Below are 144,179 nucleotides of genomic sequence, written 5' to 3'. Positions count from 1 at the left end.
TTTTCTACTTTGTAGAATAATAGTGAAGACATCAAAACTATGAATTAACAGATATGGAATCATGTAGTAACCAAAAAAGTGTTAAACAAAACAAAATAGATTTTAGATTCTTCAAAGTAGCCACCATTTGCCTTGATGACAGCTTTGCACACTCTTGGCATTCTCTCAACCAGCTTCATGATGAATGCTTTTCCAACAGTCTTGAAGGAGTTCCCACATATGCTGAGCACTTATTGGCTGCTTTTCCTTCACTCTGCGGCAGGGGCGGTGTGTTCATTAGGGCGATATGGGCGACGCACTGCCAAACGGGAAAAGGAAGGGATTTTTTTTCTAATCAATTATATCACGGCAACAGTAGTTATCAGTGTTCTAATCTAGACGTCTGATCTGCCACTAAATGTCCAATCAGGCTAAAGTCGTGCTTCAAATGGCCTCGCCCCTTTTGGGGCGATTTCAGTCAGGTTGAAAATCACCCAGAAGTCTCTCATAGCCTGTCATGTAAAATCTTTTTTTTTCAAATATCAGAGCTTTCAATACAATCTCTATGGGTTTCTGAGGGCTTGCACTTACGCGCTTTCGTCATACGTAACATAACCATGAACGTAACTAAGAAAAGAGCGGGTAGCAGCGTCAATCAATTCACGTACTACTATCAAGATGGCTAGCCTTCAGTGCAACTCGATTGTCTCTTTGAAAGAAGTTCACATCAAAGACCATTCAAAACGAGCTACTGGAGTGTATGCTAGCGGTCATGAGGGAACATATTGTGGAGGAGGTGAAGTCGGCGAACTTCGTAGCTATCCAAGCTGACGAGACCACGGACGTTTCTACACAGACACAGCTGGTGCTTGTGCTGAGGTACATAGATAGCAACCACAAAGTGCAGGAGCGCTTTTTTGAGTTCCTTCCCATCTCGGAATCAACCTCAGTCTCAATCGCCAGTGTGCTTTTGGAGAGACTGAACGGTCTTTTTGCCGACGACGAGAAAGTCAAACTGTGGTGCACTGGCACTGTACCAGGTTCTCATGAGCTACAACCTCCAGGATACGTTCTCTGAGACTGTGACTCTGTTGAACATCCTCATAACTACTCCCATGACAACAGCTGAAGCTGAGAGATGTTTCTCAACTTTGACACGAGTTAAGACATTCCTGCGAAATTCAATGGGCCAGGAATGTCTGAATGCACTGGCCATGCTTTCCATGGAGAGTGAACTAGTCCTCAGCATGCCTGATTTCAATGAGAAAGTCATTGACCGCTTTGCTGCATTGAAAGAGAGAAGAGAACAGTTTCAGTACAAGTAATGTAGCCTCTCTCTCTCTTTGTCCCTCCCTGTCTGTCTCTTTAACACACACACGCCCAAATCAGTTCACAGTTGATGTTGTTTAAAATAGTTATTTTTCATTTTTAAAAAAGTAAAAAAAACAATAATAATCTGTTCATGTTCATTTTTACAAATCTATACAATTGGCCAGAATATGGTTGTTCATATTTACAAATCTATACAATTGGCCAGAATATGGTTGTTCATTTTTACAAAGCCATACAGATAGCTGTGTTTACCTTTTCTAGAAATTATTTTCAAATTCTGTTTTCAGGCAAAATGTCTATCACTGTTCATTTTCACAAATCTATACAAGAGGGCAGAATATGGAAGTCTATAAAAATGTCTTATTACCAATAACTTGCATCAATGTTTTCAGTAGCCTCTATCAAAAGCTCCTGCTTGCTTGTTGTGAATTATGCTCAGGTGCACATATTTCCAATTCAACCATGAGGCAAAAAATGTGGTAAAAGCTCTTGTTGATCCTGCAATCTGAACAAATACCAAGATGCTGTATTTTCAGCTGATATTTCATTTGTTTATGGAAATGCATATTGTTTATGCAGTGTTGAGGAATGTGAAAGAACACCCTTGATTATTTTTACTGTGATAACTTATTTTGCTTTTGTAAGCCAACACTTTTGAGATCAGTCAATAAATGCTTCTGGCATTGACTTATATGCTGCCCCTGTCTTCATGTTGTTGCTGGACATATCTTTTTTAAAATGTGTGTAGGTCACCTAAATCATCAGAAAGATTGCCCCCCCTGAGAATTTTTTCAGGAGCCGCCACTGCTCTGCGGTCCAACTCATCCCAAACCATCTCAATTGGGTTGAGGTCGGGTGATTGTGGAGGCCAGGTCATCTGATGCAGCACTCCTTCACTCTCCTTGGTCAAATAGCCCTTACACAGCCTGGACGTGTGTTTTGGGTCATTGTCCTGTTGAAAAACAAATGATAGTCCCACTAAGTGCAAACCAGATGGGTTGGCGGTTGAAACCAAAGACACGGCGGTTGGAACCAAAAATCTCCAATTTGGATCAGACGAAAGGTCAGATCTCCACCAGTCTAATGTCCATTGCTCATGTTGCTTGGCCCAAGCAAGTCTCTTCTTCTTATTGGTGTCCTTTAGTCGTGGTTTCTTTAAAGCAATTCAACCATGAAGGCCTGATTGACAGAGTCCCCTCTGAACAGTTGATGTTGAGATGTGTCTGTTATTTGAACTCTGTGAAGCATTTATTTGGGCATTTATCTGAGGTGCAGTTAACTCTAATGAACTTATCCTCTGCAACAGAGGAACTCTGGGTCTTCCTTTCCTGTGGCGGTCCTCATGAGAGCCAGTTTCATCATAGTGTGTGATGGTTTTTGCGTCTGCACTTGAATAAACTTTCAAAGTTCTTGAAATGTTCCGGATTGAATGACCTTCACGTGTTAAAGTAATGATGGACTGTCGTTTCTCTTTGCTTATTTGAGCTGTTCATGCCATAATATGGACTTGGTATTTTACTAAATAGTGCTATCTTCTGTATACCAACCCTACCTTGTCAACAACACAACTGATTGGTTCAAACGCATTAAGAAGGAAAGAAATTCCACAAATTAACTTTTAACAAGGCACACCTGTTAATTGAAATGCATTCCAGGTGACTACCTCATGAAGCTGGTTGAGAGAATGCCAAGAGTGGGCAAAGCTGTGATCAAGGCAAAGGGTGGCTACTTTGAAGAATCTCAAATATAAAATATATTTTGATTTGTTTAACACTTGTTTGGTTACTGCATGATTCCATATGTGTTATTTCATAGTTTTGATGTCTTCACTGTTATTCTACAAGAATGTAGAAAAAAAACCTTGAATGAGTAGGTGTGTCCAAACATTTGACAGGTACTGTGTATATCTGTCTATATATATATATATATATATATATATATATATATATATATATATATATATATATATATATATACAGTTGAAGTTTACATACACCTTAGCCAAATACATTTAAACTCAATTTTTCACAATTCCTGATATTTCATCTGAGAACAAATTCCCTGTCTTAGGTCAGTTAGGATAACCACTTTATTTTAAGAATGTGAAATGTCAGAATAATAGTAGAGATAATGATTTATTTCAGCTTTTATTTATTTCATCACATTCCCAGTGGGTCAGAAGTTTACATTCACTCAATTAGTATTTGGCCCATTCCTCCTGACAGAGGTGGTGTAACTGAGTCAGGTTTGTAGGCCCTCTTGCTCGCACACGCTTTTGCAGTTCTGCCCACAAATATTCTATAGGATTGAGGTCAGGGCTTTGTGATGGCCACTCCAATACCTTGACTTTGTTGTCCTTAAGCCATTTTCCAACTTTGGAAGTATGCTTGGGGTCATTGTCCATTTGGAAGACCCATATGCGACCAAGCTTTAACTTCCTGACTGATGTCTTGAGATGTTGCTTCAATATATCCACATAATTTTCCTTCCTCATGATGCCATCTATTTTGTGAAGTGCACCAGTCCCTACTTCAGCAAAGCACCCCCACAGCATGATGCTGCCACCCCCGTGCTTCACGGTTGGGATGGTGTTCTTCGGCTTGCAAGCCCCCCTTTTCCTCCCAAAATAACGATGGTCATTATGGCAAAACAGTTCTATTTTTGCTTCATCAGACCAGAGGACATTACTCCAAAAAGTACGATCTTTGTCCCCATGTGTAGTCTGGCTTTTTTATGGTGGTTTTGGAGCAGTGGCTTCTTCCTTGCTGAGCGGCCTTTCAGGTTCTGTCGATATAGGACTCGTTTTACTGTGGATATAGATACTTTTGTACCTGTTTCCTCCAGCATCTTCACAAGGTCCTTTGCTGTTGATCTAGGATTAATTTGCACTTTTCGCACCAAAGTACGTTCCTCTCTAGGAGACAGAACGCGTCTCCTTCCTGAGCGGTATGACGGCTGCGTGGTCCCATGGTGTTTATACTTGCATACTATTGTTTGTACAGATGAACGTGGTACCTTCAGCCGTTTGGAAATTGCTCCCGAGGATGAACCAGACTTGTGGAGGTCTACAATTTATTTTCTGTCTTGGCTGATTTCTTTAGATTTTCCCATGATGTCAAGCAAAGAGGCACTGAGTTTGATTGTAGGCCTTGAAATACATCCACAGGTACACCTCCAATTGACTAAAATGATGTCAATTAGCCTATCAGAAGCTTCTAAAGCCATGACATCATTTTCTGAAATTTTCCAAGCTGTTTGAAGGCACAGTCAACTTAGTGTATGTAAACTTCTGACCACTGGAATTGTGATACAGTGAATTATAAGTGAAATAATCAGTCTGTAAACAATTGTTCAAAGAATTACTTGTGTCATGCACAAAGTAGATGTCCTAACCGACTTGCCAAAACTATAGTTTGTTAACAAGAAATTTGTGGAGTGGTTGAAAAACGAGTTTTAATGACTCAAACCTAAGTGTATGTAAACCTCTGACTTCAAATGTGTATATATATACACACACACACACACACACACACACACACACACACACACACACACACACACACCCTCTATCTCTATCTCCATCTCTCCTAAAACAGTGTTTTTAAATGCCATAGTCCTATCCTGGTGTATTTCCAGACGGCTCTGACACTTTCACCATCATTTATTTATTGCTCCTTGCCTTGCTATGTTCCAACTATGGTAGATAGAGTACAAGGAAATCCCAATCCACAGCCTATACAGTGCTTCTGGTGTCCATAAATTCACTTACTTCTCTACATACAGTGGCTTGCGAAAGTATTCATCCCCCTTGGCATTTTTCCTATTTTGTTGCCTTACAACCTGGAATTAAAACAGATTTTTGGGGGGTTTGTATCATTTGATTTACACAACATGCCTACCACCTTGAAGATGCAACATATTTTTTTGGGTGAAACAAACAAGAAATACGACAAAAAAAACAGAAGTTGAGCGTGCATAACTATTCACCCCCCAAAGTCAATACTATGTAGAGCCACCTTTTGCAGCAATTACAGCTGCAAGTCTCTTGGGGCGGCAGGTAGCTTAGTGGTTAAGAGCGTTGTGCCAGTAACCGAAAGGTCGCTGGTTCTAATCCCTGAGCCGACTAGGTGAAAAATCTGTTGATGTGCCCTTGAGCAAGGCACTTAACCCTAATTGCTCCTGTAAGTCGCTCTAGATAAGAGCATCTGCTAAATTACTAAAATGTAATGTATGTCTCCATAAGCTTAGCACATCTAGCCACTGGGATTTTTGCCCATTCTTCAAGGCAAAACTGCTCCAGCTCCTTCAAGTTGGATGGGTTCCGCTGGTGTACAGCAATCTTTAAGTCATACCACTGATTCGCAATTGGATTGAGGTCTGGACTTTGATTAGGCCATTCCAAGACATTTAAATGTTTCCCCTTAAACCACTTGAGTGTTGCTCTAGCAGTATGCTTAGGGTCATTATCCTACTGGAAGGTGAACCCCAGTCCCAGTCTCAAATCTCTGGAAGATCGGTTTCCCTCAAGAATTTCCCTGTATTTAGCGCCATCCATCATTCCTTCAATTCTGACCAGTTTCCCAGTCCCTGCCGATGGAAAAACATCCCCACAGCATGATGCTGCCACCACCATGCTTCACTCTGGGGATGGTGTTCTCGGGGTGATGAGAGGTATTGGGTTTGCACCAGACATTTTCCTTGATGGCCCAAAAACTCAATTTTAGTCTCATCTGACCAGAGTACCTTCTTCCATATGTTTGGGAGTCTCCCACATGCCTTTTGGCGAACACCAAACGTGTTTGCTTATTTTTTTATTTAAGAAATGGCTTTTTTCTGGCCACTCTTCCGTAAAGCCCAGCTCTGTGGAGTGTACGGCTTAAAGTGGTCCTATGGACAGATACTCCAATCTCCGCTGTGGAGCTTTGCAGCTCCTTCAGGGTTATCTTTGGTCTCTTTGTTGCCTCTCTGATTAATGCCCTCCTTGCCTGGTCCGTGAGTTTTGGTGGGCGGCCCTCTCTTGGCAGGTTTGTTGTGGTGCCATATTCTTTCCATTTTTTAAATAATGGATTTAATGGTGCTCCGTGGGATGTTCAAAGTTTCTGATATTTTTCTATAACCGAACCCGCTTGCTTGGTGGTGCCCCTTGCTTAGTGGTGTTGCAGACCCTGGGGCCTTTCAGAACAGGTTTATATATACTGAGATCATGTGACACTTAGATTGCACACAGGTGGACTTTATTTAACTAATTATGTGACTTCTGAAGGTAATTGGTTGCACCAGATCTTATTTAGGGGCTTCATAGCAAAGGGGGTGAATACATATGCACGCAACAATTTTCCATTATTTATTTTTTATAATTTTTTGAAACAAGTTCTTTTTTTCACTTCACCAATTTTGACTATTTTGTGTATGTTCATTACATGAAATCCAAATAAAAATCCATTTAAATTACAGGTTGTAATGCAACAAAATAAGAAAAACGCCAAGAGGGATGAATATTTTTGCAAGGCACTGTAACTGACTCTGCTCTTCTCCTCTAACAGCTAGGAGATTCCAGTACAGAAGAGTATGTCCCCCTTTCTCTGCAGGACATCCAACAAATGGCTGATGTACAGTACTGTAAATAACTTGTATTGTTTTCCAATGTAGCAGAATTGATTTGAAATCACACTTTTGTGATGAGTTAGCCGTGTCTGAGACTTGTAAACCAGTAAGACAGTGGCTTGACGTGTGAGAGGTCCTTGGTTCAAATCCCACCAGTTACACCAACATGTCTCACATTACATTCAATAGAAGGGAATTATGTCTGTATGTTTGTTGATTATAGGGATGGTGGATGGTAGTGGCATGCAGTCAGATGCTTAGGGAAGGGGAGGAGGGAGGAAGGAGGAGTTGGTATGAAAGAGCCCCAGATTGTAAATCTAATTTTGGGGTAGTGTGGGGGATGGGCGATTGGGGTAGGGGTGTAGGGTGGGGGTCATTCTGGCTCTGGCTGTACCAGAGCCTCCCTGGAGAGCATTGAAAATGTCTCTTGGATAATGAAGAGAAGAGATCTTAATCTATTCACACCTTTGAATGAAGTGCATTTATTCTGCATTCTAGCTAGTGAAATCCATTGTACAATGGAACAAAATAATACAGAATACAATTTACATAATTTATTTGTACTTCAATTCATCTTCCCTTTTAAAAAGCAAAAGGTGACCTTTCAAAAAGCAGAAAGAGAGGCAATAAATAGTCATTCTTTCATGTAATTTATGAAAGGGAATCATTTAAACCCTAGAGATCTCTTGGAAAGGAAGCTGACGAGATGTCCATTGAGCCCTCTGCCCATTTCATCAATTTTATCTGGTGTTTGTGTGGGTGATCATTAGAATGAATGAATGCTCCATCCAAGGAAGGGGATTCTCCATTTTCATGTATGAACTCACCCACTGTCTACAACTCAGGAACTCAGGAAGAGGTTTAATTCATAAAGTTACATGCACGCACAGGTACATGCACATGCTTGATGACACACACACACACACACAGACACTACACAAATGCACAGGTGTACACGCACACAGACATATAAATTACCTCACCCACTGTCTACACTTCAGGATGGCATGATGCCACACACGGTTTCTCCTGGGGGGAAGAGGAGGGTAAAGTCCAAGAGAGATCATTACCTGACAGACTCCATACTCACTATCGAACAATTCATATTTCCATCTTATGAGTGCATCCCGAAAGGCACCCTATTCCCTATACAGTGCACTACATTTGACCAGAGCCCTAACGGTCCTCGTCAAAAGTAGTTCACTATGTAGGGAATAGGGTGCCATTTGGGATGTAACCTGTAACAATTTACACTAATGTATTGCTCATTGACATTCATAAATGGTCTTACTTAGTACTTCCTCATTGTGCTTTGACTTTGGTGTAGTCTTGAGTAGTAATATAGCACCAGTAGGCTACAGGAAGAGGAAAATTGCGTACAGCATTGTGATTACATCAGATTGGTTCATTTCTGTCGGACAATTTCCATTTGTGAATATTATTCACCATTAATGTTAATTATGTTATTCCAACACTTTGATCACACAGGTCTTTGATGTTGTAGAGATTGACAATCTTTCTGATTGTGCTTCGAAACTAGAGACTTCAGACTCTGGGTTGTAGGATGTACAGCTCAGTGAACTCAATGATCAAACAGCCAGCTAGGCAGTGAGACCGGAGCTCTGTCAGGAGAGGGTTAATGACTATAAAAGAGCCTGGAGAGATACGATGCGTCTTCCTGAAAGTCACATGGCACATTGGCGGGAAGGGGAGTGTAATGGGGGAGGATGGGAGAGGAAGAAGGAGGGTAATGGGGAGGAGAGGGGGTGTGGTCTTGGACCGTGTTGCTGTGGCAACATAATCCTGGGTGAGTTGGCCATCCAGTGCTGTGCTGTGTGACGTCAGAGCGTAATATTAGATGCTGACTGTAGAGCTAGCTGCTGCTGTGGTGGTGGAGGAGCAGGAGAGTGAGTCACAGTGATGCTATGACCCCTGCATTCTAATGAAGGAGAGGAGAGCTACAGGGGAGAGGGGCCTCTGCTTCTGGCTTTGTGTGTGTGTGTGGTGTGTTAATGGCCCCTGCCTGGCTGTAGTCTATCGTCCTGTGAGTATGGATGAAGATAATATCATATCCCTATGAAGATAGTAGCTGTGTGGTGTATTTCCCATACAGTTAAGTGTATAAATGGATGGACCGGAGCGACTGTTTTAGATTGTTTTGCTAACCTGCCATAGTCATGAAAAGGCTGACATTGCTTACCAAAACACACACACGGTCAAACACACACACACACAAGGCTGCTGAAGGGAGGTCGGCTCATAATAATGGCTGGAATGGAGTAAATGTTTGATACAATTCCATTTATTCTATTCCAGCCTGTGAAGTTGACCCAGCGGTATAATTGTACAGTGAGGAGGCTGACAATGAAGATCGTTTTTCTTGCCCAGAGTGAGGCGTTTTATTGGCAAATGTGAGGATAACAGGCGCCTAAAATACTTACAATATTTACAAAACAAACCGGTCAAAGAGCAACAAGTCAGAGCACTGACCTTCCCCAGGCCTCAAATGTCTGATATAATTTACCTGGGCAGCAGCAAGTATAGCCCAACCTTCCCTGTCTGTCCACAATAGAAAATGAGGGGTTGAAGTACTTTACCAATCATGCAACAGCCAATGAGAAGCAGACAGGTCATACAAATCATCTGTCCTTGGTTGCAACACTCACTACCGAGTTCCAAACTGCCTCTGGAAGCAACATTAGCACAAGAACTGTTCGTCGGGAGCTTCAAGAAATGGGTTTCCGTGGCCGGGCAGCCGCACACAAGAATAAGATCACCATGCGCAATGCTGGAGTGGTGTAAAGCTCTCCGCCATTGGCTTCACCATCTGGCAGTCCGAAGGACAAATCTGTGTTTGGCGGATGCCAGGAGAATGCTACCTGCCCGAATGCATAGTGCCAACTGTAAAGTTTGGGGTTCTTTTTCATGGTTTGGGCTAGGCCCCTTAGTTCCAGTGAAGGGAAATCTTAACGCTACAGCATACAATGACATTCTAGAAGGTTCTGTGCTTCCAACTTTGTGGCAACAGTTTGGGGAAGGCCCTTTCCTGTTTCATCATGACAATGCCCCCATCCACAAAGCGAGGTCCATACAGAAATGGTTTGTCGAGATCGGTGTGGAAGAAATTGACTGGCCTGCAGAGAGCCCTGACCTCAACCCCATCGAACACCTTTGGGATGAATTGGAATGCTGACTGCGAGCCAGGACTAATCGCCCAACATCAGTGCCCGATCTCACTAATGCTCTTATGGCTGGATGGAAGCAAGTCCCCACAGCAATGTTCAAACATCTAGTGGAAAGCCTTCCCAGAAGAATGGAGGCTGTTATAACAGCAAAGGAGGGTCCAACTCCATATTATTGCCCATGATTTTGGAATGAGATGTTCGACAAACAGGTGTCCACATACTTCTGATCATGTAATGTATACTGTATATACAAAGGTCTGTATTCAAAATGTCAGCATTCAGAAGAAAAAACCTCTCATCAGGCAAAACCTTAACCAATAAAGCATAGGTGGGATCTACCTGGCTCAGATGCAGCCTCCCCTTGAGTTGCCCAAAAGGGAACTAACTATAAACTGCAGCAGGAACAGCAGAGGAGCAGTAAGGAGACAGTTTGGCCTCCAACACGGCGTCCTTACCAGGGCCCGACTGGTAAACTTGACCCCGTCCTTATCAATCAAAATCAAATCTTACATGGAGTATCACATTATTCACTTAGCCTACCACAGAGATGAAAAGCGTTTTTTCCCACTTTTTATGGAAACCCTAAGGAGTCATACCTAACCGCCCCCAGTGGATTTTCATAGCCCCGCTACACACACACTCTGTCCATTGTGCTGACACAGCGCAGCGGAGATACTGTTTTTTTTGTGCCAACCTGTCACTCAATCATTAGAAGTCTTTAGCTTTTTTTATATAGGGACTGAGGGGCCACGTTTGAACTGAGTGGGCTAAGCCCCCTTTAGCCCCCTCGTGGAGCTGGGTACGGCTCTGAGTCAGAACTTTAGCATGAGACTGAGGGATAGCACGTTGCACAATAGCCACCATTTCGCTATGACAGAACTGACTCTGCACAGTAGAGGTTACTCACATGTAGAGCACAAGCAAACTTCCCATAATCTCAACCGAGGCAGGGGCCTTGATCTCAGGCTGAACAGACAGTTTGTGCTTGAGAGTCTCTTCAGGCCTGTCAGACAGACCTCCACTGACCTGCTTGGTGGTTGCAGGTGTGTCCGTCCATTTTGGATCAAGCATAGTTTGTAGAGCTGGTGAGTCAGGTAAGCAATGTTCACTGCCAGAACCCCAGCAGAACCAAGGACAGGGTCAGACCCCTCCTGAGCTTCAGGCCTAGGGCACAGCCTTCATTGTCAGTTTCAGTAACAGGCAGAGACTCCGCTCCACAGCCATCCAATAGCTCCGCAGTAAAGGCCATGTAAAGGCGACTGGCTAGCCACCAGCTCATCAACAGCAACTGAAACCTGCCACTCCTCCGGGGCCTCAGGCACCCCAGCCTGCAGCACGGCTGGTACAGAGACTGGAATCTTTGAACCCTCGCCTCCTTCAGAGGACGAAAACACTGGAACCATCACCGGCTCAGCAATAGCCACCGCAATTGGCAACTCAGCAACAACACTGCAGCTCAGGCTCACCCCCATCAAGGAGCAGTAGATTAGGGAGCAGTAGATCAGGGAGCAGTAGATCAGGGAACAGTAGATCAGGGAGCAGTAGATCAGGGAGCAGTAGATCAGGGAGCAGTAGATCAGGGAGCAGTAGGTCCGGAACCTCACCAGTAGACCAGGAAGGCTCATCCTCTCCTCCAGGAGCGGACAGCAGAACAGGAGACAGAGGGCAGCTCGGACACCGGAACAGCCTCCGGCTCAGGAAAAGCCCCCTTCAATGGCAGATCGACCTCCAGCACTTCCAGTAGGAACCGCGCCACCTGGCGCAGCCTCACCAATGGATTCCTGGTTGGGTAGGTATCTGCCCAGAGCTGCCACGGCTGTGGGAAGTCCTTGATGATGCCGTCAACGAGCTCAGCAGCTGCCACAATCTGGTCATCCTCAGTGTTCAGCACCACCAGTAATTAGCCGCATCCTGCAACTCTTGTCACGTTTCTACAGCTTTACCTAAATAATTCAGTGAGTAAACATGTTCACATCTTATAGCTTTTTGCCTGCACTCACTGTCATAGGGTTTTCCAGAACTTCTGACACCAAAGAATTAGCCGGCGACTGTACAATATCTACAACATAAATAAACTGGACGGTGCAACAGAAGGAACATAAACTGAATCAAATAAAGCTCTCAAAATAAAATCACAGGCGTCACGTATACCTGTAAAACCGGCAGAATGCCAACCTGTTCCCTGCCTCTCTCAAACAATGAAATTACAGGGTTGAAATACTTTACCCATCATGCAACAGCCATTGAGAAGCAGAAAGGTCACCTGCATAAACCATGCGCGCGTATGCACCCCCTATTAGCCAGTCAAAATCTGATTAGGAAGCAAGACACAACCTTCTTCAATAAACGAGGAAATACAAGGCAAGCATTTACATTTCTACAGCTTTACCTAAATGTTTAAGTGGATAAACATGTTCACATCATAGTTGGAACTGACGATCGTTACATACATGTTAGGAAGAGTAACATTTTACCAGGAGACAAACAATCAATCAATCAATTTTATTTTATATAGCCCTTCTTACATCAGCTAATATCTCGAAGTGCTGTACAGAAACCCAGCCTAAAACCCCAAACAGCTAGTAATGCAGGTGTAGAAGCACGGTGGCTAGGAAAAACTCCCTAGAAAGGCGAAAGCCTAGGAAGAAACCTAGAGAGGAACCAGGCTATGAGGGGTGGCCAGTCCTCTTCTGGCTGTGCCGGGTGGAGATTATAACAGAACCATGCCAAGATGTTCAAAAATGTTCATAAGTGACAAGCATGGTCAAATAATAATCAGGAATAAATCTCAGTTGGCTTTTCATAGCCGATCATTAAGAGTTGAAAACAGCAGGTCTGGGACAGGTAGGGGTTCCATAACCGCAGGCAGAACAGTTGAAACTGGAATAGCAGCAAGGCCAGGCGGACTGGGGACAGCAAGGAGTCACCACGGCCGGTAGTCCCGACGTATGGTCCTAGGGCTCAGGTCTCTCAGTTGGCTTTTCATAGCCGATCATTAAAGAGTTGAAAACAGCAGGTCTGGGACAGGTAGGGGTTTCGTAGCCGCAGGCAGAACAGTTGAAACTGGAATAGCAGCAAGGCCAGGCGGACTGGGGACAGCAAGGTGTCATCATGCCCGGTAGTCCTGACGTATGGTCCTAGGGCTCAGGTTCTCAGAGAGAAAGAGAGAACGAGAGAATTAGAGAGAGCATACTTAAATTCACACAGGACACTGGATAAGACAGGAGAAGTACTCCAGGTATAACCAACTAACCCCAGCCCCCCGACACATAAACTACTGCAGCATAAATACTGGAGGCTGAGACAGGAGCGGTCCGGGAGACACTGTGGCCCCATCCGAAGAAACCCCGGACAGGGCCAAACAGGAAGGATATAACCCCACCCACTCCGCCAAAGCACAGCCCCCGCACCACTAGAGGGATATCCCCAACCACCAACTTACAATCCTGAGACAAGGCCGAGTATAGCCCACAGAGGTCTCCACCACAGCACAAACCAAGGGGGGCGCCAACCCAGACAGGAAGATCACGTCAGTAACTCAACCCACTCAAGTGACGCACCCCTCCCAGGGACGGCATGAAAGAGCACCAGCAAGCCAGTGACTCAGCCCCTGCAACAGGGTTAGAGGCAGAGAACCCCAGTGGAGAGGGGAACCGGCCCGGCAGAGACAGCAAGGGCTGTTCGTTGCTCCAGCCTTTCCGTTCACCTTCACACTCCTGGGCCAGACTACACTCAATCATATGACCTACTGAAGAGATAAGTCTTCAGTAAAGACTTAAAGGTTGAGACCGAGTCTGCGTCTCTCACATGGGTAGGCAGACTGTTCCATAAAAATGGAGATCTATAGGAGAAAGCCCTGCCTCCCGCTGTTTGCTTAGAAATTCTAGGGACAATTAGGAGGCCTTCGTCTTGTGACCGTAGCGTACGTATTGGTATGTACGGCAGGACCAACTCGGAAAGATAGGTAGGAGCAAGCCCATGTAATGCTTTATAGGTTAACAGTAAAACCTTGAAATCAGCCCTTGCCTTAACAGGAAGCCAGTGTAGGGAAGCTAGCACTGGAGTAATATGATCAAATTTCTTGGTTCTAGTCAGGATTCTAGCAGCCGTATTTAGCACTAACTGAAGTTTATTTAGTGCTTTATCCGGTAGCCGGAAAATAGAGCATTGCAGTAGTCTAACCTAGAAGTAACAAATGCATGGATTAATTTTTCTGCATCATTTTTGGACAGAAAATTTCTGATTTTTGCAATGTTACGTAGATGGAAAAAAGCTGTCCTTGAAACAGTCTTGATATGTTCGTCAAAAGAGAGATCAGGGTCAAGAGTAACACCGAGGTCCTTCACAGTTTTATTTGAGACGACTTTACAACCATCTAGATGAATTGTCAGATTTAACAGAAGATCTCTTTGTTTCTTGGGACCTAGAACAAGCATCTCTGTTTTGTCCGAGTTTAAAAGTAAAAAGTTTTCAGCCATCCACTTCCTTATGTCTGAAACACAGGCTTCTAGCGAGGGCAATTTTGGGGCTTCACCATGTTTCATTGAAATGTACAGCTGTGTGTCATCCGCATAGCAGTGAAAGTTAACATTATGTTTTCGAATAACATCCCCAAGAGGTAAAATATATAGTGAAAACAATAGTGGTCCTAAAACGGAACCTTGAGGAACACCGAAATGTACAGTTGATTTGTCGGAGGACAGACCATTCACAGAGACAAACTGATATCTTTCCGACAGGTAGGATCTAAACCAGGCCAGAACTTGTCCGTGTAGACCAATTTGGGTTTCCAGTCTCTCCAAAAGAATGTGGTGATCGATGGTGTCAAAGGCAGCACTAAGGTCTAGTAGCACGAGGACAGATGCAGAGCCTCGGTCTGACGCCATTAAAAGGTCATTTACCACCTTCACAAGTGCAGTCTCAGTGCTATGATGGGGTCTAAAACCAGACTGAAGCATTTCGTATACATTGTTTGTCTTCAGAAAGGCAGTGAGTTGCTGCGCAACAGCTTTTTCTAAAATTTTTGAGAGGAATGGAAGATTCGATATAGGCCGATAGTTTTTTATATTTTCCGGGTCAAGGTTTGGCTTTTTCAAGAGAGGCTTTATCACTGCCACTTTTAGTGAGTTTGGTACACATCCGGTGGATAGAGAGCTGTTTATTATGTTCAACATAGGAGGGCCAAGCACAGGAAGCAGCTCCTTCAGCAGTTTAGTAGGAATAGGATCCAGTATGCAGCTTGAAGGTTTAGAGGCCATGATTATTTTCATCATTGTGTCAAGAGATATAGTACTAAAACACTTAAGTGTCTCTCCCGATCCCAGGCCCTCGCAGAGCTGTGCAGATCCAGGACAGCTAAGCCCTGGAGGAATACGCAGATTCAAAGAGGAGTCCGTAATTTGCTTTCTAATGGTCATGATCTTTTCCTCAAAGAAGTTCATGAATTTATCACTGCTGAAGTGAAAGCCATCCTCTCTTGGGGAATGCTGCTTTTTAGTTAGCTTTGCAACAGTATCAAAAAGAAATTTTGGATTGTTCTTATTTTCCTCAATTAAGTTGGAAAAGTAGGATGATCGAGCAGCAGTGAGGGCTCTTCGGTACTGCACGGTACTGTCTTTCCAAGCTAGTCGGAAGACTTCCAGTTTGGTGTGGCGCCATTTCCGTTCCAATTTCCTGGAAGCTTGCTTCAAAGCTCGGGTATTTTCTGTATACCAGGGAGCTAGTTTCTTATGACAAATGTTTTTCGTTTTTAGGGGTGCAACTGCATCTAGGGTATTGCGCAAGGTTAAATTGAGTTCCTCAGTTAAGTGGTTAACTGATTTTTGTCCTCTGACGTCCTTGGGTAGGCAGAAGGAGTCTGGAAGGGCATCAATGAATTTTTGTGTTGTTTGAGAATTTATAGCACGACTTTTGATGCTCCTTGGTTGGGGTCTGAGCAGATTATTTGTTGCGATTGCAAATGTAATAAAATGGTGGTCCGATAGTCCAGGATTTTGTGGAAAAACATTAAGATCTACAACATTTATTCCATGGGACAAAACTAGGTCCAGAGTATGACTGTGGCAGTGAGTAGGTCCAGAGACATGTTGGACAAAACCCACTGAGTCGATAATGGCTCCGAAAGACTTTTGGAGTGGGTCTGTGGACTTCTCCATGTGAATATTAAAATCACCAAAAATTAGAATATGATCTGCTATGACTACAAGGTCTGATAGGAATTCAGGAAACTCAGAGAGGAACGCTGTATATGGCCCAGGAGGCCTGTAAACAGTAGCTATAAAAAGTGATTGAGTAGGCTGCATAGATTTCATGACTAGAAGCTCAAAAGATGAAAACGCCATTTTTTTTTTGTAAATTGAAATTTGCTATCGTAAATGTTAGCAACACCTCCGCCTTTGCGGGATGCACGGGGAATATGGTCACTAGTGTAACCAGGAGGTGAGGCCTCATTTAACACAGCAAATTCATCAGGCTTAAGCCATGTTTCAGTCAGGCCAATCACATCGAGATTATGATCAGTGATTAGTTCATTGACTATGACTGCCTTTGAAGTGAGGGATCTAACATTAAGTAACCCTATTTTGAGATGTGAGGTATCACGATCTCTTTCAATAATGGCAGGAATGGAGGAGGTCTTTATCCTAATAAGATTGCTAGGGTGAACACCGCCATGTTTAGTTTTGCCCAACCTAGGTCGAGGCACAGACACAGTCTCAATGGGTATGGCTGAGCTGACTACACTGACTGTGCTATTGGCAGACTCCACTAAGCTGGCAGGTTGGCTAACAGCCTGCTGCCTGGCCTGCACCCTATTTCACTGTGGGGCTAGAGGAGTTAGAGCCCTATCTATGTTGGTAGATAAGAGGAGGATTTGGCGCCAAACCACATGCCGATGCTCCAAACTCAAACTCACATTTTTATCAACAAATAAATGTGCTTCTCATAAACCATAAATCATGTCTGGTCATTTATAAAAGGCTTTAGATTATGTGACGGAGGACATGAGAACAATCGTCACACACAGCCATTACTATGAGCCCGTCCTTCCCAATTAAGGTGCCACCAGCCGCCTCTGACAGACAGACAGACAGACACACACACACACAGACACACACACACACACACACACACACACACACACAGTCAGTCAGGTGTAGAGTTCATTAAAAATATATTCTATATAATGGATTAAAGCCCACGGTTGCACCTCCTCCCAAACGCCCTTGAGCCCATTCTGTCACCAGCTGGTGTGGAGTAAAGGGTTAATGATTTTGAAAGGCTATTGTGTGAAAAGTGTGTGAAGGGTCCTCATGTCATTTGAGTAATGAGTGTGTGTTTAGTTGTTTATGGTTAATTCACACCATAAAAGGGAAATCCCCACAAGCTGAGAACTAGGCTACACTTTAATAGCTGCAGCATCTCAAGCCTCAATATGAAAAACATATTTCCTTTGTGAATTATCTATTAATAAACTTTATGAATAATCTATGATACTTTTCTTAACTATTATCATCTAATAATGAGGAGAGTAAGCAACAGCAAAAGGTTTGGAAAGGATGTCGAATTCTCTTGGATGCTTAGAATGGCTTAAAATGCTGATATAAATTGTGTGCATGAAAAATAACGTAAGTTTGTAATGCTAACGTTAGCTGTCATGGTGCAAGCACCCTACTTACGTGCGAAATACACTAATTAACACGTTTTCATTTTATGCAAGTAAAGTAATACATTTGTTGGTTGGACATGGTTGGATCTTTTTGTGTCTGTAAAATTCATTATGCGAGAAATGGTGGTTGAAACGCCTTTATGCGCAAATGTTGATATAATAACCATCATATCAAAGTAAACTTGGAGTCACGTGATGATATGGTGTGTGGGCCTTCCACTACGACTCGGGAAACCATGCAGTTTGTTAGGCTACAGATGAAAGAAGTTATGCTGAATTTCACAAGGTGTTGAAAGTGTATGGAGATGAGTTTGATGCTTATTTCCAATAAATATCGAGGGTCTTATTCTGGTGACATGATGCTTTGACTGCCTTTTGACAAATAAAAATACTCTCACTCTTATCCATAATAATCTCATCATGTAGACTAGCCTACCCTCACAGCCTACCCGCCCTGTATCTGCAAGCTGTTGGCTAGAGCACAGGTGCCAAGCCCAGAGTAGGCATATTTGCTATTTTGTGACAAAAGTGTTGGTAGAGTTGAAAATGCTATGGAAACACACTGAACTTTCGATTTTTGTTCTGTACATGCAAACAAGTGAAAAATGACATTTTGTGTGCACTACCTCATCACTTGCCTTTGTTGCCTACTGCAGTCAATGACTAAGAGTCATGTGAGTTTTGGAAAGAAGTAGGGGTGCTTTGGGGAATAATTGTACTTCAAGGCTAAAGACTGTAAGAGCAGAAGCTCTCTCAAAATCTGTGTCTGTAGAGATAGAGAGAGACAAATCATGGTCCTTTTTTTTTGTCTGGGTTTCGTGCCATATCTTAATGTCATATCTCTAAGAACATCTATACAGTGAGGGAGAGAGCGAGAGAGACAGACAGACAGACTATGTTCTTAGAGATATGAAATTAAGAGTGAATCATCACGAAACCCAGCAAAAAAAAGACCATGATTTGGGGGATTTTCACAATTTTTTATTTTTTACATATATTGGACTTTTGTATCTAAAAGTATAATTGAGAAATAATGTTTCAGGTTAGCATATTTATGATATTTTGGCCTTAACCAGGCCTCCTTTAAGACTCCATAGTGTTTTATCTGTAGGTATTACAAAGCAACAATTGGCATCATATGAAGCTTAACCACTTGCTCTGTAATATAAGCAGTATTTCAATTTCAATAACTAAAGAATTATAATACATAAAAATAATATTGAAAAATAAACATGAACATTAGAAAATATACACATTTTATTTGGCTAATTGTTCTATGTATTGTTGAACATTGTTATGCTTGTCTCAATAACATAGTCATATTATAATAAGTTGAGAGCGAGTCATTACCACACATAGACACCATTAGATCCCTTTTAACTCTGTCTTTACTGGTATCAGGGGTAACACAATAAAAGGATTACAGAGCCACCAGGTGTACTGGCATAGTAATGCAGTTTAGCAATAAATATTTCATACAGTTGAAGTCTGAAGTTTACATACACTTAGGTTGGAGTAATTAAAACTCGTTTTTCAACCACTCCACAAATTTAATTCTAACAAACTATAGTTTTGGCAAGCATGACACAAGTAATTTTACAGACAGATTATTTCACTTATAATTCACTGTATCACAATTCCAGTGGGTCAGAAGTTTACATACACTAAGTTGACTGTGCCTTTAAACAGCTTGGAAAATTCCAGAAAATGATGTGAAGGCTTTAGAAGCTTCTGATAGGCTTATTGACATCATTTGAATCAATTAGAGGTGTACCTGTGGATGTATTTCAAGGCCTACCTTCAAACTCAGTGCCTCTTTGCTTGACATCATGGGAAAATCAAAAGAAATAAGCCAAGAAAAAAAATGGTAGACCTCCACTAGTCTGGTTCATCCTCGGGAGCAATTTCCAAACGCCTGAAGGTACCACGTTCATCTGTACAAACAATAGTATGCAAGTATAAACACCATGGGACCACGCAGCCGTCATACCGCTCAGGAAGGAGACGCGTTCTGTCTCCTAGAGAGGAACATACTTTGGTGCGAAAAGTGCAAATCAATCCCAGAACAACAGCAAAGGACCTTGTGAATATGCTGGAGGAAACAGGTACAAAAGTATCTATATCCACAGTAAAACGAGACCTATATCGACATAACCTGAAAGGCCGCTCAGCAAGGAAGAAGCCACTGCTCCAAAACCGCCATAAAAAAGCCAGACTACGGTTTGCAACTGCACAAGATCGTACTTTTTGGAGAAATGTCCTCTGGTCTGATGAAACAAAAATAGAACTGTTTGGCCGTAATGACCATCGGTATGTTTGGAGGAAAAAGGGGGTTGCTTGCAAGCCGAAGAACACCATCCCAACCGTGAAGCACGGGTGTGGCAGCATCATGCTGTGGGGGTGCTTTGCTGCAGTAGGGACTGGTGCACTTCACAAAATAGATGGCATCATGAGAAAGGAAAATGATGTGGATATATTGAAGCAACATATCAAGACATCAGTCAGGAAGTTAAAACTTGGTCGCAAATGGGTCTTCCAAATGGACAATGACCCCAAGCATACTTCCAAAGTTGTGGCAAAATGGCTTAAGGACAACAAAGTCAAGGTATTGGAGTGGCCATCACAAAGCCCTGACCTCAATCCCATAGAAAATTTGTGGGCAGAACTGAAAAAATGTGTGCGAGCAAGGAGGTCTACAAACCTGACTCAGTTACACCAGCTCTGTCAGGAGGAATGGGCCAAAATTCACCCAACTTATTGTGGGAAGCTTGTGGAAGCCTACCCGAAACGTTTGACCGAAGTTAAACAATTTAAAGGCAATGCTACCAAATACTAATTGAGTGTATGCAAACCTCTGACCCACTGGGAATGTGATGAAAGAAATAAAAGCTAAAATAAATAATTATCTTTACTATTATTCTGACATTTCACATTCTTAAAATAAAGTGTTGATCCTAACTGACCTAAGACAGGGAATTTTTACTCTGATTAAATGTCAGGAATTGTGAAAAACTGAGTTTAAATGTATTTGGCTAAGGTGTATGTAAACTTCCGACTTCAACTGGAACAAACATAATACTCTACGGGCATAGCAAAGTTCCAGAGTGGGATCTCTGCTACTTTTAGTTGATACAAGTAAAATATCTCCCGAGTGGCACAGTGGTCTAAGGCACTGCATCGCAGTGCTAGCTGTGCCACTAGAGATCCTGGTTCGAATCCAGGCTGGGAGACCCATGGGGCGGTGCACAATTGGCCCAGTGTCGTCCAGGGTATGGAAGGGAATGGCCGGCAGGGATGTAGCTCAGTTGGTAGAGCATGGCGTTTGCAGGGTTGTGGGTTCAATTCCCACGGGTGGCCAGTATGAAAAAAAAAATATATAATGTATGCACTCACTACCTGTAAGTCACTCTGGATAAGAGTGTTTACTAAAATGTAAATGTTAAAGGGGCTGTGATTGGTTGCATTGCCTACTATACCAATTTCTCTGTATAAAATGGGCCATAACTTTGATATGCCTGTAGAGTATGTTATATTTAACAATATATTGGAACATTTGCTACATCTGAAACGGTTAGATTTTCAATATTCATTAAAAAAACATACGTTATTGAAATCTAAATATTACTCATAACCAATCTGTATCCTCACTCTGATAATCTCATCACGTTTAGTTTTAATGTTGGTTTATGTGTTTATTTGAGTTTTTATATGGTCTGTGATAGAACAGTCTCTCACTGCAGCACAACACTTTCAGTCTGACATTTCAACATGATTCCTGTTGCCATTTTTGAACATCATAAAATGCATTGCAGTAAGTAGGCCTATTGTAGTGTCCAGTCTACTGCTGGGACACACAACATGTGCAATCCATGGTCCTGAAATGTAGCTACAACGTTAACGTTTTCTAAAGTGTTTCACATGTAAGTTGAGTCGGTCAACTAAATAAATAACTCAATGGATCATTGTTTACAATAACGCTGTGCTTCAGTACAACAACACCGGCCCCTTGTTGTAAAGTATATGCTAGCTACGTGCATAAAAAAAGGCTATCAAAAGCCAAGATGTCAAATTGATTATTATAAGGCAGGCGTTTCAAGTATTCAAAGGGCTAATAAGTGAAACCCTACAGCTCATAGCACTCAAGAAAATGGAACTCCCAATCAATAAATATACATTTCATTACGCTGAGAGGGGGAGGGCCTAGTCTTGTCTTTGCTTGCCAACATAACGGCTACATCCCAAATGGCACCCTATTATCTAAATAGTTCACTACTTTTAACCAGGACCATGATATACGGCCGACGCAATGGGGCCTGAAAGGGGATAGTGTGAGAATAAAGATGCAAGTTGAAACCAAATAAGGTTATTGATAGCGATGCCATAAGGGAACCATCTTAGTGTCTCTGAAGAACCATACATGGGATGGTTCTATGAAGAAACGATAATTATTTTTTTTTTAAGTCCTGCTGTAGGGTTTAAGCCTTATTATCATATTTCCCAGGGTGCCTTTCGAGTGAAGTTACCACTACCACCCATGACTGTGTTTGCTAGTGACATGTTTGTTGCATTCATTTATTTTCAGTCCTTCACCAAGTGAGATCCTTAGTGAATATGTTGTCATTAAAATTAAATTTTTAAGACAATACAATACATATTTCATAAGGACTTCTTTTGAGGGCCTAGTTTTAGCCTAATACAGTGGCCTGAAACTCATAGTTTGCAGGCCACATCAGGCCTGCAAGTCACATTATGCTGGCTTGTAAAGTGATGTGTAATTCCTATTGGAATCTAGCCAGAGTGGAGGTATCCAACATTTTGAATTTTTATTCACCCGCAACCTGCATTTAGAATGACTACCAGGGTTGGGAAGAAAATATGTGACTACCTTAAACATCTAAACTAGAACAGCCATTTCAATAACCGGTGCAATATGTCCAAGTAACAGATTGGAATAGTACAAATACATGGAGGTTATTTATATTTGAGTACCATATGATTAATTAATCAATCAATGTACATGCAAAAAAATTAATCTCTGTGGCAGACAGAGAGTATTGAATTTCAACAATCTGTCTGTAGGCCTACATAAGCACAAGACAGCTAGGCTAGGCTACTTTTTTGCTGCTGTGACTGACTGACTGTCGTTTCAACAGCCAGTCGAGCTCTAAATACAAATTGAGTCAAAACAGCTTCAAATCATTTCATAGAGATTAAAACATTATAAGAAAAGTACACTATACATCACTGGGGCCGTGCTCCCTGCCATCCAGGACGTCTATAACAGGCGACGTGAAAAGAAGGGCCGGAAAATCGTCAAAGACCCCAACCACCCAAGCCATAGACTATTTTCTCTGCTGCTGCATGGCAAGAGGTACCGGTGCATCAAGTCTGACACAGACAGGCTCTTGAACAGTTCTATCCCCAAGCAATACGACTGATAAATAGCTAAGAAAATCGTTTACCTTGTATCTTTTATTGACCTTGAATTTCAATATCTCTATGCACACTCACAGGGCCCTACACACTCACACACACTGTCACTCCAACACACACACAAACACTCACTCCATAATTTTCTCACTGACACATAATATGCGCATACATTTTATACTGACTCTACACACACGCACACCCATTCACATGCAAACTGCTGCTACTCTGTTTATCTTATATCCTGTTGCCTAGTCCCCTTACCTCTATACATACAGTGCATTCAGAAGATATTCAGACCCCTTGACCTTTTCCACATTTTGTTATGTTACAGCCTTATTCTAAAATGTATTACATTGTTTTTTTATCCCTCATCAATCTACAAACAATACCCCATAATGACAAAGCAAAAACAGGTTTTTAGAAATGTGTTGGAGGCATACAATTTACGGACAATTTGATCAACAAATGGTTGGGATTCTGACCAAAAAGTACAATAATAGCCTACATAACAGCATACTGACATCCGGATAGCCTAAACATCTCTTGCCTAATCATTCATGAACCATATGGATAAAATATCTGTCATGATGAAAACAGCAGCACACAAGGAACAGGGATATGGCAGCACTTGACAGCACCCAGATAATTCCCTGTGCTATCATATAATGTAAACGGAAACCTACCATCTCTGGTGTTTTCTACGGCTCGGTAGTGAACTGCCTTGATTGTGCATGACCAGTTCGTCAATTAATGGACAGGACAGATCCTAGTATACTCTGTTTGAGACTCATTTAAAGATGGGAGCGATGGATGTACCCCCCTCTTAGTGCGTTTAGGTTCTATCGGAGTCTATGTGCAGGGCAAGAGGGGACCCTTCTGGCTAATTACACTATATTACCAAAAGTATGTGGACACCTGCTCGTCAAACATCTCATTCCAAAATCATGGGCATAAATAATATGGAGTTGGTCCCCACTTTGCTGCTATAACAGCCTCCACTCTTCTGGGAAGACTTTCCACTAGATGTTGGAACGTTGCTGCGGGGACTTGTTTCCATTCAGTCACAAGAGCATTAGTGAGGTTGAGCACTGATGTTGAGCGATTAGGCCTGGCTCGCAGTCGGTGTTCCAATTTATCCCAAAGGATGGGGTTGAGGTCAGGGCTTTATGCAGGCCAGACAAGTTCTTCCACATCGATCTTGACAAACAATTTTTGTAAGGACCTCGCTTTGTGCACGGGAGCATTGTCATGCTGAAACAGGAAAGTATCTTCCCCAAACTATTGCCACAATGTTGGAAGCACAGAATCATCTAGAATGTAATTGTATGCTGTAGCGTTAAGATTTCCCTTCAGTGGAACTAAGGGGCCTAGCCCATGAGAAACAGCCCCAGACCATTATTCCTCATCCACCATATTTTACAGTTGGCACTATGCATTCAGTAGGTAGCGTTCTCCTGGCATCCACCAAACCCAGATTCGTCCTTCGGACTGCCAGATGGTGAAGCGTGATTCCTCAATCCAGAGAACGCGTTTCACTGCTCCAGAGTCCAATGGCGGCGAGCTTGGCATTGTGTATGGTGATCTTAGGCTTGTGTGCGGCTGCACGGCCATGGAAACCCATTTCTTGAAGCTCCCGACGAATAGTTATTGTGCTGACGTTGCTTCCAGAGGCAGTTTGGAACTCTGTAGAGAGTGTTGCAACCGAGGACAGACGATTTTTACACGCTATGCGCTACAGCACTTGGCAGTCCCATTCTGTTAGCTTGTGTGGCCTATCACTTCGCAGCTGAGCCGCTGTTGCTCCCAGACGTTTCCACTTCACAATAACAGCACTTAAAGTTGACCAGGGCAGCTCTAGCAGGGCAAAAATTTTACGAACTGACTTGTTGGAAAGGTGGTGTCCTATGACGGTGCCACGTTGAAAGTCACTGCGCTCTTCAGTATGGGCCATTCTACTGCCAATGTTTGTCTATGGAGGTTGCATGCCTGTGTGCTCAATTTGATACACCTGTCAACAATGTGTGTGGCTGAAATAGCCGAATCCACTAATTTGAAGGTGTGTCCACATACGTTTGGCCATGTAGTATATGTTATCACTATAAACCTGAGAGCTTGTGAATGAGAGAGCTGAGAGTGGGGGAGGGAGCTGTCCCTTCTCCCTGGTGCTGAAATAGGCTGACTTTGCTGATAGCTACTTTGTTGAGGGAAAATGTACTTGCTAAGATTGTGATATGTTGTTGTCACACCTAGCTCTCTTAAGATGAATGCACCAATGTTAAGTCGCTCTGGATAAGAGTGTCTGCTAAATGACTAAAATGTGTGTAGAATAACAGAACGCATTTATTTCATTGAACTGACGCGGTGACATGCATACTCCACTAGGTGGGGACCTTTCACTAGTTTACATCTGTCAAAATATAACAAGAATATGCCTAGATCACGATTCATGATCCTTTTAGTTACAAACATACAATAATTCAGCCTCTGTAGTCAGCAACAATAGATGCCCATAATTCTCTCTTTCTCTCCCACTTTCTTTCTCATACAGCCCAAAATGCTTTATTTCCATGACTCATAACTTCCATGACTCAGAGGGGAAGAACCACCAATATCATCTTTAATATTCAATTTTAGCTTGGTTTGAAATGCTGGTCCACTAGATGGTAGCCTAATACTGAGCTGATAGTTCACTGAGGCTTACACAGTGTCTGTGTCTGAAATGGCACCCTATTCCCTATATAGTGCACTACTTTTGACCAGGGCCAATTGGGCAGTGGTGCATGTGCTGTTGTACCCATGGTTGGGGTCAATTCCATTTAAATTTTTGTCAATTCAGTAAGTACACAGAAATTCAAATTCCAATGATCTTCTATGCTTTTCATTGAGGGAAATGTGGAATTGGAATTTGGTTTACTTATCCACACCAAATTCAAACATACACATAAGAACAACAACTTACAGATGCAAACAAACAACAACTACATTTCCTCTGCCCAGACCCGCATGCTCATACCTCCATATCTCCATACATCCATACCTCCGTGCCTGCATTATTGTTTGCAACTTGGTCTTAAATTGTACCAATTTGTTTTTCTCAGTCACCCATTCTATTTCAATATTTCAATAATACATCATTAGATTTTTCCATTGTGTTAATGATGGCGGATTAATTGATTTCCAAGTTTTTTATATATATTTTTAAGATGAGTGATGAGAATATAATCGCCTAGCCTATTGGGTATCTCACTGCACCCCCATATGCCATGTCTTGAAATATGCTGACAGACGGTTTATAAATATGTTTACATTGTATTACTAACCTTCTAGCTCTGCCCACAAATTCTGGACTTTATATAATTCCCAGAAAGCATGGATTATTTAGTCATTATTAGTTTTACACTTAAGACATGACTCTGCCGTTTTGTCTCTTGTATATTAAACTCAATACATTCATTTATACTGGATGAAGGGTACATTTCAGTTAACTGTAACATCGTTGGTTATGTTCTAACATTCCCTCCATCTTGTGCCAAAATGAGTTATTTAAAATCTTGGTTCCAATAGTTTCAATTTTTTTCTAAGAGATTGTCAGTTGTATAGGCTCTCTGCAAAGATTTGTATAGCTTACCTATCACATGAATATCCTTTTCTGACTCAAATAGGATTCCTGATGCCCAAAATATTAAAAATCAAAATTTTGTGATATAAAACTTTAAAGTTGGATATACAGTATTTGAAAGTATCTACATTGGTCAACCCAAAATTGCTTTTTAAAGTTGTCATGGAAATAAATGCATCTCCTATTATCAAGTCATTTACGGTTTCTATGCCTTTAGTTTTCCGTGTGGGACAATTTATCGATGAATTCTGAAAAGCTATCCAAGGATTGTTCCATAAGGCTGTGTTTCTAGAGTGATATTGGTTTTTGTAAAATACTTAACATTTTCTTCCATATCGTTATAGTGTCGGTTACTATGAATTTGTTAATGTTCTTAGCTTTATCCTTTGAAAATAGACAAGTGAAAAGATTCTGGGGATGAGCCCCCCCTCCTTTTGCCCTCAGAACAGCCTCAATTTGACAGGGAATAGACTCTACAAGGTGTCGAAAGCGTTCCACAGGGATGCTGGCCCATGTTGACTCAAATGCTTCCCACAGTTGTACCAAGTTGGCTGGATGTCCTTTGGATGGTGGACCATTCTAGATACACAAGGGAAACTGTTGAGCGTTAAAAAAAAAACAGCAGCGATGCAGTTCTTAACACAAACCAGTGGGCCTGGCACCTACTTTTTGTCTTGCCCACAATACAAGTCTCAATTGTCTCAAGGCTTAAAAATCCTTCTTTATCATGTCTCCTCCCTCTCATCTAAACTGATTTGAAAAGGATTTAACAAGTGACATCAATAAGGGATCATAGCTTTCACCTGGATTAACCTGGTCAGTCTGTCATGGAAAGAGCATGTGTCCTTAATGTTTTGTATACTCAGTTTATAGAGAGTTAGGCTAGGTTTTAGAACGACTGTCATGTTAGCGCCCATATAGAACTTTGTTCTAGAAATGTTGGTGATGTACAGTGGCGAAAAAAAAGTATTTAGTCAGCCACCAATTGTGCAAGTTCTCCCACTTAAAAAGATGAGAGAGGCCTGTAATTTTCATCATAGGTACACGTCAACTATGACAGACAAATTGAGAAAAGAAATTCCAGAAAATCACATTGTAGGATTTTTTATGAATTTATTTGCAAATTATGGTGGAAAATACGTTTTTGGTCACCTACAAACAAGCAAGATTTCTGGCTCTCACAGACCTGTAACTTCTTCTTTAAGAGGCTCCTCTGTCCTCCACTCGTTACCTGTATTAATGGCACCTGTTTGAACTTGTTTTCAGTATAAAATACACCTGTCCACAACCTCAAACAGTCACACTCCAAACTCCACTATGGCCAAGACCAAAGAGCTGTCAAAGGACACCAGAAACAAAATTGTAGACCTGCACCAGGCTGGGAAGACTGAATCTGCAATAGGTAAGCAGCTTGGTTTGAAGAAATCAACTGTGGGAGCAATTATTAGGAAATGGAAGACATACAAGACCACTGATAATCTCCCTCGATCTGGGGCTCCACGCAAGATCTCACCCCGTTGGGTCAAAATGATCACAAGAACGGTGAGCAAAAATTCCAGAACCACACGGGAGGACCTAGTGAATGACCTGCAGAGAGCTGGGACCAAAGTAACAAAGCCTACCATCAGTAACACACTACGCCGCCAGGGACTCAAATCCTGCAGTGCCAGTACATGTCCAGGCCCGTCTGAAGTTTGCTAGAGTGCATTTGGATGATCCAGAAGAGGATTGGGAGAATGTCATATGGTCAGATGAAACCAAAATATAACTTTTTGGTAAAAACTCAACTCGTTGTGTTTGGAGGACAAAGAATGCTGAGTTGCATCCAAAGAACACCATACCTACTGTGAAGCATGGGGGTGGAAACATCATGCTTTGGGGCTGTTTTTCTGCAAAGGGACCAGGACGACTGATCCGTGTAAAGGAAAGAATGAATGGGGCCATGTATCGTGAGATTTTGAGTGAAAACCTCCTTCCATCAGCAAGGGCATTGAAGATGAAACGTGGCTGGGTCTTTCAGCATGACAATGATCCCAAACACACCGCCCGGGCAACGAAGGAGTGGCTTTGTAAGAAGCATTTCAAGGTCCTGGAGTGGCCTAGCCAGTCTCCAGATCGCAACCCCATAGAAAATCTTTGGAGGGAGTTGAAAGTCCGTGTTGCCCAGCGACAGCCCCAAAACATCACTGCTCTAGAGGAGATCTGCATGGAGGAATGGGCCAAAATACCAGCAACAGTGTGTGAAAACCTTGTGAAGACATACAGAAAACGATTGACCTGTGTCATTGCCAACAAAGGGTATATAACAAAGTATTGAGAAACTTTTGTTATTGACCAAATACTTATTTTCCACCATAATTTGCAAATAAATTCATAAAAAAATCCTACAATGTGATTTTCTGGATTTTTTTTCTCATTTTGTCTGTCATAGTTGACGTGTACCTATGATGAAAATTACAGGCCTCTCTCATCTTTTTAAGTGGGAGAACTTGCACAATTGGTGGCTGACTAAATACTTTTTTCCCCCACTGTGTATATATATATATATATATATATATATATATATATATATATATATATGTGAATATATATATATATATATATATATATATATATATATATATATATGTATGTATATATATATATATATATATATATGTATGTATATGTGAATATATATATATATATATGTATATATGTATATATATATGTATATATGTATATATATATATATATATATATATATATGTATATGTATATATATATATATATATGTATATATATATATATATATATATATGTGTGTGTGTGTGTGTATATGTGTGTATATGTAAAGTCGTGGTCAAAAGATTTGAGAATGACACAAATATTAATTTTCAAAGTCTGCTGCCTCAGTTTTTATGATGGCAATTTGCTTATACTCCAGAATGTTATGAAGAGTGATCAGATGATTTGCAATTAATTGCAAAGTCCCTCTTTGCCATGAAAATGAACTTAATCCCCCAAAAACTTTTCCACTGCATTTCAGCCCTGTCACAAAAGGATCAGCTGACATCATGTCAGTGATTCTCTCGTTAACACAGGTGCGAGTGTTGACGAGGACAAGGCTGGAGATCACTCTGTCATGCTGATTGAGTTAGAATAACAGACTGGAAGCTTTAAAAGGAGGGTGGTGCTTGAAATCATTGTTCTTCCTCTGTTAACCATGGTTACCTGCAAGGAAACACGTGCCGTCATCATTGCTTTCCACAAAAAGGGCTTCACAGGCAAGGATATTGCTGCTAGTAAGATTGCACCTAAATCAACCATTTATCGGATCTTCAAGAACTTCAAGGAGAGAGGTTCAATTGTTGTGAAGAAGGCTTCAGGGCGCCCAAGAAAAGTCCAGCAAGCGCCGGATTGACTGACCTTCATGTCTTAAAGTAATGATGGACTGTCATTTCTCTTTGCTTATTTGAGCTGTTCTTGCCATAATATGGACTTGGTCTTTTACCAAATAGGGCTATCTTCTGTATACCACCCCTATCTTGTCACAACAGAACTGATTGGCTCAAACGCATTAAGGAGGAAAGAAATTCCACAAATTAACAAGGCACACCTGTTAATTAAAATGCAGTCTAGGTGACTACCTCATGAAGCTGGTTGAGAGAATGCCAAGAGTGTGCAAAGCTGTCATCAAGGCAAAGGGTGGCTACTTAGAAGAATCTCAAATATAAAATATATTTTGATTTGTTTAACACTTGTTTTGGTTACTACATGATTCCATATGTGTTATTTCATTGTTTTGATGTCTGCACTATTATTCTACAATGTTGAAAATAGTAAAAAATAAAGAGAAATCCTTGAATGAGTTGGTGTGTCCAAACTTTTGACTGGTACTGTACATGTCACACTAACTCAAGCAAGTCTGCACAGAACATGTCGGCTAAAAGAATCGGCACCCATACAATTTAACATTTCATTATGATGAAGTGCTAGCTTGTTTCTTCCTTCACCAGCTCCCGGAGTACAAGGTGCATAACATTTCTTAGTTTGATTTTGTAGCTAGCTAGACGGTTAATATTAATGGATGAATGTATCTTTCACCCCAGCAAAGACGAGATATTTCCCTAGCTTATGTATTCGAATGCCAGCTAGCTAGCTAGCTACTGTACTTGTGGCATTAGCTCAGCCGGCTCAGGATTGCATAACGCCCTGGCTAAATGCATAACACTCAGTCAGATGGAATTTCATTGAACCACATAATGCACATTGAATCATTTTGGGGTGCATTCCTTTAAACTCGCCCCATGCGCCGGATCAGCAGAACTTCTTTTTAGGACCAATAGAATGCTGAATGGTCTAAAATGTGCTAGCCAGATGATTCCAACCCTTGTTTACACTGAGCTGCGCTGGGGTCGTAACACCATCATGGTTAGATTAAGACACTGCGGAGCTGGTGCGAGATATAGGTTGGGAAAGATACCTCAATGCAGGGATGGGATATGCCACTGTACTCCAAATTTTACCTTGATCCAAACTGATACATCAAGAAGATTGAAATAGTGCTAGTTTTTCCAGAAAACTTACCTTTTCATCCTCATGCTAGTTAGCAGTAGCCACCACAGCAATTTTGAGGTTTGTGTTTACATGGCTATGTGGGTTTCATCTAGACGAGTGGTATTAAAACTTTTTCAGCGAGGATATTGTTTTTGCCAAGATTTTCTTGCGACCCCACCCCACATCTTATGACGCAATCTTGAAATCGTAAAATTTAAATTTTTACATCAGCAAATAACCTTCAATTCATTGCATTTCCATCTCTTATCAAAATGAAAAGAAACAAATAAATACATTTACTCAATATTTTTTAAATCTTTCTCAAAAATGTTTGTATATTGTCCCATTCAATAATCTGTACTATAATTTTTTTGTTACAATTTTGGCGACCCCAATGCAGTTCCCCCACGACCCCACTAGGAGTCACGACCACTGATCTAGACTTAGCCTTTGCTGGAAGCGTTGTCTAGCTCTAGGTAGCCACAGACATTCAGATTCCCAAGCAGGGACTATTCTGTTTGATTTCATTAGTGTGTTGTGTTCTGCTGCGATGTACATGTTCTAATCAGACTGTTTAGACAAGGCTAGACTCATTCAATGACTATAATCTGTTTAGCTCAGTTTTACTTCCCTTAAAATAGATTAGATCAAGTTTGATTGTATTTTAAATTGTCATTTAATCTAGTTTAGTAAGAACAAGAACGATGCTTCCTGGGTTGATAATAATAACCAGAGGTAGATTTGTTATGGCAACATAAACACTCTGATTGAATCAGTACAAACCCCAAGAGCAAAACTAGTTTACATGTAGGCTACTGCTTTACTTTTAAATTAGAAAAAGTATTATCTTTACATTTACATTTTAGTCATTTAGCAGACACTCTTATCCAGTGACTTACAATTAGTGAGTGCATACATTTTTGAAAAATGAAAATGTCACAACATACAGTATGATGTTTATGTCAATACATTGCAATAATGGGAAAAGAAGAGTGTCAACCAGTTGACGTTTATGTCAACACATTGCAGTAAATGGGAAAATATGAGCGTCAACCATCCTTCACCCCCTCCAACCTCTCTTCCTCCCTCTCTCTCTTCTATCTCTCTCTCCCTCCCTTTGCCTCCCTCTTTCTCTCTCTGCCTCCTCTTTATCCCCCCTCCTCCTCTCTCCCTCCCAGTCAAGGGGTGTTCCGGAGTATCCAAGAAGCAGGGGTGTTTTAATGCATGGGCTAACCTGGGCAGGGGGCCCCAGGCCATTGGGCCCCCAAAAAACTGATTAAAATTGTCAAATTATCCGTAACGACGAGAAGTTAACACATTTGCAAGGGCACCACTACAACTTTTAAGGTGAAGGAAATTGCAATCAGTATAGTATTTCCCAATGTTGCACTACGGATTCTCTCTCTCTCTCTCTCTCTCTCTCTCTCTCTCTCTCTCTCTCTCTCTCTCTCTCTCTCTCTCTCTCTCTCTCTCTCTCTCTCTCTCTCTCTCTCTCTCTCTCTCTCTCTCTCTCTCTCCTCCACAGACTGGATATTGACGCATAGAAGACAAATTGCATTCAATGCAAAAATATTTGTCAAGGATATTGACATATAGGGTTTGCGTCAATAGATTTGATGCCTAAGTAAATACATCGCACTCAAGGCAAAAAAGTTGGTGTTCAAGCTGCAATAGGTAAATTAGTGAAAGACTCAGACTGACACTGACCTATGTGACTGTTTTCTGGCCTCCTTTCAAAACAAAGAGGAGGCTATATACCAACACCCCCCTAGGACCGTCTGACTCACCACCTGAGCACAGACTTAATGCCTTCTCCTTGTCAATGAAACCACCATCACTGAACTCTTTTCTAAATCCAAAACCTGCTCCCTTACCCCATGCACACTGCCTTAGTTAAGGCATGCCTCTCTGTTCTCTGCCCGCTGGTGGTCAAGATTGTAAATGCTTCCCTCACATCTGGCATTGTTCCTACGCTTTTGAAAACAGTGGATATATATAACTCCCATACTAAAGAAACAGGGCCTGGACCCTGAGCTCCTCACGAACTACAGGCCAAACTCAACCCCTCCTCCCCTTCCTGACTAAAGTGCTTGAGCGCGTGGTAGCATCACAAATCCAACAACACATGGCCTCTCATTAACTTTTCTAACCCCTCCAGTCAGGCTTCTGAGCCTGGACCTGTCTGTCCCTGGACTCAGATGTCACTGTTATGCAGACGACATACATCTACAGTACCAGTCAAAAGTTTGGACACACCTACTCATTCATGGGTTTTCTTTATTTTTACTATTTTCTACATTGTAGACTAATAGTGAAGACATCAAAACTATGAAATAACACATGGAATCATGTAGTAACCAAAAAAGTGTTAAACAAATCAAAATATGATTGATATTTTAGCTTCTTCAAAGTAGCCACCCTTTGCCTTGATGACAGCTTTGCACACTCTTGGCATTCTCTCAACCAGCTTCATGAAGTAGTCGCCTGGAATGCATTTCAATTAACAGCTCCGCCTTGTTAAAAGTACATTTAGGGAATTTATTTCCTTCTTAATGCGTTTGAGCCAATCAGTTGTGTTGTGACAAGGTAGGGGTGGTATACAGAAGATAGCCCTATTTGGTAAAAGACCAAGTCCATATTATGGCAAGAACAGCTCAAATAGGCAAAGAGAATCGACAGTCCATCATTACTTTAAGACATGAAGGTTAGTCAATCCGGAAAATGTCAAGAACTTTGAACGTTTCTTCAAGTGCAGTCGCAAAAACCATCAAGCGCAATGATGAAACTGGCTCTCATGAGGACTGCCACAGGAAAGGAAGACCCAGAGTTACCTCTGCTGCAGAGGATACGTTTATTCGAGTTACCAGCCTCAGAAATGGGCAATTAACTGCACCTCAGATTGCAGCCCAAATAAATGCTTCATAGAGTTCAAGTAACAGACACATCTCAACATCAACTGTTCAGAGGAGACTGCGTGAATCAGGCCTTCATGGTCGAATTGCTGCAAAGAAACCACTACTAAAGGACACCAATAAGAAGAAGAGACTTGCTTGGGCCAAGAAACACAAGCATTGGACATTAGACCGGTGAAAATCTGTCCTTTGGTCTGATGAGTCGAAATTGGAGATTTTTGGTTGCAACTGCTGTGTCTTTGTGAGATACAGAGTAGGTGAACGGATGATCTCTGCATGTGTGGTTCCCACCGTGAAGCATGGAGGACGAGGTGTGATGGTGTAGGGGTGCTTTGCTGGTGACACTGTCTGTAATTTATTTAGAATTTAAGGCACACTTAACCAGCGTGGCTACCACCGCATTCTGCAGCGATACACCATCCCATCTGGTTTGCGCTTAGTGGGACTATAATTTGTTTTTCAACAGGACAATGACCCAAAACACACCTCCAGGCTGTGTAAGGGCTATTTTACCAAGAAGGAGAGTGATGGAGTGCTGCATCAGATGACCTCGCCTCCACAATCACCAGACCGAGTTGGACCATTTCAAGAATGCCAAGAGTGTGCAAAGCTGTCATCAAGGCAAAGGGTGGCTACTTTGAAGAATCTCAAATAGAAAATATATTTTGATTTGTTTAACACTTTTTTGGTTACTACATGATTCCATATGTGTTATTTCATAGTTTTGATATCTTCACTATTATTCTACAATGTAGAAAATAGTAAGAATAAAGAAGAACCCTTGAATTAAACTTTTGACTGGTACTGTATATCCCTGCCACCTCCCTCTTTTGTTGTTGACTGTCTACGTGAAGTGAAAACTTGGATGAGCAATAACTTTATTTTACTAAACGACGACAAAACAGAGATCATGCTCATGGGCCCCAATTCACTCATCAAGAAACTGGGTCAACTCAACATGACAATTGATGGCTGCACCATCCACTCCAACTCCACAGTCAGGAACCTTTGTGTTACATTCGACCCCACTCTGTCATCACATACACATATTTAGCAGCTGTTATTGCGGGTGTAGTGAAATGCTTGTGTTCCTAGCTCCAACAGTGCAGTAGTATCTAACAATTCACAACAATACACACAAATCTAAAAGTAAAGGAATGGAATTAAGAAATATATACATTTTAGGATTAGCAATGTCAGAATGGTATTGACTCAAATAAAGTAGAATACAGTATATACATATTAAATGAGTAAAGCAGTATGTAAACATTATTAAAATGACTGGTGTTCCATTATTAAAATGACCAGTGATTCCATGTCTATGTACATAGGGCAGCAGCGTCTAAGGTGCAGTGTTGAGTAACCGGGTGGTAGTGGGCTTGTGATGGCTATTTAACAGTCTGATGGCCTTGAGATAGAAGCTGTTTTTCAGTCTCTCGGTCCCAGCTTTGATGCACCTGTACTGACCTCGCCATCTGGATGATAGCGGAGTGAACAGGCTGTTGCTCCGATGAAGATGGCGGCCTCGCGACTAGATCTTAGGAAACTTTGCAGTATTTTGTTTGTTTTTATGTATTATTTTTTACATTATTAGCTCAGAAAGTGTTTTGTATCATTACATACAGCCGGGAAAAACTATTGGATATCAGAGCAGCAGTAACTCACCAGCATTACGACCAGGAATACGACTTTCCCGAAGCAGATCCTTTGTTTGCTCTCCCCAGGGCAATTGAACTGATTCCAGCGGCTGAACCAAAACATCGCCTTAGGAAGCGTGCACACCACCCACCGCTTCCAAGTATACTACTCGCTAATGTTCAGTCTCAGGTTAACAAGTCGACGAGCTCTGGGCAAGGATTTCTTTCCAGAGAGACGTCAAGGCCTGTAACATACTTTGTTTCACGGAAACATGGCTCTCTGGGGATATTCTGTCGAAATCGGTCCAGCCAGATGTGTTCTCAGTTCATCGCGCAGACAGGAATAAATATCTCTCCGGGAAGCAGAAGGGAGGAGTTGTGTGTTTCATGATTAATGACTCATGGTGTAATTGTAGTAACATACAGGAACTCAAGTCCTGTTGTTCACCCGATCTAGAATACCTCACAATCAAATGCCAACCGTATTATCTCCCAAGAGAATTTTCTTTGGTTATAGTTATGGCCGTGTATATCCCCCCTCAAGCTGATACGACGACGGGCCTCAAAGAACTTCACTGGACTTTATGCAAACTGGAAACCACATATCCTGAAGATGCATTTATTGTAGCTGGGGATTTTAACAAAGCAAATTTGAGGACTAGGCTGCCGAAGTTCTATCAACATATCGACTGTTGTACTTGCGCTGCTAAAATCCTCGACCATTGCTATTCGAACTTCTGGGATCTGACCACGACTCCATTTTGCTCCTCCCTTCCTATAGTCAGAAACTCAAACAGGAAGCAACCGTGCAGAGGACTATTCAACGCTGGTCTGACCAATCGGAATCCACGCTTCAAGATTGTTTTGATCACGCGGACTGGGATATGTTCCGGGTAGCTTGCACATTTTTTTTGACTAATACACTGAAATGGTGACTGATTATATCAGGAAGTGTATAGGTGATGTTGTGCCCACTGTGACTATTAAAACCTACCCCTAACCAGAAACCGTGGATAGATGGCAGCATTCACACAAAACTGAAAGCGTGAACCACCGCATTTAACCATGGCAAGGTGACTGGGAATATGGCCGAATACAAACAGTGTAGTTATTCCCTCTGTAAGGCAATTAAACTGGCAAAACATCAGTATAGAGACAAAGTGGAGTCGCAATTCAACGGCTCAGACACGAGACGTACAGTGGGGAGAACAAGTATTTGATACACTGCCGATTTTGCACGTTTTCCTACTTACAAAGCATGTAGAGGTCTGTAATTTGTATCATAGGTACACGCTGTAATTGCAAACAAAGGTTTCTGTACCAAATATTAAGTTCTGCTTTTCTGATGTATCAAATACTTATGTCATGCAATAAAATGCAAATTAATTACTTAAAAATTATACAATGTGATTTTCTGGATTTTTGTTTTAGATTCAGTCTCTCACAGTTGAAATGTACATATGATAAAAATTACAGACCTCTACATGCTTTGTAAGTAGGAAAACCTGGAAAATCGGCAGTGTATCAAATACTTGTTCTCCCCACTGTATGTGGCAGCGTCTACAGACAATCACAGACTACAAAAAGAAAACCAGCCATGTTGCCGACACCGACATCTCGCTTCCAGACAAGCTAAACACCTTCTTCGCCCGCTTTGATGACAACACAGTGCCACTGACGAGGCCCACTACCAAGGACTGTGGCCTCTCCTTCTCCGTGGCCGACGTGAGAAAGACATTTAAGCATGTTAACCCCCGCAAGGCTGCCGGCCCAGACGGCATCCCTAGCCGCGTCCTCAGAGCATGCGCAGACCAGCTGGCTGGTGTGTTTACGGACATATACTCTCCCTTTCCCAGTCTGCTGTTCCCACATGCTTCAAGATGGCCACCATTGTTCCTGTACCCAAGAAAGCAAAGGTAACTGAACTAAATGACTATCGCCCCGTAGTCATCATGAAGTGATTCGAGAGACTTGTCAAGGATCATCTCTGCTTTTATCCTGTCCTTATGTCTACCTTACCTGACACCCTAGACCCACTTCAATTTGCTTACCACCCCAATAGATCCACAGACGATGCAATCGCCATCACACTGCACACTGCCGATCCCATCTGGACAAGAGGAATACATATGTAAGAATGATGTTCATAGACTATAGCTCAGCATTCAACACCATAGTAACCTCCAAGCTCATCATTAAGCTCGAGGCCCTGGGTCTGAACCCCGCCCTGTGCAATTGGGTCCTGGACTTCCTGACGGGCCGCCCCCAGGTGGTGAAGGTAGGAAACAACATCTCCACTTCGCTGATCCTTGACACAGGGGCCCCACAAGGGTGCGTGCTCAGCCCCCTCCTGTAATTCAGATTGTCAGTGATGTGTACTCTGAGGAACTTGAAGCTTTTCACCTTCTCCACTGTGGTCCCTTCGATGTGGATAGAGGCATGCTCCCTCTGCTATCTCCTGAAGTCCACGATCAGCTCCTTCATTTTGTTGACATTGAGGGAGAGGTTATTTTCCTGGCACCACTCCGCCAGGTCCCTCTCCTCCTCCCTGTAGGCTGTCTCGTCATTGTTGGTAATGAGTCCTACTACTGTTTTGTCATCTGCAAACTTGATGATTGAGTTGGAGGCATGCATGTCCACGCAGTCATGGGTGAACAGGGAGAACAGGAGGGGGCTGAGCACGCACCCTTTTGGGGCCCCTGTGTTGAGGATCAGCGTATTGGAGGTGTTCTTTCCGACCTTCACCACTTGGGGGCGACCCGTCAGGAAGTCCAGGACCCAGTTGCATAGGGCAGGGTTCAGACCCAGGGCCCCGAGCTTGATGATGAGCTAGGATTGTACTATGGTGTTGAAGGCTGAGCTATAGTCAATAAACAGCATTCTTACATAGGTATTCCTCTTGTCCAGATGGGATAGGGCAGTGTGCAATGCAATGGCGATTGCATTGTCTGTGGATCTATTGGGGCGGTAAGCAAATTGAAGTGGGTCTAGGGTGTCAGGTAAGGTGGAGGTGATATGATCCTTAACTAGCCTCTCAAAGCACTTCATGATGAGAGAAGTGAGTGCTACGGGGCGTTTAGTCATTTAGTTCAGTTACCTTTGCTTTCTTGGGTACAGGAACAATGGTGGACATCTTGAAGTAAGTGGGGACAGCAGACTGGGCTAGGGAGAGATTGAATATGTTCGTAAACACTCCAGCCAGCTGGTGCGCATGCTCTGAGGATGTGGCTAAGGATGCTGTCTGGGCCGGCAGCCCTGCGAGGTTTAACACGCATAAATGTCTTAATCACTTCGGCCACGGAGAATGAGAGCGGGCCACATCAGTGGCACTGTGTTATCCTCAAAGTGGGTGAAGAAGGTGTTTAGCTAGTCCGGGAACAAGACGTTGGTGTCCACGACGTGGCTGGTTTTCCCTTTGTAATCCGTGACTGTCTGTATACCCTGCCACATACGTCTCGTGTCTGAGCCATTGAAATGCGACTCCACTTTGTCTCTCTACTGACATTTTGCCTGTTTGATTGCCTTACGGAGGGAATAACTACACTGTTTGTATGCGACCATATTCCCAGTCACCTTGCTGTGGTTAAATGCGGTGGTTCACGCTTTCAGTTTTGCACAAATGTTGCTATCTATCAACGGTTTTTGGTTTGGGTAGGTTTTAAAAGTTACAGTGGGAACAACATCCCCTGTACACTTCCTGATCAACTCAGTCACCATGTTAGTGTATACGTCAATGTTATTCTCAGAGGCAACCCGGAACATGTCCCAGTCCGCGTGATCAAAATAATCTTGAAGCATGGATTCTGATTGGTCAGACCGGCATTGAATAGACCTTAGCACAGGTACTTCCTGTTTGAGTTTCTGCCTATAGGAAGGGAGCAGCAGGATGGAGCCATGACCTGATTTGCCGAAGGGAGGGCGGGGGAGGGACTTGTAGCCATCCCGGAGTAAAAATGGTCGAGAGTTTTTAATGCGCGAGTACCACAGGCAATGTGTTGATAGAACTTCAGTAGCATTTTCCTCAAATTTGCACATCCGGAACATCACCAAGTCAGCCTTCTTCCACCTCAAAAACATCTCACGACTCAGACCCAAGCTCACTGACCCCACTGCTGAAACCCTCATTCACGCCTTTGTTTTATCTCACCTGGACTACTGCAATGCCATTCTCTACGGACTTCCCGCCAAAACACTGGACAGACTTCAACATATTCAAAATTCAGCTTCACCAGTCCTCAAACATTCCAGACATTGGGACCACTTCACCCACATTCAAACTCCACTGGCTCCCAGTTCAATACAGGATCATTTTCAAATTGCTCATGCTCACCTACAAAGCACTCAATGGACTGGCGCCCACATACCTTACTGACCTCCTATATCCCTACACTCCCACCTGTTCACTGCACTCCTTTGACACTGACCTCCTCATCATACCTCGCACCAGGCTGCACTCCATGTCAGAACCTCACAATCCATCCATACAGATCTTCAAGTCCAAACTAAAGACACACCACTTCACATAGGATTCTCTGCTTTTATCCTGTCCTTATGTTTAGTTTGCATTTATTTACAGTGCCTTCGGAAAGTATTCAGACCCCTTGACTTTTTCAACATTAGTTAGATAACAGCCTTATTCAAAAATGTATCAAATAGTTTTTTCCCCTCATCAATCTACACACAATGCCCCATAATGACAAAGCAAAAACAGATTTTGAAAAAATTGAAATATTACATTAACATAAGTATTCAGACCCTTTACTCAGTACTTTGTTGAAACACCTTTGGCAGCGATTACAGCCTTGAGTCTTCTTGGGTATGACGATACAAGCTTGGCATACCTGTATTTAGGGAGTTTCTCACATTCTTCTCTGTAGATCCTCTCAAGCTGTGTCAGGTTGGATGGGGAACGTTGCTGCACAGCTATTTTCAGGTCTCTCTAGAGATGTTCGATCGGGTTCAAGTCCGGACACTGGATGGGCTACTCAAGGACATTCAAAGACTTGTCCCGAAGCCACTCCTGCGTTGTCCTGTTGGAAGGTGAACCTTGGCCCAGTCTGAGGTCCTGAGCGCTCTGGAGTAGGTTTTCATCAAGGATCTCACTGTACTTTGCTCCGTTCATTGTTCCCTCGATCCTGACTAGTCTCCCAATCCCTGCCGCTGAAAAACATCCCTACAGCATGATGCTGCCACCACCATGCTTCACCGTAGGGATGATGCCAGGTTTCCTCCAGACGTGACGCTTGGCATTCAGGCCAAAGAGTTCAATCTTGGTTTCATCAGACCAGAGAATATTGTTTCTCATGGTCTGAGAGTATTTAGGTATCTTTTGGAAACCTTCAAGTGGGCTGTCATGTGCCTTTTACTGAGGAGTGGCATCTGTCTGGTCACTCATCCATAAAAGCCTGATTGGTGGAGTGCTGCAGAGATGGTTGTCCTTCTGGAAGGTTCTCCCATCTCCACAGAGGAACTCTGGAGCTCTGTCAGAGTGACCATCGGGTTCTTGGTCACCTCCCTAACCAAGGCCCTTCTCCCCCGATTGCTCAGTTTGGCCAGGCGGCCAGCTCTAGGAAGAGTCTTGGTGGTTCCAAACTTCTTCCATTTAAGAATGATGGAGACCACTGTGTTCTTGGGGACCTTCAAAGCTGCAGACATTTTTTGGTACCCTTCCCCAAATCTGTGCCTCGACACAATCCTGTCTCAGAACTCTACGGACAATTCCTTCGACCTCATGGCTTGGTTTTTGCTCTGACATGCACTGTCAACCTTTGGACCTTTTATAGACAGGTGTGTGCCTTTCCAAATCATGTAAAATCAATTGAATTTACCACAGGTGGATTCCAATCAAGTTGTAGAAACATCTCAAGGATGATCAATGGAAACAGGATGCACCTGAGCTCAATTTCGAGTCTCATATCAAAGGGTCTGAATACTTATGTATTTCTGTTTTTATTTTTAATACATTTAATACAACATTTCTAAAACCATAATATCTAGGGCATGTTGAGAATGGTGTCAACATCTTTAGCTCACATAACTTCTTTACCCATATCACAAGTAGTATAACAACCAAATGAATCAATATCAATATCTAATACATTAATTGCAGTGTCAACAGCTTTAGTTATTAAGATATTAATAACTTATTCAAATCTATCAGTCAGCGTACAACTCATAATCATAATGTGATTCACCTTGGTCCCATCACTCAAAGTTAAAACCCTCAACTTAGCACCCATTTATATTATCATACAGTATACAGTGGCTTGCGAAAGTATTCACCCTCCTTGGCATTTTTCCTATTTTGTTGCCTTACAACCTGGAATTAAAATGGATTTTGGGGAGTTTGTATCATTTGATTTACACAACATGCCTACCACTTTGAAGATGCAAACATTTTTTTATTGTGAAACAAACAAGAAATAATAAGAAAAAATAAAACTTGAGCGTGCATAACTATTCACCCCCCCAAAGTCAATACTTTGTAAAGCCACCTTTTGCAGCAATTACAGCTGCAAGTCTCTTGGGGTATGTCTCTATAAGCTTGGCACATCTAGCCCCTGGGATTTTTGCCCATTCTTCATGGGAAAACTGCTCCAGCTCTTTCAAGTTGGATGGGTTCCACTTGGGGTACAGCAATCTTTACGTCATACCTCATTTGGTTTGAGGTCTGGGCTTTGACTAGGCCATTCCAAGACATTTAAATGTTTCCCCTTAAACCACTCAAATGTTTCTTTAGCAGTATGCTTAGGGTCATTGTCCTGCTGGAAGGTGAACCTCCATCCCAGTCTCAAATCTCTGGAAGACTGAAACAGGTTTCCTTCAAGAATTTCCCTGTATTTAGCGCCATCCATCATTCCTTCAATTCTGACCAGTTTCCCAGTCCCTGCCGATGAAAAACATCCCCACAGCATGTTGCTGCCACCACCATGGTTCACTGTGGGGATGGTGTTCTCGGGGTGATGAGAGGTGTTGGGTTTGCGCCAGTCATAGCATTTTCCTTGATGTTCAAAAAGCTCAATTTTAGTCTCATCTGACCAGAGTACCTTCTTCCACATGCCTTTTAGCGAACACCAAACGTGTTTGCTTAATTTGTTCTTAAAGCAATGGCTTTTTTTCTGGCCACTCTTCCGTAAAGCCCAGCTCTGTGGAGTGTACGTCTTAAAGTGGTCCTATGGACAGATACTCCAATCTCTGCTGTGGAGCTTTGCAGCTCCTTCAGGGTTATCTTTGGTCTCTTTGTTGCCTCTCTGATTAATGCCCTCCTTGCCTGGTCTGTGAGTTTTAGTGGGCGGCCCTCTCTTGGCAGGTTTGTTGTGGTGCCATGTTCTTTCAATTTTTTAATAATGGATGTTCAACGTTTCATTTATTCTTTTATAACCCAATCCTGATCTGTACTTCTCCACAACTTTGTCCCTGACCTGTTTGGAGAGCTCCTTGGTCTTCATGGTGTCGCTTGCTTGTTGGTGCCCCTTGCTTAGTGGTGTTGCAGACTCTGGGGCCTTTCAGAACAGGTGTATATATGCTGTGATCATGTGACAGATCATCTGACACTTATATTGCACACAGGTGGACTTTATTTAACTAATTATGTGACTTCTGAAGGTAATTGGTTGCACCAGATCTTATTTAAGGGCTTCATAGCAAAGGGGGTGAATACATATGCACGCACCACTTTTCCGTTATCTATTTTGTATAATTTTTTGAAACAAGTTATTTTTTTCATTTCACTTCACCAATTTGGACTATTTTGTGTATGTCCATTACATGAAATCCAAATAAAAATCCATTTAAATTACAGGTTGTAATGCAACAAAATCGTAAGAACGCCAAGGGGGATGAATACCTTTTCAAGGCACTGTAATTATCCATAATTCTAGCATTAGCTTCCTCATAAGGAGAATAACTACAGATCATTATCTCAATGCATTCTTAGTCTAAATTACTATAAATGTAGCAGTGTGTAGACCTCCTTAATCAAATAACAACCCCTTCCTTCCCCGACACTCAATATTCTGGCATCTCTTCATTATGTTCTTCAGATAGCTTCATAGTTCATGTCTCACCTGAGACATTATGTTTTGTCCATTTGCCAACCAGTATACCAGCACCATGAGAGATAATGTATTTGAACAGATCTCTCTTCATGCCCACTCCACATGGACTCCTGTCACACTCCTGAGAGAAAAGGCATAAGAGAAAAGGCAGTTGGATGATAGCTTCGATTGGATGCTAGTTCTGATTCAGGTCTCTTGGTAGAAGTGGTGCTGGACAGGACCCTATTCAACGCTTTTGTTGCTCATCTTCAGCCGGTTGTTTTTTAAAATTATTTTTATTGAGGTTCACACCGTTCTTGACAGAATTATCTCTGCTATTCATCAAGACACCATCTGTAGTAACCTCGAGAGAGGACAGATCATAACTGTTTAGATGAGTTCATTTCCAATCCAAAAAATCCATATCAGCATTGACTATATGACAAATTATTATGTTTTACCAATTATTCTTAATACCAATTTCTAATATACTCCCCTTATCACCCTGTCGACTTCACCACAGAGTCACAGAATCAGCAAGTTAGATCTCAATTTCTGTTAGGGGAACTAGACAAAGACAGAGAAATCAATGGTGGGGAAGTCAGGTGATTCTTGAAGGTCTGGGAGATCTTGAAGTTCTTGGAGGTCTGTCCCTCCTGTCCCTCCCTCTAGGGAATCAGTCAGAGCATGTAGCCCATCAGTAGCATTCCAATTTCCATCCTCCCCCATCTCCTGATTCTGGCCAGCTCGAGCATCCTCAGTTCCCTCATCTCTAGGTCGTCGGTTTCCTTGTGGTACTCTGGTGCAGTGGATTAGATGATACCAGGTCAAGCTCCCCTCTATCCTTACAGCCGTCGGTGCAGCCTGAGTGACGATGTATGGTCTCTTTGGCTCGGGACCTTCTTCCGTCACTAGGGTCTACGGATCAGGCAGAGTCCTTCTCAATTCATCGAGATCGGTCTGCGGAGAGTGTTCTTCTGGCAGCGTACCAATAGGGAAGCTTGGAGTCACTACTGCAAAGACACCCAGAGACAGACAGACATAAAATTAAACAATGCTATCCAATGGCGAGGCCATCTTCCTCTTCTGGGGTTGAAACTCTCCTACAGTGGGACACATGGATCCAGGTTTCTGTCTCTGCCACTTTCACCGTCACCGAGGTATCCAGCATCACCTGGTACGGGCCCCTTCACCTAGGGTCTTTCCAGCTCTTTCTTCTGTAGTCTTTTACCACCCCAAAATCTCCAGGGCGCAGAAAATGCCCAGATTCTCCAGCTAGGTTGGGCAGAGAAGCCTTCACCCGTGGGAAGAAAGTCTTAAGAACATTGTTCGGTGAGACACAGTATGCTACTGTACCATGTCTTCTCATCAGTCAGGAGAAGCCCTGAGATTCGGAAGTGCACATTTTTGCAGCTTGTTGTAGTCCACTAGTTTCAGAGACAGGCCCATTTGCACACAACACATTCCATCTAACCCATAACACATGAATTACTACTGCTCATATTCTTAATTGAATTTGCATATTTACCAAAAGGCCCCAGGGGACCAGTAATTCCCGAAAACTTAAACCCCCAAATGTGTTATCGCTCGTTGTACTTTCCCACATGCCTTGTGGCCCCTCTCTACTAAAATAGTTTACTAATGTGATGATGGTCTGGCCTATCAGTATTCTCATCATTCAATGGCCATAACAATTCACCACACCACAAAACCCTCAAATTCACACCCTTCAGCGATTCTTTAAATGCAACGTGATACAACGTTTGACTATTTGTAATGTCACTTTTTAGAATCCACTGTCTTTGACTCTCGCAAGGATTCTCTAACCACACTAAATGTAATACTTTTTCCTGTCGCAAATATAGTCAATTTCTCAGTGTAAGGAATCAGTGATATCTGATCCCAAGCATCTATTAAAATGTTGTTTGAGACGTGGTCTCCTACATCTCCCTTAACATACATACTGTAGGGGACTTCAATCAATCCTGGAAGAAAGAATCCTACTCAAGACACATCAGATAATATCGTGTTCAATTAAGGGGAAAAACACCTTTTAAAATAAACAAACCCATAACCCCTTTCCGGTAATCTAATCACCGCAGCCTGTTGCATTGATTTAGTTAAAAATATAAACCTGTTGATTAACAAATCTAGAACCTACAAAAAGTTGGTGTTGCCCCATCAGCGTAATAGTCAAAACTACCTGCCATCCATTGTTCAACGTAACAGAAACAGATTATCATTTTAGAATTCATTAACTGTTTGCATAAATTACTGGTGTTACGCAAACTATAGAATTGAGTAATAATAATTAGAAATTGTCAAAAAACTTTTCCGATTCACCTATTCAGACCTCTGCTTCAAATATCCCACTGCGTATCTTACATTTCCATATAGCCCAGCGAGCACGACTCTCTTTCACCCGCCTGACTAAATCATGCCATTAGTAAAGTCTATCTACAAACCACCAATAACATATTTGCATTCACATTACCAGAAAGCATTATTTTAATTCCAGTTTACTCAAACAATTACATTTGACACTTCTTATTTCCCAATTAACCAACTTTCCTTTTAACCCAGAAAGCCCTGTACAATCTCTATTATCCTCCACCTCTGTCTTTCCCTCTAACGTTACTTTACCAGGTGACCAATTATATTATTAAATTATAGTCAAAACAAACAAAACATCTATTCACAGGGAGGCCATTTTAATTACTATGTTATCCTAGGCCGCCATGGGTTGGTAGGACAATCCCTTTCGGATAATCTAATAATTGCAACCAGTGATCCGGTTCAACAGCATCAATGTAACAGATCTGCTTCCGTCCCTACCTGGGCTTCAACCAGGGACCCTCTTTTGTTTTGGGTCATTGTCATGCTGGAATACCCATCCACAACCCATTTTCAATGCCCTGGCTGAGGGAAGGAGGTTCTCACCTAAGATTTGACGGTACATGGCCCCGTCCATCGTCCCTTTGATGCGGTGAAGTTGTCCTGTCCCCTTAGCAGAAAAATACCCCCAAAGCATAATGTTTCCACCTCCATGTTTGACGGTGGGGATGGTGTTCTTGGGGTCATATGCAGCATTCCTCCTCCTCCAAACACGGCGAGTTGAGTTGATGGCAAAGAGCTCGATTTTGGTCTCATCTGACCACAACACTTTCACCCAGTTCTCCTCTGAATCATTCAGACGATCAGGATAACTCCAGATAAAGAAGGGTTATTGCCATTGGAGAAGGAATTGGTAGACCATACAGAATGCCAGAGTTAGGAGGACTGGAGCAGGCAGAAATAGAAATTGAGAGCACCCTAGCAGAACACGGGAGAAGGTTGTTTATTAACCACACCCGTATGTCAGAGGTTTTGTGCCCCACAGGTGAACTAAAGGAGAAGGTGACCCACTCTATCCAACCAGGTGACTGGTGTGGATGTCCAGTCCCTAAACAAGAAAGACTGGAAGCAGGCCTGTTGGGAAGGGCCCTATCAGGTTATATTGGTCACCACATTTGTCATTAGAATAGCAGAAAGAGCAACCTGGTTCCACATTACCCAATGCAAAAAGGTAAGAGCACATACAAGCACCACTGAGCACACGCAGAGTTAGAGAGAAGAACTGGACCAATAGGATCTGGGGATCACCTCTGTTAACGAAGATCTCCTACCCTGACCTATCATCACTGTGGTGTGTTCTCAGGGTGTGAGTATGGGGTGGTACCAAGCAGAAAGACTGAGGGCAGGAGAGGGTTGGCGGTTTTTGGGAATATGGGTAACCTGAGCTGCATCATAGCAATGGTCCTGATATGTCAAGATCCACCACCACACCGCACCAATTACGCTATGCCCTTACTATTGTTAGAAAGTAAAAGAGAAGAGAAGCGACCCGACATACTGACCGTCAAGGACGAGTGGCCTACAAAATAGGAGTCAAAGAAGGGCAGACTATAGGATTCGAAATAAGGGTTAGGGACGTAGCCAACGGGTGGGGTACATGTCAATAAGCAATTTGGGATTATAAAATCCCATAATATTCGTGTTCGAGCCCCACGGCAGATTGTTCCAAGACTCAAGTGTTTAAACACACTTGGGTACGGGAATATGAGACCGAGCGGGATTGGACATCCAGATGGGGGGGTAAAGAGAAACAAAGACATCACCAATTATCAATTGGAGATAGTAGTAATGTGACTGACTTAAGTTCGGAAGCACAGGAGAGACTTCTGAACCTTACAGCCCCGTAACCGATGTGTGGTGGGCGTGTGCCAGTAAAGGCAGTATAAGGCAGAGAATGCCAAAAGGGTGGCTAGGTACGTGCGCCCCGGTTCTACTGGTTCAGCTAGTTAGAATTAGTCACCAGGAACCAAGGAAAGGGTTAAACAGATGTAGGAGGAGTTTTGACAAGAAGGAGAATAGCCCTAATTAGATGAATGTGATTGGGATACCAAGGGGAGTACCGGATGAATACAAAGCCTGAAACAAGTAGGGGAAGGGTTTAGTACAACGTTCTTCTGGTGGGTGACAATAAACAAAAATGTGGATTGGATTAATTATATCTATTACGACCAACAACGATTTGTTGGCCAGACTAGGGATACAGTAAAGGGGATCTCTGAACAATTATCCGCCACCTCACTCATGACTTGGGAAAATAGGTTGGCTCTAGATCAGGCAGAAAGGGGCGGTGTCTATAGAATGGTGGGCCATTGTTGCACATTTATCCCTAAAAACACCGCACCGGATGGGACAGTCACCAGAGCTCTTGCAGGATTGACTGCTCTAAGTGAGGAATGGGCTGAGAACTCAGGAGTTAATACATCTTTGATAGGATGATTTGATGAAATGTTTGGTAAGTGGAAAAACCATAGCAGCCACCATCTTGGGGGCAGCCAGCGTTTGTATGGGAATTCTTGTATTATGTGGTTGTTGTCTTGATCCCTGTGTCCGAGGGTTGGTGAGTAAGGCGTTGGAGAATGCACGCCGCCAGGGACTCAAATCCTGCAGCACCAGACGTGTACCCCTGCTTAAGCCAGTACATGTCCAGGCCCGTCTGAAGTTTGCTAGAGTGCATTTGGATGATCCAGAAGAGGATTGGGAGAATGTCATATGGTCAGATGAAACCAAAATAGAACGTTTTGGTAAAAACTCAACTCGTCGTGTTTGGAGGACAAAGAATGCTGAGTTGCATCCAAAGAACACCATACCTACTGTGAAGCATGGGGGTGGAAACATCATGCTTTGGGGCTGTTTTTCTGCAAAGGGACCAGGACGACTGATCCGTGTAAAGGAAAGAATGAATGGGGCCATGTATCGTGAGATTTTGAGTGAAAACCTCCTTCCATCAGCAAGGGCATTGAAGATGAAACGTGGCTGGGTCTTTCACCATGACAATGATCCCAAACACACCGCCGGGCAACGAAGGAGTGGCTTCGTAAGAAGAATTTCAAGGTCCTGGAGTGGCCTAGCCAGTCTCCAGATCTCAACCCCATAGAAAATCTTTGGAGGGAGTTGAAAGTCCGTCTTGCCCAGCGACAGCCCCAAAACATCACTGCTCTAGAGGAGATCTGCATGGAGGAATGGGCCAAAATACAAGCAACAGTGTGAGAAAACCTTGTGAAGACATACAGAAAACTTTTGACCTGTGTCATTGCCAACAAAGGGTATATAACAAAGTATTGAAAAACTTTTGTTATTGACCAAATACTTATTTTCCACCATAATTTGCAAATAAATTCATTAAAAATCCTAGAATGTGATTTTCTGGAGAAAAAAAATCTCATTTTGTCTGTCATAGTTGACGTGTACCTATGATGAAAATTACAGGCCTCTCTCATCTTTTTAAGTGGGAGAACTTGCACAATTGGTGGCTGACTAAATACTTTTTTCCCCACCGTATCACTATTTCTAAAACAAGCCATAGAAAGTTGGCTGCGATTTCAATTTAATCCTCCAGAAACGACAGAATAAATATTGCAACAAATATTGAGGTTAAACTTAAATATACTAATTGACAAAAAAACTTTTTTGGGACAAAATGTTTAAAAAAGGTATAATTGTCACACCCTGGCTCTGGGACTCTATATGTTGAGCCAGGGTGTGTTCATTCATTGTGTTCTGTTTCTTTGTTTGGGTGTTCTAGGTTGTCTGTTTCTATGTTTGCCTGTGTGACTCCCAATCAGAGGCAACGAGTGTCAGCTGTCGGCTGGTTGTCTCTGATTGGGAGCCATATTTAAACTGTATGTTTTGCCTTGGGTGTTGTGGGGTTTTGTTCCGTGTCGGTATTGTTAACCGTTGGACTTCACGAGTCGTGTTTTGTTTGTATTTAGAAACTTTAATTTAATAAAGTCATGTTTGTTTCACACGCTGCGCCTTGGTCTACTTCGCTACAAGACGATCGTGACAGAAAAACCCACCGTAAAAGGACCAAGCAGCGTGTCCAGGAGCAGGCAGACTGGACATGGGAGGAAGCGCCAGGAAAGGAGATGGAGAGGCTGGCGATGGCCCAGGTGGGCAAAGTGTGGTCCTGGGAGGACATGCTGGGGGGCAAGGGACCTTGGGGTAGGATCAAGGCCCTGGCGAGAGAGGAGCAGCGGCGTCAGCAGTGCCATCGTCGGACGGACGAGAGGCACCCCCAATAATTTTTTAGGGGGGGGCACACGGCATGGGCGGCTGGGCAGCGGGAGGCTGCCACAGGGCGATTTGGAGAGGAGGCCACCGGGTTTGGGGGGCCAGAAGGCAGGTTCGCGGAGCCTGGACGGAGAGCGGAACCAACTTCCCGTGCTCAGGCATGGCAGCATGGGACGGGGCAGGTTCCGCGGTATACATTTTTTTTTTTTTACATTTTAGTCATTTAGCAGACGCTCTTATCCAGAGCGACTTACAGTTAGTGAATACATTTTTTTTTTTTTTTTTTTTATACTGGCCCCCCATGGGAAACGAACCCACAACCCTGGCGTTGCAAACGCCATGCTCTATCAACTGAGCTACATCCCTGCCGGCCATTCCCTCCCCTACCCTGGACGACGCTGGGCCAATTGTGCACCGCCCATGAGTCTCCCGGTCGCGGCCGGCTGCGACAGAGCCTGGATTCGAACCAGGATCTCTAGTAGCACAGTTAGCACTGCGATGCAGTGCCTTAGACCACTGCGCCACTCAGGATCCCACAAGGATCCCACAAGGTATGCGGAGCGGCGTACTGTGCCACGAGTGGTCCGGCATAGTCCTGTACGTTCTGTGCGAGCACCCCGCACATGTCGTGCGAAGGTGGGTATGCAGCCAGGACGGAGTGTGCCGGCTCAACGCTCGTGGTCTCCAATGCCTCTCCGCGGTCCCGGATTTCCTGCTCCAGTGTCACGTGCTGTTATGCCAGTACGGGTACACAGCCCTGTACGTCCTGTGCGGATGCCACACACAGAGCGTGTGAGGGTAGGTATTCAGCCAGGACGGGTGGTGGCCGCTCTTCACTCCAGGTCTCCTATCCGTCTCCACAGCCCGGTTCGGCCTGTCCCTGCTCCACGCACCAAGCCTAAGGTGTGCGTCGCCAGCCCAGCCCGGCCTGTCCCTGCTCCACGCACCAAGCCTACGGGGTGCATCGCCAGCCCAGCCCGGCCTGTCCCTGCTCCACGCACCAAGCCTACGGGGTGCGTCGTCAGCCCAGACCGGCCTGTCCCTTCTCCAAGCACCAAACCTACGGTGTGCGTCGCCAGCCCAGCCCGGACTGTTCCTGCTCCACGCACCAAGCCTACGGGGTGCGTCGCCAGCCCAGCCCGGCCTGTCCCTGCTCCACGCACCAAGCCTACGGGGTGCGTCGCCAGCCCAGCCCGGCCTGTCCCTGCTCCACGCACCAAACCTACGGTGTGCGTCGCCAGCCCAGCCCGGACTGTTCCTGCTCCACGCACCAAGCCTACGGTGTGCGTCGCCAGCCCAGTCCGGCCTGTCCCTGCTCCACGCACCAAGCCCACGGTGTGCGTCGACAGCCCAGCCCGGCCTGTTCCTGCTCCACGCACCAAGCCTACGGTGTGCGTCGACAGCCCAGCCCGGCCCGTTCCTGCCACTCGCACCAAGCCAGGGGTGCGAGTCGTCAGCCTGGTTCAGCCCGTTCCTGCTACTCGCACCAAGCCAGGGGTGCGAGTCGTCAGCCTGGTCCAGCCCGTTCCTGCCACTCGCACCAAGCCAGGGGTGCGAGTCGTCAGCCTGGTCCAGCCCGTTCCTGCCACTCGCACCAAGCCAGGGGTGCGAGTCATCAGCCTGGTTCAGCCCGTTCCTGCTACTCGCACCAAGCCCGGGGTGCGAGTCGTCAGCCTGGTAAGACCGGTCAGCTGCTCCACAACGGAGCGTAAGCAATCCGCCCGTCAATGTCCAGTCCAGATCCAGCCAGCGGGGTCAGACCGACCAGGGGCGCTATGGGGGGTTGATTGGAGGGTGGTGGGCAAGGCCGGAGCCAGAACCGCCGCCGAGGAGGTATGCCCACCCAGCCCTCCCCTGTTTAGCTCTTATTGAGGCGCGGTCGCAGTCCTTTAGGGGGGGGTACTGTCACACCCTGGCTCTGGGACTCTATATGTTGAGCCAGGGTGTGTTCATTCATTGTGTTCTGTTTCTTTGTTTGGGTGTTCTAGGTTGTCTGTTTCTATGTTTGCCTGTGTGACTCCCAATCAGAGGCAACGAGTGTCAGCTGTCGGCTGGTTGTCTCTGATTGGGAGCCATATTTAAACTGTTTGTTTTCCCTTGGGTGTTGTGGGTTTTTGTTCCGTGTCGGTATTGTTAACCGTTGGACTTCACGAGTCGTGTTTTGTTTGTATTTAGAAACTTTAATTTAATAAAGTCATGTTTGTTTCACACGCTGCGCCTTGGTTTACTTCGCTACAAGACGATCGTGACAATAATCTTTGTAAATGATATCATCGGTAGGACTTATGTCGCACATGCAGCTAACAAAAACATATGGAAATGTCTGCTCTACCCAAAATTACAACCAAATAATTGCAGCCTTACCGCAAAAATTGAAGAGGAAAGTGGAAGGGGGAGAAAGTAAGGAACTTGTCTGTCGGCCTTGCATTAAAGAACATAATTGGTTAAGGAAAACTGTGATAAATAAAAAAGTATATCAGTTTCATTTAAGGACCAAATAATTGACAGCCGTCCCATATAGATAGCAAAATAGTTGGGAAGAGATTTTTGACGTACCGATTCCATGGCATAGTGTTTATGAACTGATACACAAAACGATGCCGGATTCAAAACGTTGAATATTTCAATTTCAATTATTATATTACATTCTTGCTACCAATAGAATGTTATTTATATGGGGGATACAATCTTCCCAGCTCTGCAGATTTTGCTGCGAAGAGACAATCATTAGATCATTTGTTTTGGTACTGTCCATTTGTAGCTTCTTTTTGGACACTGGTCCAGCAATGGCTAAAGGATTGCAATATTTACCTGGAGCTAACCCTTCAGATAGCACTACTGGGTGATCTGAAAAGTCATAGTCAATCGATCAATCACATAATAATACTATTAGCAAAAATGTTTATTTTCAATTCACAATCTGTAGAAACAATGAGAATAGAAAGGTTCAGAACTTCTGTAAGACATCACAGTACAGTTGAAATATATATGGCAAATAGAAATCCTATATGGATGGTGTTAAAAGATAGATGGGAGGTGTTGAATGGAATGGAAGGATGGGACTAATAACAACTAACAATAACAAGATATCTAATAATGTAGGCACGCTGTGTCCATAATAAGTGTATAGGTTGTAGGTTGGGAGCTTTTGTGAAGGAGCACAGTTAGAAAGATATGGCATATAGAAGCAAACCGGATGGACATCATGAAAATGATCGGAGAGGTTGAGAGTAGAAGAAGTTCAGGAGGAAGAACAAACAAAATGTAATTATTGTAAAATTGACTGTGTCCATAAAATGTAGATAGTAAGTATAAGCTGGAAGTAGAGGCCTAAGCATTGTTGTTCAATAGTTTACTCCAAGTAGGGAAAGGGTGGCGGGGTTGGAAAGTAATAAAGGGGAATATATATATATATATATATTTTTTTTTTAAGGATATGTATGTGTATGTATGTATGTATGTATGTGGGTGTTTAAGTGTGTATGTGTGTATATGTATATGTGTATGTATGTGTGTGTATATATATATATAAACATGGGGGATTGGAAGTGATGCAGACAATTACATTGATGGAAGTTACAATCTATCTGCAATATTAAGCTGATCTACCCCCCCAAAAAATAAAAATTAAAAATATTCATTAACAGGTGGGTTGTGTGTGGGTGCTGGCATGTGTGTGGCAAAAATCGTAGGGTAAACACAAACAAAATGGCCAGGCCTTGTTTAATTTGGGAGGTCCCTTAACAGCTGGATCCATTTACTTTTGACTTCTCTCATAAGGCACTTGCCTTAGAAAGCCTTTCAAAGGGAGAGATACAGAATCATCGATAAACATGTAAAAAAAACTTGGTAGCGGACATTCCATCAGTCCTGGAAGATAGAAAATAAACATAATCAAGTTTACTGCATCTTGGGCAGGAAGTCTTAATAAACCCATGAGTATACAGAATTATACTTCAGACACATTTATACTTCAGACACATCAGATGATACAGTGTCCCTTAAAGCTAAATTAGGCACCTTCTAAAGTAAACAATCCCAGAGCACCTCTTAAATCCCTGGTGCTACCCAAACTACAGAATTGAGAAATAAATAGTCAAAAACGTGTCTTATTCAATTATTCACCTCTGTCCCAAATTACAGCCTGTTTGAGTTCAGTGTGTTCTAGCGGCTATCTATTGTTCCACAGGAAGCTTATCTCTTAACCCAAACACCAGATGGCTTAAACACGAGAGCAGTGAACCAGGCCTTGAAAAGTGAGCGGCCTCTAATTTAAGTCGTAATGCTCAATCCCTCTGTCTTAATTCTTCAAATTACTAAGACATTGCATTATTGGATTGCTATCTGAAAGCCAATTACCATTGACTTTGTTAAGTTTTCTGACGACACAACATTGGTAGGCCTGATCAGCGACAACGATGAGACAGCCTTTAGGGAGGAGGTCAGAGACCAGTCCATGTGGTGCCAGCATAACAACCTCTCCCTCAACGTGATCAAGACAAAGGAGATGATTGTGGACTACAGGAAAAAAAAGAGGACTGAGCACGCACCCATTCTCATCGACGGGGCTGTAGTGGAACAGGTTGAGAGCTTCAAGTTCCTTGGTGTCCACATCACCAACAAACTATCATGGTCAAACACACCAAGACAGTCGTGAAGAGGGCACGACATAACCTATTCTCCCTCAGGAGACTGAAAAGATTTGGCATGGGTCCTCAGATCCTCAAAAAGTTCTACAGCTGCACCATCGAGAGCATCCTGACTGGTTGCATCACCGTCTGGTATGGCAACTGCTTGGCCTCTGACTGCAAGGCACTACAGAGGGTAGTGCGTATGGCCCAGTACATCACAAGCTTCCTGCCATCCAGGACCTCTATACCAGGCGGTGTCAGAGGAAGGCCCTAAAAATTGTCGAAGACTCAAGCCACCCTAGTCATAGACTGTTCTCTTTGCTACTGCACGGCAAGCTGTATCGGAGCGCCAAGGCTAGGTCCAAAAGGCTTCTCAACAGCTTCTACCAAGACATAAGACTCCTGAACAGCTAATCATGGCTATCCGGACTATTCACTAGTCTCCATATCTGTTTCCCTCAACTTGGACTTCCTTCCATATAGGAAGACCTCAATCACTACTGCTTAAACACACGGATCACTCTCAAACAACATTCTGCTTTTCCCCCTATTTCAAGGTTTTAAACAAAACAAAACAAACATGATAACCTTCTCAATATTTGAAGGCATTGTTTTCATTTTAGTATACCTTCAAAATGTTACTCTATATTTTTTATACCAATCTCTGTTGGATATTCACTTTCTGCTTCACTATTTATTAAATGTCTATTATTTTAAGATTAATTTGTAATGCTTTGGAGGGATCAATATGTATTGACTGGGTTCCACTGTCTATCAGTCCCCAGTAGATGTTGCGCTCCATCCATAATAAGTTTGGCACCTGAGACAGCAGGGAAACAGATGAAGTCTCTTTTTTGCCTACTCACGAATTGGTTTAGAACATCATCATTTGGGATATCAACGAAAACTCCATCGGGAGTACAATACATTGTAGCCTTTTAAGTTTAAACAGAAAATCATGTTCAACATTCATTGGTCCTATTTAACAGGGTATGGGGTTTATTTCAAAATGCATTACCATGGTGGAGGAAATTTTCTAAGCATTTATAGTTTTATTGGTTAGGGGTAAGTCATGTCCCATACAATGCTTTAACCTCATCTTTATCAAATGATCCATAAAGGGACCACTCTGAACAGAATACGTTTTACACCACTTATGTACGTCTACGTGTGGGTGTGCAAGTTGTATGTTATTATTATTATTTATATTGTTACTTCATCAGATCTCTAGTAACCCATTATACAAATATTATGTTACTTTATCTCTAGTAACCAATTATAGATTTGTGCTACATCACAAATTCCTCCTCTACACCAGCGTTCTATTCATACAGGGGTTTAAATATTCACTAGTGTTCTATTTAACAGCATATTCGGAAATAGTACTTTCTCCTTTCATATCTCCATACAGAATCCCTTTATAACGTTATAAATCTTTAGGTTTTCACCTCCACACCGCAGCAACAATCACAGCGCAGCAGCCCAAGAGGTACACATCTCCTTCATATCGAGGAAATCAGTGTCCGGGGGCTGTTACCTCTCAAATATTTAAATGGATTCTCCTGTCAGTGCTCACTACACATAGATCGATGGGTGGTGGTGGACAGAACCCCTAGATAATGTTATAGATCTAAAAACTCAGCTCACACAGAACTGGTTGGTGTATCCATTCTTTCACGCACTCAGTAGTCCTCTTTCACACCGGAGCTAGTCCCCTGACAGCTCTCATTCACTCAGTAATTTAAAGCTAAAATTCTCAATCAATCTTATTATCCAAATTCCAATCTTAGTATTAATAATTTCAATCCATTTATTATCCAAATTTCAGTCAGCCAAATTTCAATTTTAATAGTAATAACTTCCAAATTTCAATCAATGTTATTATCTTAATATCCTAATTTAAATCATTCAGCTCTTGTTATCCAAATTTCAATCAGCTTAATATGTCATATCTCACAATTACACAACTTTCACGTCCACATTCACTTAGTACTATTTCCAAACACACTCGGTAATCTCCCTCATTACCCCATGTGCATCGTCAACAATTCTCTTGTCGTTACTTGCTATGCATACATATAAAATAGCACAGAAGTGCACCTTATGCTATTCTCTACCAGTGGCTGCAGACCACGTAGACATTTCTCTTATAAATGCCTACAGACAGCAAGCAGTCAGCGGGGCATGGTACCGTTACTAGCCCTCACTCTAGTCTTCTCTCTAAGACTAGCTCTAGCCTTCTTCCACGTCATATGTATCTTCAACGGTTACTTTATAGTCTCTACAGTCGGCATAGTCTATACAGTGGTCCCTGAGCATCTGTAGTCCCTGAGCATCCATAGTCCCAAAAGCATCCATAGTCCCTATAGTTATAGCATCTATGGTCCCTACAGCATCTATAGTCCCTCATTATCTACAGTCCCTCATCATCCATAGTATCAATAGTTTATATAGTCATTAATGCTATGGTCTCTATAGACTCTGTAGTCTTGCTGCTTCCCATACATGTAAATTACACCCCGTATTCAAAAACACCTCATGTTATTTTGTAGGCTAGTGGTACCCTCCTTCTATATCTTTATGTCTTTTCATTGGTTTTATATATATGTTTATACAAATTCATTTAAATTGACTTACTGAAATCAGTTGCCGTCCCTCAATTGTTCGCAGATGATGTGTCTCCTCCTGGGCAGCTCACAGTAAGGGTCGGGTCTGGGCGGGTCCTCGTCCTCTTTTGGTCCGACGGGAATTTCCCTTACGCTTCATAAAATGTGCCATCAGTTTTCCTCGCAGACCCCCACTGGAAAGCTCCTCAGGCAGAATCAATCAATAGTTTGTGATGCCAAATTGTCGTGGAAATTCTTACACAGGGACACTCAAAGTCAATCTTAAATAAATCATTGTTTATTGTCAGCACGGTGGAGAGGTTCCAACCAACTCAATGCACCATAGTACACATGTCAATCAGGAGCTCTGCTGGGACAGTCCCAGCAGTTGTCTTATATACGGCTATACACAGACAAGTTACATTTGCATGATTTAGCATAATTAATTCATCATTAGCATTTTGTTTCATTCATGTGATCGACCAATACTGGTTCATAACATGTGACAGACCAATACCTCACGAGGCTTCTACTCTCTAAGCTGAGACCATGGAACTGAGATATCTTCCGTTCTCAAAATAAAGGTCTGGGCGTACTGCCAAATTGCAGATACTGATATGTGAGGTGCAGTCACTTGCATGATCACAGAAATTGGTTATTAGAACAGCACATGAATAGAACATAGAAATGGATAGAATAGAAAAGCACCAACATTAAAATGTCCATCACACTGCTCCTGCAGATTCATGCTCTACAACGTCCATAGAGTACGACCCTACCTCACACAGGAAGCGGCGCAGGTCCTAATCCAGGCACTTGTCCTCTCCTGTCTGGACTACTGCAAGTCGCTCTTGGCTGGGCTCCCCGCTTGTGCCATCAAACCCCTGAAAACTAATCCAGAACGCAGCAGCCCGCCTGGTTTTCAACGTTCCCAAGTTCTCTCATGTCACCCCGCTCCTCCGCACACTCCACTGGCTTCCAGTTGAAGCTCACATCCACTACAAGACCATGGTGCTTACCTCCGGAACAGCAAGAGGAACTGCCTTTCCCTAAATATATATATATTTTAAATACACTTAACCAGCACATGCACTTTACCCCACCCCCTTCTAGCTCTGACTCTACTGACAGCTACGTTATTGAGGAAAAATTTACTTTCTATGCCTGTGATATGTGTTTGTCCCACCTAGTTATCTTAAGATGAATGCACTAACTGTAAGTCACTCTGGATAAGAGTGTCTGCTAAATGACCAAAATGTAAAACATTTAAAATGTCCAGGTGGGAGAGGGCAGTGTGAAGTGTAATTGAGATTGCGTCATCTGTGGAACTGTTAGGGCGGTATTGCGAATTAGAGTGGGTCCAGGGTGTCTGGTATGATGGTGTTGATGTGTGTCAGGACCAGCCTTTCAAAGTACTTCATAATTACCGATGTGAGTGCTACAGGGCGATAGTCATTTAGGCAGGTTACCTTGGAGTTCTTGGGAACATGGACAATGGTGGTCACCTTGAAACATGTTGGGATTACAGACTGGGACAAGGAGAGATTGAAAATGTCTGTGAAGACACTTGCCAGCTGGACTGTGCATGCTTTGAGAACACGCCCTGGTATTGCCCGTGAGTATTAACCTGTTTAAAAGTTTTACTCACATCAGCCACGGACAGCGAGATCACACTCATCCGGAACAACAGGGGCTTTCACACAAGACTCAGTGTATTATTCCTTGAAGTGAGCATAAAAGGCATTTAGCTCGTTTGGGAGTTCTGCATCACTGGGCATCTCACGGCTGAGTTTCCCTTTGTAATCCGCTATTGTCTGCAAACCCTGCCACATACGATGAGCGTCGGAGCCGGTTTAATAGGATTCCACCTTCCTCTTATATTGTCCTTTTGCATGTTTGATGTAACGTCGGAGGCCGTAGCGGGCTTTCTTATATGTGTCCATGTCCGTGTCACGTTTCTTGTAAGCGGTAGCTCTAGCCTTTAGCCCAGCGCGAATATTGCCTGTAATCCATGGTTTTTGGTTTGGATATGTTCATATAGTCACTGTGGGATGACGTCATCTATGCACTTATTGATGAAGCCAGTGACTAATGTGGTAAACTTCTCAATACTATCTGATGAATCCCGGAACATATCCCAGTCTGTACTAGCAAAAGTCTTGTAGCCTCTCATCTGCTTCATCGGACAACTTCCATATTGAGCATGTCACTGGTACTTCCTGTTGGAGATGTTTTTCATAAACAGAAAGCAGGAGAAGAGTCATGGTCAGATTTAGAGAAGGAAGGATGAGGGAGGGCCTTAAAAGCGTTTCTGTGGGTAGAATAAAAGTAGTCTAGAGTTTTAGCGTCCCTAGTGGCACAGGAGACATGTTGGTAAAAGTGAGGTAGAATGGTCTCCCTGCGTTAAAGTCTCTGATAGGAGACTCTGGAACGAAGCTCATCCATCTTATTCTTGAGTGACTGGATATTTGCCAATAAGTAAGCATTTCACTGTAAGGTGAATTTCACTGTTGTATTCGGCGCATGTGACTAATCAAATTTGATTTGATTTGAATAGAGCGTAGTGCCGGTCGATATTCTCTTCGTCTCAATCTCACCAGGATGCCGGCACGTTTTGGTAGCCCATGAAACAAAGGAATGGAGTAAGGTATAAACAAGGGAACAGCTGAGTCGGTGTTGAAGTCTGATTTGAAGTCAAAATCATGGTTAGTAACTGTTGATCTGATGTCCAGATCTGATGTCTTTCTTTTTTACCATCGGTGTATGTTGATGTTGGAGAGTAATCTAACTGTCTGTCCTCAGGTTTCACTCCTTTGATCCTGGCTGCTACAGCAGGGCATGTTGGTGTGGTGGAGATCATGCTAGATAAAAGAGGGGATATCGAAGCCCAGTCTGAGCGCACCCAGTCTGAGAACCAAAAACACGCCACTCTCCCTGGTCTGCTCTGGAGGAAGATAAGAGGTGCTGCTCTTCACTCAAACACATTCTTCCCTGAACACCACATCAGTTACTTGTTACCTTTTTTTGTAAAACACTGGGGTATGTCCTTAGTGGAAATTCCCCAAAGGTGTTCTGTGGATTGACTAAGCTGTGGTCCATTCCTTCCAGGTGGTGGAGCTGTTGCTGCTGCGCGGGGTCAACAAGGAGCACTGTAACATTTTAGACTACACTCTCCTCTCAGCCTGGCCGCCATCAACATCATCAAGATCCTCCTAAATGCTGGCGCTGAAATCAACTCCAGGTACGACAGTTTATCAACCCCTGCGGTCAAGCTGCTGCTGGACAAGGGCTCAGATATCAACGCTCAGATTGAGACCAACCCCAACACGGCACTGACCCTGGCCTGCTTCCAGGGCCAGGCGGAGGTGGTCAGTCTGCTGCTGCACCGCAAGGCCAACGTGGAGCACCGCACCAAGGTGAGAGCAGCAGCCATCGGCTGAACCTGACATGTCATGTTATCTGGGCTAGAGTCAAAGACATTAGGAATCAGGTTTGATGTTAGACAGTGTGGTGTCTGTGTGGTGCAATATGTCACTGACACATACATTCTCTCTAAGACTGGTCTGACTTCTCATGGAGGCTGCACCGGGTGGCTATGCTGAGGTGGGGCACGTGCTGCTAGACAAGAACGTTGATGCCAACGCACCACCTGTCCCATCCTCCCGATACACCCCGCTTACCAACGCTGCAGACAAGGGCCACTACAAATACAGTATGAGAATGTTATTTCATTCATAATATCGTTCCTCTCCAGACCTGTAACTCCTTTCTGAGTGAGTTATTACAATGTTACAACCAGCAGTGTGTGTAGTTAGGCAGTTGCTTTCGGCTAAAGTACAAATGATTCATAAACTAATTGATACAAATACTCTATACTACTGAATGAGTTACCTTTCTGTTATAAAAACATTTTGATTAGCTTACATATGTGACCCTTTTCAAGAAGCTATGCATATGTCTCAAGTCACTACTTCACAGGAGAGGCATTTAAAAGTACACTATATATAGAAAAGTATGTGGACACCCCTTCAAATTAGTGGATTCGGCATGACAATGCCCCTGTGCACAAAGTGAGGTCCATACAGAAATGGTTTGTTGAGACCGGTGTGGAAGAACTTGACTGACCTGCACAGAGTCCTGACATAAGGGACGCCGACGGCATTTGCCATATGATCGATGAGAAACATAATATGGCAAATGGACGGCCCCTAACTACACGTCTGCGGGTGCGCTAAAAATAGGCCAAGGGCCTCGGGTCGAGCGCCAAGGCCCGTTCATCCCGGGAAGTCACGAAAGAAAGTTTCCAGGACACTCGGTTTGCGAGATAAAAATGTTTTCTTCTTTTTTTCTGCTGTATCGGACAATTCCACAGGGTGGCGACCCGCTGTATATGGCAAATGGACATTTCATCACCAAAAGGACATGGCCATTTCTCGTAAACGGAACAGCAATGTAACACTATGTCCAATTCACAATGGTAAATTCCCATTGTAATATATTGCTAATGGACAGTGTCCATTACACATTGCCAGTCTTAACATGTTATGATGGGGACTGTCCATTTCCAATGGACAGGCTGAACTCAACACTAACGAGTGAGGGAGAGGAACCACTATGTCTGTTTGACTCATACTGTATGTTGCTAATGGACTTTTTGCCCATTGGCATTAAATTACTCTGCTAATTGGACAGTCTATTACACATAATACATGCCAGTCTTAACATGTTATACTGCAATTGGACAGTGTCTTTTGCCAATGTATATCAATAAGGACTTCCCAATACGAAATGGACATGCTGAAATTAACACCAACAAGCAATTCGGATTTCCTATGACTTCCTATGATCAAACATGACAAATAGACCTTCTCGGTTGATTCAGGACTTAGCATACTGATATATACCATTTGGTCATTATATAGGCCATTTGGACATGGTTCACTGACTTTTGGGTTTGGAACTGACTTCCTATGATCATAAATGGCAAATGGACATAACATCTTGATTTAGTACTTTCAATACTTACATATGCCATTCGGACATTATATATGCCATTTGGACATGGTTCACTGACTTTTGGATTCAGAACCCGACTTCCTGCGACCATATATGGCAAATGGATATAACATCCTGATTTAGTACTTTCAATACTTACATATGCCATTTGGACATGGTTCTGTGACTTTCGGGTTCGGAACCCAACTTCCTATGATCATATGTGACAAGTGGACACTTTGCCCATTTGGAGTATAATATGTGACAAGTTGATATTTTGACCATTTGCAGTATAATATGCCTGATATGGACATAACATAGGCCTTATGGACAAACTCGCATAAAATAAAACAAATCTATATCCATACGGTTCTTTAGTAATGTATAATTTAGATAAAATCGAAAAAAAGCACTTTTGAAGATGTTTTTATCATTTGTTATTTCACCCTTGAGATTTGACTTTGGTGTCCATTTGCAATATACTTTCCGGCGGTGGAGCACGCTCACCCCCCTTAGGATTTTTTAATTATTACATTGGCATTTGCCATATACCACTTGCAATATGTTTTACACCATTTGGCGTCCATTTGAGTGGTATCTGAAATTGTGTTCATGTTTCGTCTAATGGCAATAAGTTGCCATTCATTTTTGTCCATTAGGCATATGCTTTCCCTTACATCAACCGAAGAACTTGACTGGCCTGCACAGAGCCCTGACCTCAACCCCATCAAACACCTTTGGGATGAATTGGAACGCCAACTGTGAGCCAGGCCTAATCGCCCAACATCATTGTCTGACCTCACTAATGCTCTTGTGGCTGAATGGAAGTAAGTCCCTGCAGCAATGTTCCAATATCTAGTGGAAAGCCTTCCCAGAAGAGTGGAGGCTGATATAGCAGCAAAGGGGGGACCAACTCCATATTAATGCCCATGATTTTGGAATGAGATGTTCGAAATGAGATCTGGAACATGTGAACTTTCATGTGCCTTAATAACAAACTTGTATGCCATCTGTAAATATGAATACAATTGTTAAATTACGAGCCTAGTTTGTTTAGCCAAGGAAAGAGACAGGAACCTTCCCACTAGCCATGATTGTCTGAGATAATGGATGGGCGAGAAATGAGTTCGGATTGGTCTACCATGTAGCACGCATCTGTCTATAACATGAGCTGTTCAGTATGTGTAGATAATCCTTGCTACCGCAGCTTTTCTGAACGATATAACGTTAGCCATGGAGAACTGAAAAAGTGTTGCTACTGCTCTCAACAACATTGCTGCCCTGAATTTAGCAGGCGCTATTGACAAGATCAGTGGGAAAAAGTTGTGATGGACTACTTTCTGCAAACGGTCAGTGGGACACAACTGGCCAAAAAAGCTGTAGTTAGCTACAAACTAAATGGAAAAGACACAGTCTTACTTAGTTAAACTGCTTCCAGTCTGCCATGAAGCCTTCATCCATGTATATGGGTAAGAGTCTAGCTACATTTTCAGATATTATACGTTTCTAATTTTGTCATATAGTTGTTTTCATTTCAAGTTAAAGCGTACTGTCACCTAGCTAGCGAATGTTAGCTTGCTGGCTCGCTAGCTAATGTTACGTGTATGATCTGCGTAGTACTGTTATTTGTATCTCAGAAAGACATTTGTGTTGCTAGTTATAGCCTAATGTTGGCTAGCTAACTAACATTGAACCTAGTTGGTTAGCTTTAGCTACCTGTAGATTCATACTACAGCATTTCATGCATGGTGGCTAGCTATGACAATCCGTTTGTACTGTAGCTATGTGTTGGGATTATGGTTAATTGTTTAGCTAGCTAGCTAGCTAGCTACATGTATAAAACAAAAGACTCCACTATGACACATGATTACATGGCCCATCAAGTTTAAAGATGGTGCCGTACTGGATGGCCTCCGTTTTGCAAGATCTGACCAAAATTTGCTATTTTGTGATTATGTTGATGTTTATTTTTACTATATTTTCACAAAATGTATCCGCTATTATTTCTTACAACCAACAATAACTTTTGAACATCAGATCGGCTACTCAAGAGGCAAGGGGGGGATCCTGGTAAAATTAAGGCAAAGGGAAAACCGGCCACCTCGTCCCTCCATTCTACTCAATAATAAGATGGATGACCTCCGATCGCGGATTTGCTACCAACAGGACTCTCGAAACTGCAATTTTATTTTCTGAAACATGGCTCTCGGACAAGATACCCCCCAATGGCCATCCAACTCGATGGATTCTCCATTCAACGGGCGGACAGGACAGTTGAGTCGGGGAAATCGAGGGAGGGAGGGGTTTGCCTCTACATCAACACCAACTGGTGGGAAACCTGTTTCAGTCTTCCAGAGATTTGAGACTGGGACGGAGGTTCACCTTCCAGCAGGACAATGACCCTAAGCATACTGCTAAAGCAACACTCGAGTGGTTTAAGGGGAAACATTTACATGTCTTGGAATGGCCTAGTCAAAGCCCAGACCTCAATCCAATTGAGAATCTGTGGTATGACTTAAAGATTGCTGTACACCAGCGGAACCCATCCAACTTGAAGGAGCTGGAGCAGTTTTGCCTTGAAGAATGGGCAGAAATCCCAGTCGCTAGATGTGACAAGCTTATAGAGACATACCCCAAGGGGGGGGGGTGAATAGTTATGCACGCTCAAGTTTTCTGTGTTTTTGTCTTATTTCTTGTTTGTTTCACAAGAAAAAAATATTTTGCATCTTCAAAGTGGTAGGCATGTTGTGTAAATCAAATGATACAAACCCCACAAAAATCCATTTTAATTCCAGGTTGTAAGGCAACAAAATAGGAAAAATGCCAAGGGGGGTGAATACTTTCGCAAGCCACTGTATGTTGCGTTTTCTTATAGAATACCATAAGCTTGACTTTTTAAAAATGTATGTAAATTCTTTCCATATGGTAGGTTATACATTGACATTATGCTTCATAAGAAATTGTGTAGTTGTTGATTAATGTCTGTATATTACTCTTCAGGGTCAGTGATGTGAAAGTGAGTGAGTAAAAAGCCAAAAGCAGACAATTTTTATAAAATGTTTTTATTTGTTTAATTGGGGGCTAATTGTAATGTATGAGATTCATGGCATGTTCTGTAATAGACATTGTCTCCTGTTCTTATCAAATATAGATACAAACCCAGTAACACTATAAGGATCCAATTTATATTAAAATAAACAATATTGATACACATAAGCAATTATTGTTGACAATTGTAGGCATCTATATATTTACTGCAATACATCTCGGCATGGAACTTGTTATAGAATAGAACTGATTATATATTGACAGTATAGCATTACCTCTTCATCAGTACACAAAGCGTCATAACAAAAGAAGCACCAGGATAGTCCGTTTTTCTGTACAGTTAATACATTTCTTAAGAGTTTTATAAATATGCTTATACTGCAACCATAGAATGTAAAAAAAAAAATCATAACTCGTTTTTTAAAATGTATTTATATTTTTAAAAGACGCAAAGCAACGCTGATTTGAAGGGCAAAACAAACAAAGAAACAGAACAGTCAGAAAACAGTCAAAACAAAGGAAAGGAACAATGTTCAAGTCATTTTGACTCTTGACAGTCTAAAAGAGTCTGGTTAGGTTGATTCCTTCTTTTAAAATGCCTTTTTTTCACACTGAAACCCTCAACAGTAACTTATTGAAGGAAATCTTGGAAATATCAATCTAAAACAGATGATTAAGTACAAACAATTGTATACTAGGACAGGTTCTGTTAGCTATGTTCTACTGTATATTCGTAGAGCTGGGCCCTTAGGAACCTGTCCATCCCATGCTTCTCCCTTTTGGTTTACTTTAGTGTTTCAAGTTTGACATTTACTCTTATCGGTATGCACGCAGTGGAGTTGGAAATGATCATCTTATGATAGAACATGGAGTCAATTCTCTATTGTATTTTTTTGGTATTGCAAATAACAAGGGCGATTTGTTTCATGTGAAAAGGCAACAGAATCCAGAGCAAAAAAAACTGCACTGTAACGTTTTACAAAAAAAGTCTCAAACACAGAAGGCACACATCTAGAAACTGAGCATGTGGTGGAGAAGGTAATCTATAGTGATTTGGATATGTAGACCAATAACTAATATGGCAGATTTTAACCCATTCAGGTGTCAATATTAGGACAGTCTCAATCGAATCTGTCCTAATATGGACACTGTACTACTCACACTGGTCAATGAGACTGTAGTTAGAAGAGGGGAGGAAGGTAAAGAAAGTTCTTACCCAGGGTGATGCCTTTGAACCTGACCCCATCTGGTTGCTCCTCGTACTCATCTTCAAAATGGCGCCCCCAAAAGCTAAAGGCACATATTCCACATTAAAATCTTCTGGGCATGTTGACGACGACTAAAGGGTTTTAGTTTTCTAGCACCTGATCACCTTATAGTACTTCCCATCAACTCTACCAGTTTGACTTAAGTGCAGAAACCTGTGGTCCTGGATACATTGAAACCAAGTGATGCCCAACCTGGTGTGGGCCATTGTCTCCAAAGCCTGACTCACTATGGTAGACAATGCGTTAGTGAAGATACCTGGTGGTCAAACCCTTATATGCACGTACAATGAATTGGAGCAAAATGTATAACAAAAAAAGAATAACAACATAGAAAACAACCAATACATTTCTCCAAGTTAAACAATGACTACATTATCAAAAGGCAAATATTAGGTATATTGCAACGCTCTCTGTGACACCTCTATCAACATTATCAAATATAAGTCTCTGTCACTATGTGAGTCAGTCTAGGGCCAGTCTAGGCAGATTGACAGCACAGACGGAGCCCAATCTGTCAGCACAGGCAGGCACACAAACACTAAACATTTTCAAGAGGACCGACAGCCAGCCTATGGCAGCACAAGCTGGTCTGTGTGGGACTCCCTCATTGAACACAGGCATCTCTATGGAACAGGAAGAGCTAATTTCAGACAGGGAAGGGGGGTGATCGAGCCAACCCTAAAGGCACACCATTTGAAATCTTCGAGATTATCTGTTTTGTCTGAGTGGTTCTGTTTTGCTTTCATCTGAGCACCCAGTCTAGACGGTACAGTTCATTAGTGGGGCAAGGCAATGTACATTACCAACGCAACCACACATGTTATGGGAGAACGAAAAACATTGGATCTTTCAATGCCTTAAATTTCTCTATGATGTGCATTGTATTAGCAGATATGTTGAAAAATTGAGTTCTGAGGAAAATGTTGCTCTGTACTTGATGCAACATGACATGATACCCACATTATGTTGTTTCATTAACATTCCTTAACATCTGTCGTCATTATCCATGACATTTCATTTCACGTACCGAAAAAAGGTTGTTGTAATGAACAGTCATACAATGTTACGACGGGCATAATGCCAAGTGTTATGTCAAGGTTACACAGCGGTATGGTATGCCAATAGTGGGTCCTCTTTCTTAGTTTCTAATGGGTCACTTCCCACCCTGCCTGCATAGTTATCAGTCAGCACTGGTTTCCCTGAAGAAAATACTGGAATCCAACCAGGAAACCTATCCAAGCTCCCCTCTGAGGTCATCAAACTGCATCATGAGATGTCACCAGGGGTCAGAAGTCAAATTGCCACGCCCCTTATATCAATCCTTTAGCTGCCTGCTTATAAGGGGTCAGACATTTTTCTTTTGATTTAGGTATTTGTCCTCAAATTGAATGTAAAGATACAGTACAAAACACATTTAAGCAGGGCCGACGGGAAGAAAGCGAGAGGGGCGAGTGGACAGCCTTGTCTGGTGTCTTTTTTCCTCGACCTCTGTCCTCTCTTCCCTCCCTCTCTTCTTTGCTGTGATACCAGCTTAAGTTGGGACCCCTTGCAGTTTGAGTCTTGCCTCAGAGGGAGCAGTTGCACAATTTATCAATAGAGAAGTGTGACCAATGCTGACAGAGGGAGATTGTGTCTCTCTCCTTCTTAATTAAAGTGCTAAGAGATGCCTGTTGGAGAGAAGCCCAGACAGTAGGCGGATTTGTCCAGCGTACAGTTGCCTGCTAATCTCTCTCCCTCTCCTTTTCTTTTCCTTTCCTCGCTACCTCTCTCCCTCATCAGCGTCTTGGGGCAACTTCACCCTACTTCTGGTCAGACCATCTGGACTCTCTGCAGATAAAGGACTTGAACTGGAGTTCAAAGGTTGATGGCTTTGTACACAAAACTCCAGTTTTCACACAAAAGCTGGCATTTATAAAAACTGACCTTGACGTTAGAATGTGCTTATCCTCCCGCAAACTGTAGACCATGCACAGTTTTTTGTGGTTGAAGTATTGCATTGCAAGAAGGCAAATGTAGCCTAGTAGCCTTGTGCAAATTGGGAATATATAATGACTTATTCATAACAAAAAAACAGGTAGCTAAATATAATAACAAGATGCAATCATTTTTTATTGAGAAGAGCAAAAATCTACTTATTTTATCTTTGCATTCTAAAATAATTTGAAATCTATTTCCGATTATTTATTTCGTTTCCATGATCATTGCAGAATAAATTCCTCACCTTTTCTGACTGTGTTGGTTTTATACTCACGAAATAGCCTATAGGCCTACAACAAGTTAGGATCGGCTACCATTCGTCCCATCTCTCATTTAATTGGACCACTTCATAGTAGTAAAAAGATAAGCTACCGGCATTTAAAGTATTTTGCTCTATCCTATCCGATGCGCAGTTTAACGGTAAAACAGACGGTTCACCTTTTCCATTGACGTTTGTAGGCTACGTCTGAATACTGTAATGTCAAATTTCTTGAGTAGCCTAAACAATGTTTCATTTATAAACATAATACATATATCATAACCATTCCACCTTTTCTGGCCATGATGAGTTAATATTCCCAAAGTAGCAATACAACAAATTACCATGCGCATCTCTCATTTAATTGGGCCTATTAGATAGGCTATTATAATTTCAAGTTTTTATATGTTTTTGCTCAATGCAGTCGAAACGGAGCGCAGTTTATAACATACAGTAGAATTTAACAGGTGAACAGACAGTTGATCTTTTGCATTGAAGTGTGTAGGCTACCACTGTAAGTAGGCCTACTGTAGTTGAAATGTTTTTTAGAATTCATGGGCAGTGCAGCATATTTAGGTTCGGTGGACAGTAAATGCAAAACATTATTGAATAAAAACGACCTGTTTACAGGTCCACAACAATTAGCATTTTTTTTTTGTGTTTCAGAAATGGTCAGATACAGCAAACGTCACCGAAAAAAAATAAACATTCTGCCAACACCTCCAAAGACATTTGATAAAGTTCGCCATTTACATTTCCTTTAGATATACTGTCTTGGCCTAATTCCAATACTACCAAATTATACAGCAAATAAGGCTGTTATTGTCACCATAAAAGGTGAATGATGGGTGTTATTCAGGCACAGTTATAATGCTTGTTCACGTGCGCAGTTTTACGACAGGTCTGATTTTTTATAATGGGAAACATGCGTATGTATGGCATGCTCCAAGTGTATAAATCCAAGTGCAGCTATTGAGAGTAAAATGTACGCAACGGTTATAAATGAGGCCCCAGGTTTCCTTGACAATAGAGGTCAATTTTTTCTCTCGTTCCATTTCATTATAATAAAAAATAGTGCAATTCTTTTCAACAATTAGGCTATATAAATACCTCTAAAATCGTAATTTTTAAGTTAGTTTTTTGTTTCCATATACGTGTATATATGCCATATATATACAGTACCAGTCAAAAGTTTGGACACACCTACTCATTCCAGGGTTTTTCTTTATTTTTACTATTTTCTACATTGTAGAATAATAGTGAAGACATCGAAACTATGAAATAACACATATGGAATCATGTAGTAACCAAAAAAGTGTTAAACAAATCAAAATATATTTTCTATTTGAGATTCTTCAAAGTAGCCACCCTTTGCCTCGATGACAGCTTTGCACACTCTTGGCATTCTTGAAATGAAACTCTTGAAATACCCCTGCTCTCCTCTCTTATGATACATATTGCAGATTGATTTTCTTTTTCTCCAGATAAACAGTCTTGAATCTTGTGCAAACATCTCTTTAGAAAATATCATAATAAAAAAAAACAAGAAGAGCATTCGCACACAGGAACTCCTGAACTTGTCTGGCCAAAGACCCAAAGATAGTACTAAACTCGACTAGACAAAGAACTAAAGTACAGTACTAAACTCAGATGGGTCCAGATAGTACAGCAAGATGGATATATATCACTTCAGTGGGCACAGTGCTGAACTCAATTGACCTCGACTCAGGATTCTACTCCAGTACTCATGTTGACACACATGGCCTGACATCACAGACCCAGTCAGCTGTCAATAATGTGTTTCCATAGATGCCAACGTTGACCACCGCACCCTCTGATGCAGATTGATGAGGAGTGATGGGGGTCTGTCTGGCACTGGGGCTAACTGGGTCATGAGCTAAAAGGCTAACTGGGGCTAACGTATGAATCTCAATCTTGGATCCCGTGAGAGCCTGAACCTGGCAACCTGTTACAAGAGTGCTATCAATGCCCTCCCTGTACAAGCCAGTACACGGACAGTATTCAAAGCCAGAAGGGGGTTAGGGGGCGGCTCACTAAAATAACCATCTGCATCTCAAAAAAAGGAAGACCTGGTAATTCTAAAACTCCCGGAGGAACTAAGGATAAACTACGAGGAGATAAGTAACTAGAAATGATGCAGCTTGTAGTGAAGCCCAATGCAAAGGGATACAAAAACAAAATAAACCTAAATACTTGGCGAGAGAATTTTGCTTTGTTTTGTTGTTTTTGCATTTGCCAGTACAGAAAAGAAGCTGTAAGCACGGAGACAATAAAAAACAAGTACATATTTATACAAAGTAAGTTTAGTTGTGACGGGTTTCAGTAAGACAGTGACCGGGGGGTAAAGTTAAGAGCGGAGCGCAGTCCTTTTTCTTTGTGCGCCTGCCTCCCCCTGCCACCGCATGTCGCCCTCCCCAACCCTGCCTGCCACCAACAGTTCAGCTAAAGTGCGCAGAGAAGGAGAAAGCATCCTCGGAAACAATGGCCGAGACCAACACTGTTGTCACACCTGCTCAGGTGTCTGCTTCTCCTTGTTGTTGTGCGCGTTCCTGCTCTCCAGGCTGCCCAGGTGGGCCTGCTGGAGAATCCCGTGGAGTAGCGAGGGCGGCGGCAAGGGACCCGGGCCTCCTAACCCGCCTCCACGCCCAGTGCCCCCGCAGCCACTGGAAGTCTGGTGGTGGTGCCTGGGTAGTGAAGAGGGGTGGTAGTAGTGCCCTATCACCTCGCTATAAGTTGGCGGTGCCCCTTCCACTCGGCTGGAGTAGGCCTGGGCGGCCGTGGCTACCGTGGTAGCGCTGACCCCGGGGTTGAGGCTGGGCGGTGGGCACAGGGAGGTGTCGAGGAGGTGGCTGTCGTAGACTGTGCGGTTGGGGGGGGCGCGCACCGATTCCCTGTTAAGCTCCATCTGCTGCTCGGGGTCGCGGAGCTGCAGTGTACAGGGGCCCTGGTAGGGCGGAGGCTCCTCGCCGTCCGACAGCGAGATGGTGGGCGGCAGGTCAATGATGGGGTGGGGCAGGTAGGGGTAGGTGGGCTGGAAGCGGGCCAGACGCTCCCTCTGCAGATAGGGGATGCGGTCCGGGGGACGCGGGGTGTACACCTGCTGCTGTAAGGGAGGAGGAGATGGAGCGTTAGCACACACACATTTCTATTTGGTCATTTGGTGAGGAAAAAGGTTTAACAACGTATTTCCATTGTCATCTCTTTGTTCAGAACCCTCTTTTATCCAGTGACTTAGTGTGGAGGGTATATTGATACAGCACCATTGTTGTCATCGCTATGCTATGAACAGCGATAAACACTCATAGCCCATCTGCTCTAATATCCAAGGAGGGCCGCACAGATTTTTTGGGGGACCGATTTGTTTGTCAAAATCAATTTGCTGCCAGAAAATGTGCAGTTATTTATATATATACATACAGTGGGGGGAAAAAAGTATTTAGTCAGCCACCAATTGTGCAAGTTCTCCCACTTAAAAAGATGAGAGAGGCCTGTAATTTTCATCATAGGTACACGTCAACTATGACAGACAAAATTAGAAAAAAAAATCCAGAAAATCACATTGTAGGATTTTTTATGAATTTATTTGCAAATTATGGTGGAAAATAAGTATTTGGTCAATAACAAAAGTTTCTCAATACTTTGTTATATATCCTTTGTTGGCAATGACACAGGTCAAACGTTTTCTGTAAGTCTTCACAAGGTTTTCACACACTGTTGCTGGTATTTTGGCCCATTCCTCCATGCAGATCTCCTCTAGAGCAGTGATGTTTTGGGGCTGTCGCTGGGCAACACGGACTTTCAACTCCCTCCAAAGATTTTCTATGGGGTTGAGATCTGGAGACTGGCTAGGCCACTCCAGGACCTTGAAATGCTTCTTACGAAGCCACTCCTTCATTGCCCGGGCAGTGTGTTTGGGATCATTGTCATGCTGAAAGACCCAGCCACCTTTCATCTTCAATGCCCTTGCTGATGGAAGGAGGTTTTCACTCAAAATCTCACGATACATGGCCCCATTCATTCTTTCCTTTACACGGATCAGTCGTCCTGGTCCCTTTGCAGAAAAACAGCCCCAAAGCATGATGTTTCCACCCCCATGCTTCACAGTAGGTATGGTGTTCTTTGGATGCAACTCAGCATTCTTTGTCCTCCAAACACGACGAGTTGAGTTTTTACCAAAAAGTTATATTTTGGTTTCATCTGACCATATGACATTTTCCCAATCCTCTTCTGGATCATCCAAATGCACTCTAGCAAACTTCAGACGGGCCTGGACATGTACTGGCTTAAGCAGGGGGACACATCTGGCACTGCAGGATTTGAGTCCCTGGCGGCGTAGTGTGTTACTGATGGTAGGCTTTGTTACTTTGGTCCCAGCTCTCTGCAGGTCATTCACTAGGTCCCCCCGTGTGGTTCTGGGATTTTTGCTCACCGTTCTTGTGATCATTTTGACCCCCACGGGGTGAGATCTTGCGTGGAGCCCCAGATCGAGGGAGATTATCAGTGGTCTTGTATGTCTTCCATTTCCTAATAATTGCTCCCACAGTTGATTTCTTCAAACCAAGCTGCTTACCTATTGCAGATTCAGTCTTCCCAGCCTGGTGCAGGTCTACAATTTTGTTTATGGTGTCCTTTGACAGCTCTTTGGTCTTGGCCATAGTGGAGTTTGGAGTGTGATTGTTTGAGGTTGTGGACAGGTGTCTTTTATACTGTATATATATAGGTCCATTATCATTTCTACATACTTCCTATCTAGTTTTAGACGTTCAAGAGTGGCCTGGAATGTTTTTTTTTGCCCATGATAATCATTGCCCCCCACCCCAAAAGAAAAATTCCTGTGGGCCGGATTGAATGGGCAGTAGTTTGTCCACTCCCACCCATAATCCACTTTACCTCGCTCATTCCACTGGTGGGCCCTGGGCCATCTGAAGACCACAGACTCCCATCCTGTGAGAAAGAAAGAAAAAAAGACAGAGAGAGAGAGAGAGAAAGAGAGAGAGAGAGAGAAAGAGAGAGAGAGAGAGAGAGACAGAGAGCATTTATCATGTCAATGGTACCATGTTGTGCCACTAGGTGGAGTACCTCCCTTTCCAGCCAAAGAGCCAACCACAGAGCATAGGGTGAAGATGATGAGATTAATCCCCCGAACCAATTTGGCCATACCCCAATGGCTAATAATGGAGGACTTCCTGTCCTTCTGTCCTAGCCTTGTTCTTTCCACCTAGATGGGCTGTGGATTAGACAATAGCTACATGTACTATTCAAGTGCTCTTCACAGACGCAATCCCAGATAAACACACAGACAGACATTGACCGTGACACAGAGAGAAAGAGAGAGAGAAAGAGAGAGCGAGAAAGGGGCGCTCTGTCATCTCTGACTCATACCCCCTACCGCAGAGTACACAGACGTCTGCATAACCCAAAGGGTTGTGCTCAATTAAGAATTGAATTGAGAATGCCTCATAAATTCCAATTCAATTAGTGAATTTGAATTGAAGCAGTAAACAGGATACAAAATTGCAATTCGAATTTGAATTAAAGGAAATATAATTAAATTCAGTGAAATTCAAATGCTTCTTCCAATCTATATTAGGTGTAGGCCTTTTGTGTAGAAATATGTGAATATTCTATATTATTATATTTCATTAATCACTTACATTTTGTTCAATATGGGGAAAAGACTACAATTCCCAGAATGCATTCATTTACATTACATTTACATTTTAGTCATTTAGCAGATGCTCTTATCCAGAGCGACTTACAGTTAGTGAGTGCACACATTTATTATTATTTTTTTCATACTGGCCCCCCGTAGGAATCGAACCCACAACCCTGGCGTTGCAAGCGCCATGCTCTACCAACTGAGCTACACGGGGCCCAGTATGTTAAGTTTAAGTTGACCCTAAAGCCTTCAAAAAGAAGCCAAACAAATTAAATGGATGGTGGAAATATAATTTGCTATTCTAAGCACGAAGGTTAAAATAATATATGAACATTGTTTCCGGAGAAACGTAATATATTCTTTGGTATCTGGAAGTGTGACCTGTCAGATTCAATGAAACTCTCATGTTGTATGACTGAGTGAAATTTATTTGAATTGGACTGAATTAAATTCTACGTCCTGTCACTTAAACTCAAATTCTACATCTGGTGGGGTGTGGCCAATGTAATTTGAATTTCATTTCATAAAGTGAATGGGAGTCAAATTCCACAATTCTGGATTAAGCACAACCCTGATTGCCCAAACACACACACACACACACACACACACACACACACACACACACACAGACACACAGCATCCTGCCCCACATTTCCTAACAGATTATTCCCGGGCTAGGTGATTCAGAAAGCAGCAGTATGTGTGTGTGTGATTCAGAAAGCAGCAGCGCAGTCATATGGTTCTGGAATCTTCAGATCACTGCACTGGGCGATGTGGCACAAAGAGACATAAAGAAACACAGACATCAACAAATATACTATATACAGGTCCAACTGAACACCATTGTCTGTTTATCATATTTGTTTGCATTAGTAAAAAAAATATCTGGTTTTCTGACATGGCTAGTTTGGGCCTGCCATGATGTCCAAATAGGACCCTGTACTCTGGCTTGCCTATTTCCAAGTACATACAAGGCTGTTTTAATTTCATATTAAGTCTACACCCTGGTCTGTGTGGAGTAAAGGATGTAAAGGAACGTTTACTTCCTGGTTTGTTTGGAGGCTGTCAAAGAAAGTATATTGCCTGTAAAGATGTGTGGAGTGCTTCTAAAGACCGTAAAGTAAAGTCTATGTTCTGGTCTGCGTGGAGGCTGTAAGTCTACACCTTAGTCTGTATGAAGACTGTAAAGTAAAGTCTCCAACCCTGGTTAGTGTAGAGTACTTACGGAGGCCAGTGGTAGGTGGCGCCGGCGGGCCTGTCTGTCCCTGGAAATGAAGGAGCGTTCTGACAGGCGGTAGTGGTTGAGCAGGCAGGTGATCACTACCACCATCACCATCATCACCATGACGATCACCAGGATCTGCACAAACTCCAACTGGGCTGGAGAGAGAGAAGAGAGAGAGAGGGGACAGGTTAGAACTAGTGGAAGACGATCTGATTGTGTCACCTAAGCTTCATTAAAATATCACGTTTGGGAGCAGCAGAAGTGAGAGGACTCTATGTATTAGACCTTATTTTCTTGTCCAGCTCCTGTTATTATTGGATGTGCGTAAAACCCCCTTCATTCATAAAAGTGAAAGAACCCAAGAGGATAGATAGGAGGATATGGACATTGCACAGTTTATTGGGAAAGGGTGTTTGGGACCATGGTAATTGAAGGTCATGACAACTTAATCCGATCTTACGAAAAGCAACTAGCATAGCAACTAACTCGTTTTTACCTAGAAATGACCTAGAAACCAATATTGTAGAAATTATTTTGTAAAGCCCATGAGTATTCACAACTCAACTGAAATGTAAGCACATATGGCCAACTCATTCATAATCTGTCTCAGTTCATTGTATGTTATAACTTGCTGTAAGTTTAGCTACATCAATTACACTATTTAGGTTATAACTATTTAATAAACCATAAAACCTGAATTAGAGTCGATGTCCGCAACCACGTGGAAAACATATTAGCTTAATTTTATTTTTATTTATTTAACCTTTATTTAACCAGGTAAGCCAGTTGAGTTCTCATTTACAAGTTCTCATTTACAACTGCGACCTGGCCAAGATAAAGCAAAGAAGTACGATAAAAACAACAACAACACAGAGTTACATATGGAATAAACAAAACGTACAGTCATTAACACAATAGAAAATCTATATACAGTGTGTGTAAATGTAGTAAGTTATGGAGGTAAGGCAATAAATAGGCCATAGTGCTAAATAATTACAATTTAGTATTAACACTGGAGTGATAGATGTGCAGAAGATGATGTGCAAATAGAGATACTGGGGTGCAAAAGAGCAAAATAAATAACAATGTAAATAACAATATTGGGATGAGGTAGTTGGGTGGACTAATTACAGATGGGCTGTGTACAGGTGGAGTGATTCGGTAAGCTGCTCTGACAACTGATGCTTAAAGTTAGTGAGGGAGATAAGAGTCTCCAGCTTCAGAGATTTTTGCAGTTCGTTCCAGTCATTTGCAGCAGAGAACTGAAAGGAGGTGTTGGCTTTGGGGATGACCAGTGAGCTATACCTGCTGGAACGCAGACTACGGGTGGGTGTTGCTATGGTGACCAATGATCTAAGATAAGGCGGAGATTTGCCTAGAAGTGATTTATAGATGACCTGGAGCCAGTGGGTTTGGCGACGAATATGTAGTGAGGGCCAGCCAACGAGAGCGTACAGGTCACAATGGTGGGTAGTATATGGGGCTTTGGTGACAAAACGGATGGCACTGTGATAGACTACATCCAATTTGCTGAGTAGAGTGTTGGAAGCTATTTTGTAAATGACATCGCCGAAGTCAAGGATCGGTAGGATAGTCAGTTTTACGAGGGTATGTTTAGCAGCATGAGTGAAGGAGGCTTTGTTGCGAAATAGGAAGCCGATTCTAGATTTAACTTTGGATTGGAGATGCTTAATGTGAGTCTGGAAGGAGAGTTTACGGTCTAACCAGACACCTAGGTATTTGTAGTTGTCCACATATTCTAAGTCAAACCCGCCGAGAGTAGTGATTCTAGTCGGGCGGGCGGGTGCAAGCAGCGTTCGATTGAAGAGCATTTTAGAGAAGTTGGAGGCTACGGAAGGAGTGTTGTATGGCATTGTAGCTCGTTTGGAGGTTTGTTAACACAGTGTCCAATGAAGGGCCAGATGTATACAAAATGGTGTCGTCTGCGTAGGTGGATCTGAGAGTCACCAGCAGCAAGAGCGACATCATTGATATACACAGAGAATAGAGTCGGCCCGAGAATTGAACCCTGTGGCACCCCCATAGAGACTGCCAGAGGTCCAGACAACAGGCCCTCCGATTTGACACATTGAACTATATCTGAGAAGTAGTTGGTGAACCAGGCGAGGCAGTCATTTGAGAAACCAAGGCTATTTAGTCTGCCAATAAGAATGCGGTGATTGACAGAGTCAAAAGCCTTGGCCAGGTCGATGAAGACGGCTGCACAGTACTGTCTTTTATCGATCGCGGTTATTATATATCGTTTAGGACCTTGAGCGTGGCTGAGGTGCACCCATGACCAGCTCGGAAACCAGATTGCATAGCGGAGAAGGTACGGTGGGATTCGAAAAGGTCGGTGATCTGTTTGTTAACTTGGCTTTCAAATACTTTCGAAAGGCAGGGCAGGATGGATATAGGTCTGTAAGAGTTTGGATCTAGAGTGTCACCCCCTTTGAAGAGGGGGATGACCGTGGCAGTTTCCAATCTCTGGGGATCTCAGACGATACGAAAGAGAAGTTGAACAGGCTAGTAATATGGGTTGCGACAATTTCGGCAGCTAATTTTAGAAAGAAAGGGTCCAGATTGTCTAGCCCAGCTGATTTGTAGGGGTCCAGATTTTGCAGCTCTTTCAGGACATCAGCTATCTGAATTTGAGTGAAGGAGAAGCATGGGGGGCAAAATAAAAAATGTCCCATCCAAATCTGTCTGTTTAAGCTGTTTTTTGCATGGGCTGCATGTCAATCCACCACATCTACCTATGTCAGCCTTCCACATCTGCGGTGGAAGGTGGCAGATCTACAGTGGTGTTTTTCAGACCATGAGATATCCTGAAAATCCTGTAGCGTCCGAACGGTTTGGCCTAAAAACTAATATGACCCCACTATGGAAAGATGAGACTCTCACGAACACGATGGTGTTTTCCATGCTCTACGACCCCCACAAGCGTCACGGGACTCGTCTGAAGTCGGTTTGAAGTCAAGCACGTACATGTCGGTTGTTTTGCTCTATGACGCCCCGAACCTTCAGAAGACTCGTCTGAAGGTAACCCAGTACAGTTTAAAAACATTTATGGAAGTATGGCAGTAGTTTTGTGATTTTTTTTTGAAATATGCTTCTGCATCAGCAGTTTTTCTCTTGTTACAGTGGCTTGCGAAAGTATTCACCCCCCTTGGCATTTTTCCTATTTTGTTGCCTTACAACCTGGAATTAAAATGGATTTATTTGGGATTTGTATCATTTGATTTACACAACATGCCTACCACTTTGTTTCAGAATAAAACAGATGTTGCATCTTCAAACATTAAATAAGACATTGGATTGAGGTCTGGGCTTTGACTAGGCCATTCCAAGACATTTAAATGTTTCCCCTTAAACCACATGAGTGTTGCTTTAGCAGTATGCTTAGGGTAATTGTCCTGCTGGAAGGTGAACCTCTGTCCCAGTCTCAAATCTCTGGAAGACTGAAACAGGTTTCCCTCAAGAATTTCCCTGTATTTAATGCAATCCATCATTCCTTCAATTCTGACCAGTTTCCCAGTCCCTGCCGATGAAAAACATCCCCACAGCATGATGCTGCCACCACCATGCTTCACTGTGGGGATGGTGTTCTCGGGGTGATGAGAGGTGTTGGGTTTGCGCCAGACATAGCGTTTTCCTTGATGGCCAAAAAGCTCAATTTTAGTCTCATCTGACCAGAGTACCTTCTTCCATATGTTTGGGGAGTCTCCCACATGGCTTTTGGCGAACACCAAACGTGTTTGCTTATTTTTTTCTTTAAGCAATTACTTTTTTTATGGCCACTTTTCCGTAATGCCCAGCTCTGTGGAGTGTACGGCTTAAAGTGGTCCAATGGACAGATACTCCAATCTCCGCTGTGGAGCTCTGCAGCTCCTTCAGGGTTATCTTTGGTTTCTTTGTTGCCTCTCTGATTAATGCCCTCCTTGCCTGGTCCGTGAGATTTGGTGGGCGGCCCTCTCTTGGCAGGTTTGTTGTGGTGCCATATTATTTCAATTTTTTAATAATGGATTTAATGGTGCTCCGTGGGATGTTCAAAGTTCCGGATATTTTTTTATAACCCAACCCTGATCTGTACTTCTCCACAACTTTGTCCCTTACCTGTTTGGAGAGCTCCTTGGTCTTCATGGTGCCGCTTGCTTGGTGGTGCCCCTTGCTTAGTAGTGTTGCAGACTCTGGGGCCTTTCAGAACAGGTGTATATATACTAAGATCATGTGACACAGATTGCACACGGGTGGACTTTATTTAACTAATTATGTGACTTCTGAAGGTAATTGGTTGCACCAGATCTTATTTAAGGGCTTCATAGTAAAGAATACATATGCACGCACCACTTTTCCGTTATTTATTTTGTATACATTTTTGAAACAAGTTATTTTTTTCATTTCACTTCACCAATTTTTACTATTTTGTGTATGTCCATTACATGAAATCCAAATAAAAATCAATTTAAATTACAGGTTGTAATGCAATAAAATCGGAAAAACGCCAAGGGGGATGAATACTTTGCAAGGCATTGTATGTCAGTAACTGACAGTCACTCAATTAGCCTATGTCAGCAAAAAAAAAAAAAGATTGATAAGTTAGTCTAGCGGCCAGCTAAACTTGTGGTAATCATGGTTGAATTACCGACCGGGGGGGCCCCCATTGATTTTGTTAGTCACTCTCACTCAGATATCATATTAAAAACATTTCTCTACACCTAATGACAAAATGTATAGATTTACAGCAAACTTGCTTTAAAACTGCAACATTTTCTCTACACCCCCATGGCAAAATGTGTAGAAACGTGTCAATTTTTTCGCTTAGGGCCCCCAAAGGCTAGGACCGACTCTGACTACGTGTGGGTATGGATGTGGGTACGCAGACCCGCGAGCTACTGCAGCCCCCCCATGATGAGTTCAGATTTTTTGTGGCCCCCACCCCTATCAAAGTTGCCCATCCCTGCTCTAGGGTTTAAAACATCATCAATGACATGCAATACATTTCAAGTATAAGTTTATGACAGGTATGATGTTATTGATCTGACAGCTTATACTGTCATCATGATTGGCTGCTTCCAGTGAAAAGATTGTTATTTACTTCCTGGAAAATACCAACTTGGGTGACATCTTGCCTAATACCAACAGATCCATTAAAATCTAATAAAATCAAATGTATTTGTCACATGCGCCGAATACAATAGGTGTAGACCATACTGTGAAATGCTTATGACATTCATATGACATTCTTATGTTTGAATATCACCAGTGATTATCACCATAGTGATACACTGCTAACAACAAAAGGTGTGTGTGTATGTTTGTGCGTGTGCGTCTCTGTCTGTCTGTGCGTGCGAAGTGAAAAGAGTCAAGTTATTGGTCAGCTCAGAGGCTCTATTGATCCCGAGGCGATGGGAGCTCTTTTCCCCAGCAGAGTTCACAACAGCGTCGAGGCAGACAGACAGACAGAGCAATCTTTGTTTGGAGACAGGGCAGGACAGCCTGCCCTTCCCCTCCCCCATGTGACCCCGGGCAGACGGAGCACGCACGCACGTGCACGCACAGACAAACATCCACTCTTTCGAACTCAGACACACTTTGTGACACTTCAACAGTAAGAGAGAAAGAGAGAGAAAGTTCACGGACAGCCCTACATAAAAAACCCAGCAGGGACTTTTGCCCCAAGCAACAACTCCAATCAAACACAGATAAGCAAAGCATAAAATAAAACAGTAGCTTCTTCTGTGAAACAGTCTAACCTATTCTATTCAAGACGACAAAGAGACCAAGCTATGCAAAGAGTGTGCACATAACCCAGATACTGAAATGCTCTCGCAGGCTAGACAGACTTGATAATAGTTTGTTCCAACATTCCATAACTCTTACCAGCAACTATTACACAACCGTGTCTGACTTGCAGCTGCATTCAAGGAGAGTTTGCCGTCCTCACACATCAACAAAGGCTTTTATCGCAGTAGTTATACAAACACAACCACACAATTGGCAAAGAAACTCAAATTCGAGAAAGTCTAGAAAATGAGCTCAATGACTCATCACGTTACACTTTTGACTTCGGAATAAAAAAAACAAATGCATTAGAAATTTTACACACTCTTTAAAATCCAAGATATACAAATATTAAAATCCAATATCCAAGAATGCACAACTCACCGCTACATGGAGTTTGAACGCAGTTATAGTGGTGGGGACCTCCTGAAACCGGCTGCATCGTGTTACCCCCTAATACCTGAACTTTGGCGAGCGCCCCAACCTGTGTGATCACCGAGCGAGACGACACACACACTGCGACTCACAAAGGTCTGCAGCCTTGTCCCCACTTTTTCTCACACAACAGCTGACTGCAGCCTTGTCCCCACTTTTTCTCACACAACAGCTGAGTGCAGCCTTGTCCCCCCCCCCCCCAAAGAGAGGGAGGGGGCAAAGAAAGAAAACAAACAGACCTCGTTTTCCAGAGAGAGAGAGAGAACAAGTGAGGAGAGGGAGAGGGGGAGTGGTGGGACAGTCCAGAGAAAGACAGAGAGAGAATAATGATGGGAGCAAGACAGAAAGAGATAGACAGAGTGAAAGAGAGAGGGATGAAGAGGGTGAAAAAGAGAGCGCTCCGATGCGGCCCAAGCCATTGAGTCTAGACTGATTTGTTTGATTGAGTTAATTTCACTTGAAATATGAGAGAAAGGGAATTACCAGAATTACTACTGCAAAGCACATTCCTATATTTTTATACATTTACTGTAAATTATGCTTCTTCATGACACATTTATTCACAACCTTATATACACAAACCGGTGGATAATACGAAAGTATGTTACGAGAATTCCTCAAGTTATTAAAGTCAACTGTTACGCTAAAGAAACACAAATACAGTGCATTCAGAAAGTATTCACAACCTTTGACTTTTTCCACATTTTGCTGTGTTACAGCCTGAATTTAAAATGGATTAAATTGAAATGTTGTGTCACTGGCCTACACACATTACCCCATAATGTCAAAGTGAAATTATGTTTTTACAAATTAATAAAAAATGAAAAGCTGAAATGTCTTGAGTCAATAAGTATTCAACACCTTTGTTATGGCAAGCCTAAAAATGTGCTAACATAATAAGTTGCATGGACTCACTCTGTGTGCAATAATAGTGTTTAACATTTTTGAATGACTACCTCATCTCTGTACCCAACACATACAGATAATTGTAAGGTCCCTCAGTCGAGCAGTGAATTTCAAACACAGATTCAACCACAAAGACCACGGAGGTTTTCCAATGAAAGGCACCTATTGGTGTAAAAAAAAAAAAAAAAAAGCAGACATTGAATATCCCTTTGAGCATGGTGAAGTTATTAATTACACTTTGGTTGGTGTATCATTACACCCAGTTACTACAAAGATACAGGCGTCCTTCCTAACTAAATTGCCAGAGAGGAAGGAAACCATGAGGCCAATGGTGACATTAAAACAGAGTTTAATGGCTGTGATAGGAGAAAAACTGAGGACGGATCAATAACATTGTAGTTACTCCACAATATTAACCTAAATGACAGAGTAAAAAGAAGGAAGGCTGTACAGGAAAAAAATAATATTCCAAAAAATGCATCCTGTTTGAAATAAGGCACTACAGTAAAACTGCTAAAAAATTGCCAAAGAAATTAACTTTATGTCATGAGTGAGAACAAAGCGTTATGTTTGGGTATGCTTGTCATCGGTAAGGACTAGGGAGTTTTTTAGAATAAAAAGAAACAGAATGGTTCGGTCTGCTTTCCACCAGAGACTGGGAGACAAATTCACCTTTCAGCAGGACAATAACATAAAACACAAGGCCAGATATACACTGGAGTTGCTTACCAAGACGACATTGAATGTTCCGGAGTGGCCTAGTTACAGTTTTGAGATAAATCGGCTTGAAAATCTATAGCAAGACTTGAAAATGGCTGTCTAGCAATGATCAACCACCAACTTGACAGAGTTTGAAGAATTGAAAAAAGTATAATGTGCAAATATTGTACAATCCAGGTGTGCAAAGCTCTAAGAGACGTACTAAGAAAGACTCACAGCTGCCAAAGGTGATTCTAACATGTATTGACTCAGGGGTGTGAATATTTATGTAAATGAGATATTTCTGATTTCATTTTCAATAAATGTGCAATTATTTCTAAAAACATGTTTTCACTTTGTCATTATGGGGTATTTTTTGTTGTTTTGGCTCTGTACTCCAGCACTTTGGATTTGAAATAATACAATGACTATAAGGTTAATATGATGGTATTTTCATCCATATCGGGTGAACCGTTTAGAAAATTACAGCACTTTTTGGACATAGTCCCCTATTTTAGGGGACCAAACGTATTTGGACAAATTCACTTATATGTGTATTAAAGTAGTCAAAAGTTTAGTATTTGGTCCCATATTCCTACCACACAATGATTGGATGCATTTACTGTTTGTTTTGGTTGTGTTTCAGATTATTTTGTGCCCAATAGAAATGAATGGTAAATAATGTATTTTGTCATTTTAAAGTCACTTTTATTGTAAATAATAATAGAATATGTTCCTAAACATGTCTAGGTTAATGTGGATGCTACTATAATTATGGCAAGTCCTGAATGAATAATGAATAATGATGAATGAGAAAGTTATAGACGCACAAATATCATACCACCAAGACATGCTAACCTCTCACCATTCCAATAACAGGGGAGGTTAGAATTAAGAAGAAGAGACTTGCTTGTGCCAAGAAACACAAGCAATGGACATTAGACCGGTGGAAATCCGTCCTTTGGTCTGATGAGTCCAAATTTAAGATTTTTTGTTCCAACCGCCGTGTCTTTGTGAGACACAGAGTAGGTGAACGTATGTGTGGATCCCACCATGTAGCATGGAGGAGGAGGTGTGATGGTGTGGGGGTGCTTTGCTGGTGACACTGTCAGTGATTTATTTAGAATTCAAGGCAAACTTAACCAGCATGGCTACCACAGCATTCTGCAGCGATACACCATCCCATCTGGTTTGCGCTTAGTTGGACTATCATTTGTTTTTCAACAGGACAATGACACAAAAAATTATATAATATGCCATTTAGCAGACGCTTTTATCCAAAGAGACTTACAGTCATGCGTGCATAAATTTTTGTGTATGGGTGGTCCCGGGGATCGAACCCACTACCCTGGCGTTACAAGTGCCGTGCTCTACCAGCTGAGCTACAGAGGACCACTTCCAGGCTGTGTAAGGGCTATTTGACCAAGAAGGAGAGTGATGGAGTGCTGCATCAGATGACATGGCCTCCACAATCACCCGACCTCAACCCAATTGAGATGGTTTGGGATGAGTTCGACCGCAGAGTGAAGGAAAAGCAGCCAACAAGTGCTCAGAATATGTGGGAACTCCTTCCAGACGTTTGGAAAAGCATTCCAGGTGACTACCTCATGAAGCTGGTTGAGAGAATGCAAAGCTGTCATCAAGGCAAAGGGTGGCTACTTTGAATAATCTCAAATCTAAAATATATTTGGATTTGTTTAATGCTTTTTTGGTTACTACATGATTCCATATGTGTTATTTCATAGTTTTGATGTCTTCACAATTAATGTACAATGTAGAAAATAGTAAAAATAAAGAAAAACCCTTGAATGAGTAGGTGTGTCCAAACTTTTGACCAATCGGAGTGTGCTCAGTACCAACATGATGATTGTGTTTTGTACTGATGAAAAATTTCTTAACGGTATTTGAATGTTTATATCATTCCCAATGAAGGATACTTTTATGTTAAGGTGAAAAGCTCAATGAACCAACGGAAGGTCATTTACAATGGTAATATACTAGCCCGGGCTAAATTTAAACATGCAAGTACAAACAGAGATACACACACACACACACAGTTTTCTAACCGTTCAATAGTTGCTCATAATCATTCCCCAAAACTAGTTGCGTACACACACACACACAAAAAAAACACAAACAAAGTGCACACAATGGTCAAGCTCAGCCAAAAGAGCCAGCTGACAGGATGTTCAGGGGAGGGGTCTCTTTTGTGTGTGTGTGTGTGTGTGTGTGTGTGTGTGTGTGTGTATGTGTATGTGTGTGTCCGAGCTGAAGAGCAGCAGCGCCCCAGCCACTCTCTCTCTAGACAAGGGCTGCCCAATCCTGGGCCGAAATGAGTCTGTTTTTTGTTTCTACCTGGTAGTTAATTGCACTCACCTTGTGTCCCAGGTCTGAATTAGTCCCTGATTAGAATGAGAGGATGAAAAACAGAAGTGTTTCGGCCCTTCAGGACCAGGATTGGGCAGCCCTGCTCTAGACAATACAGCCCATGGAAATACCTGCTTGCCCTCAAATGGGGAAGGTGAGGGGGTCACGGGAGCCAAACAGGGATTCCCCTCTCCTCCCCCTTCCCGTTTTTGTTCTCAAGCCACTGCTCGCAAGTCGTTGTTAAATTCTTATCTATGATTTAGAACAAAAAACTTGCGCATCTTGATTGTTGACCAATGACCAGTCATCAGCATTGGCGTGCAAAGGTGGGCGTGCATTTACAGATTAGTAACCAGAAGGAAGTTGTTTCATTTCCTCTAGTTTTGCCTGGTAAAAACAGAGTAGGCCTACATTTATCATCCATATAAAATACAATTTAGCAACAGAACAAAAATATAAACGCAACATGTAAAGTGTTGGTCACATTTTTCATGAGCTGAAATAAAAGATCCCACAAATTTTCCATTTGCACAAAAAGCTTATTTCTCTAAAATGTTGTGCACAAATTTGTTTACATCCCTGTTAGTGAGCATTTCTCCTTTGCCAAGATAATCCATCCACCTGACAGGTATGGCATATCAAGAAGCTGATTAAACAGCATGATCATTACACAGGGGCACTTTATGCTGGGGACAATAAAAGGCCACTCTAAAATGTGCAGTTTTGTCACACAACACAATGCCACATATGTCTCAAGTTTTGAGGGAGCGTGGAATTTGAGGGAGCATGCTGACAGCAGGAATGTCCAACAGAGCTTTTGCCAGAGAATGTCATGTTCATTTCTCTACCATAAGCCACCTTCAACGTAAAATCTTTGAAATTGTTGCATGTTGCGTTTATATTTTTGTTCAGTATACAACGGACTCATCTTTGCCAGAACAATACGCTACCTGGCGATTTGATAGATCATTTTCATATTTCAGATAGGCCTTACTGGCGTAGCACACTGCCCTGCAGCCCCAGCAAGGTGGGGGCACAGATAGCATATGAAGACGTCATAAGTCATATACACTGCTCAAAAAAATAAAGGGAACACTTAAACAAAACATCCTAGATCTGAATGAATGAAATAATCTTATTAAATAATTTTTTCTTTACATAGTTGAATGTGCTGACAACAAAATCACAAAAAAATGATCAATGGAAATCAAATTTATCAACCCAAGGAGGTCTGGATTTGGAGTCACCCTCAAAATTAAAGTGGAAAACCACACTACAGGCTGATCCAACTTTGATGTAATGTCCTTAAAACAAGTCAAAATGAGGCTCAGTAGTGTGTGTGGCCTCCACGTGCCTGTATGACCTCCCTACAATGCCTGGGCATGCTCCTGATGAGGTGGCGGATGGTCTCCTGAGGGATCTCCTCCCAGACCTGGACTAAAGCATCCGCCAACTCCTGGACAGTCTGTGGTGCAACGTGGCGTTGGTGGATGGAGCGAGACATGATGTCCCAGATGTGCTCAATTGGATTCAGGTCCGGGGAACGGGCGGTCCATAGCATCAATGCCTTCCTCTTGCAGGAACTGCTGACACACTCCAGCCACATGAGGTCTAGCATTGTCTTGCATTAGGAGGAACCCAGGGCCAACTGCACCAGCATATGGTCTCACAAGGGGTCTGAGGATCTCATCTTGGTACCTAATGGCAGTCAGGCTACCTCTGGCGAGCACATGGAGGGCTGTGCGGCCCCCCAAAGAAATGCCACCCCACACCATGACTGACCCACCGCCAAACCGGTCATGCTGTAGGATGTTGCAGGCAGCAGAACGTTCTCCACGGCGTCTCCAGACTCTGTCACGTCTGTCACATGTGCTCAGTGTGAACCTGCTTTCATCTGTGAAGAGCACAGGGCGCCAGTGGCGAATTTGCCAATCTTGGTGTTCTCTGGCAAATGCCAAACGTCCTGCACGGTGTTGGGCTGTAAGCACAACCCCCACCTGTGGACGTCGGGCCCTCATACCACCCTCATGGAGTCTGTTTCTGACCGTTTGAGCAGACACATGCACATTTGTGGCCTGCTGGAGGTCATTTTGCAGGGCTCTGGCAGTGCTCCTCCTGCTCCTCCTTGCACAAAGGCGGAGGTAGCGGTCCCTCTGTTGGGTTGTTGCCCTCCTACGGCCTCCTCCAAGTCTCCTGATGTACTGGCCTGTCTCCTGGTAGCGCCTCCATGCTCTGGACACTACGCTGACAGACACAGCAAACCTTCTTGCCACAGCTCGCATTGATGTGCCATCCTGGATGAGCTGCACTACCTGAGCCACTTGTGTGGGTTGTAGACTCCGTCTCATGCAACCACTAGAGTGAAAGCCCCGCCAGCATTCAAAAGTGACCAAAACATCAGCCAGGAAGCATAGGAACTGAGAAGTGGTCTGTGGTCACCACCTGCAGAACCACTTCTTTATTGGGGGTGTCTTGCTAATTGCCTATAATTTCCACCTGTTGTCTATTCCATTTGCACAACAGCATGTTCAATGTATTGTCAATCAGTGTTGCTTCCTAAGTGGACAGTTTTATTTCACAGAAGTGTGATTGACTTGGAGTTACATTGAGTGGTGCAGTGGTCTAAGGCACTGCATCGCAGTGCTAACTGTGCCACTAGAGATCCTGGTTCGAATCCAGGCTCTGTCGCAGCCGGCCGCGACCGGGAGACTCATGGGCGGCGCACAATTGGCCCAGCGTGTATCTTATGTAGTTTCTTGCAATAGCCCCCTGTGAATTAAAATACAATTTCTCTCAAAACTGTGATTCCTAAAAGATGTGTCCAGAGATTTGGTCAGCTATACCATAAGGACCCCTTATTCATGTCCTCATTACACGTAGTGCAACAAGACCACTCATGGTCTGTAAAGTTATGTTTTTATTAGAGGATTTCCAAATGAATCATTTTCCATACTTTACAAAAATATGTGTGTTTTGAGTATCTGTTGTCAGCTCCGTCAGTGGCTTGTCAACTCTGTCACGGATGGCTAACTCCCTTAAGATCAATATCCTGAATAAAATATTTTAATCAACATATGCTTAAACAATTTAAGTATTTGCTGTGCTAGACCTAAGGGATAATCTTTGCTTTATAAATGTTGTTTTATGTTCTAAATCTAGAAAAACATGCCAGAATGCTAAATAAATTAGTTTGGAGATGTGTATTACATATTTGAATACTCTAATGTTAGAATTAAACAATCAAGGCCGTTAAACACTTGTTGGACAATAATTGTACAAATGAAATGCCTTCTATGATGACTGATGGAGTTGACATAAATCCATTTAGAAAACAAATTGAAGGTTGTTCCTTTACATCGTGTGAAAGCTGATTCTTTGGTCTATCAAAATGTATATTTCATATTTTCAATTGTTTTAATATTAAGACAAATATTAGCGGGGAAAAAAGTTGGATTGTACCGTCTTTTAAGAATCCCTGAGCTCAGCCTCATGGCAAAATGGCATGAGATTAGCTTTAAAACTGCACACTTTTCTCTCTGCACTACGCCACTGATAGGCCAAGTTTGGGTGAATACTGGCTATATTTCTAAAGATAAGCAGCTGTAACATCACACTGCCTTCAATATTATGGGATGAAGATGTAACATTCTGGCCAATTTATTACGATATTTGTGAGGAAGAACAGGGCTACCCGGCTGGCAATGAGCACTCTGCAGGCAGGCTGCCCTCCAAAGTGATGGCACGGTGCAGACAGAACATGCTTTCCATCCGATCCTCCAACCGCATATGATTTTTCTTGCTCTGGACTCCAGAGAAGTGACATAATAGGCCTATATCTCTAGTTCATATTGGCTGCTAACATTAATGACTTTCAGCTCCAAATGCAGGTGTAAAACGCAGTTTATTTCTGTAGCCTATCTTGCGTTTTAAAAATGTATCACTGTTTCTGGCTGTAATTACAGGCTACATTTGCACAGCGATTGTGCGCGCATAGCCGCGTGTGCACACGTGCATGTGTGTGCACGGAGGGGGGGTCGCAAAAAGTTTCAAAACCACTGGGATACATGAGTTGGGTTGGATATAGTAATGGTAGACTACAGTATTTCTTACAATTTTCTATTTTACCTGGAATTGTGTTGGTCATTGTGCAGCATTTATTGCAGCATTTATTCCAGTTCAAAATTGTTTAGCAAAATACTTCATCAGATTGTGCTGCTTTCCCCTCTTGTAGCAATTGCTCAACGAGTCTCTGACTGCAGTTGTGTGATTTTTTTTTTGGGGGGGAGCACATGCCCCCCAAAAGGTCTATGCACTTCCCATCCAAAACAGTTCGGAACAGTTCGTACATACACTACCGTTCAAAAGTTTGGGGTCACTTAGAAATGTCCTTGTTTTCGAAAGAAAAGCAATTTCTTTGTCCATTAAAATAACATCAAATTGATCAGAAATATAGTGTAGACATTGTTAATGTTGTAAATGGCTATTGTACCTGGAAACGGCTGATTTTTTATGGAATATGCTGACCTTCTAGGCAAAGTTGCAAAGAAAAAGCCATATCTCAGACTGCCCATCTTAATCTTTTCTTTTTATTGGCCAGTCTGAGATATGGCTTTTTCTTTGCAACTCTGCCTAGAAGGTCAGCATCCCGGAGTCGCCTCTACACTGTTGACGTTGAGACTGGTGTTTTGCGGGTACTATTTAATGAAGCTGCCAGTTGAGGACCTGTGAGGCGCCTGTTTCTCAAACTAGACACTAATGTATTTGTCCTCTTGCTCAGTTGTGCACCGGGGCCTCCCACTCCTCTTTCTATTCTGGTTAGAGCCAGTTTGCGCTGTTCTGTGAAGGGAGTAGTACACAGCGTTTTACGATCTTCAGTTTCATGGCAATTTCTCACATGGAATAGCCTTCATTTCTCAGAACAAGAATAGACTGATGAGTTTCAGAAGAAAGTTATTTGTTTCTGGCCATTTTGAGCCTGTAATCGAACCCACAATTGCTGATGCTCCAGATACTCAACTAGTCTCACGAAGGCCAGTTTTATTGCTTCTTTAATCAGCACAACAGTTTTCAGCTGTGCTAACATAATTGCAAAAGGGTTTTCTAATGATCAATTAGAATTTTAAAATGATAAACTTGGATTAGCAAACACAACGTGCCATTGGAACACAGGACTGATGGTTGCTGATAATGGGCCTCTGTACGCCTATGTAGATATTCCATAAAAAAATCAGCCGTTTCCAGCTACAATAGCCATTTACAACATTAACAATGTCTACACTGTATTTCTGATCAATTTGATGTTGTTTTAATGGACAAATGTTTTTCTTTCGAAAACAAGGACATTTCTACGTGACCCCAAACATTTGAACGTTAGTGTATATTATGAAGACAAATTGTGAAGTTGCTGTTCGTTATGGTCTTCGGCAAGGTTTTTTTCAGCTGTTCGTGCAAACAACCTTTTTTTCTTGAGGCTAGCTGAAGTTCGGAGCCATAGTCTACGCCCCTTCGTCGGTCCTATGCCCCTTCGTCGGTCCTACGCCCCTTCGTCGGTCCTACGCCCCTTCGTCGGTCCTACGCCCCTTCGTCGGTCATTGTTCAACAGTCTTCAATTAAGTGTTTGTTGTCAATCAACGATAGATGACTCATTTTACATTTTAGTTTGATGAAAAACTGCGCAACTAAGATCTCCTCGGCAAAAACAGATTTCTTGAGTTATCTCAAGGTCTTTTAAAGGAGTATGCGAGCACACTCGTTCGGTTCGCCTAGCCGAGTTAGGTCCCCGGGTGGGGGGGTTATCAGTCTGTAAAACTGTCTGCTCACATGGGCAGGCAGGAGGGGTGTGTGTGCGCGTGTGTGTGTGTGTGTGTGTCTGTGACGGAGGGGGTTGTAGATGAGAAAAGGCTGTGTTGGAGGGGGTTGCAATGCTCAGAGCAGACAGGGCAGGTTTGCACTGTGCAGAGTCACTGAAAAGGGCAGAGCAGCTAGAGACCCAGACAGAGAAGAGCGAAAGTGAGACACAAGAGGGGGGGAAACAAAGCACATAACTTTTCATTGACTTTGGAGCCACAGTCACACAACCAACAACTGTGGGAACTTTAGACTTGGATACTCACGCTATTGATACGGGTGAGGAAAAAAGGAGTGGCAATTATTTCGCTTTCGGGTGATTTCTCACGACACAAGAACCAAAAAAAGCCATGATTTTAATGGATTTTCAAACATTTTTATCCATAGAACAGTCCTTTGGAGGAAGGATTGTTGACATATTTGTGACATTTTGGCCTTACCCAGGCCTCCTTTAAGACTCCATTTATGTTTCATCTGTATGTGCAAAAAAAAAAAAAAAAAGTGTCATATGAACCATTACCTCCTGCACTGTAATATGAGTAGTATTTTGATCTCAATAACAATTTCATTTAATTACATTCATTTATGAATAATGGAAAACTTAAACATTAATATTGAAAATATATTTTTCAATATTCATATATTAATGTAAGAAAATTGTTATTGAAAAAAAATACTAATATTACAGAGCAAGCGGTAAACACCAATCTTTCTAGCACCTACAAACATTATGGAGTCTTAAAGGAGGCCTGGGTAAGGCCAAAATGTCACAAATATTGCAACTAATTATTTCTCAATTATGCTTTAAGATACAAATGTCAAATATGTCAACAATCCTTCCTCCAAAAGGACCCTTCTATGGATTACATTTTGTGAAAATCATGAAATGCATGGTATTTGTTTGTTTTAGTTTCGTGAGGAATCAACCTTTGCCATATTTAGGGAAATTATAGCGTAGATGCTAACGCTGATCTGCTCAGTCAAAAAGCTGGGAACTTAGATAGAGCTCGATGGGTGCAGTAGGAAAATATCCAGGTTAGTCAGTAGGGCTGGGCGATATGGCCCAAATATAATATCACTATATATTTTTAGATTTTCTATGGTATGGCAGTATTTGACGGTATTTTATGTTCGTGAATGATAAAAGTTCTAAACATATTTTAGGAGTAGTGCATGACGTTAGAATGGAAACAAATGAATTCTAAATGGTTTTAATGGACTTTCTCCATTTTATACTCAACCAAACTAGGAGAAAACTTTTGAAGTAGTCTGACTTGTATAACTTCTATTTTTTTTGCACTGCATCTAAATATTGTTAAAGACGATATTGTCAAAATCAATACCGGTATATGGAGCTTTCAGTGAAATTCTGAGACTACTCTTTCTTAGAAGAGCCAATTGAACTGCAAGCAAAGCATGTACCACCCACCCAGCTTATGACTGGAGCTTTGGTGAACTTCATAGGTGTTTGTGAGTGTTTGAGTGTATGTTCACACATGTCTGGTGGGTTAGGTGGTGGGGGAGAGAGAGAGGGTGAGAAGGCCCAAAGTAATGGGAAACCTTCCTGGAGTCTTTGTTTGGACAAGTCTTGGGGGGAGCAAATTTTCAATAAACAAAGCTGACTGTGCTTTAATCAAAGTCAAGCTATAGTAATTATTTCAACCCAAACAACAGGGGCACCCATGGAGGAGTCTAAATGGATTTGATAGAACGAACGGCGAGTCCAGACAAGAGCTGTCGGAAAACAGGTCTAGTGGAAATATGGTTGTCATCTAGTCGGGAGGAAAGAGGGCCATTAAGACAAACAAAACCGGAATTGTTGCTCTTTAAAATCTCTGCCTCCGTATTTTATGTTTTCAGTCTTAGCTTAACATCTCAGAGCGAGTTTCAATTGCTGCCCGGCGTGTCTGTTAAGAATTTCAAGACTCAGCAGCAACCCACACCCATACTACACACACAAACATACACCGTTTTGCTGAGATGCTGAATATGAGACTCATAGGCCTAGTTAAGAGACATTCACAAACACATGTTTACATACCATTTTTTGTCATTTAGCAGATGCTCTTATTCAGAGCGACGTACAGTAGTAGAGTGTGTATACATTTTTCATACTTGTCCCCCGTGGGAATCAAACCCACAACCCTGGCATTGCAAGCGCCATGCTCTACCAACTGAACTGCACGGGACACACAGTATGGGAATACACGCACACTACGTGGACATAACACACACAAACACTATAAGGGAGATAAGCAGGTAGACTTGACACAATGATATGGAGTGCTCACAGTGCAGGGCTTTTTCAGTTGACCTTTATTTCACCACGTTTGTCCCATGAATGGATTTTAAATGTATTTCGGGCCAATATATTTTTACAAGAGTGGCATTGCAAAAAAGAGAGAGAAAAACTAAAGCCACTGCAATGAAGCACCAGGAAGGGACTCGAGCCATCATGCCATTCGTGTGTGTGGAGGACACTTAGCCATCGAGATGCAGAGGTTGTGGGTCCATCCATTAGGCTACACTAACGCTCATACAACTCTGCCATGTTACACCAGGCAGCACACAATCCCAGCCCAATGTAGGGCAACAAACTACCTCAAGAACCAAATTAATTGCAAAAAGCAACTGTTCTCCAAAGTGCAATGTAGTCTGTCCACCGTAGGGACACAACACTGTGGGTTAATTAAGAACTGATCCTACACCAGGAATGAAGGAAATCATCTCAATGCAATGATGGGACAGGGAAAGACTTTGTAACTAGATGAATAGAGATTCTTGGTTGGGAGGTACAGCTTAGAAAAATACACACAGACTGGTACAAGAGTCGTCCCATGTCATTTCAGCAAGCCATGACACCCATCATTACAGGTTGTTCTGAAATCATTTCTGTAGTTAGAAACAGATAAGACTAGCATTCCGGCAACATTATTTTCTTGACATTTTATTTGATCTCTGAGAAGCTAAGCTAATTGATTGCACTCAAATTGGATCTTTTGATTGATAGGATTCACGTAATATTCACTAAATATAGTACTGAACATCTGATTGGGATATAGTACTGAACATCCGATTTGGACCAAACTTCTTATTACCATTGAGTAAGACATTCAATTGTCAAAAGCCACCCACGGACCCCCCACGCCAATCCCACCCCAACAACCAGTATACAGTATCAGTCCTACATGTCTGACAAGTAATATCGAGCTGCCGCTTGGAGTATTGCGTCTTCATCCTATGTAATGTGTTCCCTGTGAATCAGTTGATGTCCCCCCGTTCAGAGAAATTAGCCATTGAAGTCACTTGCATTATTTACAATAAATTGTGAAAGTACAAGGTTTTGCCCACTAGATGTCTGCCACACCTTTTTATCAATTTTGTTAGTCACTTGTGTTTATTAAATGGATCACCACATTTTCTTTGCAACTTTGGGTAGAAAACCAATAGCAGCCCCTCTGTGTGTGGTTTATTCCCTTCAAAAAAGGTCTGCATTTGTTAGACCATTCCTGGTGAACAAGCAAACCATTAGGCTAAAGCAGTTTTAATAGTTTCAATGTTATGGCCTCTTCAATGGTAAAAGCACAATCTGAGACGGTGGGTGTCGAAATCCTATTTCTTGTGCTTTTTGAGGTGGAATGACACATAAGGAAGAAAAGCAAACCCGAGGAAGCACAGCCAATGTTTGTCCCAGCGCACAGCTTGTGCTAACCCACTTTCGATCTGTGACAGTGGCCAACGCTTGTCTGAATCGGTCAGGATTTGAAAGAGTGCTTATTTGGGGGGGACTTGAGTCTTGTTGTAACCAGGTCAAGGTGCCAGGGGCAAAAAAAGACACACATGCCATCTTTACCATATTCACCATGTCTGTGCCCCTTCGAACTCATGAAATATGTTGAATATCTGGGACTCACCACTCCCTGACAGTGTGCGTTAGAGGATAAACAAAATAAACATTAATTTTCTCTCTCATCTCGGATTCATCCCAAGGGAGATGTCGCCCCCTTCCTATCCTCTCCCCGACTAGACAGAGCTGGCAGCTTCAGGGAATTATAGACTACATCCCCCCTCTACCGACCCACCTAATTTCATCTATTAGAACACACAGGGGAGGCCTGGCTGGTGAATTACTGAAACAAACAAGTGAGGGGAAGAACAAAGGATGAGCCGGGCTACTGGATTAACTTGACTACTTCCACATTGCTACAAGAGTGTCCTAAAGCAAATAGGAGTTGGATGGGTGAAGGAGCCCTGGAAATGGGAAGAATAGGGATGCTTGATTCTGTGGCTACATGACAGAAAAGAGAGTTTTGAAAGGTCCGGTTCTGGTGAGACAGATCATGGGATGGAGGGAAGGTTGGCGGTTAGCGCCTTTACAGTCGGGGGTTGTGTGTGTATGTTTGTGTCCTAAGGTATAGTCATACTGTACATACCCTCCCTGTGATTCACCACCCTTGAAACATGGATGAAAAGACAGCAACGTCACAACATGGAGCTGACAATAGTGTTGTTAAACAGACAAAAATGACCATCTCTTCTAAAGATTGAAAAGGGAAGCTTAAGAGCCGTCTGCGCCCAGTGTTTTAAAAGCATCATTGCAGAATCTCAAATTGAGTTTCCTCCTCTGTGCCATCCTTCACAGCTCAGCGGACGATTAGCCCACTGGCACCTCTGCCCACCGAAGGCACGAGCCTGCCTCACCCGCCGGCAGGTACCCACGGACCTGGATGTCTGAAGCGTATGAAAATCTAACCTTGTTATCAGCTGGCCTGTCTGCGGGGGGAATACTTATTGTTATTCTAGCCAACTGGAGCTAGCCTAGCCCTCAGCTCACACGTCCCCGGTCCCAGGCTCACCACCTAATTTATCTGTTGTCACCAAGGGCACACATTCACGCTCCCCTTCATTTGAATAAGATAAAAGAGGAGACAGACTGGGGAGCAAAGAGCAAGTCATCCAGCGCTTGGCTAGCTCCAATAAGGAAGTACCTCTCGCTCTGTCTGACAGTCACTCCCGTTTTGGTCTGGGGTGATGCTAGACATCATTATTATCTAGGCTACAGTCTGAATAGGGTGGATCTGCTTTGTCTCCCCTAACAACATCCATATACATAGACATCCAAAACTAAAACCTGTCCACTGTGAGTGCCTCCCTACAGTAAATCTTTCCAAAGGGTGTCCAGACATAAGACATGACAGGCCTATTGTAGGGAAAACATACTACTACAATTTATATAGCCTGGCCATATATAGGAAGGGATTCTTATGAGAATAGAAAGCAAGACTTCAAGCGAATGTTTCACGTTCACCCTGATAATAAAAACCCAACAGTCTGCTCCAGTGTTGACTTTAAAAGCTTGTGGGAACAGGCAAAACAGCTAATGACTGCATTGGCCTAAACGGCTGATAAAGAGAGGCCATTTCCAGGTGCTGTTACAGGTGCTGGGTTTGCCAGCATGGCAGCTTCATCTATAAACAGTTGGCTGCCATGTTTCTCCAGCGCTGAAAACGTGCCATGCCTGTCAGCCACAGCTTATGTCCAGACATAACATTGTCTAGAGCGAGAACACCACTTCCACAACCACAGTCAAACTCGTCTAACTACAAGAGCCCTGGCAAGAATCCGGTTAGTCTTTGTCTGGGGCAGGAACAAGACTAAATAAACCTAAACAAAAAACAAACAAACCCCAGCTAAACAAACTCCAATAAATGAATGTACACTGTAAAAAAATGAAAAATCTACTTTTAAAAAGTAGGGCAACACATTTACACTTAATATTTTCCTATGTTTCTTTGTATTTTGTTTTAGTATTATTATTATTTAAAAACATAAAGTCCAGGGAAATATTAATAGCCATAATAGCATGTTAGATTTACTGATAATATGATTAAATATGTTGATGTAACACAAATATTGAGTAAAAACACTTAATGTTTAACATTGTTTCATGTATTCAATCATTTGCTATTTTAACTACTGATGTGCGGTTCGTGAACATTTCATTATTTTTTAACAACTTTATACTAACTCGAGAGTCATGATTCGTTTTTCTGAGTGAGTCGTTCATTCAATTTTTTTAAATAATTTGTATAATTTTTCAAGCATAGGTTTACAGTACAGCAATTCATCATAGAGAAATGGAAACATCATTATCAGCATCATTATTATTATTGTCCAGCTCCCCTACCCATTCCCCAACAGCAGCGGGATCTGGGCCGCTGTGTGTCCAGTAGGAGTGGGCGATATACCGGTTTGATAGTAAAAACCGGTATTGTGCCGCGCCATGATATGGATTTAGCAATATCATGGATACCGCGATTTATTCAGAATTCATAAATTCGAATTTTGCATCAATATTTTTTTGTTCCAAATTTCAACTGAGTGATAGTACTAAGTAGCTACATCTTTTTTTTTTTTTTTTGATCCAACCTTTCTTGGTTCTTACGAATAAAAGAATGTATGTTAATATGTTGACCTATTTTTATGAGCGCACGTCGCATGCACTTGTTGCACGCATGTAGTGCTAGCAACAAAGAAGTGTGCAGGCAGCTGCAGTTAGGAGGCAGGTTAACTATTGGGGGAAAACTTTACAATCCAGGATGAGCGAAAACACAGAAATTGATGTTGCTCAAGAGCAGGAGGATAAATTGGTTAAGAAGAAAGGGGGCACCTCTGTTGTTTGGAACTGGTTTGGCTTTAAAATCTCCGACCCCGACCAAAACACTACCCTATGCAAGTTGTGTCGTCGTGTTGTCTTAGCAAAAGGTGGAAACACGACCAACCTGTTCAATCACTTAAAAACATACATGTCCGTGAGTATGAACAATGCACCAGAATGCGTGAGACAGTAAGCCCAGGAGCTCGCCCGAAGACAAGCCAGACTCGCACTCAACAATCAATTATATCATCATTTGCTGCCGGTACTTGCTATGAGAAGACGAGCAAAAAATGGATAGACATCACAGCTGCGATTACAAATCACATAGCGAAGGACATGGTACCGATTCAAACTGTGGAGAAAGAGGGGTTCAGAAAGTTGATTCAAACTCTGGACCCAAGATATGAGATCCCGAGCCGCAAATATTTTAGCCAAAAATGCCTGCCACAGCTTTACACAGAATGCTGGGACAGAGTTTACAGTGAGATAAATAACATTCCATTCTTCTCCACTACTGCCGATCTATGGTCAAGTCGTACCACAGAACCTTATATAAGCCTCACAATCCATTACATAGACGGTGACTGGAAACTGAAAAGTAAGTGCCTACAGACGTCTTATTTCCCAGACGACCACACCGGGAAATAATTGCAGGTGGGCTGAGGGACATACTGTCGTCCTGGGGATTAAAAGAGTCGCGTCAAGTTTGTATGACGACCGACAGCGGATCGAACATGATCAAGGCATTGCAGCTGAACAAGTGGGCAAACCTTGGATGTTTCGGACACAGGCTGCACAATGCTATTGGTAAGTTTCAGGACTGTAGCCTAGGCCTACCCTGTATGATGCTTATTATTAAGAAAAAATACAGCTCACATCAGCCATGTACCGTAGGCTAAATCTAAGCACATCAGATTTGTAAAATGTGTAACAGTTGAATGTAAATGCCGTAAATCCTCAAACAAAGATTAAAAGTTATATTGTATTGTGATTTCTATATAAAAATGCATTATTATTAATTATTATTGTATTGTGATTCGATTATTTTTCACCCTATTATTTTGATTTCTTATTCCCAATTTCCAGAGAGGAGTGTCCAAAACGCTCCCGGGCCACAGGGGTGTGCGATTTCCCGGGCCACAGGGGTTTGCAAAAAGGTGGTTAGCACGTTCTCATACAGCTGGAAAAAGCAGAAGGCCCTGATGACAGCACAGAATGAACTAAGCCTGCCCCTGCACAAGCTCATCACAGAATCTCCGACAAGGTGGGGATCTCGTCTGAAAATGATGGAAAGAGTCCTGGAGCAGGAAAAGGCCATTACACAGGTCCTGGCAGGGGACAAAAAGACACGGCACCTTGTACCTACCTGGCAAGACATCCAGGTCTTGGAATCAGTCACAGCAGCACTGAAGCCACTCCAGGACTTTACAGATGCCCTGTCAGGAGAAGCGTATGTGAGCGTGTCCTATTTGAAGCCTGTCATCAATCTGTTAAATGCAGAGGTTCTAAATCTGAGCAAGGACGATACAGAACTGACCAAAGAGATCAAGATCAAGGTTCTTGATTACTTGAATAACAAGTACACTGACCCTGCAACAGATGAGCTGCTCTCCATGGCTACCTTTCTAGATCCAAGGTTCAAGACCAGGTACATGTCCGCTGAGAAACTGGAGGACATTAAGGTATTTATTCATTTGTTCTTGTTTTATTGCTTCAAATGTAAAGCACTTTGGGCTGCATTTTATGTATGAAAGGTGCTATACAAATAAAGTTTAATTTTTTTCATTTTTTAAGGTGAGAGCTGCCTCAGAGACCGAAGCCCTCCTGGTGGAGAACACAGCCCTGGGAAAATCGTCTCTTGCAGAGGATCACACTGACAGGGAGAAAGAAGCTTCCACTGCTCATCAATCAGGCAAGAAGCCCAAGAAGAGCCTTGGGAGCTTCTTTAAGCAGACCAGCAGTGCACCTGCCTCATGTTCAGAGAGGCAGATCATTGAGCAAGAGCTGAATAGCTACATTCTGGCAACGGCAGCAGACAGCGAGTCTGATCCTTTGGAGTGGTGGCGATTTCACGGATCTAATTTTCCACGTGTGAGTTGTCTGGCAAAGAAATACTTATGCATCCCTGCCACAAGTGCCCCCTCTGAGAGGGCATTCAGCACTGGGGGCAATGTGGTGACATGTCACAGGGCAGCACTAAAGCCAGAAACAGTCAACATGCTGGTATTCCTGGCACGGAACTTGTGAAGAAAGTTCTAGTGAAGATTTGTTGATATTGTTGATAATTGATGGTTGAGGCTTGAAAGGTTTAGTTTCAAACGGTTAGTTTTTTACATATCTACGGACCGTAGCCAAAACAAACACACGTATTTCAAATCAAATCAAATCAAATTTTATTGGTCACATGCGCCGAATACAACAAGTGCAGACATTACAGTGAAATGCTTACTTACAGCCCTTAACCAACAGTGCGTTTATTTTAAACAAAAAAAGTAAGAATAAAACAACAACAAAAAAAAAAAAGTGTTGAGAAAAACAAAGAGCAGAAGTAAAATAAAGTGACAGTAGGGAGGCTATATATACAGGGGGGTAACGGTGCAGAGTCAATGTGCGGGGGCACCGGCTAGTTGAGGTAGTTGAGGTAATATGTACATGTATTTGAATTTGTAATTACCTTATTTTCTTTATCTCCTGTTATTTTTTATTTAATTTTACTTAATATCTAATTTATATATATATATATATATATATAGGCCTACCTACCTCATGTTTACGGAATGCATGTTTGCACAATACAAATAAAAACTTTTCAGGTCCATACGGTCCAATGCCTCACTCTTTCTGGTTATATAAGGTTCAAATACATATTTTTCCTTAACTAATATAATTTAACCAAGAAGGGATATTAAAATGTGATTCATATTTTTTTACGTCATATATCGTGATATCATATCGATATCGTCTGGACAGTGGAAAATATCGTGATATGAATTTTAGCTCATATCGCCCACCCCTAGTGTCCAGCCCCCATATCCTTAGTACTATGTGTATGTGCTATGTGCAGTCAAAATCAAATCAATTTATATTTGTCACATGTGCCAAATACAACAGCTGTAGACCTTACAGTGAAATGCTTACTTACAAGCCCTTAACCAACAATGCAGTTAAGAGAAATATGTGTTAAGAAAGTATTTACACACAAATAAAACAGAAGTAAAAAATAAAAAGAAGAAAATAGAAAAATAACAAATAATTAAAGGGCAACAATAAAATAAAAGTAACAAGGATATATACAGGGGGTACCGGTACAGAGTCAATGTGCGGGGGCAGAGGTTAGTCGAGGTAATTGAGGTAATATGTACATGTACAGTGGCTTGCGAAAGTATTCACCCCCCTTGGCATTTTTCCTATTTTGTTGCCTTACAACCTGGAATTAAAATGGATTTTTGGGGGGCTTGTATCATTTGATTTACACAACATGCCTACCACTTTGAAGACGCAAAATATTTTTTCTTGTGAAACAAACAAGAAATAAGACAAAAACACAGAAAACTTGGGTGTGCATAACTATTCCCCCCAAAGACAATACTTTGTAGAGCCACCTTTTGCAGCAATTACAGCTGCAAGTCTCTTGGGGTATGTCTCTATAAGCTTGGCACATCTAGCCACTGGGATTGTTGCCCATTCTTCAAGGCAAAACTGCTCCAGCTTCTTCAAGTTGGATGGGTTCCGCTGGTGTACAGCAATCTTTAAGTCATATGACAGATTCTCAATTGGATTGAGGTCTGGGCTTTGACTAGGCCATTCCAATACATTTAAATGTTTCCCCTTAAACCACTCAAGTGTTGCTTTAGCAGTATGCTTAGGGTCATTGTCCTGCTGGAAGGTGAACCTCCGTCCCAGTCTCAAATCTCTGGAAGACTGAAACAGGTTTCCCTCAAGAATTTCCCTGTATTTAGCACCATCCATCATTCCTTCAATTCTGATCAGTTTCCCAGTCCCTGCCGATGAAAAACATCCCCACAGCATGATGCTGCCACCACCATGCTTCACTGTGGGGATGGTGTTCTCGGGGTGATGAGAGGTGTTGGGTTTGCGCCAGACATAGCGTTTTCCTTGATGGCCAAAAAGCTCAATTTTTGTCTCATCTGACCAGAGTACTTTCTTCCATATGTTTGGGGAGTCTCCCACATGCCTTTTGGCGAACACCAAACGTGTTTGCTTATTTTTTTCTTTAAGCAATGGCTTTTTTCTGGCCACTCTTCCATAAAACCCAGCTCTGTGGAGTGTACGGTTTAAAGTGTTCCTATAGACAGATACTCCAATATCCGCTGTGGAGCTTTGCAGCTCCTTCGGGGTTATCTTTGGTCTCTTTGTTCCCTCTCTGATTAATGCCCTCCTTGCCTGGTCTGTGAGTTTTGGTGGGCGGCCCTCTCTTGGCAGGTTTGTTGTGGTGCCATATTCTTTCAATTTTTTTTATAATGGATTCAAAATGGTGCTCTGTGGGATGTTCAAAGTTTCTGATATTTTTTCATAACCCAAGCCTGATCTGTACTTCTCCAAAACTTTGTTCCTGACCTGTTTGGAGAGCTCCTTGGTCTTCATGGTGCCGCTTGCTTGGTGGTGCCCTTTGCTTAGTGGTTTTGCAGACTCTGGGGCCTTTCAGAACAGGTGTATATATACTGATATCATGTGACAGATCATGTGACACTTACAGTGAGGGAAAAAAGTATTTGATCCCCTGCTGATTTTGTACGTTTGCCCACTGACAAAGAAATTATTAGTCTATAATTTTAATGGTAGGTTTATTTGAACAGTGAGAGAAAGAATAACAAAGAAAAATCCAGAAAAACGAATGTCAAAAATGTTATAAATTGATTTGCATTTTAATGAGGGAAATAAGTATTTGACCCCCTCTCAATCAGAAAGATTTCTGGCTCCCAGGTGTCTTTTATACAGGTAACGAGCTGAGATTAGGAGCACACTCTTAAAGGGAGTGCTCCTAATCTCAGCTTGTTACCTGTATAAAAGACACCTGTCCACAGAAGCAATCAATCAATCAGATTCCAAACTCTCCACCATGGCCAAGACCAAAGAGCTCTCCAAAGATGTCACGGACAAGATTGTAGACCTACACAAGGCTGGAATGGGTATATGAAAGCAAATATACAGGGCCATCTGAAGTTTGCCAATGAACATCTGAATGATTCAGAGGAGAACTGGGTGAAAGTGTTGTGGTCAGATGAGACCAAAATGGAGCTCTTTGGCATCAACTCAACTTGCCGTGTTTGGAGGAGGAGGAATGCTGCCTATGACCCCAAGAACACCATCCCCACCGTCAAACATGGAGGTGGAAACATTATGCTTTGGGGGTGTTTTTCTGCTAAGGGGACAGGACAACTTCACCGCATCAAAGGGACGATGGACGGGGCCATGTACCGTCAAATCTTCGGTGAGAACCTCTTTCCCTTAGCCAGGGCATTGAAAATGGGTCGTGGATGGGTATTCCAGCATGACATTGACCCAAAACTCACGGCCAAGGTAACAAAGGAGTGGCTCAAGAAGAAGCACATTAAGGTCCTGGAGTGGCCTAGCCAGTCTCCAGACCTTAATCCCATAGAAAATCTGTGGAGGGAGCTGAAGGTTCGAGTTGCCAAACTTCAGCCTCGAAACCTTAATGACTTGGAGAAGATCTGCAAAGAGGAGTGGGACAAAATCCCTCCTGAGATGTGTGCAAACCAGGTGGCCAACTACAAGAAATGTTTGACCTCTGTGATTGCCAACAAGGGTTTTGCCACCAAGTACTAAGTCATGTTTTGCAGAGGGATCAAATACTTAATTCCCTCATTAAAATTCAAATCAATTTATAACATTTTTGACATTAGTCTGGACATTTTTTTTTGTTATTCTGTCTCTCACTGTTCAAATAAACCTACCATTAAAATTATAGACTGATCATTTCTTTGTCAGTGGGCAAACGTACAAAATCAGCAGGGGATCAAATACTTTTTTCCCTCACTGTACGTCTCCTATATCTCCGTCTCTTCTTCATGCGAATTACGGGGATCCGGGCCTTGTCCGGTGTCTGCAGTAAATCCTTCGCGTCCGACTCATTAAAGAAAAAACCTTCGTCCAGTACGAGGTGAGTAATCCCTGTTCTGATATCCAGAAGCTCTTTTCGGTCATAAGAGACGGTGGCAGAAACATTACAAATAAGTTACAAATAACGCGAAAAAAACACACACAATAGCACAATTGGTTAGGAGCCCGTAAAACGGCAGCCATCTCCTCCGGCGCCATTCTTGACAAGTAGTATAATTAGTGTTTGTGTAGTAAATATGGTGATTATTATTACGGTTCTGGTCTTCTGATATACAAAGAAGTATAGAACAAACCAGATAACTATACAATTAAGCAACAAAAAGAAAAAAGAAAAAAAGATAAAAAATACATGCAAAAATAAGTCAGCAAATGTATCATATGTTTGATTGCTTCGAGACTAATGAGTAATATGCCTACACAATATTATTTACAAGGAGCAGTCCCAATCTTTTTTCACATACACTACCAGTCAAAAGTTTGGACACACCTACTCATTCAAGGGTTTTTCTTTATTTTTACTATGTTTTACATTGGGGGAGGGGGGATGGGTTAAAATTTAATTAACAAATCATTGAAATGATTAAAACAAAATTATTTAAACAATTTTTTATTAAGTATATGTTGGTTGTTGTTTTTCAATTTTCATTCACCCCAGAATAATTTTTTACAGTGTATGTTCGGATGAGTGAGGTTGAATGGAGGACGATGAAGATCTGAATTGGGGTTGGAATCATAGACACTGCCCAGACCTTGAAAGCAACAATGTATTTTTTCCTTAAACATAGATTTATGCTTGAGGAAACTAGCGGAGAAAGGTCCAGTTAACTCAGCATTTACGTCACTGAAATAGTTCCACATCTCAGACAGCTAAGGGTTCGCTCAATGGAAATAATTCCTAGACTCAGGATAAGGCGCGTTAGTTGGATGATTTCTTGTATCCAAAAGGTGGACTTTGGCGCAACATTCAACATATTTTCCACCTGAGCTCTGTATAGTCACAGTTTACACCATGACTCAACAATATTGTTTTGGACGTACATTTTACGAGCTAAATTCCTCCAGGTACATAATGTAACGTTTGTCAAATCCAGCCATTTTGCGATCGTGCACTGCTCAGCTGGGACTTGACTAGACTTCCCTTCTTTACACATATTCAAGCTTAGAGAGCCCAACCATACGGCTCTGTTCTAGCGTTAAATAGGAAGTCTGAACAGCAAGGACGTGGAGGAAAAACAAAAGCTGTGTTGTTTGCTTTGGCCAGGAAACACAGCAAGCTGAACACATGTGGCAGGCAGCCACAAGGGCTGCTGAGACTCACAGCCAATTTATGCTTGATCCGAAAATGTGGTCTGAGGCTCCGTATCGAGGGTGTGACGCAATTGCAGAGCCTCCGGAGGCATGCAGAGGCCAAATTGAGCTCTGTACTGCATCACTGTGCGCCTCGCAAATTTTGTAACAATGCAGAGGGCTCAGTATGGCTCCACATTGACATGATTGGTTGACGGTAGGTGGGGGCGGGAGGTCCTGTATAAACACAAACTCACTTCCTTGACAACTTCCTTCAAACCAGCTCTGTGCTGCTCCGCCTAGCCAAGAAGTATGAATGCCCTGACTTCTGCAGAGGCCGTATCACCGTAAATGCTGCACGGCCAAAGCAGACGTCACATTGACCATGCTGCGCCGTTTAGTCTAAACATCAAAGCAACTAGCTTAACACCTAATGTGGAAACTGTTCATTATAAGCCAAGGACTTTACAACATTTGTTATCCAATTGTATGGTAGCTCAAACAAGCCAACATGTCTGAAATGTGTTTAGACTACAATGTCAACGGTGTTAAACTACAAAGCTTTGTGCAACGTTATGGGGAACATTTTGGCTTCTAGTTGGGGTTGTGTTGGGTCTTGAACGTATCCCCATAAACCCCTTCTAATAACTGATTGTTCCTCAGTCGTGGAGCATGTTGCGCTTCCTAACATGCTCTTGCCCAGCGCTGAGGTCTAGTGAGCCATTTTATAATTATGGCTGTAGGCGGGAGTAGGGTGGGTGGTGGCAGAAATAAAATGAACGATGAAGGAAGCACAGCAACCCCTGCTGCTGCCAGCGTGAAGTGAACACAGGTGCAGGGGAGCCAGTGTGTGGCCAACACTTGTTCATTTACTCCCTCCTTACATCCATCCATTGCGTTCTCTTTAGGCCTCTGGTGGGAGAGCCAAAGCATGACCCCAGGAAAAAGGCAGCTCTCAAAAGGCACTTCGAAGAAGAGAATTGCTGTTCAGCAGAGGCCTGGATTGATGGTTTACAGCTGCACATGAGCTCTTAATTGCTGTGCTGAATTCAGTTTAGGTGAGGCATTTCTTTGTCTGACACCTTGACCAAACCGGCCCGAGCGTTAATCCGCGTGTGCCATCGTGCGCATGTTGATTTTGTCTATCCCCACCAGACGCGATCATGAAACGCGGGTTCAAATAAAATACCAAAACCAACCGTGAACCAACTACTGTATATTAATTTGGGGAGAGATCGAAACACACATTAAACATTCATTTAGCTAGCTTGCTGTTACTAGCTAATTTGTCCTGGGAGATAAACATTGGGTTGTTATTTTACCTAAAATGCATATGGTCCTTTTTTTTTTGCTGGATCTTTATAGAATTTTGGCCCATTTTGAGTCATACAAAATCGATTGTTCTCTACTCTGACAATTAAGCCACAGATAAAAAGGGAAACCTAGTTCGTTTTTAGTACGTTTTCTTTGATTAGATGGTAGAGGTGGGACAAAGCTACCTGGATTTAGGTTGATGAACCGGCGGAAGCATTACAAGCATCGGCAGGAGGACATCATTTACCTCAGATAAAAAATAAAAAAAATTTACTGTATAGGAACCAATGATGGGGCCTTTGAGGTTTCACGCTGCCTTTTCTGGCAAAAGGGGGGCAAAACTACGTAAAGAAAGGGAATGACTAATTGACTAATTGCATTAAGGATTTGCATACGGCACCAGACACCCCCTGCACCCTATAAACAAACAATAGTGAATAAGTCTGATGAGTGTGTTTATGTAAATCGGACAAACCCAGCTGTTTCCTACTTCGAGGTTAGGTAAAGGAGACTGACCGACACACCCATCTTTATGGGGCCCACACACACACACACACACACACACACACACACACACACACACACACATTGACATTCAGCAGCAGTTTGTCGCATTGTTTACTGCCTGCATCAGCAAGTAGACCCAGTCGGCAGCCAGTCTAGACAAGGCCGCTAACAATGGCCACTTCAGACCAGAGGGTAACCCCAGCACACACCATCACCAACATAAACATTCAACATTTTCACCACCTCTTCCCTCCCCCTCACAAGCAACTACTACAAGGCTTTAAGATGTGCGTATGTGCTACTATGCTTACCAGACAAATTGTCAGCTAGACGACTGCAGCCGAACTCTTAAAAAACGATATATAATTCAACAACGTTTGATCAACGCATGAAGTGAAATGTTTTACCTCACAGAGGGAACAGGAGTGATACATGCATTGACTTGATTCAATTGACTTCAAATTCAAACTCCTAGTCAATAACAATCATCCAGAAAACGTTTTTTTTTTAAACAGATCTAAACTACTCTCCCATTGTGACTGTCTGGAAAGTCTATTATAGTCGGATGCAACACAGACTAACCGGCTTAAAAGTGAGGGGAAATAAGTACGATACAATCAGCTTTAGGCCTCCGTCTGCACAGTTATTTAAACATGAAAGTCAAAAGACATAATAAAACCAGGAAAAATACATTTAGAGAGATTGCCTCCTAAATAAACATCATGTATAATGTTGTAAGCATTTTAATACGTTTGAGAGTAAAAAACAGGATGGGGAACTTTATCTTACTTACTCTGACCTCTTTAGTTTGCACATTAGCTGCTGATGCTAACTGCAGACAGCCTAATGGTAATTAAAAAGGAATTTAATTTAGACAGTGGCAAAGCCGGCTGTGCTAAAAAAACAAAACATGCATAATAAATGTATAGTTGTCAAGCTAGGACATTGGGGAGCCGGGGTCGTGCACAGATTATTACACTTGCCATTTAATATTTCAGAGGACATTATCCTTGGCCAGTTGAACTAAACTTCATTAGGTTTGAACAACCATGTTGCCCTTAATAAATAATGCAGGGTTAAAGGTTCACACATTCCTCCACTTCGCTTCCTCCCGTAGTTTCAGGCTATAATAAAAAAGGCGATTTGGTCAAAATATAAAGGGTCATGGTTTTGTTGCATCACTGGAAAGGGCCCAAACCTCCACAAATGGTCCATGTAAGCTACCCAAATGAATCCCATAGGGCAGAGAACACAGGAAGCGGATGTGTATGACTATTGATAATAAGATTGATCTGTCACACTGGACACAGCCAGCTAAGCATGCTGTACAGTACAATGACAGGATGGGCTGGGTGAGTCTGTTCAGCTCTGCACAATGTCCCTGCTGGGAGGTTAGGAGCTGGGACATACACACTCCCACACACACAGACATGGACACACACACACACAGACACGCTTGCACACACACCTCAGCCAGCAGCCCCGCTCTGCTCCAGACGGAGGCCCATCAAGCAGCCATGAGTCACAGTTTTCAGGAAGAGCACATCAGGCCCAGAGGGTTGCTTCCTGGGTTTCAACTTTTACAGCGTAGTTCGAGGGGAGGAGAAAAAGGGGCTTTACTTTCAACTCTGTCAGCGCCTGAGCCTCAGGTTCAGATTACTTTAGTTTGGATGGGGGGAAGTTGAGGCAGGACAAAACTTGAGCGACTGACAACAAAATCCTCATATCTCTCGCAGACTAGTATCGAGGAACACTTGGTCCCATGTTATGTAAAACTGCCAGCCATTGGGAGGACCAAATTGAAAGGGAAATTGAGTGTGGGGGGAGGGGGGTGGGAAAAGACAGAGTGCCTTTTAAAATTAGAGTATGTCTGAAATGAAGGGTAACATTTTGAGTGCGATATTAAGAACAGGGGTAAAAAAAAAAAAACTGAGGGGGTGTGGGGGTGGTAGGCATGATTTCAGGCTAGCTCTGTTGTCTTGGGGCAACAATAACTACCACCACTACACCAGCACTGCTTGCCCCCACCCCCAGTCTTTGTGACAATGAACCCTTTGCTTTGTGTGCAGGGGTGCCACCCCATAATAACCAATGACCTTTCCCCTCTGACCTTCACCACTCAGACACCACCAGGTTGCCGGGAGACTCCCCCCGGCCCTTCCCATCTCCCTGCAGATGCACGTCAAACCTGGTTTCATATGCAAAACTGCATTTACATACATCTGAATTCCAATCATTATAGTGGGGATGGTGGATGGGACTGGGAGGTGTAACCTGGGGGTCTCTGCTCTGGTCTTTGTGGCTAGCTGGGTTTTATTAAGTGACAGCCACACAGCCACACATAGGAGAAGAATGTTCACAGACTACACAGCCTACTACACCATATCAGAGGGCTGGAAAACTGGATAGGCCTTATAACTCTCATCTATATATGTGTTATATGTGTTATTACAACCATTTTGAGTTACAAGTACAGAGGAACGTGGCTTGTAAGGGCACACCATTGTACAATGGATATGTCCTATGGACTGTGTATATCTTCATACAAAGTTATAATACAAAAGAAAAATGCAATTGTAGTGGTTCTGTGTGTGTAGCTAGTTATAATGAGACTCAAGACATGTTTTTGACCTCATTAGTTGCTCTAATCAGGGATCTAAATTAACATTTTTAGGAGCACAACATAAAATCTAAGAGCACAGGGAAAAAAATATATATATATTTTTTTGTGTGTCTTTTTCAGCTTTTCACTCTCAAAATCACACTTTTTAAAATAGAAAAACAACAAAATAGGATGTTCTAAGTCCACAAAAATGGTTATACCAGATCAGGAGACACCTTTGGAGATTATAGTTGCCCTTTAATAGCAGAGTTAGCAAAACAAAATATCATATCATTCTGCCAGGTAAGCCTACTTTGCAGTTAACATTTCATTTGGAAAGCCTTAAGAAATGACTGTTTCGGCATCGCTAACCGGCCACACAAAAGTGGTAGACACAGGCATTAACATGCCGTTACGTATTCAGAAAGAAATACAAATCGCTGATGCATTCTATAATATTCTTTACATGTAGGCTTTGGATTATTTTTTTATTTTTTTTGTCATTTAGCAGACGCTCTTATCCAGAGCGGCTTACAGTTAGTGAGTGCATACATTTTTCATACTGGCCCCCCATTGGATTAAACAAATCTGCACAAGTCTTTTTCTTTAGGGCACTCTGAAACAACTGCACAGTGAAGCCCATCACTACAACAATTATTACCTGGGTGATTTTTTTTTCCCCAGTCTTGGAACTCTGTAGTGAGTGTTGCAACCTTGGTACTTTGGTACCCTGATCTGTGCCTCGACACAATCCTGTCTCTGAACTCTATGGACAATTCCTTCGACCTCATGGCTTGGTTTTTGCTCTGACATGCACTGTCATCTGTGGGACCTTATCTAGACAGCTGTGTGCCTTTCCAAATCATGTCCAATCAATTGCATTTACCACAGTGGACACCAATCAAGTTGTAGAAACATCTCAAAGATGATCAAAGGAAACAGGATGCACCTGAGCTCAATTTCAAGTCTCGTAGCAAAGGGTTTGAATACTTATGTAAATAAGGTATCTGGTTTTTTTTTTTTATACATTTGCAAAAATTTCTAAAACCCTGTTTTCGCTTTGTCATTATGGGGTATTGTGTGTAGATTGATGAGGGAAAAAAACAATGTACTCCATTTTACAATAAGGCTGTAACGTAACAAAATGTGGAAAAAGGGAAGGGGTCTGAATACTTTCCTAATGCACTGTATACAGTATTTATGAAATATATTTTGGAATACATTTCGCTAGCTACCACAGCATGCTGACAAAATGTATGTCCAGACCATATATTTAAATATATATGAGGTCCAAATAAAAGTATTTCGACATTGACAATTGTTCTGGCTCTGTACTCCAGCACTTTAGATTTGAAATGATACAATGACTATGAGATACAAGTGCAGCCTTAATTTGAGGATATTTTCATTTAACCGTTTAGAAATTGCAGCACTTTTTGTACATAGTCCCCCCATTTTAGGGAACCCAAAAGTATTTGGACAAATTCACTTATATGTGTATTAAAGTAGTCAAAAGCTTAGTATTTGGTCCCATATTCCTCTACATCAAACTTGTGACTCTACAAATGGATGCTTTTGCAGTTTGTTTTGGTTAAGTTTCAGATCATTTTGTGCACAATATAAATAAATGGTAAATAATGTAGTGTAATTTTGAAGTCACTTTTATTGTAAATAAGAATAGAATACGTTTCTAAACACTTTTTCATTCATGTGGATGCTGATTACGGACATTCATCAATGAATCGTGAATGTTTTTTTGTTTTGTTTTTATAACCTTTATTTAACTAGGCAAGTCAGTTAACAACAAATTCTTATTTACAATGAAGGCCTACCAAAAGGCCTCCTGCGGGGATGGGGGCTGGTCTAAAAATATATATGTATATATATAAAGTGGGGAAAAAAAGTATTTAGTCAGCCACCAATTGTGCAAGTTCTCCCACTTAAAAAGATGAGAGAGGCCTGTAATTTTCATCATAGGTACATGCCAACTATGACAGACAAATTGAGAGAAAAAAATACAGAAAATCACATTGTAGGATGTTTAATGAATTTATTTGCAAATTATGGTGGAAAATAAGTATTTGGTCAATAACAAAAGTTTCTCAATACTTTGTTATATACCCTTTGTTGGCAATGACACAGGTCAAACGTTTTCTGTAAGTCTTCACAAGGTTTTCACACACTGTTGCTGGTATTTTGGCCCATTCCTCCATGCAGGTCTCCTCTAGAGCAGTGATGTTTTGGGGCTGTCGCTGGGCAACACGGACTTTCAACTCCCTCCAAAGATTGGAGTTGAGATCTGGAGACTGGCTAGGCCACTCCAGGACCTTGAAATGCTTCTTACGAAGCCACTCCTTCGTTGCCCGGGCGGTGTGTTTGGGATCATTGTCATGCTGAAAGACCCAACCACGTTTCATCTTCAATGCCCTTGCTGATGGAAGGAGGTTTTCACTCAAAATCTCACGATACATGGCCCCATTCAATCTTTCCTTTACACGGATCAGTCGTCCTGGTCCCTTTGCAGAAAAACAGCCCCAAAGCATGATGTTTCCACCCCCATGCTTCACAGTAGGTATGGTGTTCTTTGGATGCAACTCAGCATTCTTTGTCCTACCAAAAAGTTCTATTTTGGTTTCATCTGACCATATGACATTCTCCCAATCCTCTTCTGGATCATCCAGTGGTGTGTATTCATGGATGCCAAGGGAAGCCAGGCTTCCCAAAAAAAATAAAAAATAAACATACAATTATTCACTTTCGTCTCTCTGTGTTTCATAATTTTCGTTAAATTCGCAAGAGGCTGAATGTATCTCACCGGAAAAAGCATCAGAGCGAGTGAAACAGTGCCCCTCTGTCTCTATATGGGTAGCCCATCTATCTGATGCTAGGGCTGGGCAATATGGTCAAAATATCTTATCACTGTATTTTTAATTTTTTTTACGGTATGACAGTATTTGATGTTTTCGAATAATACCAATTCTACATTTGCTTCATGAGTAGTGCGTGACCCTAGGGTGGCAACACATATATTCTAAGTGATTTCAATGAGTCTTTTTGTACATTTTGATTGTTTTATACTTAAGCAATAAGGCACAAGGGGGTGTGGTATATGGCCAATATACCACGGCTAAGGGCTGTTCTTAAGCACGACGCAACGTGGAGTGCCTGGATACAGCCCTAAGCCGTGGTATATTGGCCATATACCACAAACCCCTGAGGTGCCTTATTGCTATTATAAACTGGTTACCAATGTTATTAGAGCAGTAAAAATTAATATTTTGTCATACCCGTGGTATACGGTCTGATATACCACGGCTGTTAGCCAATCAGCATTCAGGGTTTTAACTCCCAGTTTATAATGTTCAATTAAGCTTCAACCGAAAATCATTTTCATCATTTTCATCAATTTCTTCATTTCCTGCACTCATTTTAGATCATTTCCACATTGCCACGTAGGGATGCACGATATTGGCAAAAAATCTAGGCCTTATTTTTAACCAAATGTTGTAATTGCGATTTGACTTGCGATTTAGATCAAAACACTTGGGTGAACTGATGGAACCATGGAAGGTGAATTATTATTATAATTATTTAGTTAGAATATAACAGTGGGCACTTTGAATACAGTGTTGTTTGACATGACAACAAATGAAAATGCCAGGGAGGAGTTATTGTGACAGGGTAGGAACCAAAGTGTTGGTCAGTGTTTCCTAGGGGACCCTATAATCTTTGGCTACATTAAATGTTCTCTCTTAGCTACTTCATGTAGCTAACATATTCATGCTTTGCCTAATCCTCTTTGATTTAGAAGATGCAGTTGCACAAACAACATGCTGATCTCAGGCTGTATAGCTAGCTTTTATTAGCTAGCTAGCCAGCTAACTAGCGATTAGCGGCTAACACAATTTAGCCACAACTTCCTAAGAAAAGACAAACTAGCTGTTTGCAGATGTAAGAAACAAACGTGTAGTATAATAAATAAATAGTGTAATTATAGAACGCTTGTGGATTTATATTAAGACCAAAGTGGAAACGGCATCGTATCACGTTTAACAAACCAAACATTCAAATACCGTTATAGAAGGTAAAGTAAAAACCCAAATCAGTCCGTGCATCAATACCATTATATAGTCAAATATGGTATACTGCCCAGCCCTATCTGATGCTGTCTGGTCAAAAAGAGAATGACAGTTTGGATTAGGCTTCACACCAATCACATCAAAAGAAAAACGTCATTGACAGAAAAAAATGTAATTGTTGCATCTCATTGTTTCTGCAACTGTGTCTTCTTATTGTCTCGGCCTTAGGCCTATATACTGTATCACGGTAGCAAGGCATATGAACTAACAAGTTTTAGAGCAAACAACGCAATTATCACAACACATAGGTTGTAATATTGTTTTGTTTTTTCTGGCTTGGCTTCCCCAGTGATTTTACCCACGCACTGCTACTGCTGAAATTTCAGCTTGTTTTGCATGGATGGAATTTTGGCCTGCCTGGCGACATCACCAGGCGGTGAAAGTTAATAGACCAATAAAGAGAGTTTCAAACCTCTCTGCCAATAATAGCTAGTTTTCAGGTTACATATCCCTCCCATTAGGCTCCTCCAATTAGGTTCCTCACTCTGAACTCTCGCAGACAGCAAAATTCTTGCTTGAGAAATAGCTTTTTGCTAAGAAGCATTTTTCGGGGGGGACCATTTTAATGAAAAACAATCACAGTAAGGTACTTAATTGTTACCCAGAAATAATTTGATATGGAGATAAAAACGGCTGCATTTGACCTTTAATACACATAAGTACATTTGTCCAAATACCTTTGGTTCCCTAAAATGAGGGGACTATTTACAATAAGTGCTTTAATTTCTAAACGGTTCACCTGATATGGATGAAAATATCCTCAAATTAAAGCTGACAGTATGCACTTAAACATCATAGTCATTGTATCATTTCAAATCCAAAGCACTAGAGTACAGAGCCAAAATAACAACACAAATTGTTACTGTCCAAATACTGTTGGACCTCACTGTATTTAAATATATGAACATATTTCTATAGATACATGAAAAGGCCAATTTCAAATATGTTAATGTATGTACATATAAGACTTAAACATAAACTGAGTGTACAAAACATTATGAACACTTTCCTAATATTGAGTTGCACCCCTTTTTGCCCTCAGAACAGCCTCAATTTGTGTGGGCATGGACTCCACAAGGTGTCGAAAGCATTCCACAGGGATGCTGGCCCATGATGCTGGCCCATGTTGACTCCAATGCTTCCCACAGTTGTGTCAAGTTGGCTGGATGTAATTTGGGTGGTGGACCATTCTTGATACACACAGGAAACCGTTGGGCGTGAAAAACCCTGCAGCGTTGCTGTTCTTGACACACTCAAACCGGTGTGCCTACTATCATACCCCGTTCAAAGTCAATTAAATATTTTCTCTTGCCCATTCACCCTCTGAATGGCACACATACACAATCCATGTCTCAATTGTCTCAACGCTTTAAAATCATTCTTTAACCTGTTTCCTCCCCTTCATCTACACTGATTGAAGTGGATTTAACAGATTACATCAATATGGGATCATATCTTTCATCTGGATTCACCAGGTCAGTCTATGTGCTAATGTTTTGTAAACTCTGTGTATATTCTAGATACAGTGCATTTGGAAAGTATTTCCACATTTTGTTACGTTACAGCCTTATTCTAAAATGGATTAAATACATTTTTGTCCTCATCAATCTACACACAATACCCCATGATGACAGAGCAAAAACAGGTTTTTAGAAATGTTTGCAAATGTATTGTAAAACATTTTAATCCATCTGTGATTTACATGTACATAAATACATGCACATACATGTTGTTAAAATATATATAATATAATTTTTCCTTATGGGTGGTCTCATTTTTTTCCACATCAGATACAATGCAGATACATTGAGCTCCAGTGCAAGTTGTGCAACATATTTTCATGGGAAGAAGAATTTCCCCCCATCCCTTTTCAGGACATTTTCAACTGCAAACCAGGGCAGTATGACAATTACACACACCAATGCAGATGCCAGATGCCAAAAGTTTACATAACACACAGTCGGGGAGGATTGCCAGCACTTAGCTAAGATACATCATACTTTCAATTCCATGACTCGGAACTAAAGCAGCCTCCCAGGATGTGAGAGACATTTTATGCCGGAGTGCTAGACATTGTTCTCTGGGCTTTCCCAGGAGTGAACATATGCACTATCCAGGGCCAATATGGCTCAGTACGACACAGAGAGCGAGAGACAGGGAGACTGAGACTGAGGGACAGACAGCTACCCCATCCCAAACCCCACAGCCCAACCCCCGACCATCCTGCCACAGTGGGGGCAAACAGACATGGGGAGTGACTAGCAGAATGACTAATGAAGGCCTGGTAGGGGGGTTGGGTTGGTTTGTTCTGATGGGAAGTTGCCTTCCTCTGTGCCAACATACGTCCCTCCCAACCCCCTCCCATCTCCACTTATTCCCAGGACCCACTCCACTGTCCAGGCACCGCAGTGAATAACCCCTTTGTGAGGAGAAACTACTACGTTTTAGGATAATATTTATACAGGCGAGATATGAGACCCTTTAAAATCATGTTTTCAATGAATGGCGTGACTGACCAAGATAAATTATGCCCTATAGGAAAAATATCCAGTACATCTTTGCCAAAATCCTTACTAACGCTAACACAACTTCAATTAGCAGAAGGGTATAACTTACAAAGACACCATACCAAAACTACAACATCAGTTATTCGTATCTTATCAAAGATGATGGGAATATCAAATAATATGTTGCGTCTTCTTTTTCAAATCCAGTGCCAAAAAATAAAAATAAACTCCAGCCTGTAAAAACCTACTAGGTTTGCCTTCAAATTGACTTTGACTGTAAATCCATAGGCGAATGCCAGCTCATGGTGCTGAATAGCACAGAAACAAAGCTGATCTCTTTAGTGCTTTTACACTGGCTGCCAAAAACCAAAGTCACTGGGAGAACAGCATATGGCTCTAGGAGGATCTACTACAACAGGGAAGGGAGAGGACAGGACGGACACTGACAGAGAGAGGGAGAAAAGGAGAGAGAAAGAATAAGAGAGGTGGTGTAATGAATAAGTGCTCACAATGACAGCACCACTGGGCTCTATTTGTAACTCATGGTGTTCTGTTTATAGTGCGGCTGGCTTGACTCGGAGGACCTGCAAACCACTGATTAAGAGGCCAAAGTCGTTGTGGCCGGCTAACATTCAAAGAAGGGAGCTGGAAAGTGTAGCTACAGTGAGGGAAAAAAGTATTTGATCCCCTGCTGATTTTGTACGTTTGCCCACTGACAAAGAAAAGATCAGTCTATAATTTTAATGGTAGGTTGATTTGAACAGTGAGAGACAGAATAACAACAAAAAAAATCCTGAAGAACGCATGTCAAAAATGTTATACATTGATTTGCATTTTAATGAGGGAAATAAGTATTTGACCCCTCTGCAAAACATGACTTAGTACTTGGTGGCAAAACCCTTGTTGGCAATCACAGAGGTTGGCGGTAACTCACCAGCATTTCGACCAGGAATATGACTTTCCCGAAGCAGATCCTTTGTTTGCTCTCCCAAGGGCAACTGAACTGATTCCAGCGGCTGACCCAAAACATCGCCGGCGGAGGAGAGGCACTCGGAGCGGCCTGCTGGTTCGATTTAGGAGGCTCGCACACCACCCACCGCTTCCAAGTATACTACTCGCTAATGTTTAGTCTTTGGTTAACAAGATCGACAAACTCCGGGCAAGGATTTATTTCCAGAGAGACATCAAGGCCTGTAACATACTTTGTTTCACGGAAACATGGCTCTCTTGGGATATTCTGTCGAAATCGGTCCAGCCAGAGGGGTTCTCAGTTCATCGCGCAGACAGGAATAAATATCTCTCCTGGAAGCAGAAGGGCGGAGGTGTGAGATTTCATGATTAACGACTCATGGTGTAATTGTAGTAACATACAGGAACTCGAGTCCTTTTGTTCACCCGACCTAGAATATCTCACAATCAAATGCTGACCGTATTATATCCCAAGATAATTTTCTTCGGGTATAGTCACGGCTGTGTATATCCCCTCTCAAGCCGATACCACGACGGCCCTCAAAGAACTTCACTGGACTTTATGCAAACTGGAAAACACATATCCTGAAGATGCATTCATTTTAGCCAAGGATTTTAACAAAGAAAATTTGAAGACTAGGCTGCCGAAGTTCTATCAACATATCGACTGTTGTACTCGCACTGCTAAAATCCTTGACCATTGCTATTTGAACTTCCGGGATGGTTATAAGGCCCTCCACCGCCCTCCTTTCGGCAAATCTGACCACGACTCCATTTTGCTCCACCCTTCCTATAGGCAGAAACTCAAACAGGAAGTACCCGTGCTAAGGACTATTCAACGCTGGTCGGACCAATCGGAATCCACGCTTCAAGATTGTTTTGATCACACGGACTGGGATATGTTCCGGTTAGCTTCTGAAAATAATTTAGACGAATACACTGAAACGGTGACTGAGTTTATCAGGAAGTGTATAGGTGATGTTGTGCCCACTGTGACTATTAAAACCTACCCTAACCAGAAACCGTGAATAGATGGCAGCATTCGCGCCAATCTGAAAGCGCGAACCACCGCATTCAACCATGGCAAGGTGACTGGGAATATGGCAGAATACAAACAGTGTAGCTACTCACTCCGCAAGGCAATTAAACAGGCAAAACATCAGTATAGACACAAAGTGGAGTCGCAATTCAACGGCTCAGACACGAGGGTCTACAGACAATCACGGACTACAAAAGGAAAACCAGCCACGTCGCCGACACCGACGTCTCGCTTCCAGACAAGCTAAACACCTTCTTCGCCTGCTTTGAGGAAAACACAGTGCCACTGACGAGGCCCAATACCAAGGACTGTGGCCTCTCCTTCTCCGTGGCAGAAGTGATTAAGACATTTCAGCATGTTAACCCCCGCAAGGCTGCTGGCCCAGACGGCATCCCTAGCCGCATCCTCAGAGCATGCGCAGACCAACTGGCTGGTGTGTTTATGGACATATTCAATCTCTCCCTTTCCCAGTCTGCTGTTCTCACATGCTTCAAGATGGCCACCATTGTTCCTGTACCCAAGAAAGCAAAGGTAACTGAACTAAATGACTATCGCCCTGTAGCACTTACCTCTGTCATTGTAGAGTGCTTTGAGAGACTAGTCAAGGATAATATCACCTCTACCTTACCTGTCACCCTAGACCCACTTCAATTTGCTTACCACCCCAATAGATCCACAGACGACGCAATCGCCATCACACTGCACACTGCCCTATCCCATCTGGACAAGAGGAATGCCTATGTAAGAATGCTGTTCATTGACTATAGCTCAGTATTCAACACCATAGTACCCTCCAAGCTCATCATCAATCTCGAGGCCCTGGGTCTGAACCCTGCCCTGTGCAACTGGGTCCTAGAATCCTGACGGGCCGCCCCCAGGTGGTGAAGGTAGGAAACAACATCTCCACTTCACTGATCCTCAACACTGGGGCCCCACAAGGGTGCATGCTCAGCCCCCTCCTGTACTCCCTGTTCACCCATGACTGCGTGGCCAAGCACGCCTCCAACTCATCAAGTTTGCAGATGACACAACAGTAGTAGGTTTGATTACCAACAATGACGAGACCACCTACAAGGAGGAGGTGAGGGCTCTGGGAGTGTGTTGCCAGGAAAATAACCTTTCACTCAACGTCAACAAAACAAAGGAGATGATCGTGGACTTCAGGAAACAGCAGAGGGTGCACCACCCTATCCTCATCGACGGGACAGCAGTGGAGAAGGTGGAAAGCTTCAAGTTCCTTGGCATACACATCACTGACAAACTGAAATGGTCCACCCACGCAGACAGTGTGGTGAAGAAGGCGCAACAGAGCCTCTTCAACCTCAGGAGGCTGAAGAAATTCGGCTTGGCACCTAAAACCCTCACAAACTTTTACAGATGCACAATTGAGAGCATCCTGTCGGGCTGTATCACCACCTGGTACGGCAACTGCACCGCCCGCAACCGCAGGGCTCTCCAGAGGGTGGTGCGGTCTGCCGAACGCATTATCGGGGGCAAACTACCCGCCCTCCAAGACACATACATCACCCGATGTCACAGGAAGGCCAAAAAGATCATCAAAAACATCAACCACCCGAGCCACTGCCTGTTCACCCCGCTATCATCCAGAAGGCGAGGTCAGTACAGGTGCATCAAAGCTGGGACCGAGAGAATGAAAAACAGCTTCTATCTCAAGGCCATCAGACTGGTAAATAGCCATCACTAGCACATTAGAGGCTGCTGCTGCCTATTGAGTCCCCTGTAGCTCAGTTGGTAGACGCCAGGGTTGTGGGTTCGTTTCCCACGGGGGGCCAGTATGAAAATGTATGCACTCTGGATAAGAGCGTCTGCTAAATGACTAAAATGTAAAATGTATTGAAATCACTGGCCACTTTAAGAAATGGAACACTAGTCACTTTAATAATGTTTACAGTAACTTTAATCATGTTTACATATCTTGCACTACTCATCTCATATGTATATACTGCATTCTATTCTATAATATTCTACTGTATCTTAGTCCATGCCGCTCGGTCATTGCTTGTCCATATATATATATTTCATTAAATTCCATTCCTTACTAGTTTTGTGTATATGTTGTGAAATTGTTAGATATTACTTGTTAGATATTATTGCACTGTCGGAGCTAGAAGCACAAGCATTTCGCTACACCCGCTATAACATCTGCTAAACATGTGTATGTGACAAATACAATTTGATTTGATTTGATTTGATTTCAATCCTAAACCTCACCACCAGCCTAAACTAGTAGACATTTGTCCTAGACAGTCCGGCCAAGTATCAGACAGGAGCCCGGGGCTGCCAGCCAGCCAGCCACTGTGGATAATAATTAAATTACAGAAAGAGACACCACCTGTAAATGGGTATAAAAATAGCAAGGGCCCCCGTGTGATCTCAGTGACTTTTACACTGGGCGGCGAGAGAAGGTTAGTGTGACTGTGAGTGTACGCTGTAGAGGAGGGAGGGGTGGTAGGGAGGGGGTTGGAGTGACAGGGGGGTTTGTATTTATAGAGAGGGAGAACCTCTGCTTAACGAGTGTGAGAACTCGTGCCAGATGGGCAGTGAAGGATCCTTTGGTTTTAATGTGCAGAGACAGGGGTGGGCACTGTCGCTTTAAAAAGGGGTACCGTATTGAATATAGGTGCCCCTGTGTCCTCATTGGTTCAGCCGCCACTCTTTCCTCGGGGGTGTTTTTTTTGTGTCCTACAGACCTAGAATCCTTTAAACCAAGAGCCCAAGCTAAACCGAATTTAACAGGGCCAAAGGACTCGGAGCTCATCTGGGTTTGCAGACTAGCTTCTAAGCTAATCCGGCAGATAGTGAACTGAAAGGACTCGACTGAGCCGAAGCACTGCCAACAGACAGACACAAATAACTTATCCCGTCGATAGTTAAATTCTCCAGGGGCCTCATTTATAAAAAATTAAAACTAGGCTTTGACGTGATAATATCATTTCCTCCAAGCAAACTTTAGACCATGCGTACACACATCTTCTAGTGGTTGAAGTATTGTCTTGAAAGCAGGCAAGTAGGCCTAAGTATTTTGTGCAAATGGGGGATATGATGACATGCCGTCAGTGAGAAGACCAAACATTTTATTTGTTGATTTTTGGAATATAAAATAATTTGACATAGGAATCTATGTCCTAGTTATTTTATTTTCATAACTATTGCAGAATAAATTCCTCACCTTTTCTGGCCATGATGAGTTCATATTCCTAAAGTAGCCATACAACAAATTACCATGTGCCTCTGTCATTTAAAATCGGGCCTACAGTGGTTCCTCAATTAAAAGTTTTGAGCTTATGCTGCAACCATTTGTGGTAGATGGTGGCAGATTGTGGTAAATTGCATCATTCTGTCATTGCACCACACTATCACAAGGGGGTGTTAGAATGCTGATCTATCGGTAGTCTGATCTGCGGGACAAATTGACTATCTTTTCGTAAATTAATGGAGGAGTGAATGTTTCAGTCCAAGAGTCTCTCTTCTCTGGCACTAGAGTCCTGCATCAGGCACAAAAAAAATTGCTGGTGGGTTTTCCTGGAGTTGAGAGAGAACTTGGGTAAATACAATGGTGCAATTACACTTGACATGTGGACTGACGATTTTCAAAAAATAGGCACGGTGGGCTTTCGGTTTCTCTCCCTCTAAAAACAGACAGAAATAATTCTAAATAACAAACTGGCTTTATTTACCACAGTGTGAAAGAGTGAAAGCCCCTCTATATAAAGTGAGTTTCTGAAACACGGAGTCCTTCTTTGCTGATGTGAAGAAGAAACTGAATGAAAGAGAGTCCAGCGAGGGGAAAAAGGTTACCCATATTTTCAAGACCTGAGCTCCTTCATTTATTTATGAAATGTACTAATTTATTTAGGCAATTTGATATATTTGTTTAGGCTTGGCCGCATGAAGCTGCGTGACACTCATTCGTGGCTTGTATCAAAATAAATAAGTACCAACATTCTTTCTGATAGTCTTTCAATAAAGAAATGTTTTGACCAAGTTAATCTGCTCATGTTGTGTGTGTTAAAATATTTGTGACATTGTGGTAACAATGAAGAATGTAAACGAAATTCATCAAATAAATTATATTCATAATGAATAATCAGATGCGTGTTGCAAGCTTGTCATTTTTCCTAATTTAAATGTTTTTTGTACAATTGTATTTAATATTTTTAGACAATACAAAACATACATATACAAACGACAACTACATCACACCTGCCCAGACCGAGCTGCTCACCCCCTATCTCCACCACCCGCATCACACTCCGCCACATGGCCTCAAACTGCACCATGTTGTTTCTCTCCATCGCCCACATGCACTTTCGACATTTGGATAACAAAGCATTTAAAGGCTGATATTGGTTGATTTTCCGTTTTTAAGTATAAGTTTTTTCAAGATGATTGACGAGGAATGTATTGTCCAACCCATCTCACCGCACCATTATATGCCATGTCTTGAAATATACAGACAGATGGATTAAAGGTTCATTTCCATTGTAATACTTCTGAGAGCCACATTTACATATTTTTTATTTAATTTTTGTCATTTAGCAGACGCTCTTATCCAGAGCGACTTACAGTTAGTGAGTGCATACATTATTTAATTTTTTTCATACTGGCCCCCCGTGGGAATCGAACCCACAACCCTGGCGTTGCAAACGCCATGCTCTACCAACTGAGCTACATCCCTGCCGGCCATTCCCTCCCCTACCCTGGACGACACTGGGCCAATTGTGCGCCGCCCCATGGGTGCCTGCGCCACTCGGGAGGCATTTCTAACTCCACCCATAATGTTTGGACTTTAGAACGTTCCCAGAAGGCATGGATTATTATAACCTAATGAAAAATGAACCTGTTCATCTAATTTAATTTACTGCAGGCCTAAGACCTATGGGTTTAACCTTCTGAATGAATGATTATATTGAAGATAGAACCTGCCTCTTAATGAGTTCCAAGAACCGAGCCGTTACCCAACAAAATAATATCAAATTATTTCGCCTGATTGTTTTTATGACAACAGACAGTAGGCTATTATTCCTCTTTCCTGCAGTAATTAATTTGTTTGCATGTCTCTTCAACATTTGGCTAAAAAGAAACCATGCCATGAATTATTTTCACAATGCAATGCGGCACATTGACAACTCAAATCACTTTAAAGAGCCTTCTAATATTAGACAACAAATAAATATACTAAAACAATAACTTAAAAAACAGTCCATTCATCACTGGATTTCTTCAAATTGCTGTGCAAGAAAAGGATGTCATCCACTGTGCCTGGTCGCAGGCTCGCAGCTGGCTTCTCTCTGAAACCACACATCCATCTGAAGGTGACGCTTTATCCTTTGGAACCACACAATTACCAGGTGGACAGTGAAGCCTCTTGAAGCGATAGAGGAAATCAACAAGATCCACAAGTATTCTTTCACAATAGCTGGCCTTATGTTATATGCAGTTTTGAGCTGCACTGTCCCACTCCGTGGTGGATAACATCCACTCTTCGTTTATGTAATGGGCTGTAAGGCACAAGTATCCTATTTTTCGAAAATCGTCAGTCCACATGTGAAGTGTAATTGCGCCATTGTATTTACCCAAGTTCTCTCTCAACTCCGGGACCACCCGCCAGCTGATTTTTTTTTTGCCTGATGCAGGACTCTAGTACAATAGGAGAGAGACTGACTGAAACATTCACACCTCCATTAATCTACAAAAGGATAGTCTAATAGCTCGGCTAGGTGTGAAAAATCCCCCAATTTGTGCCACAGTTTAGACTACCAATAGATGCTGTGGTCAGTCTGAGTTGAGTCCTATTGTAAAGTGTAGCCTAATGGCCAAAAAAGGGCAAAGTTGATGCTGAAGTTTTACATTTCTAACTCAATAACACAGACCAGATTTACCCTAACGAAAAATGCATCAACCCCTACAAATATTATAATTTATTATAATCCACATAATAATTCAAACGAAATTAGCTGTAGCGAGAGGAGACCATGCATGCTAAAGACAATCAGAAAGAATGTTTCTTTAACCTTGCATTATAATATAACTTATTTCGAACGAAAGCCAGGAATGAGTGAGTCACTATGCTGTTCCTGCTTCTGTTGCCTATTTGAGTGTTTGTTTAATATCCTACTGATTCTGTGATCACCAAGCCTCATACCGCAAAATGTTCGATAAAGCAATTTCACAAATGTGGCTGCTTTTAAACTTTGCTATGCTGTATTAAAGGCTTTACAATTTATTTCCATTAGAACAGACTCTCTGGTATTACTTATACTTTATTTAGTATTGTTTACACTATTCCAAACTGGCAGATCAATTATATTATAATCTAACAGCACCTGTTTGTCATGTAACAGTATCTCTTGCGCTTTTGACAATGATTTTACATGAGGCCTAATTCACATGATATGCCTAAAATAGTTATATCCACTAGGCTAATAAATAATCAAATTTTTCTTTTCAATTATTTAATTTACCTATATTATGTTATTTCAAGTTATCCATTTGGAGCACATGCAAAAGTGATTTGGAGTTGTTGAACGGGAGTGGCAAAATGTATTACAATTGAATTTGAATGAACTGATTGAGGATGAAGAAGAAGAGAGTGATTGAATTTAGAACAATAGTGTAAGAATTGCTCTTCCTCTTTCCCGTGCGCACACTCAATTTTTTTTGTTTCTACTTTGTCAGGAGAAGCTGCAACTGGACCGTAGCTTAGTACTTACTAAAACTGTTACACTGTAAGGTTTTTATTCTAAGAGAAACTAAAATGGTCTGTTATATTCCATTGTATTCTTAAAATATATGTGTTGACTGAATATACGCAAGTGACTTCTGCTAAATTAACAAGTTGATGGCGATGAAGCCTCAGCTACTAAGCACAGATAAAAAAAAAAAAAAAAAGGTTTCACATATTTTCAAGATCTGAGCTATTTAATGTAGGTGTTTTATTTATTCCATTTACTTGTGGAATGTTACCGAATAGACAACAACAATAAAAATAATAATCTGGTGGCCTTGGTAGAGAGTCAGGCGGAGAATGGAGTAAAAGTGCACTGTACTGTAAATACGCTGTGGGCCAGGTGTAAATGGTTTAGCAGCCTTTCCAATAAATTGGAATACAAAAGAAGCCATCCACCCTTAATGGGCTATCAGTAGGACAATAGACTCTTGCCGAGTTTAGGGACTTTAAATGTATTAATGTGTTTGCGAAGCATGTCACTTCACCCATCTCGTTGCATAGCCTAGCACTGTTCTAACCACATCTGGATGGATCCATAACAAATTACTATGGGAATAAATATCACTGAATGACAGAAATATAGGAATAAAGTAGTCTAATGCAATTGAAGGCAACAAATTGTTGCTTACTGAAACACCCAAAGTCATCCAACAGTTATAATAGGATTTGAGGCAATAGCCTAGCCGCGTGTGTACAACAATTCCAGCACCGCTTCGTGCTGCTTTGAGACAAGCATGGGGACTGGTCTTGATAAATCAATCAGATTTTTATTTTCACTGAATCTCTGTTTGGGTATTGGTTAGCCTACAATTAGGGTTGTTATTTATTTTGCTCTTCACTCGCAGTCGCTTAGTAGCCTAGCCCTACTCCCGACCGGTCACGCTGTACAGAGCCATATTTTCCTAATGGAAATCGTGAGGCCTACATAGGCTACTGTAAAATGTATTTTTGTTTTTCTTGGAATAGAAACACCATAATATTAATCAATTTAATTAAGCTACATTTCTAACAGTATAAACAGCACAACCAATACAATAATAATTTGCAAACAAATTATAATCAATCCCATATAGTCTGTTCTAACAAAAAAAGGTTTTAAAGTCTCTAGTACAGCCAATATTAAAAACAGTCAAATGCATTCGTGAATGATTCAGGTATGCTCGTTATGTTCGCCTGCTCCCTTAATCCTGAGTTTGGGAACCACTGTACTACTAACCACTCTCTCTGCTTGCTTCCTCTCTATGCGTCTCCTTTGCCTCCTGCATTGCAGCCTGCCGCACCACTGTCTGTATCAATACTTTCTGTAAAGCAAACTTATTTTGTTGGGAACTTATAGTAGCCTATCTTTTGACAGAGTGGTGAATGAATGCGCTGCTAACAAGGCAAATCCGGAGGGAGCAAGTGAACATAACGAGCATACCTGAATCATGATTCCACTCATTCGCAGAGAGGCAGGCACGATTAGAACTCAGATCAAGAATGTTCTTTCTAAAGCGTTGATCAACGCTGGGAACGCAACAACTTGGTAAACGATAATTAACCAAATCAAAAGGAGTAAATGCAATTTTACAAATAAAAAGGTGTGTTTTATCCTCCACTACATCCCTAAGTGCCAGACTGTGTCTAGTTCGCCTCCCACTGTCTGCACACTCCATTTCTGCTCTAGTCGTCAAACAGGGGCAACCCAGTCGCATACATTTGACACATCGACTTCTCTCCCATATTATTTCAGAGGATCGGCCATGTTAATCTTGCTTCCCTCACTGGGGTCGGGGGATATAGAGAGAGGAGCAACATTCTGTTAATATTATGGATCTCTTCCAAACGGGTTGGCGAGCTTCTCTGTAGTGTTTGTGTGTGTGCAGGCAGGCTAAATAAAGCCAGAATTACAGAGCAGAGTGGCCTGTAAAACAGCTGTGTGCAGCAAGCAGAGGGCCTAGATTCCTTGGCTGGGGTGAGTTTGCAAAAGCCTGTGATGTGGTTTACATATTGCTATATAAATATAGTAATCCAAAAAAGAAGATGGTAAAATGGAGGCCCTCTTATAGCAGAACAATAATGTGCCGTCTCCGTTGGGCTCCGGGCAGATTGAGATCTTTCTTTCTCTTTTGTCCTCCCTTTCTCACTCTCGCTCTTCTTCCGTTTGGTTGTTTTGAAGAGAGAGAACTATTTCATAGAGAAAGGAGGGCTGTTATGGTGTAGAATGGAGAGAGAGAGAGAAAGGCAGCTGGTGAAGCACACAGATCAGTGCTTCTCAGTGTTGTGGTTACAGTGTTGATGGAACAGTTCTGGATCCTGCAGCCACAAAAAAGGCACAAAATGTTCCGAGTGGCAAGGAAAGAGAGGAACACAAAACGGAGGAGGGTGAGTGAGTGACTGAGTGAAAGAAGAAAGTGTTTTTGTTTGGGATCTTTTGCGGAGCAGAGAAACACCTGTGTTCGCGGTTGATACAGTGCTGTACCAAAACATTTTTGTCATAAAAATTCCCAGATGGGAAGTTGAGCTTGAAAGGTGTGTGTGTGTGTTTTTAAGAACCAGACACAATGACCTTACATGATGTGGTCAAACAGCCCCCCACCCTGTTCCAGCGCACGCACACACACACACACACACACAGTAAGGTGTGAGAAGATACGGCCTGTCTGATATCCTGAGGGCTCGACAGATAGACAACCCCTGACAAGCGTCTAGGCCTGCTGCAACTGCCCTCAGCGGAGCTCAATCCTCACACACGCACACACGCACACACACACACACACACACACACACACACGCACACACAATTAACCAAGGTCTCTGACCCAATTCCATCCAAGTCTGTCCATAATAACGCGCTGCTCTGCCTTTTTAACAACACTATCAACAAGGCAGGTCCTACAGGCCCTAGTTTTATCGCACCTGGACTACTGTTCAGTCGTGTGGTCAGATGCCACAAAGAGGGACCTCGGAAAATTACAATTGGCTCAGAACAGGGCAGCATGGCTGGCCCTTAAATGTACACGGAGAGCTTACATTAATAATACGCATGTAAATCTCTCAAGGCTCAAAGTGGAGGAGAGATTTACTTCATCACTACTTGTTTTTGTAAGAAGTGTTGACATGCTGAATGCACCGATGCTGAATGCACCGAATGCACCCATGTGTCCCCCACAACACATGCCACCAGAGGTCTCTTCACAATCCCCAAGTCAAGAACAGACTATGGGAGACGCACAGTACTACGTAGAACCATGGCTACATGGAACTCTATTCCACATCAGGTAACTGATGCAAGCAGTAGAATCAGATTTTAAAAAATACATTTAAAAAATACACCTTATGGAACAGCGGGGACTGTGAAGAGACACATACACAGGCACAGACACATGCCTAAACATACAATAAGACACACACTCTACACACACATACACATGGATTTTGGATTGTAGATATGTGGTAGTAGAGTAGTGGCCTGAGGGAACACACTTAATGTGTTATGAAATATAATGCCATGTAATATTTTAAATTGTATATAACTGCCTTAATGTTGCTGGACCCCAGGAAGACTGCCTTGGCAGCCTTAATAAATACAAATACATCCCAATTGCACAAATTGCATTAGCCATGGCTTCATGCAACCACTTACGGGCCATTTAAAGCTCCTTAAACAAGATGGAACAGATATTAATCTAGGCATGTGCCCACTAACTCAACACCTCCACGATACACTGGCCATGCGAGCTGCCAGGCAGATCTTGAGTGAAGAGCTCTAGCACAAAGCTTCACACCGCAGATATTGACTGTTGGGAGAGTTGATAAAGGGAGCACGATTCTGGCATGATTCTCAAAATACAGTAGGTGTTTTACAATACATCATAGTGACAGAGGTGATACGTGTGAGCTAAAAGGGTTTGACTGTATTGGCTTGATGTGCACTTACTGTTGAACATGTGCGCACACACACTTGTTCACACTCACATACTAGCGTGTATACTGTATACATGATGTGTGTGCGTGCATTCTCACAAACACACAATCAAAACAAACAAACAAACACGTAAAATGACATGAACACACAAATATTATACACACACTAATACCCTCTCTCTCTTTCTCTCTGTCCCTCTTTTCCCAGAACTGAATAACCCAAATAAATGCTAACTCCCCCCAAAAAGTCTCCAGAGTCTGGCACTCTTACCAGCGTCAGACAACAAAGGACATGCATGTTAATGCCTATCCCCTAGGGAAATAACGATTATCAATACAGAAAGCTGAGATCCTCCTCTCTTTAATATGGACAACTAGTTGCTTCCAAAGTTGTGTTTTTTCCCGCAATTACATTTTGAAATGTTATAAAATCACGAGGGGCACATGAGGGGGGAGAAAGCATGTGATCGGCTCGCTCATTACAGCCGCTGGCCCCAGCGAAACAGGCAGGCACAGCGGCAGGCCAGACACCTTTATTACAGGAATCATGAGGATAATGCACTTTACTGTTTAATACATTTATGGTTTTATCCCCCCTAAAAAAAAACAAAAAAATCATACAGATCGGAGCTCGAAGTGCTTGCTCACGAGGGCTTTAAATACGCCTTTATCCCCCACAGGCAAGTCCCCACAAGTGCCCGATGGGACCCAAAGATAGAGCCGTAAGTGGAGAGCTGAAGGAGAAGCCGGATAGGCTTGATAAGTAGGGCGAGGGAGTAGGTAAGTGAGTAAGGGATGCGGTCAGGACTCCCTTTGTGAAGTTTTTTCCCCCCTGTGTTGCTGCCAGGTTTTGCTAGGTCTTATGACTTCACCTCATTTCCAATGCAAATGATCGCCGGTTGGCTAGCTTGTGTGTCAGAGCAGATGAGCGAGGACTTCAAAGGGCAGAGGCCTGTGTTTTTTCTATGACTGGGCAGTGAGTGGTATTGATGAGGTCATAGTTTTGGCTGCAGCCTAGCTTGGTAACCCACGGATATGTTGGTAGGTGGCTGGGGAGGGTGTGCACACAGGGTTATGGAGAGAGACTATAATAATCTTATGCTGCAATTACTGTACATACAGGATGTGGGGAGGGAGGGAGCCAATTCTATGATACGAGCAAATAGTAAACTTCACAAAGTTACATTCCTTCAACCTGAGTCAGTGATCTAGACTCCTTGAATATGTTATATGATATGGAAATGAGGGTTTGATTAAAAATTGGTTTCCCATGAGCAGTCAGACACTCTAAAACAAGATGGTGCAACACCCTTACTTTCCCCCTGTCCTACATGTTCAGATAGTACCTCATCATTTCGACTCTCTGTTTCAGAGCGTTTTCGTACATTTCATGCCCACTGAACATGACCCTGATGTTCATTAGGGTAAATGATCATTAAAACCTGTTTTAGGCCTCTGTAACCATATGTTACTTTGGACTGGCTTCTTAAGGGAAAAATATGATCTTCCATTTTAAAAAGAACAACAAGTGTACGAGAAGTCATAATAACTAATGGTAGCCTAATGTAACCATTAACTTGTGATTGGCCACTTCAAAATATTTCAATCCAAACGCTTTATTGTCGTTTCCTTTTAGGAGGGAAGGAGGGAGGGGATTACTGGAAAAAACCTGTATCCTGTCTGGAGAAATATTCCCCATGTTTCCTTTTAATTAGGAGCAGATTTGATTTTCTTGTCACTGCCTGGGCCAGTTCTATGCCGTCCAGACGGGTACACATCATAATCCTTTGATTCTCCAACAGTAAATAGGAAGTGCTATTCCAATAAACACAAGTTAGCCGCACTGAAAAGAAAGCGCCTGATAGTTCTGTACTTTGCTGTTCTCCGCAGACAGTCACCTGAAGTTCAGACCTACGAGAGCTAATCAGAAAAACCCTCTTCTTACCCAGTGCTTAATTTATAAATCGGGAGGTGCCGGAACAAAAAGTGAGCGCCAGAGGGGGCTGACCTGGGGAGCTCCGAGGTACCAGAACACATTTTAAAAAAAAATGTTATTATAAAGCATTGCATGCATATCATCGCACTGCATTTGCATAGTGTTATAGAGCAGTAGAGTAGAGGCACCTGCATAAGTTGCACACATGGGGAAACATTTTAGTAGCCTAGGGTCCGGGAAAAATTTGGCCTTTTATAAACGCATTTCATGAAATTCTACGTCATTTTACATGACTGGCTACTTTGGCAGAATATTTTTTTCTACCGCACAAATGATCTAAATGACAGGCTACTTTGACACTGACAAACTGAGAAACTGATATCAATGAAAACGACCTTGTCTTGAATCCATCAATTGCCTAGGCCTATATTTGGAAGTTGATCAAATATTTTGGTAGCCTACAGCAGACAGATTAGTCTTCTCTTTTCAGCAGGAGCCATTTGCTTTCCAACCTGTGTTTTCCCGCAATTGTATTTGAAATATTGAGAAAGGCCTGTTTTGTCTGCATGTTGTTTGTGCACTGACAGAATTGCCGCGTGTTCCCGACAGTAGGCTATGCCTTGTTATTGGCCTACACACAATCCACAGCTAGGCTATTTTTTAAAAGAAACTATTGATCCTCTGTGGCTACATTATGGGCCTTATCATTGTGTAGTAGGCTATTCTGAATTATTTCACATTTTCCTTCTCACATAGCCACAGCCACACGTTGGTCTCAAACATAGGTTACAATGTTGCGCAAACCATAAGTCCGGGCCGGCCCAACCCGAATCAACTCTTAGAATATCAGGCCCGGGCTGAAAATCTACCTTTTTACATTCTTTTTTTTGGGGGGCGGGAAAATTAACTAATTAACTTTGATTGCTTTCATTATAATTTTTACATCGAAAAAATATACAGAGAAACAAGAGAACGCACAAACAAATGCCTCTTTGGGAGAGTATGGGCTCCTGTGCAGATTGCTCAACTGAAGATCTGCCAAGTCAGGGAATAAGAGACAGAAGATGGTGTCGAACGCAGAAGAGCATTCCTTGGTCTGTGGTTGGGTACGTTCCCCACCTTCTGTTTTCCTGCCTATCTCCAAAGTGAGGCTGCAGGAGAATTATGTTGCATGCCTGACTCCCAGCCTGGCTCACAGGTGTGTATGTGTGTGTATTCTCCTTTCACAATAAAAGACCTTGCCCTTTAAAAAAAGTACAGAATCCAAACTGCAGATGAAATTAGAGAGGGCACAATAGTAGGCCTATTTTCTTTTTTAATTATTTAGCTACAAACAATTAGGCCTATCTTCACTGCACTGGAGCTGTTCTTTCTTCAAACGTTTGGCCGAGAATATGGGCAGAACCAACAGCATATCATATTTGGTATCTAAAGTTTACACTTGATTGAGAAATTAATTTCCCATTGAAAAACCTTGGGAGCATTTAAGGTGGATTTAATGTCTGTAAGCCTCATTAGCTTTGGCGAGACTGACTGCTCTGTTGGTTTCACACCTCCAAGGTATACACCAAACTGCTGTTAGTTAGTTAGTTGGTTGTTGAGTAGTGTTTACCGTGGCTTATACCCCTGATAGTATTGACATGCCTATTAAAGGCAAACTCATATTTCAATTTTTGGGTAGCGAGAGAGAAACAGATTAAAAGAAAACTGAACCTCTGCCCTTCGTGTTTGTATAGGATTTTTAAGCCTTGAGACAGTTGAGACATGGATTACGTATGTGTGCCATTCAGAGGGTGAATGGGCAAGACAAAATATTTAAGTGCCTTTGAACAGGGTATGGTTGTATATGCCAGGCGCACCAATCTGTGTCAAGAACTGCAACGCTGCTGGGTTTTTCACGCTCCACAGTTTCCTGTGTGTATCAAGAATGGTCCACCAACCAAAGGACATCCAGCCAACTTGACACAACTGTGGGAAGCATTGGAGTCAATATGGGCCAGCATCCCTGTGGAATGCTTTCGACACCTTGTAGTGTCCATGCTCCGACAAATTGAGGCTGTTCTGAGGGCAAAAGGGGGGGGGGGGCTATACTCAGTGTATAGGCTAAAGCTTTACTGAATAAATTAGGAGGAAAAGAGAAGATTGTGTACTGAATAAGTGCATTGCATAGGCCAAATGTGGTGACAAATACCATTCTGAGATTGAGAGGAAAAGTGTGGGTTGCAGAATAGCTTTCATTTCTGTCCTCGCATGTAGAACTGTAAATTCGACCGGCTTTCCAAATGTGTGCTCTTTAGAACGCCAGACAGCACCAAATCGAAGCTTGAGTTGAGCTCCCCGCCAACACCACCCACACAGTCAGATAATAAGCGATGAAATAGATTTGAACATATTATGTTAAATGCGCAGAGAGAGAGAGAGAGAAAGACAGAGAGCATTCCCAAATAGCCTGAGTTTTTGGTTAACAGATTTTCTGTTTATCTGATTTTGGAGCTCGCTTGGGCATCCACCACATCTCGTTGTTTCGGCACTGTCTAGACGAAACGAAGTGGCTTCACAGTGTATTTGTTTCTGATAATATAAACCCTTTTTTAGACATGCGCCTTACACTTAATCTTCAGTTGAGAATTACCCTACCACAGAAAAACAAAGCACTTCAGACAGGATACAAGAGGGCACCTTCATCATGGGGAAGCCAAGAGCAGATTACATTCTAAATTCCATAATCGCTGCACAAGCACGAAAAATACTGACATTTTGCCTCTTTCCCGGCAGAAAATGTGTCTGTAAAAGAGGAAACTGTAAGGAGAAGGAAACAGGAGCGCACAGTCCATTACTTAAAGATATTCAAAATGTCCAGATCTTTCTCTAAGATATATAGACTGGTTGTCTCCTTTGGGAAACTCTAGACAAACCAGGGAGCATCTCTCTTCATTATCCCCTCCATCACTAGATAAAACATCACACAGCTCTTGCAGGCAGAGCTTAGCATAACTGTCCTTAGAGGAAATTCCTCTTTCCTCCTAAATGACTTTTTGGGACTAGAGAATCTGTCAGAACAATATTCACCAATGATGATACATTAGTTCCACTTGCCCCTGCCAAAATATGAGTCAATCAATAGAACATACATCATACATAGACATACATATCTTCAGTTCAACTATGTCGCATATCTATTAAATCTGAATGACATGTCGATGGATTTAGATGGGACAATAATTGTATTAGTATTGTTGTTAATGTTTTATAAACGCCCCTCGACTCTAATTACACTATTTCATAAAAACATATTTCTATTTGTTACCCTATTTATTGGGTTTTATTAATTAATTATTAATCCCTGTCTGAATAATCAATCTACTGATTTAAATATCCAAAATACTACTGTTTGCTCTCACTCCACCATTGAAGATTTTTGGTCACTGTATGAACAAGATTTAAAAAATTACTTGCAAATAGAGCTCACTTCAATAACCTGAATTTGCTTTCATTGCCCATAGACATACACAATTCATTTACAAGGTTTGTACTATAAAATATATTCACTGAGCCACCTTTTATGGAAGTATAATTGACCTTATTTAGGGTCAATTAGTGGATATCAGAGATAGCCAGACGTCTGACTTGCACAAGAATAAACTTTGTTGTGACGACCAGATAAGTTTAATTTAATCATGTCAAACCATGGCAGACACAGTTTAGACGTTCAGTTGACGAAAATCACAATGTTAACGGAAAAAGTTGCTTGCTGGGAGTTAACTAATGATATGGCTGACAAACGTTGCACACAAAAAACAGAGCAGTCAGTCAAAAATTGTGCTGAATTGAAAGAAGAAAGAGCTGGGATATCTAATAGCTTGCCTACCTGCCACGCAATGGAAGCCTGCGCGAGCTAACAGACCCAATCAAGCTTGGTCAGTCCAAGTGGGAAAGAAAAGTGCAGAAAAGTAGCAGTAGTTCGCTTGAACATTACAAAAAGTACTTACTGATCTCCATGCTTTGGAATGAAGTCGAGCGTTTGCAGTTACATGTACAGGATACATTGGTCTGTATGGCCGCTGTACCGTTTATTAGACCCATGAAGTTGAACATTTACATCTGGAAATCTACGCGAAAAACGGCTCGAAGATCTCTCCAGTTCACTTCTCTTGCTCGCGGCGTGGCAGAAATCACAAAAAAAACATAGGATATTTTCTTTCTCGGTAAAATTTTCTGCGGGTGGAAGTCTGTGGTCTAGGGTCTCAGTTGCCTTCGTCCTCCACCTCCCCCTCCCCCTACCCGGACCGCAGCCTGCCGTCCGTACTCCAGTATCCCTGATGATTGTGAACAGACAGCTTGTGCTACTTTGTATCCGTCTGTCTGCTGGGCTTCTGAGCTCACCACCTCATTCAAGTCCAAGTCGGCTGAGCTCCTTTTGGGGGGTCCGTGCTATCCGGTATCCTTGGGACGTCCCTACCCCCCATTGAAGTTGACATTTAAAATGGTTAAGACAAAGGTTAAGGTTAGGGTTAGGTAAGGCTTATGGATATGGTTAAGGTTAAGGTTGGGGTCAGGTACGGGTAGGGGTTAGGGTTAGGATTTAGGGTATGGACGTCCCGAGGATCCCTCATAGTATTGGCCCTCTTGGGGCGGGGCTTGGATGCAGACAGGATTACGTCAACGCCAGACTTGAACTGGCAACAGTGACAGGATGTCTGGCCAATCGGATCGCAAAGTCTGAAGTCGACGCAGTTTATCGTAGCCACTGAAGGATTTCGATTAAGTGCACCGCCTGTGACGTAACTGGCAAAAGTGGTGAGGGAGGAGCAACCTTCTCAAATCGAACAGTAATCTGCCCGCTCAGTCATGTTGTCAATAAGGCAGCATGATGCATCGTTCAGAAACATACATCTATTTTCCATAAAATATATGTTCGAATTTTCAAACTAGTTTTCATTGGGACGGCAGATAAAGCCTTTTTATCAAAAGCAATCACTTTTGCATGTGAAAACAAAGAATGCTACTAATTACTCAACGTCACTTTTGCTTTGAGCTGACTTCGCTGTCAGCCAAAACTGGGCACTTGGCTCACGCCCAGGAGGCAAATCTGTTCCAAAACGGGAAGAGATTTTTGACGTACCGATTCCATGGCATTGTGTTTATGAACTGATACGCAAAACGACGCCGGATTCAAAACTTAGAATTTTTCAATTTAAATTATTATACAAAATTCTTGCTACTTTATTTATATGGGGGATACAATCTTCCCAGCTCTGCAGATTTTGCTGCTAAGAGACAGAATCATTAGATCATTTGTTTTGGCACTGTCCATTTGTAGCTTGTTTTTGGACACAGGTCCAGGAATGGCTAAAGAATTGCAATATTTACCTGGCGCTAACCCTACAGATAGCACTACTAGGTGATCTGAAAAGTCATAGTCAATCGATCAATAATATAATAATACTTTTAGCAAAAATGTTTATTTTCAATTTACAATCTGTAGAAACAATGAGAATTGAAGGGTTCAGAAATTTTGTTAAACATCACATCACAGTACAGTTGAAAAATATATGGCAAATATGGGCTCACGAGTGGTGCAGTGGTCTAAGGCACTGCATCGCAGTGCTAGCTGTGCCACTAGAGATCCTGGTTCGAATCTAGGCTCTGTCGTAGCCGGCCGTGACCGGGAGACCCATGGGGCCGCGCACAATTGGCCCAGCGTCGTCCAGGGTAGGGGAGGGAATGGCCGGCAGGGTTGTGGGTTCGATTCCCACGGGGGCCAGTATGAAAAAAATAAAAATCAAGTTGCTCTGGATAAGAGCGTCTGCTAAATGACAAAAATTTAAATAGAAATCTAATATGGATGGTGTTAAGAGATAGATGGGTGGTGTTGAAGGATGGGATTAATAACTACTAACAACAAGATAACTAATGTAATGCATACTGTGTCCATAATAAGTAGATAGGTTATGGGTTGAGAGCTTTTGTGAAAGAGCACATTTAGAAAGATATGGCATATAGAAGCAAACCGGATGGACATCATGAAAATGATCGGAGAGGTTGAGGGTAGAGGAAGTTCAGGAGTAACAAACAAACAATAAAATTGACTGTGTCCATAAAATGTATATAGTATGTATAAGCTGGAAGTAGAGGCCTAAGCATGGTTGTTCACTAGTTTATGCCAATTAGGGAAGGGGTGGTGGGGTTGGAAAGTAATAAAGGGAAATATATTTTTGTTAAAACAAAAAAAACGATGCTATGTACGGGGGTACCGGTACCGAGTCAATGTGCGAGGGTACAGGTTAGTCAAGGTAATTTTTACATGTAGGTAAGGGTAAAGTGACTATGCATAGATAATAGACAGCGGGTAGCAGCAGTGTAAAAACAAATTGAGGGGGTGTCAATGTAAATAGTCCAGGTGGCCATTTTATTAATTGTTCAGCAGTCTTATGGCTTGGGGGTAGAAGCTGTTAAAGAGCCTTTTGGTCCTAGACTTGGCGCTCCTGTACCGCTTGCCGTGCGGTAGCAAAGAGAACAGTCTATGACTTGGGTGACTGGAGTCTTTGACCATTTTTGGGGCTTTCCTCTGACACCGCCTAGTATATAGGTCCTGGATGGCAGGAAGCTTTGCCGCAGTGATGTACTGGGCCGTACACACTACCCTCTGTAGCGCCTTATAGTCAGATGCCAAGCAGTTGCCATACCAGGCGATGATGCAACCGGTCAGGATGCTCTCGATGGTGCAGCTGTATAACGTTTTGAGGATCTGGGGACCAATGCCAAATCTTTTCAGTCTCCTGAGGGGGAAAAGGTGTTGTCGTGCCCTCTTCATGACTGTGTGTTTGGACCATGATAGTTTGTTGGTGATGTGGACACCAAGGAACTTGAAACTCTCGACCCGCTCCACTACAGCCCCGTCGATGTTAATGGGGGCCTGTTCGGCCCTCCTTTTCCTGTAGTCCACGATCAGCTCCTTTGTCTTGCACCTGGCACCTACTACCATACCCTGTTCAAAGGCACTTAAATATTTTGTCTTGCCCATTCACCCTCTGAATGGCACACATACACAATCCATATCTCAACTGTCTCCTCCCTGTCTCCTCCCCTTCATCTACATAAGGGATCATATCTTTCAGCTGAATTACCCTGGTCAGTCTATGTCATGGAAAGAGCAGATGTTCCTAATTTTTTTCCCACTCAGTGTATACGGCACATGGGTAGACTATAATTTTAAAAAAATTAATCTAACTTTCCCACAGCCTCATTTGCTTCTTGTCTACTCTAAAGCCAATAGATTGTCACCTTTCTGTGGTTTTAGCGATGACTTGACAACATCTCGAAAGCCGCATAACAGTTCAGTGACTTTTTTCACATTTCGTTACGTTACAGCCTTATTCTAAAATGGATTAAAGAAAAAAAAATATTCCGCAATCTACACACAATACCTGAAAATAGCTGTGCAGCAACGCTCCCCATCCAACCTGACAGAGCTTGAGAGGATCTGCAGAGAAGAATGGGAGAAGCTCCCCAAATACAGGTGTGCCAAGCTTGTAGCGTCATACCCTAGAATACTTGAGGCTGTAATCGCTGCCAAAGGTGCTTCAACAAAGTACTGAGTAAAGTGTCTGAATACTTATGTAAATGTCATATTTCAGTTTATCATTTTTAATAAATTAGCAACAATTTCTGGTTTTGCTTTGTCAATATGGGGTATTGTTTGTAGATTGATGAGGAAAAAAGTTGTAATCAATTTTAGAATAAAAGTCAAGGGGGTCTGAATACTGGCACTGTATGTACTGTACATACATATCAGACTATCATTGCAGATCATGTTAGGTTGCAGGCCTTGTACTTGCTCAAGTTAAATCTCATGAGTTACTTCAGACTAGAGGAACAGCTGCCTTCCAATGGAGAATATGGAAATACAAGGTAAGTCCCAATGAATGAGTTCGAACATTGCATTTTGATCCTTTATGTGGATTTAAGTGAAATGTGTAACGTTTTGACTGCTGGCAAAAAGTATAGATGTTTCTTACCTGTAGGCTCAGATTATATCCTGGGGTGTATTCACTAGGAACCGAACGGAAGCAAACAGGGTCTGACACAATGAAACTCATCCAGAACGTAGCATGGGCATCTCTTGGTCGTATAGTATTTCCTAATTGATGTACTGTATCTGTATTGCAATGCAATGGTTGGCAAACCATCCCTGTCATGGCCTATTTACACACAACAACACACAGTATTTGCACATGCAGTATAAACAACCATTATCTCTTATATTAAGCCAGTAACGCCACAAGTCATGTCAACGTTGCTTCATATTTTGGGGCAAGAAGAGATTGCTTCAACAAACATCAAATAAAGCATTGCATTATGCATTAAAATATATATTTATTGTGCCATTTGGGATGCAGCCCTTGTTTATATATGGCATATGACACACCATGTCTAGACAATTTAAATACTTCCTCCAAACCCTGGTATTAAGTACAATGTTTCATTTGTAGGTTTGGCTGAAATGGTGAAACACACCCCGTCTTCCCCTAAAGGCAAACTGTTGTCTTCTTCATGGAAAATCCGCTATGCATGCCAGAGATACAGTGGGGAGAACAAGTATTTGTTACACTGCCGATTTTGCAGGTTTTCCTACTTACAAAGCATGTAGAGGTCTGTAATTTTTATCATAGGTACACTTCAATTGTGAGAGACGGAATCTAAAACAAAAATCCAGAAAATCACATTGTATGATTTTTAAGTAATTCATTTGCATTTTATTGCATGACATAAGTATTTGATACATCAGCAAAGCAGAACTTAATATTTGGTACAGAAACCTTTGTTTGCAATTACAGAGATCATACGTTTCCTGTAGGTCTTGACCAGGTTTGCACACACTGCAGCAGGGATTTTGGCCCACTCCTCCATACAGACCTTCTCCAGATCCTTCAGGTTTCGGGGGCTGTCGCTGGGCAATACAGACTTTCAGCTCCCTCCAAAGATGTTCTATTGGGTTCAGGTCTGGAGACTGGCTATGCCACTCCAGGACCTTGAGATGCTTCTTACGGAGCCACTCCTTAGTTGCCCTGGCTGTGTGTTTCGGGTCGTTGTCATGCTGGAAGACCCAGCCACGACCCATCTTCAATGCTCTTACTGAGGGAAGGAGGTTGTTGGCCAAGATCTCGCGATACATGTCCCCATCCATCCTCCCCTCAATACGGTGCAGTCGTCCTGTCTCCTTTGCAGAAAAGCATCCCCAAAGAATGATGTTTCCACCTCCATGGTTCACGGTTGGGATGGTGTTCTTGGGGTTGTACTCATCCTTCTTCTCCCTCCAAACACGGCGAGTGGAGTTTAGACCAAAAAGCTCTATTTTTGTCTCATCAGACCACATGACCTTCTCCCATTCCTCCTCTGGATCATCCAGATGGTCATTGGCAAACTTCAGACGGGCCTGGACATGCGCTGGCTTGAGCAGGGGGACCTTGCGTGCGCTGCAGGATTTTAATCCATAACGGCGTAGTGTGTTACTAATGGTTTTCTTTGAGACTGTGGTCCCAGCTCTCTTCAGGTCATTGACCAGGTCCTGCCGTGTAGTTCTGGGCTGATCCCTCACCTTCCTCATGATCATTGATGCCCCACGAGGTGACATCTTTCATGGAGCCCCCAGACCGAGGGTGATTGACCGTCATCTTGAACTTCTTCCATTTTCTAATAATTGCGCCAACAGTTGTTGCCTTCTCACCAAGCTGCTTGCCTATTGTCCTGTAGCCCATCCCAGCCTTGTGCAGGTCTACAATTTTATCCCTGATGTCCTTACACAGCTCTCTGGTCTTGGCCATTGTGGAGAGGTTGGAGTCTGTTTGATTGAGTGTGTGGACAGGTGTCTTTTATACAGGTAACGAGTTCAAACAGGTGCAGTTAATACAGGTAATGAGTGGAGAACAGGAGGGCTTCTTAAAGAAAAACTAACAGGTCTGTGAGAGCCGGAATTCTTACTGGTTGGTAGGTGATCAAATACTTATGTCATGCAATAAAATGCAAATTTATTACTTAACAATCATACAATGTGATTTTCTGGATTTTTGTTTTAGATTCCGTCTGTCACAGTAAAAAGCAATCACTTTTGCATGTGAAAACAAAGAATGCTACTAATTACTCAACGTCACTTTTGCTTTGAGCTGACTTCGCTGTCAGCCAAAACTGGGCACTTGGCTCACGCCCAGGAGGCAAATCTGTTCCAAAACGGGAAGAGATTTTTGACGTACCGATTCAATGGCATTGTGTTTATGAACTGATACGCAAAACGACGCCGGATTCAAAACTTAGAATTTTTCAATTTAAATTATTATACAAAATTCTTGCTACTATTAGAATGTTATTTATATGGGGGATACAATCTTCCCAGCTCTGCAGATTTTGCTGCTAAGAGACAGAATCATTAGATCATTTGTTTTGGTACTGTCCATTTGTAGCTTGTTTTTGGACACAGGTCCAGGAATGGCTAAAGAATTGCAATATTTACCTGCCGCTAACCCTGCAGATAGCACTACTGGGTGATCTGAAAAGTCATAGTCAATCGATCAATAATATACTTTTAGCAAAAATGTTTATTTTCAATTTACAATCTGTAGAAACAATGAGAATTGAAGGGTTCAGAACTTTAGTTAAACATCACATCAAAGTACAGTTGAAAAATATATGGCAAATATGGGCTCACGAGTGGTGCAGTGGTCTAAGGCACTGCATCGCAGTGCTAGCTGTGCCACTAGAGATCCTGGTTCGAATCTAGGCTCTGTCGTAGCCGGCCGCGACCGGGAGACCCATGGGGCCGCGCACAATTGGCCCAGGGTAGGGGAAGGAATGTCCGGCAGGGTTGTGGGTTCGATTCCCACGGGGACCAGTATGAAAAAAATATAAAAATAAATCAATGTACTCACTAACTGTAAGTTGCTCTGGATAAGAGCGTCTGCTAAATGACTAAAATGTAAATAGAAATCTAATATGGATGGTGTTAAGAGATAGATGGGTGGTGTTGAAGGATGGGACTAATAACTACTAACAACAAGATAACTAATGTAAAGCATACTGTGTCCATAATAAGTATATAGGTTATGGGTTGAGAGCTTTTGTGAAAGAGCACATTTAGAAAGATATGGCATATAGAAGCAAACCGGATGGATATCATGAAAATGATTGGAGAGGTTGAGGGTAGAGGAAGTTCAGGAGTAACAAACAAACAATAAATATAATTATTGTAAAATTGACTGTGTCCATAAAATGTATATAGTATGTATAAGCTGGAAGTAGAGGCCTAAGCATTGTTGTTCACTAGTTTATGCCAATTAGGGAAGGGGTGGTGGGGTTGGAAAGTAATAAAGGGAAATATATTTTTGTAAAAACAAAAAAAACGATGCTATGTACGGGGGTACCGGTACCGAGTCAATGTGCGAGGGTACAGGTTAGTCAAGGTAATTTTTACATATAGGTAAGGGTAACGTGACTATGCATAGATAATAGACAGCGGGTAGCAGCAGTGTAAAAACAAATGGAGGGGGTGTCAATGTAAATAGTCCAGGTGGCCATTTTATTAATTGTTCAGCAGTCTTATGGCTTGGGGGTAGAAGCTGTTAAAGAGCCTTTTGGTCCTAGACTTGGCTCTCCTGTACCGCTTGCCGTGCGGTAGCAAAGAGAACAGTCTATGACTTGGGTGACTGGAGTCTTTGACCATTTTTGGGGCTTTCCTCTGACACCGCCTAGTATATAGGTCCTGGATGGCAGGAAGCTTTGCCGCAGTGATGTACTGGGCCGTACACACTACCCTCTGTAGCGCCTTATAGTCAGATGCCAAGCAGTTGCCATACCAGGCGATGATGCAACCGGTCAGGATGCTCTCGATGGTGCAGCTGTATAACGTTTTGAGGATCTGGGGACCAATACCAAATCTTTTCAGTCTCCTGAGGGGGAAAAGGTGTTGTCGTGCCCTCTTCATGACTGTGTGTTTGGACCATGATAGTTTGTTGGTGATGTGGACACCAAGGAACTTGAAACTCTCGACCCGCTCCACTACAGCCCCGTCGATGTTAATGGGGGCCTGTTCGGCCCTCCTTTTCCTGTAGTCCACGATCAGCTCCTTTGTCTTGCACCTGGCACCTACTACCATACCCTGTTCAAAGGCACTTAAATA

At 42.4% G+C, this 144,179-nt stretch overlaps 1 protein-coding gene across 2 annotated transcripts; it reads right to left on the bottom strand.

Moving 5' to 3' along the window:
• Positions 1–70,684: 70,684 nt before the first annotated feature.
• On the bottom strand, positions 70,685–136,363 carry LOC121578308 (protein TMEPAI). Of its 2 annotated transcripts, none has more exons than XM_041892598.1 (4): positions 136,000–136,363; positions 76,256–76,410; positions 74,262–74,315; positions 70,685–72,474 (listed from the first exon to the last, which is right to left on the bottom strand). In XM_041892598.1, the coding sequence occupies exons 1-4, from the start codon at positions 136,103–136,105 to the stop codon at positions 71,875–71,877; spliced, it is 915 nt and encodes a 304-aa protein (XP_041748532.1). In that variant the 5' UTR covers positions 136,106–136,363; the 3' UTR covers positions 70,685–71,874. The 2 variants fall into 2 exon arrangements, with proteins under 2 accessions (XP_041748532.1, XP_041748533.1); XM_041892599.1 differs by lacking the exon at positions 136,000–136,363 and adding an exon at positions 82,424–82,639.
• Positions 136,364–144,179: the final 7,816 nt, after the last annotated feature.

The sequence above is a fragment of the Coregonus clupeaformis genome, chromosome 12, assembly GCF_020615455.1.
Source record: "Coregonus clupeaformis isolate EN_2021a chromosome 12, ASM2061545v1, whole genome shotgun sequence".
Taxonomy (NCBI): domain Eukaryota; kingdom Metazoa; phylum Chordata; class Actinopteri; order Salmoniformes; family Salmonidae; genus Coregonus; species Coregonus clupeaformis.
Note: the sequence above shows the minus strand (reverse complement) of the source record. Positions and strands in the feature narration are given on the sequence as shown.

Bases quoted from the DNA above. Each gene is read 5' to 3' on its own strand.
- LOC121578308 (XM_041892598.1), bottom strand. From the start codon at position 136,105: ATGTTCAACTTCATGGGTCTAATAAACGGTACAGCGGCCATACAGACC. The intron at 74,316-76,255 runs GTAAGTACTCTA...TCTTTCTCACAG, and splicing joins GCCACCTACCACTGGCCTCC to GATGGGAGTCTGTGGTCTTC. The intron at 72,475-74,261 runs GTAAAGTGGATT...CCTCCCTTACAG, and splicing joins CCACCAGTGGAATGAGCGAG to CAGCAGGTGTACACCCCGCG.